Genomic DNA, 130,910 nt, shown 5'->3' on the forward strand with positions numbered 1-130,910 from the left:
TAAACTTATTTCTATAAAAAGTTTAAAACATTAATGCAAGTTGTAATTGTATTTGACCGCTTTATATTTTGACCATATATGGTCAGCAAGGGACGTATTGAAATTTCCAGTGTCCAGCTTTGGGTAAGTGAAGTATCGTCACATTGTTTCACCTTCAACTTTGAAGTATCGATATCGAATTCTAAATATAATCGAGTCTGGAAATTAGAGATGTGTCCACTGTGACGATTAAAAGCGAGACGTTGAGTGGGTTTGTCTTCAAAGGCCAAACACTCAAACACCGGAAAATACTCACCCTTTGTGTTGTTTTTTTTACAAACGTAACAATAATTTTATCGCTTGCCCTTTAAAACAAAAAGATTTCTTCAAAAGTTTAATATTATTACATAGATTTTTCAAGCAGGCAGACACATCTTGGTGTATTTGTTTCCTGGCTTATGATTATTCACAGCGCGTTTTTCATTTAATAGCAGTTGGCGTCGCTAGGTCTAATTGAAAGCTTATACTATTTTCCGCAGTTTCTTTGGCAATGGGTAAAAAAATGCACTGATGATGTCATCAAAATAAGCGTAAAAAAACAATAAATGCCATGACAGTACGCATTAATTTCATGTTGTTATCAAACTTCCGTCAGATATGTATTGTTTTGAAAAAGGTGTACTAAGTATAGACAATCTGTGTATAATTACGTTTTGGTCCGTTGAAAACAACTGAATAAGTATTTCATTCGTGTAACAATCTAATGGCATCGGATGTATTTCGCCATCGAATAAAAATTTAAATATTTTTATATTTGAGTTTAGATTACACATTTAGTCTTAATAGTGTTTATCTAGATCTAGATCTAGATCTGTTCTTAATTCTAGATCTCAATCTCGAGCTTCTTACTACTATTGCTAGAGTCTAGATTCTATGTGTAAATGTGTAAAACACTTTAAGGTTTCTACTAGAATCGAATTAAACGTGTGCAGTAGTAGAATCTATACAGCTTACATATTTTATGGCACTGATTGGTGAAACCATAAGTTTACATTTTAATTCAATGATTTACGAAAGTACATTATCTTGGGTTGTTGATTGTAGGGTTTAGTGTAGGGACCAGTGTTTGTTTATGCAGGTGTGATTTAAATTAATACAAGTCCTGTAGGACACAAGTGTTATCGTCGGAGACTAGCTCAATGTGATGTGGCTTCTAGATAGTAACAAGGGAATAAATGTAAATCCTCCCATCACAATCCGACCCCCCTTCTCTCTCAACACGGATACAATCCCCCATCTTATCGATGCAACAAACCCAGCCAACCATTCCCACTTTCCCTTTGTTGACCAACCACCACCCCTCACACCATAAATGTTACGAAACGTGTCATCAGTATGGTTGGTATAATTTGACGCCGTTGATGACTGCAGTGATGGTTGAGGTGTTAAGGCAACCGTTTAAGCCCTGATTGAGTAACACTAACACACTTTTAAGACTTTTAATACACTTGAGTAATGGAAGTAAACTCGTTCATTAATAGCGGCCGGCCCTAGGGGCCAGCCCTACCGCACTTTACAAAAACACAACACGACTACATGCTTCTAGTTCCCAGGCTAACACTCAACATACTTGATCTATCACATGCAACAAACTAATACACTATGAACAGTAACAACATAGGTAGGAAAGCTACATTCCAAACATCTGAGTACGATAATATAGCTTCCTCATGTAGGTGACACAGCTGTGTCTAAATAACAACGTAGACGTTACAACTTTGACATGTCTATTTCACAGGGTGTCTCCTCTAGAGAACCAGCTGAAGGAAAAACACCAGATTTTAACCAGTCGTAAAGAGCGTCAGTTTAAAAAAAAATGTCAGTAGGAAAACGAAAACGAGAATGTGAACAGCTGTTGCAAAAAGGCGATGTCAATGCTTTTTTAGAAGGAGACGTTCCCCTTTTATCAAAGGCTGTAGAACTTGACGATGTGGAGCTTGTCAAAAACATCCTACAGCGTGGAGCTGACGTAAACAAAACTGACAAGAATGGGAAGACGTGTCTTCATATCGCCGTCTCCAAGATGAAAGAGTTTAATAGATTTAATGTTCCAGATAAAATTTTACAGCCTCGGCTAACACATTATACAATTAACAAATCGCTAGAAATATTAGAGATACTACTGGCTCACGAACTTGATGTGAACATACGTGACAACTACAGGAAAACAGCTTTACATTACAGTGTGGAATATGAACAGTTAGAATTTACTAACATGCTGCTTGAGGTAGGGGCTGATGTAAATTTACTTGATGACAACCAAGAAACGCCTTTAATAATCGCATCTCGTTTATATCTCAACATCCATAATATGAAGTCTGGTGTCAGTAGAGAAGACATATCTGTCTATAGAGGTACAGTCACATCAAAAGTTAAGTTAGGGTCTAGGCTCAAATATTTGGCCAAAATAGTAGCATCTCTCATCACCCCAGCTGCCCGTGTAAACATTGCTGACAAAGATGGCTACACGGCCTTACATTTTGTTGACCAGACAGACAACGTTGATCTAGTTGAACGTTTGCTTGCTGCAGGTGGCGATGTCAGAGATACAGCGAACAATAAAGTAACAATCCTGCATCTTGCAGCGAAAAACGGCTCCTGTGATATTATGGATATTCTTTTAAATGATCCACACATTACAGATGTCATTAACGCAAGAATGACAACGTTACATGAAAAATCAACCAAACGTCTGAAGAGGCACCATGTCCAAGAACGTTTGGGTCACAGTCCGGAAGAGAAAATTTATTTTTTAGATCGCAATGACAGACGTTCACAAGTTTGTCTAAATACTTTGTCAGGTAAAACTGCCCTAATGGTTGCGTTAGAGAACAGCAACGAGCAGACAGCTTTAAAATTGTTGTCTCGTCACCCTGACCTTAATATCCACACCGATGAAGGCTACACAGCGTTGCACTTTGCTGCACATGGATCATGCACACACGTAGTGCGGCATTTGCTACACGCAGGCTATAATATAAACAAACAGACGGAAGAAGGATACACGTATTTAATGTTGGCTGGAAATAAAGAGATTGCTCTCATGTTGTGTGACGCAGGTGCTGACGTGAATTTGGTGGATAAAAACGGCGACAAAGCTCTACACATGGCGATATACAGAAGCGAAGCAGACGTTGCTCAAGTTTTGATAAATAAAGGCGCTGTTATTGATGGAAACTTTCCTGAACCTCTGCCACCTCTGGTATTGGCTGCAGCTCTGAATGAGATCGCCATTGTCAAAATGTTACTTAAAGCTGGAGCTAACGTTAACGTCTTGTCTTCTTATGGGATATCTCCATTGATGGCAGCAGCAGCTTGTATTTCCGGTGGGTACAATAACTCCGAAATATTTCAAATCCTCCATGAACACGGAGCTGACTTTAACATGACAGGCAAGAAAGGCAGAACAGCTCTCATGTATCTAGTCAAACACGGCGATATGCTGGCTTATTTAGAAACACTTGTATCGTTTGGAGCCGACCTTGACGTCAAAGACAGAGACAACAAAACAGCGCTAGTCTACTGTTTATCGCACACACAGCAGTTTAAGTATTCAGAAACGTTGCTAATTGCTGGAGCTAATCCTATCGTTGGACCAGAGTATCGCTACCTGGTGGGTAAGCTTGTATTGAGAGACCGACGTCCGGTCTGGAATAGATATAATATTCACCCTTATTACCTTCAAATGCTGGTATGTAACGGTGTTGTATTAAAAGGTTTAAATTGCGCAGAAAACAATGGAGAAACAGAGAAGATGACAGCTATGCTGTTATCTTTAAAGTATCCAAACATTGACGCGATAAAATATCTTCTAGCAACTTGCTACTTAACGGTACACGATCTCAGAGAACTACGCCAGTTTGACCAATCAGAAGGGTACCAATACGCTACAGATAAGATAAAAAATGTCATATTCGAGGCGATTACCGAACCCTGGCCCCTGGTCAAACTTGCTTTTATAACGGTGTCGACAATGTTGGGAGAAAGCCCAGAGAGAGAGGAGCGTCTCTCACAGATCAACTTACCACCTAAACTAAAACAACTTTTGATGTTCCAATCTCCAGTTTCATTTCTTCCTGTCAACGATTGGAGAAAGATTCCCTTGTGTTATGATCCTGTTGATTATGAAACCTTGCAACGACCTCGACCTTTGATGTATCACTGGCCTATGGGCATTAATCTTGTTAGCTAAAATGGTTCTATTTTCATCGCTTTATACCATATTATATTACATCATCTGCCATCTTCAACCAAGCTATGCATGTATACACCATCTCACATAATCATGCAGCAAAATTAAGACACGTGGATCTAGTCATTGAGATTTTGTTGGTTTTGTTTTTGTCTAGGGAGGATGTAGATAATATATAAATACATCGGGGGAGGGGGGGAGTAGGGCTGGGTCACCATTATAGTTACAAAAATAAATTACAAAAGTTAAGAACAAAACAACTTATATAAAATGCAAAAATTCTACAAATAAGCAAAATATATAACTTTTTATAAGGCATTCATGTTTTTTTTTATTCATTTGTAAATTTGTCTATTCTAATCACTAGATCCACTTATGCAATACAACACTGCAACACAAAAACACTGACTTCAAATACACAACATCTTTGTACTTTTAACCATACATTTTATTTACAATCACCAGACATAATTATGTTTGACATCTAACTTGTTGAAGGCAGAAAGTTGAGCTAGAATCTATAATATAAGCGGGCTGTGTCTGTCCTTCCTTCCTTCCTTCCTTCCTTCCGTCATCGCAATAGATTTTGGGACTATAAAAGTAAACTTCGCACCATGCTGTGCTTTTCAGTGCACCGCAGTGTCTTATTATAAGTAATTGAGTAGGGTTTGTTTATATAACGGCATACAGCTATTTTATAATTTCCACTGTTTGTACAATTTTGCATAACGTAAAGAGAATATTAAATACACGCACATTGCTAAAACATATTAAAAGGATCAATGTCAAATATCGTTTTCGTTATATTCCCAGAAAAAGTGGATACATATTAATAACATAATAACAGTACGGTAGAAAAATCAAATTAATTTAACTTTTCTAATTTTGACAAAGGAGGTAATTTAAAAATACATTAAACTCACGCTAATAAAAAAATGTGAATGCAAATATACGTTCGTCATAGAAGGAATTAGTGTTGCAATAATATAATTAGCAAAATGTGAATGCAGATTATTCGGATGTGTAAGAGGAAATTATTGTTAGAAAATTATAATTAGCATGGATTGATAAAAGGCAATCTTTTATTTATTTTATTCACTGAATGTACTGTTTACTAATTATAATTTTTAATCAACTATTCTCCATTACTATATTAAGTCATCACGTTCATTAGGTGCGCAATGGTTTTAGTCATGAAACTTTATTGTAAATTTTTAAAAGTACTGAAAAAAATGCATGAATTTATAAAGTGCAATATGGTCGGTAAAACACGGATATTCTAAATACTGCCTTTAATTTATTTGCGGAAAAGCTAGGGGTTTTATAACAGAGGCGTAGCAAGAGGGGGGGGGGGGAGGGTGGAAATCGAAAGTTTGAGGGAGGTGGGAGGGTGTAAATCGAAATTTTCCGCCGGCGATTGGAAAGGGCGCGATTTGGCGCTACAGGATAGACTGTGAGCAATATGCCTTTATGATTACATTTAAATTGAGTTTATGTTGAGTGTTGTGTTTGTTTTTTCGTTTTTGTTTTTTCTTTGCGTTCGTTTGTGCTGTATTTAGTTTTGTTCTGTTCCCAACTTGGTACATTTAAAAAAGATTTACCGTGTGTTGTGGTTGTGGTTGTGTTGTGGTTGTGGTTGTGGTTGTGGTTGTGGTTGTGTTGTGGTTGTGGTTGTGTTGTGGTTGTGTTGTGGTTGTGTTGTGGTTGTGGTTGTGTTGTGGTTGTGTTGTGGTTGTGTTGTGGTTGTAATGTGGTTGTGTTGTGGTTGTGTTTTGTTTGTGTTTGTGTTGTGTTTTTGTTTGTTTTGTTCTGTTCCAAAGTTGGTATATTTTAAAAAGATTTACCGTGGCGGAGCACGGGATGCAGCTAGTGTTTATATAAGCTTCTCTTATTTAAAAATGATAAGAATTCTAAAACGGTTTTCATTGGTATACTATAACATTGTTACATATAAAATGATTACGACTCTAGTTGCAATTGTGTTCAATGTTTAGCCTGTTGCTGTGTTACTGTTGTCTTGTTGGTCACTTATTGTAATGTTTGTCTGATGTGTAGATGTTAGGATTCTATTGGGATTTTGCAATCTGATAATATACAAAGGTTAACACTTAATTTCAATCATCAGTTTTTAACAGACAACTGACAATTTCAGTCAACACACAACTGCACATTTCAGCCACCCCCCCCCCCCCAAAAAAAAAACCTCACACATAACTGCACATTTCTATCTCCACACACATAACTGCTCATTTTAGTCTACAAACCCACAAATAACTGCACATTTCAGCCCCCCCCCCCCCCCAAAAAAAAAAACCTCACACATAACTGTACATTTCTATCTCCACACACATAACTGCTCATTTTAGTTTACAAACCTACACATAACTACACATTTCAGTCGCCACACACACACAACTTTACATTCCAGCCCCGCCCCCCCCCCACACTACTGCACATTTCAGTCCCCCCACAAGCCATTGTAGTTCAATCCATCAAACCTTCCTCCACTGTGTGGATGAAGAGACCACCTACACCCCAGTCTGTATACCTGAGCCCCGCTGCTAGCTGGACAGGTACATGTTGTGTACGAGTACCTGTACATGTTGTCCACCTCTTCCCTGTGTACCCAGTGACCTACAGAGACCTGTTTACAACAGCCATGAGGATGTGACACTATAATGGTCAGCTTGTCCACATCTCTACGACGTTGGTACCTGTCACTTACATTTTCACGTAGTTCATTATAGGTCAATACTATTTCCTCGAGTTTAACTCAAACTTGTAAATCATGAGTTGCACAACACAACCAATACCAGTCCCCTTTAATAGCCGTCACAGCAACTATTAACCCGTCAATGTTAACGACTGGACTTTTATCATCATCATACAATAATCTATATCTGGACTGTCTCGTCTCACTGTCATCAAACACCATTTTATATTCACTTTTCGCTGATCTCTCACATATTAATCGGTATATACGAACATTTGAATTCCTTAAATAAAGTTGCAAAAGTAATTATTTGCAACAAAATGTTTTTTGTTCATACTGTTGAAAGATTGGCCAAATCAGTTGTCAATCAAAATAAACAATACACGTTTAAAAAAAAATTACAATTAATAAACCGGGAGTGATCTCCTCTAAACTTTTCTCGAATATTCTTATATAAAATAACAGGGGATGGAAACTCGGGCTATAGACATGATTTTTAATCAATTTTAAATACTTAAAGTTTAAATAAACCGGGAGTGATCTCCCCTAAACTTTCTCGAATATTCTTGTATGTAACAAAAGGGGATGACAACTCGGGCTATCGACATGATTTTTAATCCATTTTAAATACTTAAAGTTTTTAAAATAGAATAAAATCTCGTAGAAAAAAAGAAATTCACACCAAGTGAACGTCAAATAAATGTGCATTATAGTGCGGAATATTATTAGAACTTTATAAATTCACATGGGTTTTTCGAGAAATCGAAAATATCGAAATTTACTACTTTCGGTAAACAGAAATTACTCAAAATTTAAAAGATAGCAGAGAATTAGATCTTTTACTTACTTGTGAAATTTCATTTAACTATCTGAAATAGTACTCAAGTTATAGGCTTTTGAAAAATTCAAAGTAGAAAAAGTACCACTTCCGGTTATTGGAAATCGCTCAAAAGTTGATACGGATCTACGATTTTGATAAAATACTTATATATGAAATTTCATTAACCTAGCTGTAACGGTACTCAAGCAATCGTGTTTACAAACGGACAGACACACACACACACACAGACAGACAGACATCAGCGGCAGTTTGGCAAAGTACGTAACTATGTTAAAGATCACGTAAACTTTAGTATAGGGAATTCGGACCGGTCAGTTCTAAAGCCGTTCCGGAATTTTCCCGAAGATACCCCCGCGGGTATATCTCCGACCTCAGGAGTTATGATTGGGATTGTACGTCCAGATTTTTTAACTTATTTTTCTTTACAAACACAGTACTATGTTTATATAAGGAAATATGGCCTCTGGTCAGTTCAAACATTGTTCCGGAATTTTCTCGAGGGTAGCACAATTTTATTCCTGACCCCCTTGGGGCCGATGTACATCTGCAAGAGTTTTCAAAGGGTTTCTACGTTGGAATTTTTTTTCGATATACAGCTCATATAAGGAGACTTTCGCTCGTGGTCACTTTTTAGCCGTCGCCGTGCGAGCAGCGGCTGACCGATAGTTTATCCATAAGGCCGATTCATTTACCCAAGTATATGCAAAACATGAGCCAGATATACAGAGCCAAAGTTCCAAAACACTGTTTTGAAAAGATTCATCGTTTTTTAGAAAATTAACAATGTTTATATAGGGAAAATTCGGACCGGTCAGTTCTAAAGGCCTTCCGGGATTTTCCGGAACATCTCATAGTTGTTGTTTTTTTGCCACCCCCTAGGGTCGGTCTAAGACCTCAGGAATTATGAAGAGGTTCCTACGTGGGAATTTTTTTTTTCGATATATAGCTCATATAGGGCGCCGGTCAGTTGCGCTGAGTTTTGACCCCCTCTTCGTGGACTTGTTGGCCAACCGGCACCGCCCCCCATGTTCTGTTGCCCCAAGGCAGGTTCCTGCCAAATTTGAAGCGCCTGCGGCGCCGGGAAGTGCCTCCGAGCACTTTGCTTTATATATAAATTATACACTACTATTTAAATAAGTGAACTCTACTTCACTTGCCCTATAGACGGTCAGGTTTGAAAGGTAACTTTTTTTTTACTACTTAAATAACCTTTAAAAAAAGCGTGGGTCTCTTCCTAAATATTAGTAAAGGTATCCAATAGATACTAAAGTGACTTACGCTTTTCGTTACAGTTATTTAAATAGTAGTGTATACAATATTTTGCATTATTTCGTATCTTTTAGTGAGAGCACAATTTAAGTTAAAAATAGCTCATTACTCATCGGAAGCCATCCAACGCTAGACTAATGTTTTGCAACACAAATGGGGAATTCCCTGTAGTCAGCACCCAAATAAAATTTTACAGAACAGTATGGAATCTTGTATTTGTATTTTAAATGTGAGTCTCGATTTGTAGATTGTAAACAAATAAACCGGTAGTGATCTCCCCTAAACTTTCTCAAATATTCTTATATAAAACAACAGGGGATGGTAACTGGGGATATAGTTATGATTTTTAATCCATTTTAAATACTTAAACTTTTAAAAATAGAATAGAATCTCATAAAAAAAACATTGCGCACCAAGCAAACGCCGAATAAAAACGCGTATAATAGTGCGCAATATTATTAGTACTTTAAAAATTTACATTAGTTTTTTGAGAAATCGGAAGTAGCGTAAATTACTACTTCCAGTCAACGGAAATGACTCAAAATTTAACAGAAGGTAGAGAATTAGATCTTTTACTTACATGTGAAATTTCATTTATCTATCTGAAATAGTACTCAAGTTATAGGCTTTTGAAAAATTCAAAGTAGGAAAAGTACCACTTCCGGTTATCGGAAATCGCTCAAAAGTTGATACGGATCTACGATTTTGATAAAATACTTATATATGAAATTTCATCAACCTAGCTGTAACGGTACTCAAGTTATCGTGTTTACACACGGACAGACAGACAGACAGACACACACACACACAGACATACGGACAAGATTGCAAAATTATGTTTTTCCGTATCAGTGAGGTGTAAAACGTCGAGATTTGTAAAAATCTCGATTTTTTTTTTTTGCACGATTACAATACTTTCTCTATACTACGTATATACGAGAAAGTAAAAAATAGAATAAAATCTCGTAGACAAATTAATTGCACACCAAGTGAACGCCAAATAAAAAAGCGCATAATAGTGCGCAATATTATTAGTACTTTTAAAATTTACATTAGTTTTTTGAGAAATCGGAAGTAGCGTAAATTACTACTTCCAGTCAACGGAAATTACTCAAAATTTAACAGAAGGTAGAGAATTAGATCTTTTACTTACATTTGAAATTTCATTTATCTATCTGAAATAGTACTCAAGTTATAGGCTTTTGAAAAATTCAAAGTAGGAAAAGTACCACTTCCGGTTATCGAAAATCGCTCAAAAGTTGATACGGATCTACGATTTTGATAAAATACTTATATATGAAATTTCATCAACCTAGTAGTAACGGTACTAAAGTTATCGATTTTACACACGGACACACACACAGACAGACACACAGACACACAGACATACGGACAAGATTGAAAATTATGTTTTTCCGTATCAGTGAGGTATAAAACGTCGAGATTTGTAAAAATCTAGATTTTTTTTTTTGCACGATTACAAGACTTTCTCTATACTTCGTATAATCGAGAAAGTAAAAATAAATTAATGGTTGAACACAATGCAAAATATATTTGGCAACATTATGTAAATAAACACATGTTAGAAAATCGTGCTCCTCTCTCACATCATGTTCAGCACACGCAGGCTTAATGTAATGCGTTAGAGCAACAAAAATAAATAAATAATTAAAGTAACAGCGGCAAAAAAAAAAAACATTAACCAGACAATGTCCAACAAGAACTAACAATAATCATTAATAACTAACTATAGCCAACAGGATCGAATAACAATAGAAGAAAGATTGTGGAGGAGTTTGTTTACCATGGCAACAAGATCAGCCAATCTGGTGTCACAGATGAGAGGAAGGACGTGCATGAATTAAGATACCAGTTACTTCTTCACTGTTCTGTGGCTTGTATGGAAAACTACTGCCAACTCTACAACATTAAAGATTAGGCTACTGTAATTACACGTGAAGGTGGTCTTATGTTTGGAGCATAAAACTGTAGTCTCCAAGATGAGCACAAATAGGACACGGATCTTTACAAACAGCAGTCTTTGAAGATCCTGGGATTAAGAAGGCAGGACACAGAGTTCTTTACACAAACATGAGGAGAAGTAAAAAATGTGTCTTTGGCAGCGAAGTCGAGACAATAAAAGTGGCGCTGGATTGGGCGAAGACACCAACATAACATTTATAAAGTCTGGGGCTTGAGTGGAGCCCCCACGGGTGGCGTAGGGAAAGGCGCTCAAGACAGGCCTGGAGAAAGAATTTTCTGGAATAATTTAAAACCGTAGGGTTGTCTAGCGAGACGACACCACAGCCAAGGATCGGGTAACTGGGAAGAGAATGGATCAAGACCTACACCACACAAGGAGCAAAGAGAAAAATGTCAAGACATACTAGCTCTATACACCAATGCGTTCATTTATATAATAGTTTTAGTCTAAATATAAATAACAGCGTGATTGTGCATTAAACTTATTTCTATAAAAAGTATATAAACATTAATGCAAGTTGTAATTGTACTTGACCGCTTTATATTTTGACCACATATGGTCAGCAAGGTTCGTGTTGACATTTAGGTAAGTGAAGTATCGTCACCTTCATTTTTGAAGTATCGATATCAAATTCTAAATATAATCGAGTCTGGAAATTAGAGATGTGTCGATTGTGACGATTAAAAGCGAAACGTTGAGTGGGTTTTTCTTTAAAGGCCAAACACTCAAACGTAACAATAATTTTATCGCGTGCCATTTTTAATTTTTTTTTTTTCAAAAGTTTAATATGATTACATAGATTTCGCAAGCAGGCAGAGTTATGCAGTAACGAGATGTAACTCCCATATTTCACCAACTTCTTCAATAGATCAATACGATTTTCTATGAAAGCTATAGAAACACCATTTTTAAATTCCATGGCTTCAGCTTTGTTTTTTCCGATAAGAAATTCTTCACCCTCCACAACAGCATCCAAGAAACCAAAATGTTGTGCCATTTCTAAAGCCTGAATCCCGTTTTGACAAGACAGGAAAGCGCCACGTTGAAGCAGTTCTAGTACAGCAGTTGTGTGCCCCTTGTCGACAGCAAGCGACAAAGCTGTATATCGGCCATCAAATGATCTGCTGACATTCAGATCAGCGCCAGCTTTAATCAGAGCTCTAAAAACTTGGAGACTTGCTCGTTCTATAGCCAACATTAGGGCTGTGTCTCAACTGCTGGTCATTCTATTAATGAGGTATTTATTCATCTCTGCACCAGTCTGAGCAGCTTTGTAAATCTCATTGACCGCCCTTTGACCTCCCTCGTTAAAACACATTTTGGTGCAGTAAGATCAAAATAAAACTCTAAATTTATTCCACGATTTTCATATAGATCTCGCTCTTAAAGTTCCTCAAAACAAACTTTAAAACTACCGCGTTCTCGATAATAAAAATCCAATGCAACATCTTGTTAAACAAAAGTATAATGCATGTCTTATATTTATTTGTATTTCAACGATAAGTTCATACTTTTTCCTCTCATTACATTTATAATTTATAAAGCTATAATTTTTAAAAAAATGCTAGGGTAAGTTGATATTAAGACAAATCTTTCCTCCATGAAAACATCAGGTTTATTAAAGGAGTCGCTTATAACAAGAAGTTTTTGCGGTATAAGTTGACAAAGCATTTGATGGCTCGATTATAGATCTTTAGATCCAAATTGTTTGACTAAGTCTCATTGACAATTTTTGTTCTTGTGTATAGGCCTACTGGATTAAAAAAAAGGGAAATTTATTGTATTCCCACCTACATTGCAAAATAAAAAAAATAAAAAAATCCTTGACAATGGAAAATCAAAATGACAAATTTTCGAATCAACTGAACATATTTCTTTAAAAAATTTGCAGGGGGGCGGGGGGGGGGCGGAAAAGGAAGTTAATTTTTTTTATTGAAAAATAATAGGAAACTTAAACTACATTTAAATAAAACAAATATTACAAACCTTTATAATAATAAGCTTTTAACTAATGCTCTGAAAAAAAATGTCTTTTTAGTAAATGCTTTTAATTAAAGAAAAATAAAGTTTTATTTTCTTATTTTCAATGCATTTGAAAGCTTGTTATTATAAAATAATACATTTTAATATCAACGTGACCTCAAGAACACATTCTTGAATATCTTTTCAGATTAACGCAAACAATCGAGATTTTTAAAAATCATTTCTATCATCCCGGGTTTGAGTTTGTTCTGGCGATTTGTAAAGCAAAAGAAATAAAAGCTGTTAATAAAAACGTATTAAATACATTAATAATTAATAAAACAAAAAAAAAACATTACTGTACAGACAAAACACGTTAGTCGAAGTGTTTTATTTTCATTGTTAATAAGATAATTAACTTTCCACGGTAAGCAATACTTACGCCAGTTTGCATATATTCAAAGTAATAACCCCTCCCCCCTAGAATTGTTGGTTTTTCAAATCACTATTACACGCATGAGGTTACGTATCTGTCTGGATTTTGTTCAGCCTTCAGTCAATAGGTGTGGTTGGGGGTTTGCCTACTATTGCCATACGTGGTATGGTGTTTGCCTACTATTGCTTTCCGTGGTATGGTGTTTGCCTACTATTGCCGTCCGTGGTATGGTGTTTGCCTACTATTGCCGTCCGTGGTATGGTGGTTACCTACTATTGCCATTCGTGGTATGGTGTTTGCCTACTATTGCCGTCCATGGTATGGTGTTTGCCTACTATTGCCGTCCGTGGTATGGTGGTTACCTACTAGTGCAAAAATCAAATAGTCACATTTTTTATAACCATATTTATTTTAATAACATCGTACATGATTTTAAAAATATTTATTGGGTCCATGAGAAGCTTAAACTATTTTCCGCAAAAACTGAATTATGATGCCATCAAATTAAGCGTAAACATAAGTGAATAGCGAAAAAAGCGCCGGATAAATGGACTGATGAACAAGAAAAGAATTGAGATAACTAAATACGCAGATAAAGCTAGGTGTATTTGTGTCCTGGCTAATGATTATTCAGAGCGCATTTTTCATTTGATAGCAGTGCGCAAACTATTAGTAAAGAAAAATTAACTAATGATGTCATCAAAATAAGGGTAAAAAAACAAGAATAGCCATGACAGTACGCATTAATTTCATGTTGTAAACAAACTTCCGTCAGATAGTTATTGTTTTGAATAAAGGTGTACTCTGGTTGGCCAATCTGTGTATAATGTTGTGGTCCGTTGAATACAACTGAGTAAGTATTTCATTCAGGTAACAATCTGATGGCATCGGACGTATTTCAATTTGAATTTTAAGTTTTTTTTTTTACATTTGAGTTGAGATTACACACACACACACATAGAGTCTAGAATAGTGTTTAAGATCTATTCTAGATCTCAATCTCGAGCTTCTACTATTGCTAGAGTCTAGCTTATAGATGTAAATGTGTGAAACACTCTAGGGTTTCTGCTAGAATAAAATTAAATGTGTGCAATACTATACAGCCTACATATTTTATGGCGCTGATTGGCAAAACTATAAGTTTACATTTTAGTACATAATTTGCGAAACTACATTTTCTTCGGGTTGTTGAATGTAGTGTATACTTGTAAGTGTGTAGAGACCAGTACATTTATACGGAGGTGTGATTTAAATGGACACCAGCGAGAAAAGTCTCAAAGGTATTTGAGAGGTGTATAAATTCATTTAAAAATCATGCACAGCGTAGTTACAATTAATAAGGTTATAAAATCCTGTCTGTCTGGTTTTTTTCGGACTTTACTAAAGATTGGATGTATTTGATGTTTATAATATTTTCGGTAACTAAATAAAATTAAAAAAAAAAAAGCTAAAACAATTTGGTTTTCACGTGTAATGGCGACATAAACCATGGCATCCTGCTATTGGATTTTATTGTACACATTGTAAGCTAAAAATAGAAAACTAGGTCATGGGGTTTTAAATTTGCATTGTTATTTAAAATCTTGATCTGCAAAGTTTTGTAAACAAATAGTTATCGATCACTAAGTTACTGTACAGCCAATCAATATTTGTCTTACGAAAGTGAAACATCCGGTTATAACTTAGGCTTGATGAAAATAAATAGAAATGTAGCCTTAAACTCAACAAATTATTTTCAAGTTCTCTGGATTTGCAACTTTTATAGCATTTATTCTAAAAATATAAAATTTCTAAATTAATTGTAGGCTTAAGTTTTTATTTTTTATTTTTTTTTACGGTCTAAATCTAAAAAGCACGTTTTTATTCCATGTCAACAACATTATGGAAGGAATCCGGTCAACTCGCTCGCCTCCATTAACACAAGTCCTGTAGGACAAAATTATCGTCGTAGACTACCAGAATCGAGAAGATATTACTTTGAATAACAAGGCAGACTTTACAACTTTGACACATCTATTTCACAGGGTGCTTCCTCTAGAGAACCAGCGGAAGGAAAATCAAAACCAGATTTCAGTCGTAAAGATCGTCAGTCAACTTTTAAAAAAATGTCAGTAGGAAAACGAAAACGAGAATGTGAACGATTGTTGCAAAAAGGCGATGTTAATGCGTGTTCAGAAGGAGACTTTCCACGTTTGTCAAAGGCTGTAGAACTTGACGATGTGGAACTTGTCAAAAACATCCTACATCGTGGAGCTGACGTTAACAAAACTGACAAGAATGGGAGGACGTGTCTTCATGTTGCCGTCTCCAAGATGAAAGAGTTTAATAGTTTTAATGTTCCAGATAAAATTTTACAGCCTCGGCTAACACAGAATAGAATTAACAAATCGTTAGAAATATTAAAGATACTACTGGCTCACGAACTTGATGTGAACATACGTGACAACTACAGGAAAACAGCTTTACATTACAGTGTGGAATATGAACAGTTAGAATTTACTAACATGCTGCTTGAGACAGGGGCTGACGTAAATTTACTTGATGACAACCATGAAACGCCTTTAATAATCGCGTCTCGTTTATATCTCAACATACATAATATGAAGTCTGGTGTCGGTAGAGAAGACATTTCTGTCTATAGAGGTAGAGTCCAATCAACAGTTAGTTTAGGGTCTAGGCTCGAATATTCAGCCAAAATAGTAGCCTCTCTCATCACTCCAGATGCCCGTGTGGACATTGCTGATAAAGATGGCTACACGGCCTTACATTTTGTTGACCAGACGGACAACGTTGATCTAGTTGAACGTTTGCTTGCTGCAGGTGGCGATGTCAGAGATGCAGCGAACAACAAAGTAGCAGTTCTGCATCTTGCAGCGAAAAACGGCTCCTGTGATATTATGGATATTCTTTTAAATGATCCGCACATTTCAGATGTGATTAACGCAAGAATGACAACGTTACATGAAAAATCCAGCAAACGTCTGAAGAGGCACCATGTCCAAGAACGTTTGGGTCACAGTCCGGAAGAGAAAATTTATTTTTTAGATCGCAATGACAGACGTTCACAAGTTTGTCTAAATACTTTGTCTGGTAAAACTGCCCTGATGGTTGCGTTAGAGAACAGCAACGAGCAGACAGCTTTGAAATTGTTGTCTCTTGACCCTGACCTTAATATCCACACCGATGAAGGCTACACAGCGTTGCACTTCGCTGCACTTGGATCATGCACAGACGTAGTGCGGCATTTGCTACACGCAGGCTGTAATGTAAACAAGCAGACAGAAGAAGGACACACGCCTTTAATGTTAGCTGGAAATAAAGAGATTGCTCTCCTGTTGTGTGACGCAGGTGCTGACGTGAATTCGGTGGATAAAAACGGCGACAAAGCTTTACACCTGGCGATATACAGAAGCGAAACAGACGTTGCTCAAGTTTTGATAGATAAAGGCACTGTCATTGATGGAACCTTACCTGAACCTCTGCCGCCTCTGGTATTGGCTGCAGCTCTGAATGCGATCACCATTGTCAAGATGTTACTTAAAGCTGGAGCTAACGTTGACGTCTTGTCTTCTCATGGGATATCCCCATTGATGGCAGCCGCTGCTACTACTAGTGATCTCGGAGGAGACAGTATCTCTCCTATATTTCAAATCCTCCATGAACACGGAGCTGACTTTAACATGACAGGCAAGAAAGGCAGGACAGCTCTCATGTATTTAGTCAAACACGGCGATATGCAGGCTTATTTAGAAACACTTGTATCGCTTGGAGCCGACCTTGACGTCAAAGACAGAGACAACAAAACAGCGCTAGTCTACTGTTTATCGCACACTCAGCAGTTTCAGTATTCAGAAAAGTTGCTAAATGCTGGAGCTAATCCTGTGGTTGGATCAGAGTATCGCTATCTGATGGGTAAGCTTGTATTGAGATACCGACGTCCGGCCTGGTATAGAGATAATATTAAACCTAAGCAAATACTTGAGTTCATTGTCCTCCGCCGCTTTTGTAATTACCTTCGAATGCTGGTGTGTAACGGTATTGTATTAAAAGGTTTAAATCGTGTAAAAAGCAATGGAGAAACAGAGAAGATGACAGCTATGATGTTAGCTCTAAATTATCAAAACCGTGACGTGATAAAATATCTTCTAGCAACTTGCTACTTGACTGTACACGATCTCAGAGGACTACGCCAGTTTTACCAATCAGAATTGTTTCCATACACTAGAGATGAGCTAAAAAATGTCATATACGAAGCGATTACCGAACCCTGGCCCCTGGTCAAACTTGCTTTTATAACGGTGTCGACAATGTTGGGAGAAAGCCCAGAGAGAGAGGAGCGTCTCTCACAGACCAGTTTAGCACCTAAACTCAAACAACTTTTGATGTTCCAATCTCCAGTTTCATTTCTTCCTGTCAGTGATTGGAGCAAGATTTCCTTGTGTTATGATCCTGTTGATTATGAAACCTTGCAACGACCTCGACCTTTGATGCATCACTGGCCTATGGGCATTAATCTTGTTAGCTAAAATGGTTCTATTTTCAACGCTTTAATAATTATACCATATTATATTACATCATCTGCCATCTTCAACCAAGCTATGCATCTATACAGCATCTCACATAATACTGCAGCAAAAATAAGACAAGTGGATCTAGTCATTGAGATTTAGTTGGTTTTGTTTTTGTCTAGGGAGGATGTAAATAATATATAAATACATCGAGGGAGGGAGGGGGGAAAGACTAGGGCTGGGTCACCATAATAGTTATAGAAATATAAATTACAAAAGTTAAGAACAAAACAACTTATATAAAATGCAAACATTCTACAAATAAGCAAAATATATAACTTTTTATAAGCCTTCATGTTTTTTTTATTATTCATTTGTAAATTTATCTATGCTAGTCACTAGATCCACTTATGCAATACAAAACTGCAACACAAAAACACTGACTTCAAATACACAACATCTTTGTACTTTTAACCATACATTTTATTTACAATCACCAGACATAATTATGTTTGACATCTAACTTGTTGAAGGCAGAAAGTTGAGCTAGAATTTTTATATAAGCTTCTATTAATTAAAAATGATAATTCTAAAACGGTTTTCATTGGTATACTATAACATGGTTACATATAAAATGATTACGACTCTAGATGTAATTGTGTTCAGTGTTTAGCCTTTTGCTGTGTTACTGTTGTCTTGTTGGTCACTTATTGTAATGTTTGTCTGATGTGTAGATGTTAGGATTCTATTGGGATTTTGCAATCTGATTATGTACAAAGGTTAACACTTAATTTTAATCACCAGTTTTTAACAGACAACTGACAATTTCAGTCAACACACAAACCCACACATAACTACACATTTCAGCCCCCCCCCCCCCCAAACAAAAAAAACCTCACACATAACTACACATTTCTATCTCCACACACATAACTGCTCATTTTAGTCTACAAACCCACAAATAACTACACATTTCAGCCCCCCCCCCCCAAAAAAAAACCTCACACATAACTGTACATTTCTATCTCCACACACATAACTGCTCATTTTAGTCTACAAACCCACAAATAACTACACATTTCAGTCGCCACACACACACAACTTCACATTCCAGCCCCCCCCCACACTACTGCACATTTCAGTCCCCCCACAAGCCACTGTAGTTCAATCCATTAAACCTTCCTCCACTGTGTGGATGAAGAGACCACCTACACCCCAGTCTGTATACCTGAGCCCCGCTGCTACCTGGACAGGTACACGTTGTGAACGACTACCTGTACATATTGTCCACCTCCTCCCTGTGTACCCAGTGACCTACAGAGACCTGCTTAGAACAGCCATGAGGATGTGACACTATAATGGTCAGCTTGTCCACATCTCGACGACTTTGGTACCTGTCACTTACACTTTCATGTAGTTCATAATAGGTCAATACCATTTCCTCGAGTTTAACTGCCACTTCTAAATCATGAGTTGCACAACACAACCAAGACCAGTCCCCTTTAATAGCCGTCACAGCAACTATCCACCCATCAATGTTAACGACTGGACTTTGATCATCATCATGCCATAGTCTACATCTGGAATGTCTCGTCTCACTGTCATCAAACACCATTTATATCCACTATTCGCTTATCTTTACGCTAATCTCTCACATATTAATCGGTATATAAGAACATTTGAATTCCTTAAATAAAGATGCAAAAGTAATTATTTGCAACAAAATGTTATTTGTTCATACTGTTGAAAGATTGGCCAAATCAGTTGTCAATCAAAATAAACAATACACGTTTTTAAAAAAAATTAAAATTAAAAATAAATTAATGGTTGAATACAATGTAAAACATATTTGGCAACATTATGTAAATAAACACATGTTAGAAAATCGTTCTCCCCTCTCACATCAGGTACAGCACACGCAGGCTTAAGGTAATGCGTTAGAGCAAAGAAAATAAATAAATAATTAAAGTAACAGCGGCAACAAAAAAAAAAAACAACATTAACCAGACAATGTCCTACAATAACTAACAATAATCAATAATAACCATCCATAGCCAACAGGAGCAATAACAATAGAAGGAAGATTGTGGAGGAGTTTGTTTACCGTGGCAACAAGATCAGCCAATCGGGTGTCACAGATGAGAGGTAGGACGTGCATGAATTAATATACCCGTTACTTCTTCACTGTTCTGTGGCTTGTATGGAAAACTACTGCCAACTCTACAACATTAAAGATTAGGCTACTGTAATTACACGTGAAGCCGATCTTAATGTTTGGAGCATAAAACTGTAGTCTCCAAGATGAGCACAAATAGGACACGGATCTTTACAAACAGCAGTCTTTGAAGATTCTGGGATTAAGAAGGCAGGACACAGAGTTCTTTACACAAACACGAGGAGAATTAAAAAAATGTGTCTTGGGCAGCGAAGTCGAGACAATAAAAGTGGCGCTGGATTGGGCGAAGACACCAACATAACATTTATAAAGTCTGGGGCTTGAGTGGAGCCCCCGCGGGTGGCGTAGGGAAAGGCGCTCAAGACTAGCCTGGAGAAAGAATTTTCTGGAATTATTTAAAACCGTAGGGTTGTCTATCGAGACGACACCACAGCCGAGGATCGGGTAACTGGGAAGAGAATGGATCAGGACCTACACCACACAAAGAGTAAAGAGAAAAATGTCAAGACATGCTAGCTCTATCCTAAAACCAATGCGTACAATTATATGATAGTTTTAGTCTAAATATAAATAACAGCGTGATTGTGCATTAAACTTATTTCTATAATAAGTATATAAACATTAATGCAAGTTGTAATTGTACTTGACCGCTTTATATTTTGACCACATATGGCCAGCAAGGTTCGTGTTGACATTTGGGTAAGTGAAGTATCGTCACATTGTTTCACCTTCAATTTTGAAGTATCGATATCAAATTCTAAATATAATCGAGTCTGGAAATTAGAGATGTGTCCATTGTGACGATTAAAAGCGAGACGTTGAGTGGATTTTTCTTCAAAGGCCAAACACTCAAACACTGAAACACGGAAAAAACAACTCGCCCTTTGTGTTATTTTTACAAACGTAACAATAATTTTATCGCTTGCCATTTTTAAAAAAAGATTTCTTCAAAATTTTAATATGATCACATAGATTTTTCAAGCAGGCAGACAAAGCTTGGTGTATTTGTTTCCTGGCTTATGATTATTCACAGCGAGTTTTTCATTTAATAGCAGTTGGCGTCGCTAGGTCTAATTGAAAGCTTATACTATTTTCCAAAGTTTCTTTGGCATGGGTAAAAAAATGCACTGATGATGTCATCAAAATAAGCGTAAAAACAATAAATGCCATGACAGTACGCATTAATTTCATGTTGTTAACAAACTTCCGTCAGATTTTATTGTTTTGAATAAGGGTGTACTCAGTATGGCCAATCTGTGTATAGTTATGTTGTGGTCAGTTGAATACAACTGAGTGAGTATTTCATTCGTGTAACAATCTGATGGCATCAGACGTATTTCGCTGTCGAATAAAATTTTAATTTTTTTTTTATATTTGAGATGAGATTACACATTTAGTCTTAATAGTGTTTATCTAGATCTAGATCTATTCTTAATTCTAGATCTCAATCTCGAGGTTCTTACTATTGCTAGAGTCTAGATTCTAGGTGTAAATGTGTAAAACACTCTAAGCTTTCTACTAGAATCGAATTAAACTTGTGCAGTACTAGAATCTATACAGCTTACATATTTTGTGGCACTGATTGGTGAAACTATAAGTTTACATTTTAGTCCATGATTTACGAAACTACATTTTCTTGGGTTGTTGATTGTAGGGTTTAGTGTAGGGCGTAGGGGCCAGTACATGTATACGGAGGTGTGATTTAAATAAACACAAGTCCTGTAGGAGACCAGCTCAATGTGATGTGGTTTCTGGTCAGTAACACATGGGAATAAATGTAACAACTCCCACCACAAACCAATTCCCCTTCTCTCTAAACACGGATACAACCCCCTCCCCCCCAAATCTTATCTATTCAACAACCCCAGCCACCCACTCCCAATTCCCCCTGCTGACCAACTTCCACCCCTCACACCATGTACCATCCTCCTATTTCAACCATCTACCAAAATCGCGAAGATAGTACTCTAAATAACTACGTAGACGTTACAACTTTGACACGTCTATTTCACAGGGTGTCTCCCCTAATCTAACCAGTGGAAAGAAAAACATAACAGATTTTAACCAGTTGTACAGATCGTCACTCAACTTTTAAAAAAATGTCACTAGGAAAACGAAAACGAGAATGTGAACGATTGTTGCAAAAAGGCGATGTTAATGCGTGTTCAGAAGGAGACGTTCCACTTTTGTCAAAGGCTGTAGAACTTGACGATGTGGAGCTTGTCAAAAACATCCTACAGTGTGGAGCTGACGTAAACAAAACTGACAAGAATGGGAGGACGTGTCTTCATGTTGCCGTCTCCAAGTTGAAAGAGTTTAATAGTTTCGAATATCCAGATAAAACTTTACAGCCTCGGCTAACACATAAAAGAAATAACAAATCGCTAGAAATATTAAATATACTACTGGCGTACGAGCTTGATGTTAACGTCAGTGACAACTACAGGAAATCAGCTTTACATTACAGTGTGGAATATGAACAGTTAGAATTTACTAACATGCTGCTTGAAGCAGGGGCTGATGTAAATTTACTTGATGACAACCACGAAACGCCTTTAATAATCGCGTCTCGTTTATATCTCAACATACATAATATGAAGTCTGGTGTCAGTAGAGAAGACATATCTGTCTATAGAGGTACAGTCACATCAAAAGTTAAGTTAGGTTCTAGGCTCGAATATTTGGCCAAAATAGTAGCCTCTCTAATCACACCAGCTACCCGTGTGAGCATTGCTGACAAAGATGGCTACACGGCCTTACATTTTGTTGACCAGACAGACAATGTTGATCTAGTTGAACGTTTGCTTGCTGCAGGTGGCGATGTCAGAGATGCAGCGAACAACAAAGTAGCAGTTCTGCATCTTGCAGCGAAAAACGGCTCCTGTGATATTATGGAAATTCTTTTAAATGATCCGCACATTTCAGATGTATTAACGCAAGAATGACAACGTTACATAAAAAATCCAGCAAACGTCTGAAGAGGCACCATGTCCAAGAACGTTTGGGTCACAGTCCGGAAGAGAAAATTTATTTTTTAGATCGCAATGACAGACGTTCACAAGTTTGTCTAAATACTTTGTCAGGTAAAACTGCCCTAATGGTTGCCTTAGAGAACAGCAACGAGCAGGCAGCTTTGAAATTGTTGTCTCGTGACCCTGACCTTAATGTCCTCACAGATGAAGGCTACACAGCGTTGCACTTCGCTGCACTTGGATCATGCACAGACGTAGTGCGGCATTTGCTACACGCAGGATGTAATGTAAACGTACAGACGAAAGAAGGACACACGCCTTTTATGTTAGCTGGAAATAAAGAGATTGCTCTCCTGTTGTGTGACGCTGGTGCTGACCTGAATTTGGTGGATAAAAACGGCGACAAAGCTTTACACCTGGCGATATACAGAAGCGAATCGGACGTTGCTCAAGCTTTGATAAACAAAGGCGCTGTTATTGATGGAAACGTACCTGAACCTCTGCCGCCTCTGGTATTGGCTGCAGCTCTGAATGAGATCGCCATTGTCAATATGTTACTTCAAGCTGGAGCTAACGTTAACGTCTTGTCTTCTTCTGGGATATCTCCATTGATGGCAGCAGCAGCTTGTAATACCGATGGTTACAATAACTCCGAAATATTTCAAATCCTCCATGAACACGGTGCTGACTTTAACATGACAGGCAAGAAAGGCAGAACAGCTCTCATGTATTTAGTAAAGCGCGGCAATATGCTGGCTCATTTAGAAACACTTGTATCGTTTGGAGCCGACCTTGACGTCAAAGACAGAGACAACGAATCAGCCCTAATCCACTGTTTATCGCACACACATCAGCGGTTGTGGTGTTCAGAAATGTTGCTAAATGCAGGAGCTAATCCTGTGGTTGGATCAGAGTATCGCCACCTGTTGGGTAAGGTTGTATTGAGAGACGAACGCCCGGCCTGGAATAGAGATAATATTAAACCTATGCAAATACTTGAGCTCATTGTCTTCAACCGTTTACATAATTACCTTCGAATGCTGGTGTGTAACGGTGTTGTATTAAAATGTTTAGATCGTGTAAAAAACAATGGAGAAACAGAGAAGATGACAGCTATGATGTTAGCTCTAGAGAATCACAATCTTGACGTGACAAAATATCTTCTAGCAACTTGCTACTTGACGGTACACGATCTCAGAGGACTACGCCAGTTTGACCAATCAGAATTGTATCCATACGCTAGATATGAGCTAAAAAATGTCATATTCGAGGCGATTACCGAACCCTGGCCCCTGGTCAAACTTGCTTTTATAACGGTGTCGACGATGTTGGGAGAAAGCCCAGAGAGAGAGGAGCGTCTCTCACAGATCAACTTACCACCTAAACTCAAACAGCTTTTGATGTTCCAATCTCCAGTTTCATTTCTTCCTGTCAGTGATTGGAGCAAGATTTCCTTGTGTTATGATCCGGTTGATTATGAAACATTGCAACGACCTCGACCTTTGATGCATCACTGGCCTATGGGCATTAATCTTGTTAGCTAAAATGGTTCTATTTTCATCGCTTTATACCATATTATATTACATCATCTGCCATCTTCAACCAAGCTATGCATGTATACAGCATCTCACATAATCCTGCAGCAAAATTAAGACATGTGGATCTAGTCATTGAGATTTAGTTGGTTTTTTTTTAGTCTAGGGAGGATGTAGACAATATATAAATACATCGGGGGAGGGGGGGGGGAGTAGGGCTGGGTCACCATAATAAACATACACAAATAAATTACAAAAGTTAAGAACAAAACAACTTATATAAAATGCAAAAATTCTACAAATAAGCAAAATTTATAACTTTTTATAAGCCTTCACGTTTTTTATTATTCATTTGTAAATTTGTCTATGCTAATCACTAGATCCACTTATGCAATACAACACTGCAACACAAAAACACTGACTTCAAATACACAACATCTTTGTACTTTTAACCATACATTTTATTTACAATCACCAGACATAATTATGTTTGACATCTAAGTTGTTGAAGGCAGAAAGTTGAGCTAGAATGTTTATATAAGCTTCTATTAATTAAAAATGATAAGAATTCTAAAACGGTTTTCATTGGTATACTATAACATGGTTACATATAAAATGATTACGACTCTAGTTGCAATTGTGTTCAATGTTTAGCCTGTTGCTGTGTTACTGTTGTCTTGTTGGTCACTTATTGTAATGTTTGTCTGATGTGTAGATGTTAGGATTCTATTGGGATTTTGCAATATGATAATATACAAAGGTTAACACTTAATTTTAATCACCAGTTTTTAACAGACAACTGACAATTTCAGTCAACACACAAACCCACACACAACTACACATTTCAGCCCCCCCCCCACACAACTGCACATTTCAGCCCCCCCCCCCCCCCCAAAAAAAAAAAACACCTCACACATAACTGCACATTTCTATCTCCACACACATAACTGCTCATTTTAGTTTACAAACCCACACATAACTACACATTTCAGTCACCACACACACACAACTTTACATTCCAGCCCCCCCCCCCCCCACACTACTGCACATTTCAGTCCCCCCACAAGCCACTGTTCAATCCATTAAACCTTCCTCCACTGTGTGGATGAAGAGACCACCTACACCCCAGTCTGTATACCTGAGCCCCGCTGCTACCTGGACAGGTACACGTTGTGTACGAGTACCTGTACATATTGCCCATCTCCTCCCTGTGTACCCAGTGACCTACAGAGACCTGTTTACAACAGCCATGAGGATGTGACACTATAATGGTCAGCTTGTCCACATCTCGACGACTTTGGTATATGTCACTTACACGTAGTTCATTATAGGTCAATACCATTTCCTCGAGTTTAACCGCCACTTGTAAATCATGAGTTGCACAACACAACCAACACCAGTAGCCGTCACAGCAACTATCCACCCATCAATGTTAACGACTGGACTTTGATCATCATCATACTATAATCTACATCTAGACTGTCTCGCCTCACTGTCAAACACCATTTTATATCCACTTTTCGCTAATCTTTTCGCTAATCTCTCACATATTAATCGGTATATAAGAACATTTGAATTCCTTAAATAAAGATGCAAAAGTAATTATTTGCAACAAAATGTTATTTGTTCATACTTTTAAAAAATTGGCCAAATCAGTTGTCAATCAAAATAAACAATACACGTTTTAAAAAATATTACAATTAAAAATAAATTAATGGTTGAACACAATGTAAAACATACTTGGCAACTTTATGTAAATAAACACATGTTAGAAAATCGTTCTCCCCTCTCACATCATGTTCAGCACACGCAGGCTGAAGGTAATGCGTTAGAGCAACAAATAAAAAAATAATTAAAGTAATAGCGGCCAAAATAAAAAATAAAAAAAAAACACTCCAAAAAATAAACAACATTAACCAGGAATGTCCAATAATAACTAACAATAATCAATAATAACCATCTATAGCCAACGGGATTCAATAACAATAGAAGGAAGATTGTGGAGGAGTTTGTTTACCATGGCAACAAGAGCAGACAATCTGGTGTCACAGATGAGAGGTAAGAAGTGCATGAATTAAGATACCAGTTACTTCTTCACTGTTCTGTGGCTTGTATGGAAAACTACTGCCAACTCTACAACATTAAAGATTAGGCTACTGTAATTACACGTGAAGACGATCTTAATGTTTGGAGCATAAAACTGTAGTCTCCAAGATGAGCACAAATAGGACACGGATCTTTACAAACAGCAGTCTTTGAAGATCCTGGGATTAAGAAGGCAGGACACAGAGTTCTTTACACAAACATGAGGAGAAGTAAAAAAATGTGTCTTGGGCAGCGAAGACGAGACAATGAAAGTGGCGCTGGATTGGGCGAAGACAACAACATAACATTTATAAAGTCTGGGGCTTTGAGTGGAACACCCAGGGGTGTGTAGGGAAAGGCGCTCAAGACAGGCCTGGAGAAAGAATTTTCTGGAATAATTTAAAACCGTAGGGTTGTCTAGCGAGACGACACCACAGCCAAGGATCGGGTAACTGGGAAGAGAATGGATCAAGACCTACACCACACAAGGAGCAAAGAGAAAAATGTCAAGACTTGCTAGCTCTATCTATTCACCAAAGCGTTCAATTATATGATAGTTTTAGTCTAAATAACAGCGTAATTGTGCATTAAACTTATTTCTATAAAAAGTATATAAACATTAATGCAAGTTGTAATTGTACTTGACCGCTTTATATTTTGACCACATATGGTCAGCAAGGTTCGTGTTGACATTTAGGTAAGTGAAGTATCGTCACCTTCATTTTTGAAGTATCGATATCAAATTCTAAATATAATCGAGTCTGGAAATTAGAGATGTGTCGATTGTGACGATTAAAAGCGAAACGTTGAGTGGGTTTTTCTTTAAAGGCCAAACACTCAAACGTAACAATAATTTTATCGCGTGCCATTTTTAATTTTTTTTTTTTCAAAAGTTTAATATGATTACATAGATTTCGCAAGCAGGCAGAGTTATGCAGTAACGAGATGTAACTCCCATATTTCACCAACTTCTTCAATAGATCAATACGATTTTCTATGAAAGCTATAGAAACACCATTTTTAAATTCCATGGCTTCAGCTTTGTTTTTTCCGATAAGAAATTCTTCACCCTCCACAACAGCATCCAAGAAACCAAAATGTTGTGCCATTTCTAAAGCCTGAATCCCGTTTTGACAAGACAGGAAAGCGCCACGTTGAAGCAGTTCTAGTACAGCAGTTGTGTGCCCCTTGTCGACAGCAAGCGACAAAGCTGTATATCGGCCATCAAATGATCTGCTGACATTCAGATCAGCGCCAGCTTTAATCAGAGCTCTAAAAACTTGGAGATTTTTTCGTTCTATAGCCAACATTAGGGCTGTGTCTCAACTGCTGGTCATTCTATTAATGAGGTATTTATTCTATAGCCAACATTAGGGCTGCGTCTGCACTGCTGGTCATTCTATTAATGAGGTATTTATTCAACTCTGCACCAGTCTGAGCAGCTTTGTAAATCTCATTGACCGCCCTTTGACCTCCCTCGTTAAAATACATTTTGGTGCATTAAGATCAAAATAAAACTCAACATTTATTCCACGATTTTCATATAGTACTCGCTCTTAAAGTTCCTCAAAACAAACTTAAAAACTACCGAGTTCTCGATAATAAAAATCCAATGCAACATCTTGTTAAACAAAAGTATAATGCATGTCTTATATTTATTTGTATTTCAACGATAAGTTCCTAATTTTTCCTCTCATTACATTTATAATTTATAAAGCTATAATTTTTTTTAAAATGCTAGGGTAAGTTGATATTAAGACAAATTTTTCCTCCATAAAAACATCAGGTTTATTAAAGGAGTCGCTTATAACAAGAAGTTTTTGCGGTATAAGTTGACAAAGCATTTGATGGCTCGATTATAGATCTTTAGATCCAAATTGTTTGACTAAGTCTCATTGACAATTTTTGTTCTTGTGTATAGGCCTACTTGATTTTAAAAAATAACACGAGTCTCTAAAAAGGGAAATTTATTGTATTCCCACCTACTTGGAAAAAGATATAAAATAAAAAAAATCCTTGACAATGGAAAATCAAAATGACAAATTTTCGAATCAACTGAACATATTTCTTTAAAAAATTTGCAGGGGGCGGAAAAGGAAGTTAGTTATTTTTTTGAAAAATAAAATAGGAAACTTAAACTACATTTAAATAAAACAAATATTACAAACCTTTATAATAATAAGCTTTTAACTAATGCACTGAAAAAAAATGTCTTTTTAGTAAATGCTTTTAATTAAAGAAAAATAAAGTTATATTTTCTTATTTTCAATGCATTTGAAAGCTTGTTATTATAAAATAATACATTTTAATATCAACGTGACCTCACGAACATATTCTTGAATATCTTTTCAGATTAACGCAAACAATCGAGATTTTTAAAAATCATTTCTGTCATCCCGGGTTTGAGTTTGTTCTGGCGATTTGTAAAGCAAAAGAAATAAAAGCTGTTAATAAAAACGTATTAAATACATTAAAAATTAATAAAACAGAAAAAAAAACATTACTGTACAGACAAAACACGTTAGTCGAAGTGTTTTATTTTCATTGTTATAAGATAATTAACTTTCCACGTTAAGCAATACTTACGCCAGTTTGCATACATTCAAAGTAATAACCCCTCCCCCCCCCCTAGAATTGTTGGTTTTTCAAATCACTATTACACGCATGAGGTTACGTATCTGTCTGGATTTTGTTCAGCCTTCAGTCAATAGCTGTGGTAGGGGGTTTGCCTACTATTGCCATTCGTGGTATGGTGTTTGCCTACTATTGCAATTCGTGGTATGGTGTTTGCCTACTATTGCCATTCGTAGTATGGTGTTTGCCTACTATTGCCATTCGTGGTATGGTGTTTGCCTACTATTGCCATTCGTGGTATGGTGTTTGCCTACTATTTCCATTCGTGGTATGGTGTTTGCCTACTATTGCCAATCGTGGTATGGTGTTTGCCTACTAATGCCATTCGTGGTATGGTGTTTGCCTACTATTGCCATTCGTGGTATGGTGTTTGCCTACTATTGCCATTCGTGGTATGGTGTTTGCCTACTATTGCCATTCGTGGTATGGTGTTTGCCTACTATTTCCGTCGGTGGTATGGTGGTTACCTACTAGTACATGATTTTAAAAATATTTATTGGGTCCATGAGAAGCTTAAACTATTTTCCGCAAAAACTGAATTATGATGTCATCAAATTAAGCGTAAACATAAGTAAATAGCGAAAAAAGCGCCGGATAAATGGACTGATGAACAAGAAAAGTATTGAGATAACTAAATACGCAGATAAAGCTAGGTGTATTTGTGTCCTGGCTAATGATTATTCAGAGCGCATTTGTCATTTAATAGCAGTGCGCAAACTATTAGTAAAGAAAAATTAACTAATGATGTCATCAAAATAAGGGTAAAAAAACAAGAATAGCCATGACAGTACGCATTAATTTCATGTTGTAAACAAACTTCCGTCAAATTTTATTGTTTTGAATAAGGGTGTACTCTGGTTGGCCAATCTGTGTATAATGTTTTGGTCAGTTGAATACAACTGAGTGAGTATTTCATTCACGTAACAATCTGATGGCATCAGAAGTATTTCATTGTCAATTTGAATTTTAAATATTTTTTTTTACATTTGATTTGAGATTACACACACATAGAGTCTAGAATAGTGTTTAAAATCTATTCTAGATCTCATTCTCGAGGTTCTACTATTGCTAGAGTCTAGCTTATAGATGTAAATGTGTGAAACACTCTAGGGTTTCTGCTAGAATAAAATTAAATGTGTGCAGTACTATACAGCCTACATATTTTATGGCGCTGATTGGCAAAACTATAAGTTTACATTTTAGTACTTAATTTGCGAAACTACATTTTCTTCGGGTTGTTGAATGTAGTGTATACTTGTAAGTGTGTAGAGACCAGTACATTTATACGGAGGTGTGATTTAAATTAACACAAGTCCTGTAGGACAAAATTATCGTCGTAGACTACCAGAATCGAGAAGATATTACTTTGAATAACAAGGCAGACTTTACAACTTTGACACATCTATTTCACAGGGTGCCTCCTCTAGAGAACCAGTGGAAGGAAAGTCAAAACCAGATTTCAGTCGTAAAGATCGTCAGTCAACTTTAAGAAAAATGTCAGTAGGAAAACGAAAACGAGAATGTGAACGATTGTTTCAAAAAGGCGATGTTAATGCGTGTTCAGAAGGAGACTTTCCACGTTTGTCAAAGGCTGTAGAACTTGACGATGTGGAACTTGTCAAAAACATCCTACATCGTGGAGCTGACGTTAACAAAACGGACAAGAATGGGAGGACGTGTCTTCATGTTGCCGTCTCCAAGATGAAAGAGTTTAATAGCTTTAATGTTCCAGATAAAATTTTACAACCTCGACTAACACAGAATAGAATTAACAAATCGTTAGAAATATTAAAGATACTACTGGCTCACGAGCTTGATGTTAACGTCAGTGACAACTACAGGAAAACAGCTTTACATTACAGTGTGGAATATGAACAGTTAGAATTTACTAACATGCTGCTTGAGACAGGGGCTGACGTAAATTTACTTGATGACAACCATGAAACGCCTTTAATAATCGCGTCTCGTTTATATCTCAACATACATAATATGAAGTCTGGTGTCGGTAGAGAAGACATATCTGTCTATAGAGGTAGAGTCCAATCAACAGTTAGTTTAGGGTCTAGGCTCGAATATTCGGCCAAAATAGTAGCCTCTCTCATCACTCCAGCTACCCGTGTGGACATTGCTGACAAAGATGGCTACACGGCCTTACATTTTGTTGACCAGACGGACAACGTTGATCTAGTTGAACGTTTGCTTGTTGCGGGGGGCGATGTCAGAGATGCAGCGAACAACAAAGTAGCAGTTCTGCATCTTGCAGCGAAAAACGGCTCCTGTGATATTATGGATATTCTTTTAAATGATCCTCACATTTCAGATGTCATTAACGCAAGAATGACAACGCTACATAAAAAATCCAGCAAACGTCTGAAGAGGCACCATGTCCAAGAACGTTTGGGTCACAGTCCGGAAGAGAAAATTTATTTTTTAGATCGCAATGACAGACGTTCACAAGTTTGTCTAAATACTTTGTCTGGTAAAACCGCTTTAATGGTTGCGTTAGAGAACAGCAACGAGCAGACAGCTTTGAAATTGTTGTCTCGTGACCCTGACCTTAATGTCCTCACAGATGAAGGTTACACAGCGTTGCACTTCGCTGCACTTGGATCATGCACAGACGTAGTGCGGCATTTGCTACAAGCAGGATGTAATGTAAACGTACAGACAGAAGAAGGACACACGCCTTTAATGTTTGCTGGAAATAAAGAGATTGCTCTTATGCTGTGTGATGCAGGTGCTGACGTGAATTTGGTGGATAAAAACGGCGACAAAGCTTTACACCTGGCGATATACAGAAGCGAATCGGACGTTGCTCAAGTTTTGATAAACAAAGGCGCTGTTATTGATGGAAACGTACCTGAACCTCTGCCGCCTCTGGTATTGGCTGCAGCTCTGAATGAGATCGCCATTGTCAATATGTTACTTCAAGCTGGAGCTAACGTTAACGTCTTGTCTTCTTATGGAATATCTCCATTGATGGCAGCAGCAGCTTGTAATACCGATGGTTACAATAACTCCGAAATATTTCAAATCCTCCATGAACACGGAGCTGACTTTAACATGACAGGCAAGAAAGGCAGAACAGCTCTCATGTATTTAGTAAAGCGCGGCAATATGCTGGCTCATTTAGAAACACTTGTATCGTTTGGAGCCGACCTTGACGTCAAAGACAGATACAACGAATCAGCCCTAATCCACTGTTTATCGCACACACATCAGCGGTTGTGGTGTTCAGAAATGTTGCTAAATGCAGGAGCTAATCCTGTGGTTGGATCAGAGTATCGCCACCTGTTGGGTAAGCTTGTATTGAGAGACGAACGCCCGGCCTGGAATAGAGATAATATTAAACCTATGCAAATACTTGAGCTCATTGTCTTCAACCGTTTATATAATTACCTTCGAATGCTGGTGTGTAACGGTGTTGTATTAAAATGTTTAGATCGTGTAAAAAACAATGGAGAAACAGAGAAGAGGACAGCTATGATGTTAGCTCTAGAGAATCACAATCTTGACGTGACAAAATATCTTCTAGCAACTTGCTACTTGACGGTACACGATCTCAGAGGACTACGCCAGTTTGACCAATCAGAATTGTATCCATACGCTAGATATGAGCTAAAAAATGTCATATTCGAGGCGATTACCGAACCCTGGCCCCTGGTCAAACTTGCTTTTATAACGGTGTCGACGATGTTGGGAGAAAGCCCAGAGAGAGAGGAGCGTCTCTCACAGATCAACTTACCACCTAAACTCAAACAGCTTTTGATGTTCCAATCTCCAGTTTCATTTCTTCCTGTCAGTGATTGGAGCAAGATTTCCTTGTGTTATGATCCGGTTGATTATGAAACATTGCAACGACCTCGACCTTTGATGCATCACTGGCCTATGGGCATTAATCTTGTTAGCTAAAATGGTTCTATTTTCATCGCTTTATACCATATTATATTACATCATCTGCCATCTTCAACCAAGCTATGCATGTATACAGCATCTCACATAATCCTGCAGCAAAATTAAGACGTGTGGATCTAGTCATTGAGATTTAGTTGGTTTTTTTTTTAGTCTAGGGAGGATGTAGACAATATATAAATACATCGGGGGAGGGGGGGAGTAGGGTTGGGTCACCATAATAAACATACACAAATAAATTACAAAAGTTAAGAACAAAACAACTTATATAAAATGCAAAAATTCTACAAATAAGCAAAATTTATAACTTTTTATAAGTCTTCATGTTTTTTATTATTCATTTGTAAATTTGTCTATGCTAATCACTAGATCCACTTATGCAATACAACACTGCAACACAAAAACACTGACTTCAAATACACAACATCTTTGTACTTTTAACCATACATTTTATTTACAATCACCAGACATAATTATGTTTGACATCTAAGTTGTTGAAGGCAGAAAGTTGAGCTAGAATGTTTATATAAGCTTCTTTTAATTAAAAATAATAACAATTCTAAAACGGTTTTCATTGGTATACTATAACATTGTTACATATAAAATGATTACGACTCTAGTTGCAATTGTGTTCAATGTTTAGTCTGTTGCTGTGTTAATGTTGTCTTGTTGGTCACTTATTGTAATGTTTGTCTGATGTGTAGATGTTAGGATTCTATTGGGATTTTGCAATATGATAATATACAAACGTTAACACTTAATTTTAAATCACCAGTTTTTAACAGACAACTGACAATTTCAGTCAACACACAAACCCACACATAACTACACATTTCAGTCGCCATACACACAAAACTTTCTATTCCAGTCCCCCCACACTACTGCACATTTTAGTCCCCCCACAAGCCACTGTAGTTCAATCCATTAAACCTTCCTCCACTGTGTGGATGAAGAGACCACCTTCCCCCCAGTCTGTATACCTGAGCCCCGCTGCTACCTGGACAGGTACATGTTGTGTACGAGTACCTGTACATATTGTCCACCTCCTCCCTGTGTACCCAGTGACCTACAGAGACCTGTTTACAACAGCCATGAGGATGTGACACTATAATGGTCAGCTTGTCCACATCTCTACGGCTTTGGTACCTCTCACTTACATTTTCACATAGTTCATTATAGGTCAATACCATTTCCTCGAGTTTAACTGCCACTTGTAAATCATGAGTTGCACAACACAACCAACACCAGTCCCCTTTAATAGCCGTCACAGCAACTATCCACCCATCAATGTTAACGACTGGACTTTGATCATCATCATACCATAATCTACATCTGGACTGTCTCGCCTCACTGTCATCAAACACCACATGTCTGGCTGTCATGACCTCTACCAACCACCACAGTTTGCTGGGTGTGTCCGAGTGGTCACATTCAGGACATGGACACGTTCTGTATGTGCCAAGACCATAAGGCATTTTTGGTGTGTACTTGATAACATTACACACCCTGCCCGTCCCTGTCCGAAGGGTGTTCTTTCCCCTGGTGCTGTAGAAAGGATATGGATCTTTCGTACCTGTTATAAACTCTGGTCTGTCAGGACTGGGGAAGTTAACGTCTATCCTCACTGTTAAGTCAGACAGAGCTTTTGTCAGTTCATCAATGTCGTTCTCCATAAAACTAGAAGGAAAATGATCTAATCGTAACTCAGTCACAGGTATGAAACCTTTATGGCCAGGATTTTCTTACATTTTACCAGGTGTGTGTGTAGATCAGTTTCACCTTGACCTTCGAGGCACTCTTGTACTTCTCAGAAATTCTCCGAGAGAGTACTTGAAACTTACAAGTGAAGGGGCGAACTGTTAAAGTATGTTTTCTTAAAAGTGATGCATGAAAGACTCTCTGTGTCAAAGACAATACCCCCCCCCTCCACTACCTGCTTCCATCAGCTACCCCACTCCTAAATACTTCAGCATTATTGGAACCATTTAAAAAAAGAGACACCTGATATTTTAATTCATCCAGCAGCCTGATTTTCTAACTTACTGAAGCAATCACAATTGAATTCAATTGTTAAATTAAAACAACAAATAAAACCAAATGTATTTTACTTTATTTGCTATTGATCTTACAGTTTTCTTTTCACCTTATTAATTAAATATTCTATCACCCTATTAAAACTCTTACAGGAACAGACATGTCTTTAACATGATATTAACTTGGATTAAAAGCTGCGCAAGGGTTTTTCCAAGTTACTTCTTGTTGATGCTTACACTATAAGAGTACAAGCACAAAACCATGTCCTTTCACAAACTGTGTCCTTAGGTAAAAACAATGTCCTCACACAAAATCATGTCCTTTTAACAAAGTGTGTTGTTACATACAACCATGTCCTAACAGCAAATAATGTCCTCATGCCAAGTCATGTCCTAAAGCGGCCCCTAAGTACATAGATATAAACCTACTACTGCCAGGAATTGTTCATGTTGTTTACATGTACATCAAACCTATTTATAATGAAGTAAATTAAAAAAATGAAATGAATAATATCCCGAAAACACTTCCTGATCCAGTATATAGACAATAAACCTACTACTGCCAGGAATTGTTCATGTTGTGTACATGTACACCAAATCCTATCCTAATTAAACTAAAATAAATTAATGAATTATATCCTCAAAACACTTCCTAATCCAGTATATAGACCAGGGGTCTCCAAACTTTTCAGTCCGAGGGCCGCATTAACTATCAAATTTCAGTTAGGGGGCCAGTTTCTTCCAGGCATGTCTTTTATTTTTCTGGGCAAAGTTCCTCAGCCATCACCAACAAACGTTTTTTTCCGTGGACAAAAAGATCTTCGCGGGCCGGATGAGAGGACCTCGAGGGCCGCATCCGGCCCGCGGGCCGTAGTTTGGAGACCCCTGATATAGACAATAAACCTACTACTGCCAAGAATTGTTGTTCATGTGTACATGTACACCAAATCCTATCCTAATTAAACTAAAATAAATTAATGAATTATATCCTCAATACACTTCCTGATCCTGTATATAGACAATAAACCTACTACTGCCTGGAATTGTTCATGTTGTTTACATGTACATCTAACCTATTTAGAATGAAGTAAATTAAAAAAATGAAATGAATAATATCCCGAAAACACTTCCTGATCCAGTATATAGACAATAAACCAACTACTGCCTGGAATTGTTCATGTTGTGTACCATGTAGGCTGACACCAAACAATGTCCTTATATAAAAACTGTGTCCTTCACCAAACTGTGTCCTTACATAAGAACTGTGCCCTTACACCAAACTGTTTTCTTACAACAAACTGTGTCCTTACACCAAACTGTTTTCTTACACCAAACTGTGTCCTTACACCAAACTGTGTCCTTACACCAAGCTGTGTCCTTACACCAAACTGTTTTCGTACACCAAACTGTGTCCTTACACCAAACTGTTTTCTTCCACCAAACTGTGTCCTTACACCAAACTGTTCTTACACCAAGCTGTGTCCTTACACCAAACTGTCCTTACACCAAGCTGTGTCCTTACACCAAACTGTCCTTACACCAAACTGTCCTTACACCAAGCTGTGTCCTTACACCAAACTGTCCTTACACCAAGCTGTGTCCTTACACTAAACTGTGTCCTTACACCAAACTGTCCTTACACCCAATTATTCTTACATCAAACTGTTTTCTTACACCAAACTGTTTTCTTACAACAAACTGTGTCCTTACACCAAACTGTGTCCTTACACCAAGCTGTGTCCTTACACCAAACTGTGTTCTTACAACAAACTGTGTCCTTACACAAATTCAAATCACACCCTGATACAGTGTATAGACAAGAATCTACTACTACCAGGACATATATAAGTATTGTACTTATTTATGTATGTGTACATGTACAAGTATTGTACTTATTCATGTATGTGTACATGTACAAGTATTGTACTTATTTATGTATGTGTACATATATAAGTATTGCACAGAAACCCAGAATCAAACTCCTTAACATCCTGCTTGAGTACCCAGTGACCTACAGATACCAGCACAGAACAGCCATGATGATATGAATCTAAGATGTTCAGCTTTCCCCGCTCACCATGACTCAAGTATTTGCTGTCTGCTTTCAGTTTATCACCAGCATGTGAGTCAAGTGTCACACGACACAGAGGGCAGAAGTTTCTTTGTGTAGGTGATGGCCATCCATATAGTCTGACCACTTTACTTTTATCAACATCAAACCATAATCTACAGCGAGAACAAACTTTGGGTGTGTCTGAGTGTTCACATTCAGGACATGGACAAGTTCTGTAGTTGATCATTCTGTCTGTGTACCTAGCTACACCTCAACCTGTAGTGAGTTCTGTCCCCTGGTATTGTAGCAAGGATATAGATCTTTAAAACCTAGTACAAACTCTTGATAGTCTAAACGGGTGGACTTAATGGCTATCTTGAACCATTAAGTCAGCCACAGCTTTTATAAGGTCATCATCGTCATGGAAACCAGAAGGAAAATGTCCTAAATTTTATGGTACAAATTCTGCATGCCCAGGATTTTGTTTACAACATCCCAGGTATTTGTGTAGAACTATCTCACCTTGCTTTTAAAAACAGTCTACTTTATGCACACCTGTAAATGAAAAAAAAAAGTTTAATTTTTAGGAATTAATTTTTAAAATATTACAGCAGAGGCGTAGCGACCCTTCCCGGCGCCCGGGGACAAACTTTCGATTTGCACCCCCCTCGAACTTTTCATTTGCAACCCCCTCAAACTTTCAATTTGGCGCCCCCCTAAGGTCAGCACCCAGGGACATATGTCCCCCCCCCCCCACCCCCCCCTCGCTACCCCTCTGTATTACAGAATACTCATTTATTCATGCAGTTAAAAAAGAGGTCATTAATTCTATTGTGTGATGAGACAAGAAGTAGTCTGATCTTGCTTAGCTCTAATAGGTAAAGAGAATTCAATTAAAGGGAAATTAGGGTAACAATCAAATATAATATTAATAATTAACTGTTCAAAGGAAAGTAAAGAATTCAATACATTGAGAAGATGAGACCTAACATTAAACCTAGGGTAAGGTTTCAAGTGCAGCTACATTTGATTGCAATGAAAACCTTTAGATCTAGAATCTATATTCTAGATCTACACTCTATATCTATTAAAAATTGATAGGCTAATATTCAACTAATAATATAGTTAGATTAAGATATTACTAATGTTAGGGCCTATATTAGGCCTATATTTAAAATCTAATAAATGCGATCTAATAAATACGATAATTTTGTTAAATAGCCTACAAATATTTAATAATAAAGATCTACTCTAGATCTAGCTCTACTCCTCTAGACGTAGTCTACAATCTTAGCCCTTAGGCAAGTAATTTTTCTTGTTCAGGCATGTTTGGGTGTCACCATTGGAATTGCCGACTAGATCTAGATCTAGGCCCTGCTAACACTTTTCATAAAAATAACTAAAATATCTAATTCTAGATATACTCTAGATCTAGATCTACCTAGATCTTTAGATCTAGCAATTACTTTAAATCGTATTTATTGTTCGATATGTTGAAATAGGATAGGCCTACATATTTAAATAATAGATTACCTGTAATAGTCAAATCACCTTCAATGACAGACGACAGCTCCGCACCGTGTGTAGCCTGGTTAGCAATCGCGTCGTGCTGTGTTACAAAGGTCAAGTCGACTACTAGGCCCTAACAATAAGGCCCTAAGACTTAAATAGTATTCTCGGTTACTTCCCTTGCCCTAAACATATGGCCGTAATACTTAAATATTAATCTCGGTTACTTCCCTTTACCTTTTATTATCTGTTTTAGGAGGGTTGACTTTCTTCTTTATTGAACATGTTTGTTTTAAATATAGGCCCTTTTGTATTAGCCTAACTATTCAATAGTTTTAGGTTAATTTAGACCTAGCCCAAGGAGATATGTTGGTAAAAAAAAAAAGAAAAAAATGTGAATAAATCAAAACATTTTTAAAATTGTTTTCCTAAAATCCTAACCAGTGGCGTTGCCAGGTCGGGCACCACTTCGTGGTGTCACCCCCCCCCCCCCAAGAAACAAAGTATATATATATAGGCTCTGTCGGCCTATAATTTAAAGATATGACACAAACGCGTGCATGTATGTATATAAACTTTAATCACTGCAGACTTAGTAGTATCGATGTTTATCAATAGTCTGATAATAATATAGTTGGATGTTGCATTTTCTGTATAGTTAGCACGTTTACGTCATGGTGTCACCCCCACCCTCTTGTGATAATTGTCAATTTGTACTTTAAAGACTAACTTTAATTAATCATTAATTCAACTGGCAAAAGGCACTTTTTTACCAGAACATTTTGCCCTGGTGTCATCCGGTGCGGTCCCCAACACCCCCCCCCCCCTCTGTTCCTAACGAACTCAACTAAAAACAAACGTACAGCGCCAATGTTACTAAGCCCTGCCTACATTGTCTCTTCCGTACATCACTGAGTTCACCCAGCTGTAATGGGTATCTGACATGAGTTGTTGAAAAGTAAAGGCAACTGGACATACTGATGGTTAAGTTTTGTTGCTTCAACTTCAATCAGAAAATTCCCATTTGATAAAATAAAATAGCAACAAAAAAAAAACAACAAAACACACCCCTGTTGATTGCCACTGAAAATTATCTTTATTAAAATAAAAGATCAGTCAATGACTCACTCACCCCCGTACACACTCTATCTAGTTACTGACATTATGACACGTTTAGAAGGGAAGGATAAAATACCCACACACACACATATATTGTGTGGACACCCACACAAAACCGCATGGTGACAGGTCCCTCACAAGAATGTGTGGTATGGGCACTAACAGCTGTGTGGTCACTCACACAATTGTGGTGAGTGAATCAACATACACACCTTACCATCAAGAACAAACTATACACATTCTTTACACATGGGTAGAGTAAGAAAATGTACACAAACTGTACAAGTTACAACAGTTGATGACTGAACAAAATGTACACACACAAATTTAAAGCTCAACAACAAAAGTTGCTAGTGGAATAACAAAACTGATTTGGGTGCTCCCAACCACATTTGACATGGAGGGCAGAAACAATTACACCAATAATTACTGGGATTAAGTCATTACACAATGTAGTGTATGTACAGAAATTATGGCCATTCATTTTTCTATCCATATTCAAAATCAACCTGATATATGTACAAACAAAACAGATGGTTGACCAATGTGGCAAGGTGAGGACATGACACATAGTTAGCCAGTCACATGATAGACTCTGGGGCACCATGTGATGGTCACATGATAGACTCTGGCCACCATGTGATGTTCACATGATACACGCTGGCCACCATAAGATAGTCACATGACACACTCTGGCCCACCATGTGATGGTCACATGATACACACTGGGCCACCATAAGATAGTCACATGATACACTGGGCCAACATATGATGGTCACATGATACACGATACACTATTGGCCATCTCATGACAGTACTTAAATACAAAAACATCCCCCACAGTAAAAATAGTTGATCAACTGAATGTAAGACAGAAAGACTTGGAGCTTGACAACAACACAACCTGTTGCACTTAACTTACTGGGGCAGAAAATGGCACAAAAATTTTTTTTTTTTAAATTTGATCTATGTAGGAATACATCTATGATGAAAAATTTGTAAGTCAGGACATTTGCTAAAATCTCATATTAGAACACAAAAACAATTGTATCTAAACACCCCACTCTATAAAATAACGTTTGAAGAATGAATAAACAGTGAACAATAGTAAATTGTTAGCGGGGACTTGGTTTGCCACAGATAAAATGCATTCTGTAATTATCTCAACATAGCAATCATGGCTTTAGCAAGTATTCCTAATGACAATCAAGTGAAAGAACTGACCAGCAAGCAGAAAATAAAAGATGGAAAATATCAGCATGACACATCATAAAGCCAACAGATTTCATGGAGTTCGACATATCAAACAATGATCAAATAGTACACAAATCATCAATGTGTTGAAACAGCTGAGCAAATCTTACAAAAAACTACTGTAATTCCCAATAGTTATCACTGTTTTTACATAAAATCACAATCTTACTGTAGACACTTAAAAAATTAATTTTAAAAATAATTAATTAAAAAAAAAATTTACAAAAAGATATTTAATGCATATAGACCCAGAATGCAGAGAAATCTTTTTGTTAGAAGATAAAAACACCAATAAATAAACAAAAAAACATCTAGTTTAAAAAAAAATAAGACAAACATTTGGTCCAGTTTCAACAGCTGCAGTCAACAACTAAGTCATTCAGACAAAGGTGGGAGAATTTATGGCCAGGTAATATATGACTCAAACAGTTAGAGGGAAAAAAAACATTTCTAGACAATAAATAGAAATGTACAGCTAGAAGAAATAGGGAATGATAAAACTGTGGCTAAAAGTCAGAAAAGAAGAAACCACATAAAGTATGATATATTCTATCTGAATAGTAAGTGTATCAATGGCAAAAGCTCATTTGATTGGTGGTATAATATATGAAATGTCAAAGTTCATGACTAACAAAGAAAACATGAGAAAGAACAGACAATACAGTGCTGTGCATGTAAACATTACAGTTGTAACCATGTTGAAGATTTGACTTTGATTGATTACAGTAAAAACATTTTCAAATTAGAAGAGAAAAAACAAAACATGTCCTTTACTGACCAAGTAACTGGCCATGACTTTGGTGCAAAGCAATGGATTTTAAACAGCTTAAAGAATTAAGCATTGATCCAGCGTGACTGAGACAAATTCAAATTACAACTTTTTATATATATTTTTTTTACAGTCAGGAATAAATTTATGAAAATTATAATGTGGAAATTGTTTAAATTAAGAGAAAAAAATTGTTAAGAAATTTTTCTTTTGAAAATTACTAGGCTTGACATAACTATTAAATTAATAATAACAATGATTAAAAATTTTCATCACAAAGAGCAGAAGGCTAAAAAAAAAAACAATAGGGTAGTGAAATAGCAAACAATGCAAACACATATAAATTATATCACAACAAACCTGGCAATGCAGAGTTGTCTGCATTCAAACACATCTGATGAAAATTGGCCATATGAAAAATATTGCTCAAGTTTTACATTTTTTCTGTTTGGCAAACCATTCAATATTTTTAGGGAATGATAATCATGCCAAATGAATTTTAAGTCTACATTTAACTAAATGCACATGCTAATGATTGTCTTCTGTGCTAACAATACAATCAAACTTGATTCACTGACAATGTATCTGTACACCCATGCTGAAATTGTCCTAAGTCACAAGAGAGTTATTGCCCATCTTTAGCTGATATAAGTAACTAAATCTATTCAAACACACACATCAAAACTTGGCCATGGTTGAGTATTCACAAACAACAGTAAAAACCTTGAGACATGAAGAATTTGGTTCAAATCCATGATATTGTGACAAAACAAAAACAACCAACTGCTGGAACAGCCTGTGACATTGTCAAAAGCTTGGTGTGGCATCATGGGAAATGTTCAAATGAAATCTTGGTAATCCTCACCTTATAGGCAAGCAGGGACTAGCAATGTACACTGAATTAAATTCTACTACACTGTTGCACCAACTCTAACATCTTCTAGTAAGAGGTAATCAAAGCTTGGTTTATCTACTCGAGAGGTCGCGGGTGAACATGTGATCATAATATCCATTTGACCTCTCTCCGATATTTGTACAATATTTGTCCGTCACATGACTATCACGAGGTATCCACCAGTGTTATTATACTAGGAGTCACATGCTTTTGTAAAATCATCTGTGATTGGTCAGAACTGAATGTGACAAACACAGACAAATTGTTCAAGTTGTAAGTGCCGGGGTGGGCCATTCCTGCTTTCAGGGACAAATGTGAACTCTGACCTTTGCCTAAGCTCAAGGTGGCCTGAGTGAGACCTATCCACCGCACTGACTGGGTGGCCAAAGAGGGTGACTGCAGGCCGTCCGATGTGGCCAAACTGTCTGGGGTTTTGCTAGTGTCGATCATGACTCTAACCTCTTTTTCTGTGTGGTTTTGGACGGTCAGCCCCACCACAACCACACAAATGCCTTTAGAGAAAGCGTGCTCCTTCTGGTGTGGGTGGGTGTATGAATACGACACCAGCCTCGTGGTCACCTCTGGGTTGGGAGCTAGTTTTTCATCCTGCTCTGAGTCCTTGGTGAACTTCAGCAGGGGCTTGCTGACCGGAACAAGAGGTATGGGGTAGGAGATGGACACAGTGTTCAGCCGGTCAACATGCACATGGTGTTGACCAACAACGATTTTCATCTGCCCGCTCTCCTGGACTACGTAGGCCTTCCACAGGAACACAAGAGTTAGCTTGACCATGATGGCAGATTCCAAAGACTCATTGGACTCTGGCACTTTAAGTCTGGACTTGGGGTTGTTCTGGTGGCTGTCTCTGCTGTCCGTGGCGCTGCCGTTGAGGGTCTGGTGGCGCAACCAGCTGCGGACAAAGAAGTCTGAGCAGGGGCTGCAGGATGTGTTCACCTGGTCTCTGTCAAACGCTACCTCACTGAAGATGAGGTTTTTGGAACCTGGAAATGGTCAGGAAAACAAGAGGTAATAAAATAACAAAGAACATTTCTGGTTACAACAAAGGTGGGACGTTTTTATATATAACAATACTAAACTGATGTAGCCCATATTTATAGAAAGGATAGTTAGAGCATAGTAAAATACAGAGGGGGTTAAAATATTGCTAGTAAAAAATGAGATGTTTAAGACGTTACCTCCTTCTTGCTCTTGTTTCAACCCTTTCATGACAAGCTGTAAAGTTTCACGACTGCCAAGACGCACACCTAGAATTATTTTATATAGAACAATAAATTTCCTTGCATTATCTCACAAATACTAGAATAATATTACATATCCCTGTACCCTAAGTTTCATTTAACATTTTTTAATTCAACAACATATATATCAACCAAATGAAGGTCATACCTGAATGGTGTTTTGCACCTAGACTGACCAGGGTCCAGTTAGGACTGACACACGAGACCTGGGTCACCTGTAGCTCCTGTACATGAGGTCGTTGCACCTGGACCTGAGGGTACATTATATTATAGTTGCAGGTACCTCAACATGCCCTTAGCAAAATTAGGTGAAATGAAACTGTTGAGGTAATTAGCAGGTAGAGGAAAAGTGAGACAGTAGACCTGAGGTCAGAGAGAGCAGGTGACAAAGGTGAGACAGTAGACCTGAGGTCAGAGAGAAAAGGTGACAAAGGTGAGACAGTAGACGTGAGGTCAGAGAGAGCAGGTGACAAAGGTGAGACAGTAGACCTGAGGTCAGAGAGAAAAGGTGACAAAGGTGAGACAGTAGACCTGAGGTCAGAGAGAAAAGGTGACAAAGTAGAGACAGTAGACCTGAGGTCAGAGAGAGCAGGTGACAAAGGTGAGACAGTAGACCTGAGGTCAGAGAGAGCAGGGCAGGTGACAAAGGTGAGGCAGTAGACCTGAGGTCAGAGAGAGCAGGGCAGGTGACAAAGGTGAGACAGTAGACCTGAGGTCAGAGAGAGCAGGGCAGGTGACAAAGTAGAGACAGTAGACCTGAGGTAAGAGAGAGCAGGGCAGGTGACAAAGGTGAGACAGGAGACCTGAGGTCAGAGAGAGCAGGTGACAAAGGTGAGACAGTAGACCTGAGGTAAGAGAGAGCAGGTGACAAAGGTGAGACAGTAGACCTGAGGTAAGAGAGAGCAGGTGACAAAGGTGAGACAGTAGACCTGAGGTCAGAGAGAGCAGGTGACAAAGGTGAGACAGTAGACCTGAGGTCAGAGAGAGCAGGGCAGGTGACAAAGGTGAGACAGTAGACCTGAGGTCAGAGAGAGCAGGGCAGGTGACAAAGGTGAGACAGTAGACCTGAGGTCAGAGAGAGCAGGGCAGGTGACAAAGGTGAGACAGTAGACCTGAGGTCAGAGAGAGCAGGGCAGGTGACAAAGGTGAGACAGTAGACCTGAGGTCAGAGAGAGCAGGGCAGGTGACAAAGGTGAGACAGTAGACCTGAGGTCAGAGAGAGCAGGGCAGGTGACAAAGGTGAGACAGTAGACCTGAGGTCCAGGGCAGGTGACAAAGGTGGGACAGTAGACCTGAGGTCCAGGGCAGGTGACAAAGGTGGGACAGTAGACCTGAGGTCAGAGAGAGCAGGGCAGGTGAGAAAGGTGAGACAGTAGACCTGAGGTCAGAGAGAGCAGGTGACAAAGGTGAGACAGCCTTGAGATATGAGAGAGCAGAGCAGCAACCAAACAGTCCCCCACCTGACTGAGGTTCTCCAGCTCACAAGCAAAGATACAAGAGTTGAGCTCCTGTCCCCTGACTGAGCCCACCCTGGCTCCAGGGCGTGTCACTGTGGCCCTGACACTCAGAGACTCGACTGTGTTCAGAACCGCCCGGTGACGTACAACTCTGTGTCTGAAATAAGACAGAACTAATGCTAGGATATTTTACATTTCAAAGAAAAAAATTGAAGAAAAAACAAATTCCCTAAGTTTGTAGAAATTTAAAAATATTTATGACAAGAAATTATATAGATTTTTCTATTGGCAGGACATATACTAGGCCTTTGTTTTTGAAAGTATTGCCGTCAGCTTAATTATAGTAAATACAGGTATTAAAGAATCTTGATATGCCGCAGTATAGTACTATCAGATATTTTATAAGAATAATTTAAAAAAATGTTTTGACAGAGACTAAAAAACAGAAAAGTTCTAGAAGAGGGACAACACCAGAGGTAGAGCCACTTACCCAACATTTGAAGGGTGCTTGACAGGCTCATAATAAAACAAGAAGTCCACCTCATGGATCCCACCAATGTCGTTGCCCCTGACCCACATGGGCAGGGAGACAGTTTCCCCAGGCTTCAGGACATCATTGGGCAGGGGAATGTCCAGCACATCAGGCAGCACCAGGAACTCATCCTTCCCTGGGACTGTGCTGGTCAGCGTGGCGCTGATGGAGCTGCACTGTGACCCCCTCATCTGGTAGATGTACGGGTACTTGGGTAGGTCAGAGTTGCGGCCAAAGGTGAAGAACCTCGGGTGACTGGAGGTGACTCGCAAGGACCGCAGTGGGCTCCGTCCTGCATTGGTCAATTCTATTTCTATACATTGCACTTCCCCACAGAGAAGGTTTTCTGGGAAATCACAGAATGCTACCTGCAAGTGAATACAAAGTTTATAAGGAGATGATACAAAAACTTGGATCACTTTTTGTTCTAAATTTTGCCATGGTAAGAGTTCCAGGTTATACTGATAGCTTAACCCTTTGAGCCCTGGCCTCCCTGACCTAATTTCTCCCATTTCCTGAGCTCCCAGGCCCAAACCGATTGTCACTTATCTTCTTCTAACTTTGCCTATAACTTTTGAACCGTTTGAGATAATCAAGCCAAATTTGGTATGCAGACTCAGGATCAAACAACAATGCAGCAAGATTCTGAAATTCTTAATTTTTTTACACTGTTTGAACAGAACAATGTATATAAAACGAACACATCATTATTGTTTTGATAGAACATTGAAGAAACCAATTTACATTTAGTAATTGTTTTGTTATTATTGATACCTGGCCATACTTGTTCAACGCCAGAAGTCCACTTTTGTTTGATAACTTTCAAAACCGTTATCACTGCCGGACCCGATGCAAAGAAAAAATTCGCATGCTTTGCACCAGTAAACATTTTTTTTTCGTTTCGGCAAGTCTTTGTCCTTGACACCACATGCATCAGAACGTACTTGAACAGTTACATTATCACTGTCAATTTCAATGTCACTGTGTTCAGTCTCAAATTCAACGTCACTATCATCACAATATAGATCAGGAATATTATCTTCTTCATCAGAATCAATAAGTGGTTGTATTGCCTGAGATGCAGTCATTCTACTTCTTTTGTTGATATTTCGGTATTTTGCTTCATCTTTTGCATCAACTTTATGTGATGAAGTCGACGGCTGTTGCTCAGCTTTTCGTTTCGGCGGCATTGCTGCGAAATGTAAACACTTTCACTTTTCCTAAAATCTATTTTAAAATCATAATCCCGCACTCAAAAGACATATGCGCAGTTTTAGTCAGTCTTCCGCTAATTATATTTAATTAGACTGTATACCGACCGCTAGGAATATGACGCTAGATCATCGGGCTCAAGTTTACCGGCCTGGCGGGCTCAAAGGGTTAAAACTTTTGTACAGGATGTTTTGGTGTGGGACTGCTAACCTTGATGTCTTAAGTCAAATGTCTGAGACCACAAACTCTACTTAATCTGTCCTATTGACCATTACATCTTAGAGGGTACTTTAATTTTCACTTTGAATACTTCTGAACAAAGTGCCAGAGTTGTAAAAAGTTTGCAAGCCAATGTGTCACTGTATCAAAACATCACACATAGAGTTACTGGAGCCAAGCAAAAAATAGTTCAGAGAAATTTTTTTTTGTGTGGAAAAAATTGGAAGTAGTTTTTTTAGCCCTGTCATTAAAAACTGAGCCTAGCACTGTATTCAAACTTCTGCTAAAACCATTGATATTTTCCCATCTGATAAGTATGAACACTTAACATCTTCAGTTTTGGGTATGAGTCCACTCAACCATATAACTAACCATTTGTTAAATAAAAACAATCTTTAAGGCTAACATTACCTCAAGAATGGGCATCTCCTCTTGTACAATCAAGTCCAGCCTCCTGTCAGGGCCGTACAGTTTCTGTGTGCGCTCCTCCTTGGTGCCGTTGAGCCGAGGGCCCTGTGGCTCCAGTTTCTGTTTCCCCCTGACCATCACACTGTTGACATAGCTGGGCTTGTTCTGTCCAACCTCTTGTGGCAGGGAGGAGTTCTGGGCCAGTGAGGTGGTGCCCAGGTTGTACGCCAGACCCAGAATCCTCAGCTGACCAGGCTGGCGGGGTGTGAGGGTCAGCTGGATCTACACAATCAGTGGTTGTAAACAGGTTTTAAGTTTCGAGAAAATGTTTAAGTTTTTAACAATAAAAAGAAGATGAATTTTAACAGAATAAAAGCTTCATTGAAAAAATTCTTTTAATAAAAGGTTATTTTGCATTAACTAGTCAATGCTGAAGTTATAAATACTAATCAAACACTGCTGTCCTGTTACAAAATAATTAACTTTTTTATTGAAGAGCTACTGTGTGCTCGTCTTGTCACAATGTTGAAATAAGATCAACAAAAGACATGATGATATTCAGAAAATATAATGCGAACAGAAAGAAGAATCAGATTATTAGAAAAACATAGAAAGATACTCACATATTCACTTTGTATGCCTTGCACTATAACTTCTTTAATAACTGACGTGTGAATAATTTCATCAGCCAAGTTGTTCTGTTAAAAAAACAAAATATAATTGTGTTAATCCAAGTTTTTAACATCTGTAGCCAAAGACAGTGTTACTCTATCACTGAAATTTAAAAATAGAAATAACCTTGAACTTACTTTAACACTGGTAGTTACTTCATTAGAGATGACCTGAGGTGGGTCAGGGCCTTGTATAGAGGGTAGGAATGTCCAGAGTAGGGAGACTTCAGACAGGACTAGCATCACATGCAGGGGGTTCTCTACTTGCAGCTCTATTGTGATGGGCTCTGGGATATTTAAACAGCTTGAGTTATAGGGGAAGATATTTAATCAAAGTGCAGTTAATATAGGAAACAAAAGAAGACGATGTCATATAGATACAATTAAATTGAAAATATCCTGACTCAAGGCAAGTAAAGTAGCTTTTTGAACATGAATATCCTATTTGATTCCAGTACAGCGAATAAATTATTGTATAGCCACCAAATCTCAATCTGCCTACACTTTTCCTTAAGTATTTAAGTCACTTGAAATGGACAAAGACAGCGCAAAAGACCGGCAGAAATAAACTTATAATGCTAGTGCTCAGCCTACCCCCAACAAAAGACCTGTATAAATAAACTTATAACGCTAGTGCTCAGCCTACCCCCAACAAAAGAACGTCAGAAATAAAACTTATAGTGCTAGAGCTCAGCCTACCCCCAACAAAAGCCACTGGACTGGCACGGTTGTCTGTGCTGTTGGTGAACAGCTGGGTGCTGGGCTTGATTGTCCGCCCTGAAACCTGGATCAGTTTCTGCTCCAGTGACTCCCACTTGGCCATGTTCTCAGCGTCACTGTCAAACCACATCCCTGTGGCCAGCGTCTTGCGGCTGTTGGCCTCTGCAAATGATGCACTATGTTATTACAGTAAAAAGTTTTAAGAATAAAAAGATGACTTTTAATAGACTGAAACTATATTAAAATAATTCTTTTAATAACAGATTATACTGCTACACTTGTAAATGCTGAAGTACTTTTTAAAATTATAATCAAACAATGCTGTACTGTTACAACATGATTAAAACCAATGTTCTGATGACAATATACAATGTATCATTATCTCATCAATACAAGTCTAATAATATATATTTACAGAAAAGGGGTATTCATATTTAACAACTAAATAATAATAGGTTATAGCAGCATAAAAACAAATTACTTAATTCTCTTATAGATATTTTCTAGAGTGATTAAAAAATAAAAACAAATGTACAAAACAAAAAACAGCAAAAAATAATTTTTGTGTACCATTCTCTTTGCTGTTAGCTGCTAACAAAACTTTGGTGGCATTGCTGTCTACTATGGGCAGAGGTAGTTCAGGCAGGTGGCCATAGGTGCTGTTGTTTCTCTCCTCTTGTGTCAGTAGTTGCTGAGAGAATATGTCATAACAGTATTTAAAGAAAAATGTGTAAGCTCAATATTTAATTTTTAAAAACAGACCCAACTAAAACAGAATTTATAATTTTCACACGAATAAAAACAAGGTACCTCTTAGTTAAAAATAGAAATGTATACATTTTCTAAAAAAGATAAAACAAAATTAGAATACAGGGAATCTTTAATCAGTGAGGTACAAAAAGCTAAATAAGACAGTATCAAAAAGGTGTACTAAAAATGTACTATGACCAACCTTATAGACAAAGAGATATTCCCTGAGAAAAGCTGCTTGTTGTGTGGTTGGCTGCTTGCTCTCCTCAGTCAGGAGATGTTTTAAAGCTGCTGTGGCATTCTCATACTGTTTCAGGTTAAACGACTGTCGCCCAATTGTAAAATGGATGTGATCCTAAACAAAGATTATTTAAAAATTGTCCATCACATTAAATTTTATTCAGCATGGTTTAAGCTAAAATAAACAACGTAAATAATTTAGCTAAAGACTCTTGGGAAATGATGTAAGATCATTAAGAAAATAAAATAATGATAACAACATATTGAATTTATGTAACAAAAACTTACCTCAGCTATCGACCAATGCTTTGCTTTGTATACTTGTAAAGCTTGAGTATAGCATCGCAGCGAATGTTTTTTCTACAAACAACCCATACAATTTTTTAACTCAATAATTTTTTTCTTCTATAAGCAATGTTTTGTTCAATGATACCAACAATGTAATAAGCAGTCGAGTAAGAACCAATAAAATGAACAAACCTGTCCAGCTTTATTAAAGCGATGTCCAGCCAGTATCATGTGAAATGCATATTTCCTCACCATAGGAACCTTCAGCGCCAGAAAACAGTGGGCGGCTTGTTCCAGGAACAGGGCACTGGTCAGGTCATTGTCCTGCAGGTCACACAAGAAAGCACTGGCTTTACTATTTCAATAACTAAAACTGGTAAGAGCAGTTATGTTGTAAAATTGTAATTGTAAAAAGTAAAATAAAAACTCCCAAAAAAACAACTGACCACCACTCACCTCACTGGTCATCTTAAGGAACTGCATTGCTGCCTCATTGAACATTGCTTTCTTCTTCAAAGCCTCAGAGCTGGTTAGTGTGGCGCGGGTGGCGTAATGAGGATTTCTAAATTGTGGACAGATGTTAGAAGTTAAAAATATATGTACTAAATTAAAGGAGAAAATTTATACTGGTCATGAACTTGCTTTAAACTTTCATCAACTGTCATTATGTTTATAGTTTTAGAGGAGCAGAAGAGCAGACCTGCATGAGGTTAGATATGTTGATATGGCTGTTTCCATGTAGTGGTGGGGGTACTGTTTCTGGCTCTGGGTGCCCAGCAGGAATATTGCCAAACTTGCCATTTCCTAAAATTAATTTGTTAAAAAGTTTTTTAAAAAATTCATCAAAACATAAATCTTTTAGAAACAATAAATGAAACAAAAAACAAACAAAAGGAAACATACCAGAGCTCCAGCAAAATGCAACCAGGCCTGATCATTGTTGAAGTCTTTCTTGGCGGTGTGATAAGTGTTGTAAGCAAAGTCATACATTTGAAAAAGGAATGCAAGGTCTGCAAGACGACGAAGCTGCAGTTCTGGTGCATCTTTGGTATATCTACACATAACAACAGAAGCAAACTACATTTTCTCATTTAATCACTTAACTTTAAAACTTGTAACCACTAACTTGTTTTAAATGAGTGTCAGAAACAAGCAAGTCTTAGAGTACTCACACAACAGTTGTGTTCTGTGATGCTGGTATAGACCCAGTTGGCTGTTTATTACCAAACCATTTCTTGGTTGCACTGAAGAAAGATCTATGAATGCCTTTTCTTGATGCAAGCTATGAAGTAGACCAAGATTTATTATTCATTATTGCTACAAAGAAATCACAACAATTTTAGCTACAGTACTTATCTCAGCTATTTACAAACAAGCAGGGACTAAAGTTTAGAATGTCTTACCTGATCACTGAGTATCTTCATTTGTCGTTCAGCCCAGGGGATCAACGCCCTTACAACAAACTCATGCATGAATATACGCAGCCTGTCATGATCACTGGGTGACAGACACATACCATATGACTTGGTCTGTGAGCGATCTGCATTTTTATAGTGGCCACTGTAGTTTGAGTGTCGTCCATCTATGGTGATAGTACACAATTATAAACACAGTTTGTACAATGTAAACACAGGGCATAGAGCAAACTATATATGATTTCAGGAATCACATGGACAATTTAAAAGAATTTGATTAGGTAATAAACAGTAGACATCTAAATTACACTTAAAAAATAAACAGATGCAAAAATAACATTAATAACATAAATATAAGAATAAATAATTCACAGAAACCAAAACAAATAAACAAATACAACTGATATTGCTAAAAACCACTAGACAAACAGTGGATGACAGCTCTGGACAAGCACAAGATATACAGATAGACAGACAGCAGATGACAAATATAAATGGAAAGTAACAGTAGAAGACAAATACAAACAGAAAGAAACAGACAAAAAAATGACAAATGTAAACAGAAAGAAACAGAATGGATGACAACAATAAACAGAAAAAGACAGACAATGAATGACAAATGTAAACAGAAGGAAACAGCCGATGACAAATATAAACAGAAAGAAACAGATAGTGGATGACAAAAATAAACAGAAAGAAACAGACAGCGGATGACAGCACCTTGGTAACCACTAGCTGCGGCTGTGGGGTCACTATCTGGTGAGGGTGTGTCTCTACTGGGTGGTGTGGTGGGGGAGGCGAGGGGGTGGCTAAACTGCTCACAGGAGGATGAGGAGGTGATTCCGGATGAGCCTAGAGAGTAGTAAACCATAACAAAATCTAAGAGAGAGCAGGTAGGCTTTAATCAACAGGTAAATCTAACAACACTGAGATCATGTCAACACTCATCTATATTGTTTCATTAGAACAATAGTGTGCAACACAGGGTGCAGAGAGAGATGTGAGTTGAGTGAATCTCAGAGTTATTCAGCTATAAAAAAAAAAAAAAATAATGTTAATTCAGGTGTAGTTGAAAATACTACAGCTAGATTTAACTACTGCTCAACATGAGATGAATGGTAAACAAAAGTACCAGACTCTTCCATATGGTTGTCATAGATGGAGTCAGTCATTGAGTTGCTGGGGAACTGGTCGTTGTTGCCCTCTGTCAGGTGGGATGGGAAACTGGGGGGAGACCCATCAATGTGGTCACTGTCCATGCTCTCCTGAAACAAGTGTGGATATTTGTTCATCCTTAAATATATCAAATGTAATCTTTTTTTTTAAAGATGAAAATAATAAATACACCAATATTTAAGCCTAGAGAAATTTTGATGACAATAAAATCACAGTGTCAGAATAAATGAAAAATATTTTTTTCTTCTTTAGCAGTTATCATGAAAACAATATCACTTGTAGGGTGAAAATTAACAAAGTGGTTATGTTTGCAATAGCTAAGATACTTATTTAACAGCTGAAGTACAAGAACAATTACCAAAGAGTTGGATGGCCTGGTCAAGAACTGGCTCCAGGGGTTTGGCTGTAGAGGGCCACTTGTTCTGATGGTGTCCAGTGTATTTTTAGACCTTGAGTTGATCTGCAGCAGGTGACAGATCTGAACACCAAAGGTGGCCTTCATGCTCTGGTACACCGCTTCAGCCCTGGTCAAGTGAAGAGTTCAAGTTAGATATTGACAGTATCAAGGGGGCTCTGCATGGCTAGGTAAATTGAAGGAATCATGTTTAAGCACAGGCTATTCACCATCTACAGCATTAAAAAAAAAACCAAACAAATCATTTGACTGTTCATCATCCTCAATTTCAAGCATGAATGTTCACCACCTTTAACATCATGTATGCTACAATTTGAAATGAGATTATCAGAACATTGCAATTTTTTTTATACCTTTGTTTACATTCCAAATGATTGACCAAATCAAAGATTGTGCATGATCCACAATTTTATATAACAAATGCAAATACCTAGATTGTACATGATGGACAATTTTATGTAATAAATGTATAAATACTATAAATAGGTAGACTGTTCACGATCCACAATTTTATATAACAAATGCAAATTCCTATATTGTATACAATCCACAATTTTATTTCACCAACATAAATACCTAGATTGTTCACCATCCACAACATCATGCAACAGAACATAGTAGTGCAGGACACCCTGGCAGAACCACCGAGGTAACTTGTTGGGAAACTGCTGCTGCTGTGTCACTTGCTGATTGGCTAGACTTGTGAATGTGCTCAGTGGGTCACCATTGCTTGAAGCAACCACAAATATACCTAAGCTATGGTTAAAGATTATTTTTTTTTAAATTTGTAATTCAAATACCTTTAAATTTGTCGGTAAAAACAAACACAGAAAGAAATTTTATCCCTACTAACATTCAATGAAGAATGGGAAGCCATTTTCATAATGGGAGGTTGTTGGTTAAGTTAAACTACATGAGGTAGTAAAAAAATAGTAATGCAAAAATATATCAATGATCTATGTGCAGAGAGTGAAGTATATTAATCTTGTTATAAAATTTGGGAGGCAGTTTTTAATCATGTTTCTAAAAACATGTATTACTGTTTGGGTCAGGAATATTGGAAGATAATATATGCTATATACAAAGATATAAATCAATAGCCCCAGCCCATGACATTTGAGCCCCTGCTACAACATGAAGGATACATGACAGACAGTGATTCAGGTACTCATGATCTGAGGCTGGCAACACCTGGAGGAAGTGTTCTCTCCAGCTTTCAAACCAGGGAGTGGAAGCTGAAAGACAAGAATACACAGACATTAATGCATGGATTTGGGTAAAGTATGTGAAGTACCTATGGAGATTATTTTAATTACATGAGTTTCACAGTTATACTTTTAAAACTTAATGTAAGTTAAAGGAAAAATATTGGCACTTGATTCCCCAAAAGAAAATGACAACAGTGCTCAAATATATCTGAATAATTTAATCCTTCATATTGGTAGTAAAATTGCTTCTGAAGTCATTGATCATTATGTAACTAAATCAACAAAATGATGCTAGCCAGAATCCTATGATCACGATGTATCAAAAACTGCTTTTGATGCTTTTTTGCAACTTTTTAAGGGAAAGAACAAAAAATGCCCTTACATAAAATTGTGACAGCAAAATGCACATCTAAAATTAAAGTATTATGCATAATAATGCCCAACTAAGGAGACTACAGTAAAGATTTGGGCCATGTCTAAGATACTCACATTTTAAAATGACCATTACAAAAACCTGAACAGCTTGATTTATATATTTTTAATTTAATTAGTGCTGCACTAAGTTATTATGGATATTACTGTAAACACTAGTACTTACAGCTGAGCTGGAGGTCATAGTTTCCTATAGACAGCATATTGTTTGCCCCAGGTTCCTGTGTCTGTCCGTGTGTTGATGCCACAGCATCACTCAGTTGTTTTTTTATGACATTTTGCTGTAGAGGTGCTGCTGCCATGTCACAAGCACTAATGCGCAAGTTGTGAATGGAATGTGTGACATTGTTAGCATCCCGAATGTGAACTGAAAGACAAGATTACTTAACATTTATTTTAACTTAACAATAACATTATACATAGGCCTAGGCCTACTCTTTTATTAAAAATACTACATACATTGGCTAGAGAAAAATTGGTATTTAGCAATTGGAAATTACAATAGGCCTAATCATAATATAAAATCGAGGCAGAGGCAATGATCCTAAGCAAAGTGGTATTAAATTAATTTTATTTTAAAAAAATCTTTCCTAAAATTCTAAAAAAATTAATTTGTTTTCATTCATTGGCAATGTTTATTTCTTGTAAACTGAACTTAAGGATTATTCTACATTATAAATTTAACTGTTAGTAGGGGCCCGAATTGAATAACCATGAAACATTTAGCATTCTCAGTGGCATATAATTATAAACCAACCTTCAGAGGATAATCGACAAAAGGGCTGGATCAGCTGCACGAAACTTAGGTTGTTTTTCTGACACAACAACTGCGCATCATCACTACACAAAACAGCAATATGGGGACTAAATGTGCTTTGTATGAACTCATTTGCATTTTGTTTACACTGTGTCATGGTTGTGTATTGCTTTATAAACTTGTCACTGCAACATATAATGCAAAATAGAGTTTTGGTTTATGTTATCATCCCTTATTCACTTTGCTGTCATGCGCCATTTTGAGTGACTCCGCCACTTCCGGAAACATTGGTCACACTAGCGACTGAAAAGGCGACTATCATAATAGATTTATCAATAGCAACGCATAAACTACATACCATTATTATTACCATGCATGATATATAATATAATATATATATATATATATATATATATATATATATATATATATATATATATATATATATACGTTTTTGCAGAGTATAACAGTGTAGTTAAACACAACTTCCGCGACTGTCATTTTTCTGTTAAGTTTTCTGTAGGCCTTTTTTAACGAATATGGCTAATCACCAATGTAAGCTACTTTCTGTTAATATGTTGGGTTTTTATGGGACTGCGTGGCCTAGCGGTAGGACGCTAGACTGTTAATTAAAAAGTCACGGGTTCAAGTCAGTAGAACGTCCTTGAGTCCACCCAGCTCTGATAGGTACCCAACTCACGATAGTGAAAACTAAGAGGGCTGGGCATAGTGCTGACCAAGCTATCCCTCGTCTGCCCCATGTGTCTTGGGCACGAACGGGAAAAGATGATAGATGTTATGGGGTTAATAGATGAAACTAAATTACAATAATAAAGCGTTAAACTAACAATAAATTAATGACATTAGAATAAGTAGTGAATGACTAGATCTAATTAGATATCACACTTTTGTTGAATATTTATCTTTTTATTTGTTGTTATATAAGTAAAAGACGCTAATTTATGCTAATCATTTTAAGTGACACTTTAAAACTGAAATCTAATGGATTAGTCTTTAATTCTTTAATAGTGTTGTTTTATTTTGATACAAAACATTTGTCAATTGTCCTTTATTAATTATTTATGCTGGCACAACTTTAAACTTATAGGGAGCCAAAATATAGTAGTAGGCCCTATCTATATTAAGCAAAAGCCTAATTAAATGTAAATAAGGTAGTTTGTTTAACTGGAGTTCAAAATATTAATTACGATAATGTTAATGCTATATTCCGTTATTTAGTAAAATCCTCCAAACCTGAGGTGAACTCATCAAGATAAATAAAAAGGTCATAGGCCACATAAGGTCACTACCTCTAACCCGCTAACCTCAAAAAGCCTTACCTCACAGTCAGCATCTGCACACAGACAGTGATGGCCGACTGACTTTTACGCTGTTTACAAGCTTAAGCGTCCTTCACAAACTAGATCCAGATTAAAATAGAACTATCTGAAAAGAGTCTTCGCATAAGTTTCCAAGATAAAAATGCTTCGCTCATTAGATAAAACAGTGGGTTTATCCACTCGCCATTTATGTCAAACTCGAAAGACCGTGGAAAAGCTTTTTAGCAGAACGAAAGTTCTGACAATCGACAACATGAATCCCCATGTAAAGAACATTGAATATGCAGTCAGGGGCCCCATTGTCATAAGAGCTGGAGAGATAGAGAATGAACTAAAAAAGGTTTGCTATTTTAACTATAGATCTAGTTGTAATAGACTGTAGAGATCTAGATCTTCTATTTCTAGTATATTTCTACTAAGATTTTTTTAGAAGTAGATTCTAGTATGTATTGTTGTATGTAATAAGTAATAATTTTATGGTCGAGAATCGAGTCTACTATATTATATGTATTTTGTATCCCTCAGTACAATATAATAGTATTAGTATATAGGCCTATGTAGTGATTTTTTACTTACATTTTTTACCTCAAATATTATATTTGTCTCTGTTATACTTTATTGCATAAACAGTTGATTCTGTTTTGTTTTGTATTTTGGGATGTCTGTGGAATGAATCAATTGGAGGATGATTATAGATACCTGTGTCCGATAATGGAATCTTCTTTAAAAAGGGGTGTTGGGTTGTTAGTAGTATTGTAATGTCGACTAATTTTATCGTTAGAAATTAGGGTTAGGCGTATGGTAGGACCAGGGTTGGGGTTAGGGTTAGGGACAGGGTTAGCATTGACATTAGCTAGCCATGTGTGCATTTAGTTAACTACCAGTAACCTAACACCCCTTTTTTAAAGAAGATTCCATTATCAGACACTGGTATAAACATTCTCCCGTTAAGGGTCATGTAGCAAACCTGAAAAAAAAAACAGCCCATTCAGCCATCCAATATTTTAAATTTTAAAATTGTCTCTCATAGGGAACAAAGAAAAATTTTACAGATGTTATTCGAGCCAACATTGGAGACTGTCATGCAACTGGACAAGAGCCTCTGACATTTTTAAGACAGGTAGGTCTTAAATTGTGTAGTACAATGTTTTGTTCTTGGTGTTCTTTTATGTTGAAAGAAAGTAAATAAAGAGCCATGTAGTCAGTAAATCTTTTCTTTTACCACATGTAATCTGTTATTGACAAAACAATTCAGCTTGAAAGTCAAGATATGCTTGATTTGTAGGTTGTTGCTCTGTGTGTGTACCCTGATCTGATGAAAGACCCAACTTTTCCTGATGATGCTAAACAAAGAGCTGATCGCATCCTTGGATCTTGTGGAGGACGAAGCTTAGGTAACCATTACATAGTAGTAGTTATAAGTTTTTTTTCCAATTATTTGTGTAATTGTAACATGTATTTCTTATTCTAGTTATTTGTTTTTCTGATTTCATCTCTCATTAAGCAATGTGACAGTTTTGTTTACCACTTACTATTTATCAGCAGTCACCATAACTGTAAGTGATATGATGAACTAGTTTTCCGATTTTTAATCGTCAGCATTTAAAAAATTACTATTGTGCCATTTTGTTAAGTCTCTAAGTGTTGATTCCCTAACATTGAGTTATATTTATTTTTCCTTAAATTTGTGAAATCATTTAATTGTATATGTGAATCTGTAAATAAATTAAGTTTACTCATGTTGACAATACCACAATTTTTAAATACATTTTTAAAAAGAAACTGACAAAAACTGATTCTTAGACTGGTTATGTAGTGTTGAAGCAATGCTATCTTTTAAAAATTCTTCAAGGCGCCTACAGTGACAGCGCAGGTGTGCCTGTTATCAGGGAAGATGTGGCTAAATATATAGAAGAGAGGGATGGTATCCCATCAGACCCTGCCAACATTTTTCTCTCTGGGGGTGCCAGTGAGTCCATTAGGGTAAGCGGTACTGTCAGTTATATTTTGATCCACTTTGACCTTATGAACATATTAATATGGAGTGTTGTAATTTATAATAAATGTATCAACTAACCCTTTACATTTAAACTTTCCCTCATTTTAACTAAAGGAAAAAAAAAACTTGAATTATGGCAGCGCACCATGTTTCTGCCATTTTAAAAAAATTCAAATTTTTTTAGGTGGCTGTACTTATTGATTGTTATAGTGCATATTTAAAAGAAAAATGTGTTACAGAAATATACTAACTAATTTATTTTGAGACTTTTATATTTTGTTATTAACTACTTTGTACTCTATTCTGTTGTATACATCATTATGTAAGTTATATTAATAAACATTTTTACAGTGTCAGATATTCATAAAAAGGTTTTAATGTTATATTAACATGAGCATTTTAAAACCAATTATTGTATTATTTAACTATTCCAGAACGTGATGAAACTCCTCATGACTGCCCTGCCAGGGAAAGAACGTGCTGGTGTTATGATACCCATCCCCCAGTACCCCCTCTACTCCGCAACTATTGCTGAATACAATGCTCACCCTGTATGTCTGTATACATTTTTTTCTCATTTGATTTGTTTAGCTTTTACTTTAAAAGAAATATAACTGTGGTGGCTGTCAGCTAATGAAGTGTTGTGTTTTTAGATTGGCTACTTTCTGAATGAGGCTGATAAATGGTCCCTTAGTGTGGAGGAATTAAAACGTTCATTAGCAGAAGGGAAGAAACACTGCAAGCCCAGAGCCATTTGTGTGATCAACCCAGGCAACCCCACAGGTTTGTGATACACATCACACACATTCCCACAATATCACACATGCCACACCCACTCATACACACATACACAGTTCCATCTTGCACATCATTCACACTCACCCATACACTGTCTCATCACCCATACATTCACTGGCATCTTTGATCTTAGCAAGTTTTAATTTCACATAAATATAGCTCCATATTTTGTCTCACAAATACTTGAAACTTGATAAAACGATGTAAAAGAAAAATGGATTTAAATTTTTCAGGCCAAGTGCTAACAAGAAAAAATATTGAAGACATCATTAAATTTGCTAAGGAGGAGAACTTGTTCATCATGGCTGATGAGGTTTTTGGCTAGAGTAGCATTAATTTTATCTGGCTATGGGAGCTCTACTTTTTGGGCTAATTTGGTTAATAATTGTGTAATTATTATTATAGTTGAACTGGATAATTAAAAATACTGTTATTTTTTGTATTATATAAGGAATGTTTGTTTTCTTTAGGTATACCAACACAATGTGTATGCGGCAGATTCAAAGTTTCATTCCTTTAAGAAAGTGTTAACTGAACTGGGCCCACCATACAGTGAGATGGAGCTGGCTTCATTCATGTCAACATCAAAGGGCTACATGGGAGAGTAAGTGACCTTTAACCTATGCAACTAAACTGGGTACCTAACATAGTTTATTCATCAAATTGAAAATTAATACAAGTGAAGGTAATTTTATTTGCTCTTAGTATGAAAAATATATAAACAACATTAAAGATAAAATATACATTATTTTTTTAGGTGTGGTTTCCGTGGTGGATATGTGGAGATTATAAATATGGACCCAGCTGTTAAAGCCATGCTCACCAAGGCAATCTCAGCAAAACTTTGTTCTGCTGTGACTGGCCAGGTTCATATTTTTAATGTTTTTTTTTACAAAATTAGCAGTTCTTTACCTTAGAAAATACAATTTACATCATTTTCAAAAATGTTTTTTGGTGTAGAAAAGCAGTTTCTTAAAATATTTGAATATGAATGCAGTCAGATAATATAAAGCTAATAATTGAAGTCTTGAGTTTTTAATATCTTAAAAAGTAATTTAATAAAATATCAAAATCTTTGAAATACTTTATTAAATTAAGATAAAAAATTTAATCATATAAAATAATTAGTTGCATACTTTATGTGTGTACTATATTATTTCTGACATATTTAAAATTGATTTATGGCCGTGCGTTTTCATGACACCGGACATTTTTTAATTTTCTTAGCATGAGAGGTGAGGTTTTCTGAGTGCCTAGCACTGCTTGCATTAAAAAGATAAAAACTAATTTACATTTACTAATGTTTTTCTATGAAACAATTCTTTCAGTGTGAAGTTAATTTCAGTAAACATGTTTTAATGTTTTGATAGACTAGTTGTAATTATCACAGCACATTTTTTGTCCATGTAGGATAGAAACATTCTATACCTATTTTTTACCACATGATTGAATTTTTTTTTTGAACTCTCTGTATTTTGAAATACAATCTTGAGCTTCTAATAACTAATTATTGCTTCTATAATACTATATATTATATTTAACATCATAAATTTAATTGAAGGAAGGTAGTAGGCCACTTTATGATGGACAATAATTTTTCCTAATCTGTGTGTCTTAAGAAAGCAAATATTAAAAATATCAGTTTAAAAAAAAATTAATGACAGATCTACTAAAATGTGACAAAAATGTTAATATAACATTCAAAGCTATTATTATGACAAATCTTAATTTAGTAAATTTTAAATCCAATTCTGACAATTCAAAGATTTGATTTGAAATAAAAAAGATGTTTGTAACATTCAAAATCTATTTGGAAAAAAATTGTATTAACAAGTTTCAAATAAATTTTAATTATCAAAACATTTTATCTAAAGAAATCTTATTTCTATAAATTTTAAACTAAATTATAACATAAAAACCTTTTAAAAATAAAATATAAAAAATGTGCAATTTAAAGCTGCACTTCATACTGAATTTGAATGTAACATGCTACCAGTATTACGGTTGGAGAACTTCCCTCGTTGATTTAAATTGGTAGCTCATAATAGTTCCCTGCCCCATATTTTGTTATATAAGCTATGATGGGAGACAAACGATAACTTATTCTCATTACTTCCTAGGCTGTTCTTGATGTAGTGGTGAACCCTCCCAAACCTGGGGAACCTTCCTATGCTTTATTCAAGCAGGTAAAAATCCATGTCACTTAGTGTTTATTTTACTTTTTTAAGTTGGCTTGCAGTACTGCCAAAATTGTATAAACATTGTTTATCAACAGTAATCCACTCATCTACTTAGAGGAATAATTTACTCTTTTCTAAATTAGTTCTTCAAACCAAGTAATATTTACACAAAGAATGTATTATTAATGAGAGCTCTTCTTTATTGTGTAGCAAAAAGATGCAGTCCTAGGCCAGCTAGCAGAGAAAGGGAGGATGGCAACTGAGATCTTCAACTCCATCAAAGGCATCTCCTGTAACCCAGTGCAGGGGGCCATGTACGCCTTCCCCAGGCTGGACCTGCCTAGGAAAGCTGTGGAGGCTGCTAAGGTAAGGATTAGTGGAGGCTAAGGATTAGTGGAGGCAGCTAAGGTAAGGATTAGTGGAGGCTAAGGTGAGGATTAGTGGAGGCGTCTAAGGTGAGGATTAGTGGAGGCTGCTAAGGTAAGGATTAGTGGAGGCTAAGGTAAGGATTAGTGGAGGCTGCTAAGGTAAGGATTAGTGGAGGCTGCTAAGGTAAGGATTAGTGGAGGCTAAGGTAAGGATTAGTGGAGGCTAAGGTAAGGATTAGTGGAGGGTGCTAAGGTAAGGATTATTGGAGGCTGCTAAGTAGTTTTCTGTTAGGGTTAAGTAGTGTTCTGTTAAGGCTAGATAGTGTTTTGTTAGGTTTAGATAGACTTAGCTGTGTCTGGAGACTTGTTAACTGAAACTACCCTAACTAATGATTTAACCTTGAACTCTGACAGGCCAAAGGTCAACCTGCTGATGCTTTCTACTGCTTCAGTTTACTGGAGGAGACTGGCATGTGTGTTGTGCCAGGCAGTGGGTTTGGGCAGAAGGAGGGCACATGGCATTTCAGGTGAGGCTACTATATTGTAATGGTTTAATTTAAGCCTTTATTGACTTCACTGCCACTTTAGATGTTAGCTAAAATTTGAGAGAGTTTAGAAACTTTAAGTTAGTTTTTGTTTAAATGATCTGTGTATATATAACTATAACTTCTTTCTTAATGGAAAAATAAAAATAAAATACATAATAGTGGCTTTCTAAGGGTTTTGTGGTAAAATAAATGCCAGCATTGTTGTTTTGCAGCTGTTTTTACACAAATTTTTACCCTAATTCTTACCCAGATTTTCATATTAAATATTAGCATTAAAAGAAATGTCAGTATGTGTATTTGCCAATCAGCAATTTAATAAAAAACTGAATACTTTAAAGAATTTTTTTTATTGTATAACTGTATGAAATTAATATATTTTCAGGACAACTATATTGCCCCCTGTAGAGAAACTTGGAGAAATGCTGAATCGTTTTGGTGACTTCCACATCAAATTCCTGAATAAATATTCTTAAACTTGATGCATTTTCTTCTGAAAGATAAACAAAGGGAGGAAACTGGAAAGTTTTCAACCAGAGAACTCTTTTGTGTTAGAAACTGTTGACATGTGGCTTCCATACATTATTACGTGCATATAATTATACTTTAATTTTTGGTGGAATGGTTTTGCTTCTTGTAGAAAGATGAATGTAGTGGTTTTGGTAATGAACTAAAATTTGTATGATGATACGTTCACTGAGATGATAATTCTGTTATAGTGGAATGTATTGATGAATTGTTTACTTGTGAATAGATTACTAGTTGCTGTAAAATTAGTTGTTTGTATGACAGATGATATTAACTGTGAATTTTACTATAGTACAGTTTATCTGGTAACTTGTAATTATGTAACATAAATGGCAGCTCAATTAGAACAGTATTGTAGTTATCAGATGGTAATTGTTTGTCATTTCTTCTGAAGTTTAAAACTTTCATTTAACATTATTTACATAAACCTGCTGATACATCAGCCCTCCACAAACTGAAAAAAAAGTCATTTCAAAATATATTTCTGGATTATTTATCCTCCTGATCTGAACACAAGTTTTGATATTATCTTTTTAGAAATTTTGAAGATCTGTTTAACATTACATTATTCTATATGGAAGGAAGCCTTGCTGTACTGCTGATATTACTTACATAATAATATCATTGTGTAAAGTTGCAAGTTATTTTACAATGATCTGTGAATGTGTATACTGTGTTAAGTTACTGTAAGAATGTTTATTTAAACTTCTTAATGTATAAGAACCTGTGAACTTGATAGCTTGTGTACTCTATATACAAAAGGTGTGGACTATATGCTGTAGCTCTACTGAGATTGTTAGCATCTATTTCCTCATCCATGAATATTGTAATGAGTCCCCAAATTATGGGGTTGCCCAGCCATTGTATGAGAGTGACTTGTCTACATATGCTCCTGTGTTAATGTATAACCATATATTTGAACATTAAACTGGTACACAAATGCTTTGTGTGTGCCTTTTGTTTTAATAATATGGAAGGCTCGCTGCACCAATTTCAATACTAGATGTATGTCAATGTGCAACATGCTTGTCAAATACTTTTAAAAAAATCAAGTTATGTAATTTATTAAAGTATCCGATCTGTTCTATTAGAATAAAAAAATTAGTTTGGAGTAGACACCCTTGTTAAATGTTAATTTTCTGACAACTGGTTGGAGAAATATAATAGATCTATAATCTAAAATAAATATTTTACTTTCATTATGAGTACAATGTTTGCTTTATTTTGTAAATGTTTGCTGAAACAAAGATCCGTAGTCACATTGCATCTTGAAGTTTTCCATTGATGAAATATTCCATAATCTCACTTTACTAAAAGCTGGTTAGGCTCTTATTTCTATGAATTGTGCTCCGATGGCCACACCTTAGGGAAAACAGCCACACTGATAATTTATAACAGCAAATAATAACAAACTTTCCAATTACAAAAAGTACAATATTTATTGTGACCAGCAAATATCACTTAGCACACCACAGTATGGTGCTAATAAAAACTGCTCCTGTAAAAGTCCTTCACCAACAAAGAAAGCGATAACAAACTTGTAACATTTGATATAAAACATTGTAATGAAAAAACATAGCAAAATCATGAAATGCAATTACGCTGTAAGAATTAATATGCATTTAAGGGGTGCAGTAGATAAAGTACTAGTTACATTTTGACAAGATGTAACTTGTTTTTAAAAATTGGAAATGCTTTTAATTTGTTTCATAAAATCAACTCAATTATCAACATGTGAATGTTTCCATTAACCAAATTTACAAGAAAGATACAATAAAAACAACCAAATAATATGCAAAAACTGCTGATTTAATAACAAAATGCAACTTAAGTACTCTCTCTACCACTTCCTTCTAATTACTAGTAAATAAAGACACATCTGCATGAAATTGGCATTGCTTACAGCTGTAAACTGATATGTAAAGTTTTCATCAGAAGTTTGCTAAAGTAATATAAGTCAATATTTGCTGCGATACCATTATGAGCTAGAATAATGTAGAAAAACTCATTGCTTTATAATTAAAAAAAAAAGTTTGTATGAAAACATAATACTTGGTTACATGCTTTTTGTATCAACAACTATTATACCCTCAAACAATAATTTGTAACTATCTTTCACAATTACAGCAGTAAGATTAAAATCTCAACACATTTTCTGCCTATATTTGTAAGAAATAGATGGCCAAAGTAAGTTGACAACAATGACTACGACGGCGAGGATGTATATATTTATCACTGTGTTCTCCCTGGGAAGAAAACACTGAGCGAGGCTGAAGTTCTGGTGGTTGATGCGAGCCTGAAACAAGGGTCAAATAGGGTCAATTACATGTATGAAACATGGGTCAAATAGGGTCAATTACATGTATGAGACAAGGGTCAAATAGGGTCAATTACATGTATAAAACAAAGGTCAAATATTCAATTACATGTATGAAACTAAGGTCAAATAGGGTCAGTTATATGTATGTAACAAGGGTCAAATAGGGACAATTATTTATATGTAACAAGGATAAAATATGGACAATTATTTGTATAAAACAAGGACAAAATGTGGACATACATGTCTAAAATTACTATTAAGAGTTGGGTTGTCTAAAATTACCAGTAAGAGAGTTGGGTTGTCTAAAATTACCAGTGAGGGAGTTGGGTTGTCTAAAATTACCAGTAAGAGAGTTGGGTTGTCTAAAATTACCTGTAAGAGAGTTGGGTTGTCTAAAATTACAATTAAGAGAGTTAGGTTGTCTAAAATTACCAGTAAGAGAGTTAGGTTGTCTAAAATTACCAGTAAGAGAGTTGGGTTGTCCCTGTTCCTCCAGCTAAAGGAGGAGACGCTCCACTCTGGAACCTTATTGTCATGGACACGATAACAGCCGTGGTGTGTATGTGCACTGATGACTAGCCTCGGCTGAATCAATGAAAACAACTGCAAGAGAGAAAAAAAAGCAATAATCAAATCTTTCCATGTCGAGGAAACCAAATTTTTTTAACAAAAAACTCTGCACCCCAAATGCACATCTACTCACAAGGTGGGTAGACCTGAGATCAAGACAGTCCAGTCGCGGACGAAATGGAATGGTTTTCTCCTGAGGTGGAGCTGAGTCTTCTGTATTGCACTCAGAATCTGAAGCTCTGTACATGGGGAAGTGCTGGGGAAAATGTCATGGGGTAGCTTTTTAATTAGCCAGTAACTCACTAACTGTCATGGGTCAACTTTTATTTTAGCCAGTAATTGAGTAAATACAAATAATTCCTTAGTTTTAGACACTTTGCAAAAGTAAATCTAAATTTAAATATTCACCTGCAATAAAATTGGCTGCGTTTTACATCTGTTATCTGTTGTCTTTAAAATAGAAAAAAAAATGTTTCAAATTTAAGAATTCATCCAGATGAAATCTAAATAGTGTTAAAAGGCCTAAAGAGAGAAAAAAGTTGCCAATTAATATGAGCATGAAGTTAACTTTCATTCTCTAAACTTTTCAGCCAAAGGGCCGCATTAGCTATCAAATATAAGTTCATGGGCCAGAGTTTCTTCTAGGCATCTTTTCGGTAGTTTAGAGACCCCTGCTCTAGATAATGCTCCTTATTTGTTTCTATAATCTTCCTATTTCCACATTAGCCCTTATTTTTCAATCAAAAGAAACTATATTAATTGGACATGAATCTAAAACACTTGATACATGCAGATATTGTAGCTAGACATAAGACATAATTTTAAAAAAACTGGCCAATAAAAAAAGCCAACTTATCATGTCAAATGTTATGATAGTTATGGCAACTCATCATTTCAATGTTATGATTGATCTGGCAACTCATCCTGTCAACAATTTAAACCTGTACTAAAAATATCTTTACCGTAAGACAGTCGGGCAGGACAGACAAATTCTTGGCTATCTCCTGCAGCTGTTTCTCCGCCTGCAGACAGATGCTGCACTCATCGCCCTCCATGGCCATGGAGTTGACCAAAACAAATAAATTATTTTTGATGTTGAGTATTCGGACAGAAGGGGAGTTAAATTCTTCAACAAATCTTTCGTGCTTGTGTTCGGTCATCCTGTGGGGCAAACCATAAGACAAGTTTTAAGACACAGTGGTTGATGAGACAGGTCTCAAGACACAATGGTTGATGAGACAGGTGTGAAGACATTTTGTTTGATAGGGAATGTGTTGAGACACAGTGGTTGATAAGATAGGTGATATGATACTGTGGTTGATCAGACAGGTGTTAATACAGTGGTTAATAAGACAAGTGTTAAGACAGTAGTTGTTGAGACAGGTGTTAAGACATTTTGTTTTATAGGAAATGTGTTAAGACACAGTGGTTGATGGGGCAAATGTTAAGACACAGTAATAGATTAAAAACTATTAGCAGTAATAATAGATCTTCTAGAAACAGATGACATAAGCCAATAGATAAGGAATTTTCCTACAGAAATCATTTACATGTAGTGAAAGCCTTCGTCATGGTTTCCTGAGAGGACATGGAGTTGTGTGCCTTTAGGAACAGCAAACATTGATTTAAACCTGGCCACATGATACAGGAACTCTTCATCATCGCACCATTTACCTTCATCCAACAGATCACCTGAAACAGGTTCATAGGTATTCAATGTCAATAGTTTAATGATGTATACAAAATGGCTGGGAACTTTGAACTCTTCAGCTCAAGAAAATAGTAAATGTACAGTTCTTTAGTGACTTTGTAAAAAGGAAATAATTGTGTACACACCTAAAACAAAGACCACATCTGGTTTGTGTATTAACATTGTTGTCTGGAAGGCTTGCTTCATCTGCCACTCTCTGGAAACAACAATAATTGCAACTAATTCATTCAACAATTACAAAGGTTGCACTGGGCTTTCTAACACTTTGTTTAAGTCCACTATATCTCATGAACTAAACAGTAGTATAAATAGTATCAACCAGCAGCATGAGAATTTTACATCTGAAGCTAGCAATAGAAAATATAACAAAGCCTCGGTATACCAATAGGTACAGGACCAAAATCTAAATTAAATTATAAAAACAGCATTCAAGAATATCCCAACACCAGATCTTGATACAACAGGTGAAACTCTCAGTCACTGTCCACACAACACGACCTTGTCAAATAGGACAAACATCAGACAGTACAAATTACCTTCGGAGTTTATCAAACCAATGGCCTTGCCGAAATCCTAAAAGATGAGTATCTGCTATAAACATGACCTTGATGTTCGTGCCATATCCTGCGTCTGATGACTGGATGTAAGGGACAGAAGGCCACGTACATTGGATCATCACAACAGCATAGTGAAAGACCTGGATGGGACAGTTTTTATACTGGATGGGACAGTTTTTATACTGGATGGGACAGTTTTTATACTGGATGGGACAGTTTTTATACTGGATGGGACAGTTTTTATACTGGATGGGACAGTTTTTATACTGGATGGGACAGTTTTTATACTGGATGGGACAGTTTTTATACTGGATGGGACAGTTTGTATACTGGATGGGACAGTTTTTATACTGGATGGGACAGTTTTTATACTGGATGGGACAGTTTGTTTACTGGATGGGACAGTTTTTATACTGGATGGGACAGTTTTTATACTGGATGGGACAGTTTGTATACTGGATGGAACAGTTTTTATACTGGATGGGACAGTTTTTATACTGGATGGGACAGTTTTTATACTGGATGGGACAGTTTTTATACTGGATTGGATTTGACAGTTTTTATACTGGATGGGACTTGACAGTTTTTATACTGGATGGGACTTGACAGTTTTTATACTGGATTGGATTTGACATTTTTTATACTGGATGGGACTTGACAGTTTTTATACTGGATGGGACTTGACAGTTTTTATACTGGATTGGATTTGACAGTTTTTATACTGGATGGGACTTGACAGTTTTTATACTGGATGGGATTTGACAGTTTTTAAAATCTAGTAGTTCCCTTTCAAACCTGACGGTCTATGGGGCAAGTGAAGTAGAGTTCACCTGTTTCTGTAAACTTTACTTTCCCCGTGAGTTAGGTACCTATCAGAGCTGGGTGGACTCAGGGATGTTCTTCTGACATGCAACTGGATTCAAACTGGACACTTTCAGGTTAAGAGTCTAGCGCTCTACCGCTAGGCCACTCTGTCCCACTTTTAAAACCAGTGTGAACTCAATTACTTTATTTACATTAAAGATAAAAAAACATTACTATATTTAAAACTTTTTTCAGAAGAAAGACTTAGTTAACTCTAAACACATGAAAACAAATTCAATAAAATACACATGAACAATAATACCAAGTTGGTGCATACCTCACAGTAGAGAAAAAAACACAAGAAAATGAGGAACGATCGAAAGATTTTGTTGTTTACAATGAGATGGGAGCATTTCTTCACAGGCCCTAAAACATGCTCCAGATAAATCATTGTATTAATAGTTTCAGCTGTAGCTTTAGCCACATCATTGAAGACATCTGTTGCTGATCTGAAAAAATATATGGAATTGTTAATCGAAACAAGTTGCGGAACAACAAAATAAAAGAAGCTCACTTTGTAGTTAACCTTATCAACATATTTTTTATATTAGCATTAACAATACTTAATTTACAAAATTAATACTAATGACTGAATCATTTGATACAGATATCAGTCCACGGACAAATTCAAAGTTAGATGTGAATGAGCATTGCCACATAAATTTGTGCTAGAAAATCTTGAACACTTGCAATAGCCAAACATAAAATAAAGTTCAAGCCATGGTAATGAGCTTAGAAGAAATCACATATAAAGTTGGCATCTCCATTGATTTAGTGCATAACAGGATCAGAAGTTGGATAAGCTTCATGATAATCTCTTAATAATTGTATCTACCAAATTTGTTGAGAGGGACCTCATCACTTCAGTTGACATCGTCACGTGCTTTTTGTTTATTATGTCTCTTACACTTATAAAATAAAAATGAATACTTTTAAAAACTTTTGAAGCCTAAAAATAAAAACTAATTTGCCAATGCAGAGAATTTTAAAATTTTAAAAATAATTTTACTTTTAGGCTACATTTCTATGAACTATAAGCCTAAGCATAGATCCGATAAATTAAGGATTAGACCTTTCATTTGTATTTAAATATTGTATTATGTCTAACTGGCTCAGGACTAATCATATTCATAATAGATCAAAATGTTTTGTCCATTTCATTTTCATCTTAGAACATTAAATTGCACTTTAAAATCTAAAAATGAAAGTTGGCATTTTATTTAGAAACATAGGGCAAATAATATAGGCCTAGGCCTAGTTGTAATTAATTAATAACAGGCCTCTAGGCCCCAATATTTTAACCCTCTTGAGACGCCCGGGCCGATCTATCGGCCGCTGGTTTTATAGCCAAAAAGACGACCGGCCGATCTATCGGCCGGGTCTCAGCCGCGATAGTAGACGCCACACGATTGGCTTTCTAGTATCATATCAGCCAATCAGATTGCTTCTAACTGTTATAGTACATATCTAGCACTTCAATGGCGACTTCCATTGAAAGTTTGCCTCATTTTTTTGTTTTTTATCGATTTTTTTAGTGCCGTGAGTCCTATCATAAATTTTCTTATGTCCAACAGTCCAGTCATCAAAATATACTAAAAATATACTTAGAAATTCTAATGTAGAAATAATAATCAGTAAATTAGTTCAGATTATTGAATAGATGTTTGTGTATTATTTAGATTAGCATTACAGAGAGAAAAAACGTATTGTTATACAAATTTACTGTAATTTAGTGCCGTCAATTTTTTTTTCGTGCATAAATTATGCAAATCAGAAAGCTCAAATATATATATGTTGAGATTTTTATTAGATTTATAAAAATCATATTAGCTCATTCAATTTCCTAATAAATAATATATATTTTTATGCATGTAAAATAATTATTTTATTTTTTTCAAAATTTTTTTGTGATACAAGTGCAAAACTTGAAAGTAGGCTCCGTCTTCTTAGCACCGGCTCTCTAAAAAAGCTACGTCTTAAGAGGGTTAAAGAATTCTCTTATAAATATGATTTATCTGTCAGTGTTACAAGATACAGGGACAGTAATAGAGTATGACAATTATCAATTAACATCACTAACCATTAACTTGTCAGCACAATTACAAATTAAGAATAAGAACTTAGATTTTATCTTAGATTCTCTTAGAATATCTACTTAATATTTTATATAGTATGGGGGCCTAATCTAAATATTTAATAATATCAAGATAGGCATACATATAGTGTAACAGGTAACAATTAAATTAGATAGGACCTATTCTAAATCTTAATTCTAATCTAAATGACATAGGCCTATAGTATAGGGCTAGGGCTATAGGCCTACTACTAATTAATTAATTGGGCCTAGATTCTAGATCTAGAAATTTAAAATTTTAGTTGTAACTGGTCCTAGTTATTAGCTTATAGTTAAGGAAGTTAAGGTCATAATCCATTATCATTAGATTATGATAAGATGGTGATGATAAATAAGGTGTGTGTGTATCTCCAAAGCAAACTGATGCAGGATCAATTCAATGGCTTGCAGAGAGGGAAGCATAGTTTCCTCCAGGCATCTCTTGGGAGGGGGGGGGGAGCTAACATTATTTTAGTAAGATCTAGATCTAGTAGCCTACATAAAAATACGGCACGGGGACTGTGTGTGTGTATGATACAGAATAGATCTAGAACTGAGTATAGAGTATAGACTATAGCACAGTTGAGAATAATACTAATATTAATAACTAATAGTTAGGGATGTAACGTTGTATGAGATGAGTGTAAAATTACTAATTAATTATATTAATTAATAATTAGGCCTAGATCTAGATCTAGATCTACCGAGTATCGGCGACTAATATTAGTATTAGGCATAGTTTTTAAAAATAAGTTTTTAATAATTAGTCTATAGTTACTAGATCTACTTCAGCATACATTTGTTATAGATACAGGACAAGCCATACGTCAAGACAACAATCATTCAGACAAAAGATTTTCAGTAGATGTAAAAGCTTGACTAGTAAAAATGCGAAATTGCTGTCTAGTTTCAACAGTAAAAAACTTTTCTTTAAGCTTATGATAAACAGTAGGCCCAAGAGAGACAACCGTAAGACTAAGTTAAGACCCACTACCTTGGCTACAGTCGTTGGTTTATCTTTAATATCTTAGGTTACTTTTTGAGCCAAACGGCATTTATTCGATCAGTGTAGATCTAGTTTAACAAAATTTAATGTAAAAAATATCTAATCGTATTGCAATGCATTTTTTGCGTGGCCAAAATCTTAATATGCAAAATTGAATATTGAATGCTTGAAATTGAAATTTTCTTATAGGCCCTTAATAATATTAATCTTAATTTTAATATTTATTAGTAACGCCTGGTTAGAAATATTTTTTAATTGCCCGATGCAGTGTTTCTTCCAGACTTTTTTCTCCGTGAGGGCACTTGATATTTTCGGGGAGGGGGGGAGGGGTGCGGTCAACATATTCCGTGGGGGGAGTGGGGAGGGGGGCGGACACTAGTAAAACTATATGTTTACTATTTAAATTCCATCTCGTTCGGGGAGGGGGGGGGGGGGCGGTAGACTTTCTTCGGGGGGGGGGGGGGAGGGGGGCAAATAGATGCCTGGAAGAAACTCTGGCCTGATGTAGTGTTGCTTAATATCAAAATACACTGCAGCCTTTTGGTAATATGTAATTGCTCTATAAAGGCTTACAACAGTGATATTAGGCCAATTTTTGTCTTTTTATTAAAATAGTTTTTGGTAATTTACCACATTAGAGTACTAGCTAGTGTTAAAGTTTATTATGAAACATTCATTATAAATTCCTAATATCATTTTCATCGTCATATTCTTTCACATCATGTTTGCCAGATATTTACCATGATCTGAATATCTGAATCGTTTCTAAATGGATACGTCAACCATGGATGTAAATGAATTATTAGCTGAACATGGCCCGTGATTTCGTTTGTATGGTATCGTAAGAATGCTGATGGTGCGTATAGAAGTTTCTTTGTTTTACACTACCTTATTTTATTATCCCCCTTTTTAAATATTTTTTTTTCACTGACAGGGTTATTGGTATTTCTCGTCAGTTTCCCTAGATCAATTGAAAAAAAGTCAAAGTTATATATTAAGCTTTTGGTTCACAATCCCATTTTCACGATTCCAGTGCCACAATGATGGGGAATGTTATCTTTGTCTAGGTTTATTTTATCTTCACTTTCATGTTTTGAACCAGTGTTTCTTCCAGGTGTCTACCGCCTCCCCTCTCACAGAACGAAATGAAATTTATGTATAAAATATAGACTTTTAACAGTGTCCGCCCCGCCCCCCCCCCACCCTGGAGAAAAAAGCCTGGAAGAAACACTGTTTTGAACGCTTGAATAAGATAGATATTTAGCGTCAAATTAGGGGGATTAAAGTGGGAGGGGGGTGTAATATTTTAAACATAATTCGTTGTTTTCATTACCAAATTGCATGTTACTATTGTAGCACTTCTCACCGCTTATATTCAGCCTGTTCTAAATGAGTTTTTTCCCCTGGTGTTGTAGCATGGAAACTCATATCTGATTTATTTTATTTACTGTCTGGTACACGGGTACAAACTCTGGTCCGCCTAAACGGAGTACAACGGCTGGACTGTTAGATCAACTCAGAACTTTAGAACTCAAACACATGATTAGAGCTTTACTTTAATTAATCAAGAATACAAAATACACAAATGTTATTAAGATAAAAATAGAAATTACAACAATGTCATAGATTTTATGATCGTTATTATCGTTTGTTAACAATTTTTAAACTAATAATACAAAAGTTCAAAAGTTAGGCATCACCATTTTATTGGAGAGTGTTAAACCACATGACTCAATCTTGATCAGACAAACTATGGTAATAAAATAAAGTATAGATCTAAGTGTTATTAAATCAATACCGAGTGAGGACATTAGGCAAATCACATTCATCGATTCCTAGGGGAATCGGAGAGAGGGGGGGGGGGGGGGGTGTAATTTTGTGACCATGTGTGCTGATGGGGATGGTTCAGATAGTGTGGTGTCACACTTTTGCATTTAAAACAGTAATGTTAGAAACTGAATTTTAGCCGTCATGTTACGTTTTAGAAATCCATTTTAGTAAATTGTAATAGACATTGATTCATGTACTAATGTTGACTAAGCGCAGTCAATAATTTAAAAAGATATCGATGTTTACAAAAAATTAAACTGCAATGTTTAGGGGTTATATAAGCAGAGGTGTGACGTCATTTAGGGGGTGGGAGAATCTGGCTTTTTGCAACAATGTGTGACGGATGGTAGGACGGTGGTAGAAAGATGGACTTCGAGTATGGATTACCATTAAAACAAAACCACAAGGGGTCGACCAACAAAGTTGAACAACCTTTACTGACAATCACTGCAGTTTGTGTTCTTTTGTTGTGCATACATTTACCAGTCAGCATCATACTTTAACCCACTAACATTTAATCCACCAGCGTTAGCCCCACTGTGAGGGTGGTCAGCCCACCAGCCCAGTCTGTACACCATAGCCCCACTGCTACCTGGGCAGGTGCACGCGGTGTACGTGTATCGGGTGTGATCACCCACCTCCTGCGTGAGTACCCAGTGACCCACAGACACCTGCTTAGAACAGCCGTGAGGGTGGGATACTAAAATGACCAGCTTTAAATCATGCTTCTCACTCTCGTATTTTTCTTCTATGTACACACGCTGGCCAAGAAATCGTCCAACCATCTGCTGAAGCTGTGTCCCTATCTCCATGTCATGTGTAACATAAAACAAACGACAAAAATCTTTCTCAGCCTCCGATGTATCGTCCACCTTCCACCCAGTAAGGTTGATGGTTGGACTAGAATCGCCATCAAACCACAACCTACAGCTGGACTGTCTCGCTTCACTCGTATCAAAAACCACATGCTTCGCTGTCCCCACAATGACCCTCCACCACACTTTACTAGGTGTTCCCGATACTTCACATTCAGGACATGGACATGTTCTGTATGGCGGTTCTGTTTTGTTCATATCTTCTGAGTACTTGGTCGCTAGCCACACCCTTCCCGAGCCCATCCTCAGAAGCCTCTTACCCCTAGAGCTGTAGAAAGGATATGGGTCTTTTGTGTCAGGTACAAATTCGGGTCTGTCGGGGCTGGTGAACTTAACAGTTATTCTAACCGTCAGGTCGATTAAACATTTGGCGACGTCAAAGATGGCCTCATCCCGGCAGCCTGATGGGAGGTCTTCAATGGAAAACTTTTTAGCTGGGATAAACCCGGTGTGGCTGGGATTTTTAGGACAACTCGTCCAGTGTGTGTGTAAATCTGCCTCACCTTGACCTTCAAAACATTATTGTACTTCGTGTGTACCTTTGCAAGTGAACAAATAAATAAATACATAAATAAAATTTGATATGATATGATATATAAGTTGATGTGTTGTTTATTGTCCAGCTTTAGTATACCTAATAGATAACGCATGTACATTAAGTTACATTGTAATCATGTTAATTTTTTAAAATGTGTATCCAAATAATTTCTAGTTAATTAATGAGACCCAGTATATGAAAACAAAACAAAAAGAAAATGTTTACAAAAGAAAGCAAACTTTTCTTTTTACTATCAAACAAATATGCAAGTGTTTTAAAAGAAAGTATTTGTGTCATATTTACCTGTGAAGCAAAACGACAAATCACTGGTCGATAGCTCGGGACTAGCCATGATCCTCTCCTGTCAACCACAGTAAAATCAGTTTAACTTGATAAAAACATGAATCATATTCCTGTTAATCTAACTATAATCAATTCGAAGTTTATTTAAAGCTAAAAGATTTTGAATATTAAACTTGAATAAATAAAAATAAAATACACAAATAATCTCCAGGTACGGTGCTAAATTGCTGTACATAGACATACATATGCTGTCGTGCTGATCTTACAGAAACGATACGCATCAACAAAACCTGTCATGCAATAGTGTGCTGTGTCTACAAGCTTATCGCACCAGTAACTTCAAGATTTGGCACACTATATATCAATTTATGTAGATTGCAGTACCGTATATCAGTTTATAAACGTGCTGTATGGAATCAACGTGTCAAACCACCAGTTTAAAAATGGGTTGTGTGGAGGTATTTAATTTCCTTGTTCGACTTGAACTCTGTTACTTATGGTAATTAGCACTGAACTATCTGCTGTCAATGACGTACCAAGTTGGACAAGATGAAACAAAATTATCCACCGATTAGGTTTGGGTAAGATTGGGCGTTTGGGTGTAGCTTAAATACTTTCACAGGAATTTTAGTCTAAGCATAGGCCTACTTGTCACACTTGTGTGCGTGTGTTTGTGTGTAATATGGGGGGGGGGGGGGAGGTCTAATTCCCTCCAAAACTATGGATCTGGAATAGCATAATCTGTTCTAAATGGGTACAAGCCTAAATAGGGATCAGGTGGTCAGTACAACATACATAAAAGTATACATTATTTCAATTATTGCATAGCAACGATATGAAATTCATTGTTTGTAAAAAAAAAAATCATTTCTCATGATTTAATATGAGCGATGCCTTTTTTAAACGGTATGATACTATCGATTACGCTCGAATATCAATCAATGGAAATAATTAAATTTGAGAAAAATGGAGCGATTGTCTCAGATTTCACAGACTTGAATCAACAGCTGGAGTATTTTAAAGACTTATTGTCGTGGGCACGTTACACATAAAAATAAAAGCAAAGTATAATCTCTCACAGGATTCAGGCGTTTGACTGATTGTTGTAAGCGCTTGTGGCTTGACTCACACATTACACATAAAAGTAAAGTATAATCTTTAGGCTGATCCAAGTCCGCAGTGGTATAAACAGATTTAGATCAAACAGAGGTGTTATCAATCTGTCATGTTAGTGTTAGGTTAACACACAGAAAAGTGTGATAGTTAACACAAAGTGTAGGTGTTTTGTACCCTTGGTAAAAAAAACAACTAGTTAGCTCTTTCGATAACCTTATTGAGGGATAAATGGATATAGAGTTGTCTCAGTTGTAGCTGATAGTATTGTGTTTATAGAGAACTGGCACCCACATTCAAACTACCAAATGCTACAAATATTGGGAATTATATATAAATTCAGATCACCAGCTAGTTGAAGTGAAATCAATATTTTACTAGACACGACATGTCAAAGCTGGGCAGAGGCGTAGCGACCTTTCCCGGCGCCCGGGGACAAACTTTCGATTTGCATCCCCCCGTCGAACTTTTCATTTGCACCCCTCCCCCCCTCAAACTTTCAATTTGGCGCCCCCCCCCCCCTAAGGTCGGCGCCCGGGGACATATGTCCCCGCCCCCCCCCCCTCGCTACGCCTCTGAAGCTGGGAGTATATGACTTACTGCCAAAAGCAGATAGGTTTTGTCACAAGTCGGGAATAGTAGTGGTGGTGTGTGTGTGTGTGGGGGGGGGTGCTTTACCCATCTGTTGACTCCCGACCTTGCGACGCCGCTGTGTACAATGTATTCTGTTTAGTATTCAGCATACATTCTCCAAGTAATAATTGAGCCCACTTTCAAAATATCACAGGAGGGGGGGGGTTACTATTTTAAGCGAGTTATTTAGTTGTTAGGTGCTGTAAAGTAATCGAAAAATTTAAACATATTTTAGGCAACTCCGATTAAAGATAAAAATCATCCTCGTAAATGAACATTGCAATAACTGTCAATAGGTCAAGCTCCTCCAATTCCAACTATACCATGATGAGCTGTTTCTTCCTTTGTCTTATATATCCCAATGTGTAGGCCTTTGCTGCTGAGCTTTCTTTACAGCACTATATCATGCACGAGCTCGAAAATTCGCAACTGTTACTGAAAGCAAATAACCAACAGATTGTTATCTACTCTCTGATGTTCTGCGCCTGCGCCATGATTGATACAACAAGCAGTTTGATCTTCCGCCAATCTCAAAGCTCCGTTTGACAAATGTCGCAAACCGCCGCCCTTCGTTGTTCTCAGAAAGCAGAATAAAAAAATTGATTTGAAGCGAAATTAATATTTAAGACATGACATTGATTTATAATATCTACTTAAGTTTCAAGATTGGGCTAATCACTTGGTAAATGTCGCCGTAGTGTGAGCAGTTCGCTGGAGAATATTGTTTAGAGAGTACTTGAGCACAATTTGTTTTTAAAATAATTTTGATGGAGAGTATTTTATTCTAGTAATTAGTTTTTTTCAAAAAAATAATTTTATTCTAGGAATATTTGGAGATTAATTTATTCAAGTGCTTTTTGGAGAAAAGTTGTTAGATATAATTTTTATTTTTTGTTAGAAAGAATTAGTTTTGAATAATTTACGACAAGGTTTCACTGGGGACAAACGATGTATTGTAGTGCACGTAGCAGACGGCGGCTTGTGATTTTATGTCTCACTGTCGTGTCTGTCAATTTCCTGCTCCTGGCAGTACTCAGTAATGTTCTGACTTCAACTCTGGAGGTAAATGATTCGTTCGTTTGTTGTTGTATCAAAGGGTAGATGTTTTAATCTTAACGCGATTGTAATATATTAATAGATATATCATTTTAAAAAAAAGATAATTCTGATACTATAATAATAATAATGATAATAATGATAATAATGATGATAATAATAATAATAATAATAATAATAATAATAATAATAATAATAATAATAATAATAATAATAATAATAATAATAATAATAACAATAATAATAATAATAATAATAATAATAATAATAATAATAACAATAATAATAACAACAACTACAACAAAAACAACACTACTGCTACTATACTACTACTACTAATACTACTACTACTACTACTACTACTACTACTACTACTACTACTACTACTAGCATTAAACACAATAATCACAATGATTATAATATATTTATATCTATAGTTTAAAGTAATCGGTTATTACATGTAATTAAACAAATCTCTCAATTTAAAATATATTATTTCATGCGTTACTGCAAATAAAGTATAGCTGTACACATGGAAATCAGAATTAAACAGAGATTTTGACACATAAAATTATAGATTTAAGTAAATGTTCACAAAGCAATGAGATCGCCATCAAATGATGTCAGTTCCCTGGGGTAGGGAGGTTTTCTCTATTTTTTACGGTGAGTGGTAGTTTCACTGGTTAGGCGTTTTGGGATGATGTCTGAAAATACCCGTAACTCAAGGAGTACGCCGAACTCAAAGTTGACGGACCAGAAAAATTTACTTTGCTTTAGACATATCAGACATCTGGACCAATGCATAACTAGTCCTCACGCTAATGTTGATTGTAATAAAGCGAGATAGTGTCCGTAAATTAATTGAAGGATTTTAAAATAATGTTTTTAAGTAAAAAAACAACCAACAAAACAAGGCCATTGGTTTTGATTAATACATGATTAGTAGTTAATATTTATCTTCGATCAGCACTGATTAAGAAAAAAAAAGAACCGTCCAAAGATTTTCACCTAAGCCTCAATCATCATGATCATTTTTCCTATTCGTTCCTTGCAGAACATAGGGCCTCTGTCACAGCTTTCCACTCCCCCACGGTCTCCTGCGGCTCTTTCCAGCTGTTCCTTCCGTCCTCTCGGCCTCCTTCAGCACGCCACGTCGCCATGTCTTCCTGAGTCGACCCCTGCGTCGCTTACCCTGGGGGTTCCACCCTAGGACATGCCCGACTCTATTGCCAGCGTCCTCCCCAAACGTTAGCCCTATCCATGGCCATTTCCTCTCAGTGATTTGCCTTTATATTATTTCCTGTCCATACATCTACCATTGTTTTGAGTATTTTAGCTTGTATTTCCATTTTATTATTTCTATTTAAAAAAAAAACAATAAAAAAAAAACAAAAACAACTTGAAATGTAACGAATGCGGCTGTAGTATATTAACCTACCGTTTGTCTATTCGTCAGGATAGCATCAGATCCAATGAAACGCGTCATGAAAAAGTGAATGGCATGTCACAAAATGATGTACTGGAACTTCACAACAAACTTGTGGACTTTGGCCTTTTTCAACATAATACAAACACATATGACGTAAATAGTAAAGTAAAGGGAGACGACCAAGATGAATATCTGACAGAGTTCGAGTGGGTTGACTGGAATGACTACAGATTAATGCAAGAAGACGCCAACAGGACTGGATTAGGCGAACATGGAGATGCTGTAGATTTGGGGAAGATTAAAAAGTTGGAAGAGAATGAAACGAAACTAAACGCTAAATATAAATACAATGTTGTATTGAGTGATATGATCTCACTGGAGAGGTCTATAGGAGACCTCAGGACAGCAGCTTGCAAGAAACAAAAGTTTATCAAAAACATTCCACGCAACTCTGTCAGCATTATCTCTGTGTTCTATAACGAAAGATTATCGACCCTACTTAGAACACTACACAGTATCTTTAAAAGGTCCCCTGCTTCATTACTGAGAGAGGTCGTTCTTGTGGATGACGCTAGCAGTGACGAAGAACTCAAGAAACCACTTGACGATTACGTCAGCACACATTTTGCAAAGGTGAAGGTCGTTAGAAATCAACAGAGATCTGGTTTGATACAAAGTCGGATGATCGGAGCAGACACCACAACGGGCAGGTATCTCGTGTTCTTGGACTCTCACATGGAGGTCAACTACAACTACCTGCCTCCTCTGGTAGAGCCGATGGTTTTCAACTATAGAGCCGTCGTCTGCCCCATGGTGGACTTTATCAACTCCGACACAATGAAAGTGGACGGATTGACCAACAGAGTCCGGAGTGGTTTCGACTGGAGTATGACATATAAAAGAATGCCAATGAAAAATATCGATGACATCACGCCTCATCCTAGTCCTACAATGGTGGGATGCGCATTCGCCATCTCGCGCAAGTGGTGGGAGGAGCTAGGGAAATACGACCCCGGGCTGCAGATTTGGGGCGCGGAGCAGTACGAGATCTCGTTTAAGTCCTGGATGTGTGGCGGAAGTGTGGTGGATGCGCCGTGCTCGCGAATCGCGCATCTCTTCCGGCCACTTCCCTACGTACGCGATGTTGATGACTCTGGCGTCATTGAAAGGAACTTGCTACGTCTGGCGTCTGTATGGATGGATGGGTACAAAGATGTCGTCTTGGCTCTAAGGTCGCGGATGAAGAACATTGACTCAGGAAACCTAACAAGTCAATTCGAAATTCGCGAAAAGTTAAAGTGTAAATCTTTTCAGTGGTTTCTAGAAGAAGTGGCACCAGACATCCTTCAATACTACCCTGTTGTCACTCCACCTTCTGTAGCGTACGGGAAAATCCGAAACACCAAAAACAACACATTGTGTATTCAGAAGATTCAAGACGAATTACTATTGGTTAATTGCACTACCCAGTCAATACCTTTGTTCAACTTCGATTGGAGGAATCACATTCAAAATGAAAAATGCTTTTGTAACCCCGGAGGGGACTTTGTGTACATGTTTGAGTGTCTGGACTTCGAAGACCGGCCAACTCAGCATTTTGCTTTAGATCCCTCCACTGGACACATCGCGAATTTTTACACTCGGCTATGTCTCGACTTCGACCAAAATAGCCTGAAACTGAAAATGAAAAAATGTGACTCGTCTTCGCCCACTCAAAGGTGGACTCTGGAAAATGTCAATTTGACCCTAGCTGGTACACTCTGGTCCAAGTATGAAGCTGTCACTTATCACTATAGTGTTAGGTGACTATAAAAAACTATTTTAAAAAATATTATTGACTATGCTTTTACTGACTCTTTTGAATATTTAAAAATATTCTTTACGTAGAAGCTTTTACACGCCATGTTCTAATGTTTGACCATAAACATAAATGTAAGGGAAACCCAAGAACTGCAAAGGACATTATAAATAACGAACAATTCGACTTCACGAAAGTCTGGGTTTTCAATAATTTAAATAAAGCTTTTTTTAAAATTTTTATAATTAAGATCTATATGCATCATAGCATTTTTAAATTTGTAATAATACTTGAAAGTTAAATCAATGAAAATAAATTAAGCTATGATAACTCTGTCTAAAAACGTTAACGCGAGTGTTTGCTTGACTTGGCGACATTTGCAAGCTGAGATTAAACTTTTACCAAATCGACTTTGACTTATCAGATCAGCTTTTCTTCTTTATGTTCTTCCTGTTCTCATCGATCGAGAAGATTTGTATACACACTTTAAGAACATGTTTACTTTTTAAGCATATTACTGATTATATAAAAGGAAGTTAATAAGAACGTAGAAATGATATTGATAATTGCTATAAATCTGATCTGTATGTTCATAATCTAATACTTAAGTCTGGTAGGGGTTACCATAGTACAACTGGTAGAATTGGGGAGGGGTCAAAATTCTACAACGATTGTCCAACATTCGAAACAGTGTGCACGTGTGTCTGTATGTGTGTGTGTGTGTGTGTGTGTGTTTGTTGTCACTCCAAAAGTAAGACGTAGTAAATACATTGCACTTTTTCTCATAGAAATAGGTCAGTATGCCTGGTGTTGGTTGGGGGGGGGGGTTGAGGGTGAGGGGTGGTGTACGATACGATGTGATCTCTTCTTAGAAATTGGTGGCTGGTAATTTTGTACACATGTACAAGACAAAATATAAATAAATATGGCTGGTATGCTAGATAGTTTCCCTTCTAAATCTGGTATATTTTCTAGCTGGTCTTATACATACGGTATACCTGAAAAGTTGTCCTTGTAACAAATGAAATTATACAAAACTTTAACTAAATACAAACTATACTGACCAAGAGGACAATATTTAAGCTTAGTGTTTAGCATAGTTATGTAAGATTATGTTTTATATTTTAACAATTATCAAGCAAAATGTAAGGATAGTGTAATTGCTATTCTTAGCAATGATTTTTTAAAAGTAAATCTGAAGATTGGGCAAACATTCTACTGTAATCTCAATCCCCTAATATTATTGGGTTTATATAGTTCTGACACATGTGGTCTCAAAGCAAGACACGTGACTAGAGTCGTCAATAGAACCAACATCCTGTTCTCAAGTCACCACCAACTGCGCATGCTCCAAATAAACAATTGATTGCACTTTTCTTGTTGATCAAACCTTCCAATCCAGATAGCAACCACTCCCGACACTTTCCGTAAGTCGATAAACTGCTATTTAAACGAATAATTTTAATACATTTTTCGATTACTTTACAAATCATTAAAGGTTGGCGGTGTGGCCGGATTTCAATATGTTAGGTCTGCTTTGTTGTGAACAGTTTAAGTGACAGTATTTTTGTTACACCGTGTTTTGTTAGAGAGTATTTTAGAGTTTTCTATCAGGCAGAATTTGATCGAGATTATTTTCCTGGATTGTGACGATGTATTGTATTACACCTCGCGGTCGCCGGTCGATGTTTTTATGTTTTGCTCTCATGGCTATCAATTTTATGTTGTCTACAATCGTCATCAATGTGTTCACTTCAGGTATGAAGGTAAATAATCTGCATATCATATGTTATTTAAATGACATAGACGTTATCTGGATTTACTTTACATGTTATGGCTCACTATAAAAAGTGAACCTCATCATGTCAAGTGCGCTCTAAACCATGCCTAATATAACAAATTTTAAAAGAAATAAACGAAAAACTATTTCTTTGCTCTAGTAAAACTGTTTAAAAAAAAACAGAAAAATAAAATAAAAATCCTATGCTATATCTAAATGATAATGTTTTATCAGACTTTTGTATTTTTGTATACGAGTAATAACATTTATACATATTTACAAACTATTTTTAGAATTGCACTAAACTCCTTGTATGCCGAAGTTATTGAAACAGATGAGCTTTACTTTATCTGCCTCATGTGTCTTATGCACAAATGTGAAAAGAGGAAAGTCAGATTTAGCTTTACGAAATTTTCTTGTTCAATCCTTGACAAGCCCCCAATTTATTAAAAATTACAGCAATTAAATTAACTTTCCAAAACAGTGCGCAGACAAAAAAATGCATTGAAAATATTCTAGTTAGACTTTGATTGCTTTGATGGGAAATTTTGTGGGTAGGGTTAGCAACTATATGGAACAGGTTGTAATTAATTTAATTAAAGTACTGATTTTAAAATATTAAATAGTGCTTTTTTTCTGATATATATATATATATATATATATATATATATATATATATATATATATATATATATATATATATATATATATATATATGATAACATATAAATTATGGATTATCTATTTAAAATAGGAAAAACTAGCGATTGAGCTGATATACTCAAGTAAATCACACATCAAGAACTTGGACCTGAAGTCAAAAAGAGAATTTGGCAATATTGGGAAGGAACTAAAACAGCAGAGTGTAACACATCAGTGCACTAATTTAGATAACCAAACTGGTATATTGAAGAGAGGAGACCAAGGCCAATTTCTAACAGAGTTCGAGTGGGTTGACTGGAATGACTACAAACAGATGGAGGAAGACGCCAACAGGACTGGCTTAGGCGAACATGGAGAAGCTGTACGTTTGAAAAAGATAAAAAAATTGGACGCTAATGACAGAATTTTAACCGCTAAATATAAATACAATGTTGTATTGAGTGATATGATCTCACTGGAGAGGTCTATAGGAGACCTCAGGACAGCAGCTTGCAAGAAACAAAAGTTTATCAAAAACATTCCACGCAACTCTGTCAGCATTATCTCTGTGTTCTATAACGAAAGGTTATCGACCCTACTTCGAACACTACACAGTATCTTTAAAAGGTCTCCTGCTTCATTACTGAGAGAGGTCGTTCTTGTGGATGACGCTAGCAGTGACGAAGAACTCAAGAAACCACTTGATGACTACGTCAGCACACATTTCCCAAAGGTGAAGGTCGTTAGAAATCAACAGAGATCTGGTTTGATACAAAGCCGGATGATCGGAGCAGACGCCTCAACGGGCAGGTATCTCGTGTTCTTGGACTCTCACATGGAGGTCAACTACAACTACCTGCCTCCTCTGATAGAGCCAATGGTTTTCAACTTTAGAGCCATCGTCTGTCCCATGGTGGACTTTATCAACCCCGACACAATGAAAGTGGACGGATTGACCAACAGAGTCCGCAGTGGTTTCGACTGGAGTATGACATATAAAAGAATTCCAATGAAAAATATCGATGACATCACGCCTCATCCTAGTCCTACAATGGTGGGATGCGCATTCGCCATCTCGCGCAAGTGGTGGGAGGAGCTAGGGAAATACGACCCCGGGCTGCAGATTTGGGGCGCGGAGCAGTACGAGATCTCGTTTAAGTCCTGGATGTGTGGCGGAAGTGTGGTGGATGCGCCGTGCTCGCGAATCGCGCATCTCTTCCGGCCACTTCCTTACGTTCGCGATGTTGTTGCTGAAGACATCATTGAAAGAAACTTGCTACGTCTGGCGTCTGTCTGGATGGACGACTACAAAAATGTAGTCATGACTCTTAGACCAAAGATGAAGAACATTGACCCAGGAAACCTAACGAGTCAATTTGAAATTCGCGAAAAGTTAAAGTGTAAATCTTTTCAGTGGTTTCTAGAAGAAGTGGCACCAGACATCCTTCAATACTACCCTGTTGTCACTCCAGCTTCTGTAGCTTACGGGAAAATCCGAAACACCAAAAACAACACATTATGTATAACAACTAAATATCGTTTAAAGTTAGCCGACTGTTCTGACCAATCGGCGACTACGTTTACTTTTGACTGGAGGTTCCACATTGAGAGCGGTAAATGTTTATATAACGCCATGGGCGAGTTTGTTTCCATGTTTGAGTGTTTGGACTTTGAAGACAAACCTACTCAACGTTTCGCTTTTAATCGTCACAATGGACGCATTGCCAATTTCCAGACTCGATTATGTTTAGACTTTGATATCGATACTCTTAAGTTGAAGATGAAAAAATGTGACGATACTTCACTAACCCAAAACTGGACTTTAGAAAATGTCAACACTACCCTTGCTGACCAACTATGGTCGAATTACGAAGCTGTCAGTTATCATTATATCTTGGAGTAGAAAACCAATTTCTAAATTCTCAAAGTATCGACTAATTAAAATGAAACTACATAGCCGATTTACGACCTGCATACTATTTAAGATCCAATTGAAAACCGTATTAGCAACTATTTTTTCTCGTAAACTTTTTTTCACTCTGAATTCTAAATAACGTATATAGCTTTTTAAAAATGACATTTTACAAATAATTTATTGATATATTATTATTTAAAAATAAATTAATTACAGTGAATTTTAGATTGTAAATAAAATGATAGTTTTGTTTTAAAAGAATAAAATTTAAAGCTGTTAAAGTTTTTAAAAATAAAATAATTGCTATAATCTATTGAAATTATAAACGTCTGCACAAGTTTCTAAATTGCAGCCGTCTTTATGTACGGTTGTCAACGAAAATAATGTAGAATAGGCTCATCGTCGTATTTCTTTGAAGATGAGTCCAGCTGTCGATCCTGCTTTCAATTCGGCCAAAACGACGTCGCCAGGAACATGGATTAACTCTTTTTAATCTCGCCCACGCTTTAAAAAAATCTATACTTCAGAGGATCAATTAGATTATGAGATTAGACTTAGCTGTATATCTTCATGTTTATTTTCTTGTTCAATGGGCAAGAGGAAGTAACTGTGTTTGTTTACCCAAGCTGAGTCACTGGACTTGCCGTTTGGCATGTAAGGAAATACACCAATGTTTACAAAATTAGAGTTGAGATTTAAACTTGCCGTTTGCCAAGTAAGGAAATACACCAATGTTTACAAAATTAGCGTTAAGATTTAATAGTTTACCTTTAACTGTTTGATATTGCTATTAAAATAATTTTAGTTGTAGGAGTATAGGGCTCCTGCTAATGGTTATGTAACGCTGATTTGAATTATTATAAAAAATACATGTTAAATAAATAAAAATTCCGGGAAACACACGTTATGCGTGATTTTAGTCTTCATCTTCCTAAGTTTTATTTTTAACAAAAAAATAATTTTTTATCTTAATGTAAAAAAAAATACCCCGTACAATCTTGACGGGCAGTTGCTAGTATAAGATGTGTTGTGCTTGACAGTGCTTGATCATACAGTGACATACAGGCATGCGTTCCTCTACCACTTGTTGCTGGTCACGTCTCACGTCAATCCAGCATTACATCAATTACATAATCGTTAATAAGACACTAATGCAAACGTTAATCCCAGATTTCAGTTTGAAATATTATTCTACGGTAATTTATCAAAATTATGTCGCGCATGTAAGAGTAAAATGCTGCTGGGGTACGACTTATCAGGGAAGGTAGACTAAATTTTGAACTAATTACAATTAGATCTATTATTCAGTAAAAAGCAAGCATCTATGATCGTTACGAAACCATAAAACACGAAAGCCTTGTATAGTTGTTTAAAGTTCCAGTATCCAGTTATGATCAAAATAAATTATATGCTCTCATACTAACTCAGGCGAAAAAAAACGACAGCAATTAATAGAGATTAACGGTTAAGGAATTTCAAAAGCACATGCGGAGATTACAGTTTTTATTTTAGTTTTATTGATTAGTTAACAGCTGGTGTATTCACAGTGCAATTACGTATTAAATAGTAGGCCGACTGGGTCTTTCATACATTCTTATACACATCAACATTTTTATTTAACTAGAAATTTAAATGCTTTAATGTCTAATAATTAGAGCGGGTATTGATTTATAAAAAACAAAAACACAAATGGGCTGATTGCGTAGTTATAAATAAGCACAACCATTAACCCTAATCCGACTAACATGTTTCAGTCTATGTTGTATTCTGCTCTAACATAACGTCCACATTAGTAACTGCCTAGGTGAGGTCTAACGATTAGTCCCTTATAGTTACATGCTTGAATAGGTGGTCACAAACATTCACATATAATTAATAGATTAGGACATTCATTATAAAGTCATTCCCACCAGCAAGCTGTGTGAAAACACACAAATAATATACAAATGTGAGAAGTCCGGTCAAAAAATATCAGCTTAGGATATCAGTTTGCGCCATTAGCTATCCCTAGATACCATATTTGTAATTTTTACTTGATTAGAACGCTTGTCAACTTGTTATTCAAAAATAAACAATGAAGACGCTACTTTTCTTGGATCTTCGTTGTTGGGGGTAGGCCTATGTAATATATTGCTAGATTAAATTCAACTGTTTGTAGCTTTATATACTGTTACTTTACCATTTAGTAGCTAGTGTTTACAGAAAATAGCAGATAATCTTTTGTCTGCCATTGGTGTACTTTTGTTTTGCTGTCTCTTTTTGTCTGTTTGTCTATCCACGTTCCCACTTACCTGTCTGTCACTTGAGTGAGAAGTTAGGAATAGGTTAATTAGGTGGCTTGGTCTAGATGACTTGTTCACTGCGCGATTTCAACGCAGACAGAACTGCTACAATTGTTTTGATTATAGTTTATTTGCAAATATTGTATAGACAAAGACTTACAATACAAATAAATACAAATAAATTTAAAAGACAACAAAGTCTTTTGTAACTGTATGAAGTCATTCTTGTGGAGTTGCGTAGCTGAAGCGTTGAGAGGTACAGATGGAAGATGACTTCACATGTTTTCATTAAAGGTGACTTAATTTTATTTACTTTAGCCATTTTTTCGTTATTTTTAAAGCGAAGCCAACTCTATTATTATCGACATATTTAGTTAAGCTTAGTTATTTCCCCTCACAAAGTGTAAACGCTCAGCCAGGTTTAAAAAATATTGGCATAAAAAAAGCTAAAATGTTAAGCCATCTAGTTTTTCTAACAAACACAAATAAATAAATAAATAAAATATAAATATTGTTTGTATGACGATAGCATTTATTTGTGTGGTGTTGTCTGAACTAATGAAAAAAAATAACCAGTTTGAAATATGTTAGCCTTATTTTATTGAACGATTTCAATTTTGAAAAAAAAAACAACAACCAACGGACTGGTTGTGTTTGTTTTTGAAAGAGGAAAGTATTAGTCGTTTATTGACTGATGTAACAGTCGTACAAGATAAATTAGGTACAACAGATTTGGTCCCCAATTTGTTGCCAGGGTGATTTCTGTATGTGGATTATATATTGTTACCGCACTTCGTCGATAGGCAGTAGAAGCAGTAGCACCGCCATCGAGAGGACCCATCAACAAGAGGACCCATGGAAAAGAGGACCCAGCAACAAGAGGACCCATGGAAGAGAGAGCCCATCAACAAGAGGACCCATGGAAGAGAGGTCCCATCAACAAGAGAACCCATGGAAGAGAGAGCCCATGGACAAGAGGATCCATCAACAAGAGGACCCATCAACAAGAGGACCCATCAACAAGAGGACCCATCAACAAGAGGACCCATGGAAAAGAGGACCCATCAACAAGAGGACCCATGGAAAAGAGGACTCATCAACAAGAGGACCCATCAGCAAGAGGACCCCAGGGAAAAGAGGATCCATCAACAAGAGGACCCATCAACAAGAGGACCCATCAACAAGAGGACCCATCAACAAGAGGACCCATGGAAAAGAGGACCCATCAACAAGAGGACCCATCAGCAAGAGGACCCATCAACGGGACCAAAATACAAGGGGACCAATCAAGAAGGAGATCAGACACAGTGATTTTAATTTTTTAAAGTTTGTGTTTGTTTGTTTGTGTGTGTGTGTGTGTGTGCATGCATGTGCACGCGCGTGCATACTAAACAAAAATAAAACGGGAGTAATCTCCCCTAAACTTTTTCGAATATTCTTATATAACACTATGGGGATTGGCAACGCGGGATATAGACATTATTTTTAATCAATTTTCAATTACTTAAACTTTTTTTAAAAAAATAGAATCTCTTAGAAAAAGAGAATTGCGCACCAAGTGAACGCTAAACAATCTGTGTATAATAGTGCGGAATATTATTAGTACTCTATAAATTTATTTTAGTTTTTTGAGAAATCGGAAATTACTACTTCCGGTCAACGAAAATTACTCAAAATTTGATAGACGACAAAAAATTAGATCTTTTACTTAGATTTGAAATTTCGTTTAAAAAAAACAACTAAAAAGTAGAATAAGTCCCACTTCCGGTTATCGGAAATCGCTGAAAAGTTGATACAGAAGTACAAATTTGATATAAAACTTATACATGAAATTTCATCAACCTAGCTGTAACGGTACTCAAGTTATCGTGTTTACACACACACACACACATACAAACACACGAACAGAATTGCAAAAACCAGTTTTTCTGATTCGAATACGAATAAAACGCCGAAATGTTGATAAAATTAAATTTAGAATTTGTGCCCGATTAAAATAAGTCCCCTATACTCCGTGTGTGATGAAGTACTGAGGTGTAAAACGGTGAAAACTGTCAAAATTTCATGTGATTAATACTTCCTTTATACTCCGTATACGAGAAAGTAAATAAACCATTGCAAACACCGACAATCATCTATCCAAAAACAAGCTAACCCAGCCACCAAACAACACAACTAAGAATGTATGTTTGTATTACGTGCTGCACAAGGGGCTAACCCGAAAGTCTTGAGTTCAAATCCCGGGCTCTAGTCTGTTGGATCTCCCTGAGTCCACCCAGCTCTAATGGGTACCTGACTCACTGAGTCCACCCAGCCCTAAGGGTACCTGACTCACTGAGTCCACCCAGCCCTAAGGGTACCTGACTCACTGAGTCCACCCAGCCCTAAGGGTACCTGACTCACTGAGTCCACCCAGCCCTAAGGGTACCTGACTCCCTGAGTCCACCCAGCCCTAAGGGTACCTGACTCACTGAGTCCACCCAACCCTAAGGGTACCTGACTCACTGAGTCCACCCAGCCCTAAGGGTACCTGACTCACTGAGTCCACCCAGCCCTAAGGGTACCTGACTCACTGAGTCCACCCAGCCCTAAGGGTACCTGACTCACTGAGTCCACCCAGCCCTAAGGGTACCTGACTCACTGAGTCCACCCAGCCCTAAGGGTACCTGACTCACTGAGTCCACCCAGCCCTAAGGGTACCTGACTCCCTGAGTCCACCCAGCACTAAGGGTACCTGACCCACGTTAGGGGAAATAAAGGCTACTAGGCATAGTGCTGACCGCTCTATCCTTTTGTAAGCCGATGTAATTGAAACGAACTATACTTCATCTGTTCCATGTGTCTTGGACACGAACGGTAATAGACGAATACGGAGCGCATCTCCTGTGTGTTTCCAACATATTTCTATAACGTGATTAGGGTAGTCAAGTCTAGAGTCTGCCGCTGTAAATATTTAACTGCTATGATCTTAAACTGTGCCTATCACGTGACAACCGTCGCTTGAAACAAACCAACATCTTGTTATCAATCCTCCAGCCCTTCTGCGCATGCTCCCCGTGAGCAGGAATTGATTGCGCCGTCGTTGTTTATCAAATTTATCAATGCATTTACAGCCCCCCCCCCCTGTTTTTAAACGAAAGTAAACCATAAAAACCAGTTACTGGTGTACACGACTCTATTAACTCACGATAAGACCAAAGCTGACATTTTGTGTTGTGAGTGTTGTGTTGGCGGTTAGTTTAACCGGACCCGAAGATGTATTGTAGTATACGTACCAGACGCCGGATGGTGATTTTGTGTTTTGTGGTCGTGTCTATCAATTCTTTGTTACTGGCATTCGTCAACAATGTGTTTACTTCTGGTGTTAAGGTAATGAATGTGTGTGTACATTAATGTTTAAAGGCATATTCACTGCGGAAATGTGTCAACTACTATTTATGGGTGTTAAGATCTTAGGGAGGTCATGGGAGACGGGAAAATACACAGCCTCGTAAAAGATATCCTGAAGATAATATTTGACGCCCGATGCTCTATTAGGAGTAAAGGAGTAAAGATGACGAAGTAAAGTTATCTGAGATTCAGCTCTCAGATATATTTTAAAAACTTAATGGTAATATTGGAATAAATATTGATTTTGGGTGTATCAGAGTTAGGTGTGTGAACAAGTTAGTGTTTTAGTAACACACTGCGCAATTTTGTTATCAAAAGCATTACCTTCTAATGAGGGTACACCTTGTCATTATCATCAATATTTGCACTAGCCTGATGACTTAACGGTGTATAAATTCAACAAGAAAATACATTTATAATTTTTTTCAAATTTTTGTCTTTTTGTTGATCGTTCTTAATTGTAATGTTGGACGGGATTTCCTTCAACACAAATAATTATTACGTGTCAACATAAGGACCATTGATTTCAGCCTGCTTTTTCTTTCTGGATTTGCCTCCATAGCCTTTGTTCATCCAAGAATAAGCTACAAGGCGAAAGTCGTTAGATTTTGGAATTTCCTTTCCTAGATAGGTATTTGTCTCCAATTATCGAGTCTCATCTGCCAGGAATGTTCCGTATTTTCTGGGGATTTCGAGTTGTAGCCAAAACCACCGATGTTATCCAGTTATCCAGTGTGGCACGTTGTTCAGGTGCCATTGTGGAAATGTGTTTTTTTTATTCCATCAAGCTACACTATGTCTGTGCTTTCAGCATCTAGTGTTGTGTACCTGTGTCTCACCTAGTGTTGTGTACCTGTGTCTCACCTAGTTTTGTGTACCTATGTCTCACCTAGTGTTGTGTACCTGTGTCTCACCCAGTGTTGTGTACCTGTGTCTCACCTAGTGTTGTGTAACTGTGTCTCACCTAGTGTTGTGTACCTGTGTCTCACCTAGTGTTGTGTACCTGTGTCTCACATACTGTTGTGTACCTGTGTCTCACCTAGTGTTGTGTACCTGTGTCTCACCTATTGTTGTGTACCTGTGTCTCACCTAGTGTTGTGTACCTGTGTCTCACCTAGTGTTGTGTACCTGTGTCTCACCTAGTGTTGTGTACCTGTGTCTCACCTATTGTTGTGTACCTGTGTCTCACCTATTGTTGTGTACCTGTGTCTCACCTATTGTTGTGTACCTGTGTCTCACCTAGTGTTGTGTACCTGTGTCTCACCTAATGTTCTGTACCTGTGTCTCACCTAGTGTTTTGTACCTGTGTCTCACCTAATGTTCTGTACCTGTGTCTCACCTAGTGTTGTGTACCTGTGTCTCACCTAGTGTTGTAAACAAATATTAAACTTAACACTACTATTTCAGTCCTAACGTCTTCCTCCAACCCTGTTATGTCCAATGTACACGGAGCAATTAAACATACCCACCCACTCCTTTCCACCATTTATTGCCACCTACGTCTACGTTATATTACTTAACTTACTTACTTACTTAGCCCTTTAATATACTTATCAACTTTTGTTTTTTTTAACAGGACAAGCTATCGCTGGGGCTGATATTCTCCAATGAAACACATATAAAGGACATAGATGTATTGTCGGAAAGAGACCTTGTCAAACTTTACAAACAATTAATCGACTCAGGACTTATGCGTAAATACACACGTTTTGATGACGTAGATGGTGAAGTAAACGGAGACGACCAAGATGAATATCTGACAGAGTTCGAGTGGGTTGACTGGAATGATTACAGATTAATGCAAGAAGACGCCAACAGGACTGGATTAGGCGAACATGGAGATGCTGTAGATTTGGGGAAGATTAAAAAGTTGGACGAGAATGAAACGAAACTAAACGCTAAATATAAATACAATGTTGTATTGGGTGATATGATCTCACTGGAGAGGTCTATAGGAGACCTCAGGACAGCAGCTTGCAAGAAACAAAAGTTTATCAAAAACATTCCACGCAACTCTGTCAGCATTATCTCTGTGTTTTATAACGAAAGATTATCGACCCTACTTAGAACACTACACAGTATCTCTAAAAGGTCTCCTGCTTCATTACTGAGAGAGGTCGTTCTTGTGGATGATACTAGCAGTGACGAAGAACTCAAGAAACCGCTTGACGATTACGTCAGAACACATTTCCCAAAGGTGAAGGTCGTTAGAAATCAACACAGGGCTGGTTTGATACAAAGTCGGATGATCGGAGCAGACGCCTCAACGGGCAGGTATCTCGTTTTTTTGGACTCTCATATGGAGGTCAACTACAACTACCTGCCCCCTCTGATAGAGCCAATGGTTTTCAACTTTAGAGCCATCGTATGTCCCATGGTGGACTTTATCAACGCGGACACGCTGCGAGTGGACGGATTGACCACCAGAGTCCGCAGTGGTTTCGACTGGAGTCTGTCGTACAAGAGAATACCGCTGATAAAAATGGACGACACAACCCCTCATCCAACCCCAACAATGGTGGGATGCGCATTCGCCATCTCGCGCAAGTGGTGGGATGAAATAGGGAAATACGACCCCGGGTTGCAGATTTGGGGCGCGGAGCAGTACGAGATCTCGTTTAAGTCCTGGATGTGTGGCGGAAGTGTGGTGGATGCGCCGTGCTCGAGAATCGCGCATCTCTTCCGGCCACTTCCTTACGTACATGACGTTGTTGCAGACGATATTATTGAAAAGAACTTGCTACGTCTGGCGTCTGTCTGGATGGACGGGTACAAAGAAGTCGTCATGGCTCTACGGCCGAGGATGAAGAACATTGACCCAGGAAACCTAACGAGTCAATTTGAAATTCGCGAAAAGTTAAAGTGTAAATCTTTTCAGTGGTTTCTAGAAGAAGTGGCACCAGACATCCCTCAATACTACCCTGTTGTCACTCCACCTTCTGTAGCGTACGGGAAAATCCGAAGTAACAAAAATAGCTCATTGTGTATTCAAACAAAAGACGACTATTTATATTTGGTCAGCTGTGAAGACCAATCAGTCACCACTTATAATTTTGACTGGAGGTACCACATTGTAAGCGGCAAATGTTTTTCTAACCCCGGTTCAGAGTTCATTTACATGTTTGAGTGTTTGGACTTTGAAGACAGATACACTGAGCTTTTTGCATTTAATCGTCACAATGGGCGCATCGCCAATTTGCAGACTCGATTATGTTTGGATTTTGATATCGATACTCTCAAAATGAAGATGAAACCATGTGACGATACTTCACTTACCCAAAGCTGGACACTGGAAAATGTCAATACGACCCTTGCTGACCAATTCTGGGCTAGATACCAGGCGGTCAGCTATCTTTACAAGTAAAATATGTTTTTTTTTTCAAGTACACAGAAATGAATATAGATAAAACTGCTCCAAGAAACATAACATTTTTAAATAAGATGAACATCTTGTGTTTTTTTAATAATGTATCGATGTTTTTTTTAGTCTAAATTTACATCATGTTGTATGTAAGTTTTGCACTGCGTTCTACATTATGTTTACAGTTAACTTATTTTACATTTGTTTACTTGTTTTACACTGTTGTACATTAATTTTTACATTTACATTATGGCTTTGGAATCTTTGGTGGAAATAAACTAGTAATTTCCTTTTGTATATTGTTTGTAGGCTACACCATATCTACAGTATCAAAACCTAATTGGTTGCAATTAAAACATTCTGTTGCAGTAATACCTCGCAGTTTCCAATGTAAACTTCTCCTTATTTCCAAACCTGGTGACATTTGCTGAGAAGCAGACGGAGCTAATCTTTTTGTTTATCAGCAAACGATCACGATTGTAGACCCAGGCTTTGTGCTACGTCCAAAGAGCCTCGTTAGGGTTAGGGATTAATACTAATAAATCTTGAATAAATCTCGAATAAATCTCGAATCCCCCTTTACATACAGACACTTCAGAGGATGAAATCGATGCGCAGTTTAGATATCGTTGTACATTTTTAACTTTCTCCTATATGAAGTATAGAGGAACCATTGTTAGCTTGAAAAAAATCGAAATCGAGATTTTTACAAACCTCGACGTTTTACACTTAGTTTTTCTATTTTGTCCGATATATATATATATATATATATATATATATATATATATATATATATATATATATATATATATGTGTGTGTGTGTGTGTGTGTGTGTGTGTGCTTGTGTGTCTGTGAACACGAAAACCTGAGTACCGTTTTAGCTGGGCCAATGAAACTTCATATATAAGTATTACATCAAATTGGTAGCTAATGGTGTTTGTTTAATCTAACTCTTGTCAGCTGACAGTGTTAGAGTTATGCTTTTGAAATATGAAAACAAGTTGAGGATTTTATATAGAGATTTGAAACTACTTGGGGAGGGTGGAAATGGTATCTATATATATAAAGCAAAGTGGTCAAGTGCCCGATAGGGCACTTCCCGGCGCTGCAGGCGCGTCAAATTTGGCACGATGATGCCTTGGGGAGATAGAACACGAGAGCCGGTGACGGTTGGCCGAAAAGTCGACGGAGAGGGGGTCAAATCTGACCTCGACTGACCGGCGCCTTATATGGGCTATATTACGAGAAAATATTTCCTCCGACGACCCCCCTTGAAATTTTGTGAGGTGGTAGGAGAACGCCTTGGGGTGTCACAAAAAACTCGGCATATCTGGGAAAACTTCGTAAAGGGGTCAAAACTGACCAGTTGTATTTCCCTATATAATCTTTGTATTTTATGGGAAAAACAGAGGGTCATTTCAACGCAGACTTTAGGGTACTTAAACTCGGTATATCTGGCTAATTTTTTTGCATACGTTTAGGACAATGGCTTGACCTTTAGGGAAAACTGTCGATTTGACTCAAAGCCCTCGACGAGGGCTAAAAAGTGACCGCGAGTGAAATTCTCATTATATGAGCTATATTACGAAAAAAAATTTCCTCCGACGACCCCCCTTGAAATTTTGTGAGGTGGTAGCTGAATGCCTGGGGGTGTCAAAAAAAACTTGCCATGTCTGGGAAAAATCGGGAAATGGGTCAAAACTGACCAGTCGTATTTCCCTATATAATCTTTGTATTTTATGGGGAAAACAGATGGTCATTTCAACGCAGACTTTAGGGTACTTAAACTCAGTACATCTGGCTAATTTTTTGCATACGTTTAGGACAATGGCTTGGCCTTTAAAGAGCACTGTCAGTTTGACTCAAACCCTCGACGAGGGCTAAAAAGTTACCGCGAGTGAAATTCTCATTATATGAGCTATATTACGAAAAAAAATTTCCTCCGACGACCCCCCTTGAAATTTTGTGAGGTGGTAGGAAAATGCCTGGGGGTGTCACAAAAAACTCGGCATATCTGGGAAAACTTCGTAAAGGGGTCAAAACTGACCAGTTGTATTTCCCTATATAATCTTTGTATTTTATGGGGAAAACATAGGGTCATTTCAACGCAGACTTTAGGGTACTTAAACTCGGTATATCTGGCTAATGTTTTGCATACGTTTAGGACAATGGCTTGACCTTTAGGGAAAACTGTCGGTTTGACTCAAAGCCCTTGACGAGGGCTAAAAAGTGACCGCGAGTGAAATTCTCATTATATGAGCTATATTACGAAAACAAATTTCCTCCGACGACCCCCCTTGAAATTTTGTGAGGTGGTAGCAGAACGCCTGGGGGTGTCAAAAAAACTTGCCATGTCTGGGAAAAATCGGGAAATGGGTCAAAACTGACCAGTCGTATTTCCCTATATAATCTTTGTATTTTATGGGAAAAACAGAGGGTCATTTCAACGCGGACTTTAGGGTACTTAAACTCAGTATATCTGGCTAATTTTTTGCATACGTTTAGGACTATGGCTTGACCTTTAGGGAAAACTGTCAGTTTGACTCAAAGCCCTCGACGAGGGCTAAAAAGTGACCGCGAGTGAAATTCTCATTATATGAGCTATATTACGAAAAAAAATTTCCTCCGACGACCCCCCTTGAAATTTTGTGAGGTGGTAGGAGAATGCCTGGGGGTGTCACAAAAAACTCGGCATATCTGGGAAAACTTCGTAAAGGGGTCAAAACTGACCAGTTGTATTTCCCTATATAATCTTTGTATTTTATGGGAAAAACATAGGGTCATTTCAACGCAGACTTTAGGGTACTTAAACTCGGTATATCTGGCCAATTTTTGGCATACGTTTAGGACTATGGCTTGACCTTTAGGGAAAACTGTCGATTTAACTCAAAGCCCTCGACGTGGGCTAAAAAGTGACCGCGAGTGAAAGCTCATTATATGAGCTATATTACGAAAAAAAATTTCCTCCGACGACCCCCCTTGAAATTTTGTGAGGTGGTAGCAGAATGCCTGGGGGTGTCACAAAAAACTCGCCATGTCCGGGAAAATTCGTTAAATATGTCAAAACTGACCAGTCGTATTTCCCTATATAATCTTTGTATTTTATGGGAAAAACAGGGAATTTCCAACACAAGTTTTAGGTTACTTAACCTCTGTACATCAAGCTAATGTTTTGCATACACTTCTATAGCTGACTAGGCCGTATGGAAAAACTGTTGGTCAGACTCAAAGCCCTCGAGCAGGGCTAAAAGATGACCGCGAGTGAAATTCTCCTCATATGAGATATATATATAAATAAATTGACGAACGATCCCCTTAATATTATTTGAGGTCGTAGACCGACCCTGGAGGGTAACAACAAAAAAAAACGTGATTCACGTCGGAAAAATCCATTGTAGTCGTTAAATATGTTCATATATCAATTTTTTAATATAAGCATAGTAACTGTTTTTAAAAAAAGTAAACAAAAAAATACGTCATTCGGTCCATTTTCAAGGGAGGTAACCTTTTTAATAATTATTTTTCAAATAATTGTATACTATTTTAAACAGAAACAGAAAACGACAACGTATAACATTTGTTTTAAACCTAATAAGTTATTAATTAAGCTACGTATCATAATTAAATAAAAAATTAATTTTTAAAGTCAATGTAATATAAATTATAAGATATACTGTTAATTGAACCTCTGTATTTCTTATTCCATTTTATTTATAAATAGCGTACTTTCTAATTTTTGCTCTAAAAGCGATTGTTAAACAACATACAACATCTTCTCTGAAATTAGCCTTACTGTTTAAATTTAAGCACTCCACACCTCATCCATCACCAAATAATTAGTATTCAAATTATCACATGTTTTTGAAAACCTAAGCGAAGCTAGGCAGTATGCCTAGTATATATATATATATATATATATATATATATATATATATATATATATATATATATATATATATATATATATATATATATATATATATATATATATATAATTTAAATATTTTAAAATTTTCTGTTTCGTCTAGTATTCTTAGGGGTCACTGCCCCCCCTCCCCCGCGAAAAGATGACTAGAATAAAGGAAATTAAAAAAAAAACCAGAGTATTCACACGTCTGAATTCATGAATCCTTTAAGCACAACCCGTTTTTTTTTTCAATCTACACACAATCTACAAATAGATCGAATCTAAAACCAAACTCTAATGAATGACCCGTACAAACACGACGGGCTGCTGCTAGTATGACTTATGTTGTCCTCTCGTGACCGCAGTTTAAAATAAGTTGGCATGTGTCAAGTGGTTTCGATCTTACACATGCTCTTATCCCTTCCGCATGCTGGCTGTCACGTCTTGGGTTAGCCGTACATCGATAGTCTAAACGTTAGTGTGTAAGAAACATAAGCAAGATTTAGGGTTAAAATATCAAACTGTAATAATCAACGATCCTATTGTTGCATATGTGTGGGGTGGATAGATTTATAATTGTGGTTAAGTGAAAGTAGATAGTATCGGTAAATTACATCGATAATGCTCTTCATGAACACAACTTGACCATTGTTTACATGAACACAACTTGACCATTGCTTACATGAACACAACTTGACCATTGCTTACATGAACACAACTTGACCATTGCTTACATGAACACAACTTGACCATTGCTTACATGAACACAACTTGACCATTGCTTACATGAACACAACTTGACCATTGCTTACATGAACACAACTTGACCATTGCTTACATGAACACAACTTGACCATTGCTTACATGAACACAACTTGACCATTGCTTACATGAACACAACTTGACCATTGCTTACATGAACACAACTTGACCATTGCTTACATGAACACAACTTGACCATTGCTTACATGAACACAACTTGACCATTGCTTACATGAACACAACTTGACCATTGCTTACATGAACACAACTTGACCATTGCTTACATGAACACAACTTGACCATTTTCCAATATTAAAGAAGCTTGACCATTGTCCAACATTAAAGAAACTTGACCATTGCCTAACATTAAAGAAGATTGAACTATGCCCAAAATTATCACAACTTGACCATTTCGATTTTGTGCACGCTTACAATACCTCCTCTATACTTCGTATAGGAGAAAGTCAAAATGTACAACACAATCTAATCCATATAATTAATTGAAATTTTTTATAAAATTTAAAATTTCTAGCCTTCAAAAATATCGATATCTAATACGGATTCAATTTGGCATTAAATCGATTACCTTGTGAGTTTAATGAAATGTTTCAAATTACAGCTGCCTTCAAGAGCCCATCTGTTTAAGCTGTTGTTTTGCGCTGTCGTGTCATTTTACCCTTATTTAAAAAGCAGAGAAAGTAATAGATATTGTTAATCCGCTTAAATCCATTGATAATCCCGTCGTTCAGGTTTAGAGCCAACCTTTCTGCGTTGGTTCACAATGAAAAAAACACGGGCACGAGCATACAATACCGAATTGTTTGTGTTTTTCTAATGGTAAAACTGTTGGGGCTAGGTGTGCGGTCAGAACAAAACTTGGGTGAAGGTTTGGGTAGGGATCATTGATCTCACATGTTAAATTACAACAAGGCATGGACCCCAAAATGATGGCGTACTCGTGGCACTTTCGATGCATTAAATAAATTTTTATAGAATTTATATAGAAAATATATCATTTTACCAGTGTCAGTCCCCCGTCCCCCCCACACCCCCGCACCACAGAAAATGTTGTCCGCCCCCTCCTTGAAAATTTCAGCCCCCCCCCCCTCCCTCTGGAGGAACAAGTCTGAAAGAAACACTGAACAGTCAGTACAGTATCCCAACAGCTGTTGTTAAACACGAATACACGAGGAAAATTAGGGGAGCTCACTCCTGTTTTATTTAATAATTGAGATTAAAAAAATAATTAATATGTCGATATTTATATTTTTGGAAACAATTAGAACAATTTTTATTCTTTCGATTCAATTCGCTTATAATTAGCACTAACATAATTGGATTAGAACTGTATCTGTGACTAGCTATCTGAACTCTGGTGAAAACCTGAGTGTATAAAAGCTAACCACACTCACCGCTGTTACCTAATTCTGCTATCTCTCTTCTGGTTTGTAATATATTAATCTTTATATTATTTTTAAATTACTAATTTTATACACGATCACACCGAAAAGTAGATATTCTTGCGTTGTCACCGGAAAATAATCTAAAGTTCCCTTTTGAACTTGATGACAGGCCATGAGTCAAGGGAAGTAGAGTTCAACTGTTTCTGTGACCACGGCGTATGAAAGGATAGTGTGGTCAGTACCATGCCCATTCGCCTTTACTTTCCTTAACGTGATTCAGGTATCCTACCCTTCAGAGTTGCGTAGGTTCAGAACTTCAGGTACGTTCTACGGATTTGAACCCGGATTTGAGCGTGGGTTCAGAACTTCAGGTACGTTCTACGGATTTGAACCCGGATTCGAACTCGAGAGGCTTTAGTGAAAGTGGATCATGAGTTACAAGATTTGACCACAAACCTACCCACTCACTGACCCAGGTAAAAGCTAGTAAACTACTCCTCATTTAAGGACGGTGCTTGATGGGCCTACTAAAGGACTGTAGTTAGCTAGTCGCAAATAAAGCTAAAGACGGACCCAATCAGTCGCAGTAGAGCAGCAGCATCTATTAGTCCATCCTGGCTATCTGCCCTGTACATTACTTTTCTAATCACAAATGGGATTATGGTCAGAGGCGTAGCGAAGGGGGGGGGGGGGGGGCAATGGGGTACATATGTCCCCGGGCGCCGACCTTAGGGGTTGGAAAAGCAAATTAAAATCTCATTTTAGCTGCATTTTTTGCTTTATAAATATAAAAACATATATGGGGGGGGGGAGAGGGGGTGCGAATCGGAAATTGAAAGGTTGATCCCGTGGGGCGCGCCAAATTGAAAGTTTGTCCCCGGGCGCCGGGAAGGGTCGCTACGCCACTGGTTATGGTAATTTAAAAGTACTCATGATGGGTACATCTGTAAACAAGTTCGCGGATTAAAAGCCCAACAGGATAAAGACAGTTGATTAAGGACGTCTAAGGGGTTAGCTAATAATTACAGATTACAGTAAGAAAGGATTTGAGTGTATGTGGGAATTGATATTGTTCGTTGTGATTGATTACTTTTAGTAAGAAAAAGTCGTGGTGAAAAGACGATGATGTAATAGACAAGAGCATCATTAAGTTATTGATAGAAGCACGGATAGCGGAACGTTGCTTTTGACTGTAAAAATAAGTAGCAGTGCGTTGTTTATTTCATCAAGACATATGTTATGGGTAAACAACTGCTTTTAAGCTGATTTATTGAATGCATAATAGTTCAACAACAGACGGTTATTATAAATACATAAACACACATATGGAAAACACACAAAACGTCACAGTTCGACATATTTTTGTAAGCCTCCGTCTCCAAGACCATTTAGATGAGACGTAAAGTTTATGCTGTAGACATGCATCAACAGTCTAGGCTTCAAAGGCGTAACGACCCATTCCGGCGCTGGGGCCCAACCATTAACTTTTGCGCCCCAGCCCCCATTTATAAAAAGTTAAACACGTTGACTAAAAAGCGCCCCCGCCCTCCCTCTCGACCGTTTTTTATTTTAGTATCACACAATAGTTGTAGAAAACAGTTAAATAAGTCAGTAAAACCATGTGCAGTCTATTGTTTAAAACTGACTGTAAGAGCTTTTTTTCTACTCCGTTTGGCGCCTGGGGCGCCCCCCCCCCCCATTGAGGAACAAGGATGAAAAAAAAACTGACAGTCAGTACAGTATACTAACAGCTGTTGTTACACACGAATACACGAGGAAAATGAGTAGTTCAGATAAAAAAAATAATTAATATGTCGATATTTATATTTTTGGAAACAATTAGAACCATGTTATCTTTCCATTCAATTCGCTCTTAATTAGCACTAACATAACTAGCTACGCCTCAGCTATGCTCTGATTTCCAGCTAATGAAAAGTTATAATACAATAAGGGAATTTAAATTTTATTCGCAATTTAGTAAGCCAAGAGAGGTAACCATATTAAAACTTTGAGCTGCTCATGTTTGCAAGAGTTCATTTTCCTGACTTTATTTTTTTCCTATTTAATTTTTATTTACTAATCCACTGAAAAATTCGTGGTTTTCTATAAATGACGCCATAATTCAGGTGGGGTAGGTGAAAAAGTTATATCACGATGTAGCCTTTAAGATAAGGGTTGATAACAAAATGTTTCTTTGTTATTTTGCTGTAAACGATACCGCGATAGGGTGACATACAATCGGTAATTTATTCATACCCTCGCCGATAATGAGTATCTAAGTTTTACACACACAAGGATGTAATTCTATACACTTTCATAAAAACGACGTTAGTTTTGTAAGAGTATGTATCGAGTTTCATTTTGTACCAGTGTCTCTTATTCAGTCCAGATGTGTTTATAGACCCATCTAGGTTCAGTATTGATTAGAGTTATTTAGGGTCAACTTAGGATTTCATTGGTATAGTAAGGGGGTTGATAGACATATCTAAGTTCATTATTGGTTAGAGTTAGGGTCAACCCAGGATTTAACTGGTATAGTGAGGGGTTTATAGACACATCTAGGTTCAGTATTGGTTAGAGTTAGGGTCAACCCAGGATTTAACTGGTATAGTAAGGGGTTTATAGACACATCTAGGTTTAGTATTGATTAGAGTTATTTAGGGTCAACTTAGGGTTTAACTGGTATAGTAAGGGGTTTATTGCCAGGGTAAGTGCTACACCAAATAGGAAATTACTTTTTAAAAAAAATCGTTTACCTATCGCGCAGTGCTGTGATCTCATACGAAATGAACGTCATTTACTAGCCTTGTTCAGTAGGCTTGTTCAGTAGGCTTGTTCAGTAGGCTTGTTCAGTAGGCTTGTTCAGTAGGCTTGTTCAGCTACAATCCGTCGAAGGTTGTCAAGCAATGATCCACAGCCGGCGCTCCACTATCAGCCCTGGGTATCAGTTTGTTTTATCAGCTTCTCCTAGATACCAGATGTAGAGTTTTCTATCGATTAGAACACACGTCCAACAAATTACTTTTGCCAGAGTTGCTCAAGTATAAAGCCGGCTGAACATTTCTTTGATCTAAGTTGTTGGACTGAGCATGGCATCCCTACGTTAATTCCCCCCACCGGACATCCAGCCCCTTAGACACGTTGTTAGAGTGCGGGTTTGTCCTGGGTGTGATGTGTAAACTTTGAGTGTACGCTGATGACCCACCGCAATAAAAGGTAGGAGATCTCTCGGCTTTACTCATCAATCGTAGTAGCCCACTGTATCCCTAGTGTAGGGCGCTGCTTGATACAAATGTCGGCGTCATTGTGCAGAAGGGGGCGCTCCACATTACAAGGACCGCTAATGAGCGAACCCTAGGTACTGAGGTAGCCGCAGGAATACTCGGAGGCGGATCCTCCATTATTTTTTTTTATTGACAGAAACCTACGCGGGAGTGAACTATCATAGATGGATTGTGCAGTAATGCATAAAAGGCAAATACACATTTATATATATATATATATATATATATATATATATATATATATATATATATATATATATACTATATTTACAACAACAAAGATCTATGTATATGCACACATATATAACAATTTTATTTATGTATACACACACACACACACACACACACACACACACACACATATATATATATATATATATATATATATATATATATATATATATATATATATATATATATATATATATATATACAACGAAGATGTGTATTTTGATCACGCACGCTAGTCACCACAACAACACTACATCTGAAAGCCTACACACCCTACATTGTTTACTAGTTTGAAATAGCGTCTAAACTTTGAGCAAATAAAATAATTGTATTCATCCTCGCCAGCTGTTGTGGTCAACTATTCTTCATTAATCTCTTAAGTCTACATCTGAAAGGCTCGCCGACCGCCCTACCAGTTACTGCCCATTATAGATCGCTGAATACATTAGCTCTAATCGTTTGGGGAGGTCTCCTTGCCTTCAGCTGCTAACATGGAGATTTTCTTTCAAATGATTCAGCTACATAAATCTATGAACATTGTTGGTGTTGGTTTATTGTCGAGGATGTGAGGTTATCACAAGAGAGAATAGTGGGGGGGGGGGGGGGGGCACATACATATGGAGGGTGAGGAAGTTGAGAGGCTGTCACATACGAGGATGGTGAGGTGGGGTGGGCTTTCTCATATGTAGGGTGGTTAGGTGGGGGGGATGTCAAATATGTTGGTTGGTGGTGAGGTGAGAGGGGGGGGCTGTCACATATGTTGGGTGGTGAGATGATGTAGGGTGGTGGGTTGGGGGGGGGGTTGTTACATATGTAGGTTCGTGAGTGGGGGGCTGTCACATATGTAGGGTGGTGAAGAGGGGTGCTGTCACATATGGAGGACGAGAAAGGAAATAGATCCACATACATAAAAGAGCTAGTGCGTGCGTCAGATCGTCACGTGATTTCTAGTAGGTTCGCTCAGCTTTGACCAGGGGAGCATTGACCTGACCTGTGAAGACGGCTGTCTACACGTCACACGTGTCTGCAGAAAATCTCGTTCAAACCTGCCAGTGGACATAAGCTAAACCAAATTCTTAACTAAATCAAATAAATTGTATACCTTGCATAACAACATTAGAACCTTGGTTACTTCAATTACTTTCTCTCTCTTCCTACCCCGCTCTCTCTATCTCTTTTTATATATATAAATAAATAAATAAATAAATAAATAAATATATATATATATATATATATATATATATATATATATATATATATATATATATATATATATATATATATTAGGAGTATGTGTGTATGTATGATGTATGTGTAGATAAATAGAGCGGCAGTAGTGTGCAGAAAAAGTCAGCTGAGCAGTCTCTGACACAATTTCATATGCCACATCAGTCACATGACCTAACTTAGATGTGGCCCAGATGTCACACCGAATGACAAGCCTCCATTCATAAGATCCCACTCATGTTGTTTTTTTTTCCCCGAGAGCGTGTCGGATGACGTGCAGCGATTCAATGCAAGCTACTCCACTTTCTGTCAGGTCCCGTCCAACGACCGACAAGCCATCACACAGATGCCCTCACAGTTGTGGTATGTCAAAAGCTCACACATCAGACAGATGTGGCACGAAATGTTGCATCAATCTGACAACCCATTGTGCCCACAGAAAGAGATTCCCCGTGTTTAGCCTTACACGGTGTATTGTTGGTAAACTATTTCATTGGAAATCGTTGCCGCGCATAATGTTAGCTCACATTATTCAATATGTTGGCGAAACAGAAAGCACGCGCAAATAAAGGACATTTTGTTCACAACATTCGTACAGTGTGGAGTAAATTTATTTTTTAAGAGTGCGATTTTATAGTTGTTAAGATTTTTTTTCATGCAACTTTAATAATATAGCAGCGAGTTATCGTTCCTGAAGACTTAGTTAACTAGGGGCGATAATGCCATTTAGAATGAAAAAATACATGCTGCTTATGCTGACGCTGTTTCTGAACTTTTTAATTCTGTATTTGGTCGTGTTTGTGGAAGACAGCGAGCAGGTAATCCTGATATTAATTAATTAATTGTATTGATTAATTCAGGGACGGAGTGACCATCGCTAGGCGTATTTGTGTTTGTGCTGTGTAAATTATGACTGTAGTTGGGAGGTCATTTTATTGTGCATAAATTGTTTTGTGATTTTGACATATTGGTCATTTTGATACTTAACTATACACAAATACAAACACGCAAACACACACACACACACACACACACACACACACACACACACACATACATATATATATATATATATATATATATATATATATATATATATATATATATATATATATATATATATATATATATATATATATATATAATGGGTCTTTGATTATACGTTACTTCTTCCTATTGAACATATATATAAAATGCAAATTTCTAATGTAGAAAGTGAAGTGCCACAAGAGACTAAAACAATCGCTTTAGTTATTGGAAACTATTTTTGAATGTGTTAAACAGTGAAGATTATCCCTCGGCGTGGTAAAGCTCATGGTTGCTAAACCGAAAAGTCTCGAGTTCGAAACCTCGGGCAGATGAGGCACGTTAGCTGGGGACAGCCACTCATCTAGGAGAAACAACTCCAAAATCAAACAACTGCTGTCTTGTAGTTTGTTCTTGGTTGGACAAAGGCTGTGGAAGCAGCCAAAAAGAAAAACAGGCTGAAATCGGAGTCAATGGCCTCAATGGGGCATAACCAGTTGACACATATACTTAATTAATACTAGAATTTAAGAACGAAGAAGAAGAAATAGAACGTTTACAATTTTTTTTGTATACTTAACTAATTTTATTTTAACTGCTTAAGACCATCACATTACATCACAGCTAATTATTATATTGTAAATTCGCTGAAATTGCTATGAAACTAATTTATTATTGTTTTACAGATGCCATCAGCAGTATTGAACTCGGATCAAAATAACCAGCCTCCAGAGAGTCGAGTCTACCCACATCAAGATGTCATCATCACACCAACAGTGCCTTATATTAGACAAGCAAAGCAACGCAAGACTTTACGTATTCAAGGGACAGAATCACAGATACACCCAATCAAGGGAGGTAACATTTCATCAGGTGTGAAGAGTAGATACAGAGACTGGAATGATTACATGCTCATGCTGAAGGAAAGGGGAAGGAAAGGTTTTGGCGAGGGCGGGAGGGGAGTTAACGCGAGTGTGTTGGACGACCACAACCAACAGTCGGAGCTGACAAAACTGTACATGTATAATGCCAGACTCAGTGACGTCATATCTGTAAAGCGATCTCTGGAAGATGCACGATCCGACGTCTGCAAGAAACAAAAGTTTCTCGCGGACATTCCCCGCAACTCTGTCAGCATCATCTCCGTGTTTTACAACGAGAGGTTGTCGACCGTGCTGAGAACGGTTCATAGCGTCATGTCAAGGTCGCCCGCCATCTTAATCCGGGAACTCGTGCTCGTGGATGACGCAAGCAGTGACGTAGAGCTCAAGAAACCGCTCGATGACTACGTCAGCCAACATTTTCCCAAAGTGAAGATTCTACGTCTTCGTCAGCGTTCGGGGTTAATCAGGGCCCGGATGTATGGTGCTGACGTCACAACGGGCAGTTTTCTTGTTTTCCTAGACTCACACGTTGAAGTTAATTACAATTACCTGCCTCCGTTATTAGAGCCCATGCTAGTTAATTATAAGACGATTGTGTGTCCAATAGTGGACTCCATAGACCCAGAGACCTTTCAGGTCAAAGCTCAGAAAGTCCGAACACGTGGCGGGTTTAATTGGAGGATGCAGTACAAAAGTATCCCATCTTCAGAGGCTGTTGGGACGTCGCCATTGGCAACCCCCGTCATGGTCGGATGCGCTTTTGCCATCACTAGAAAATGGTGGGAGGAGCTGGGTCAGTATGACCCGGGGCTGCAGATCTGGGGCGGGGAGAATTTCGAGATGTCTTTCAAGACGTGGATGTGCGGGGGGCGGCTGGTTGACGCCCCCTGTTCCCGGGTGGCGCATTTATTCCGGCCCCTGCCGTACTTTCAAGACTTGTACGCCGATGACATCATCGAGAAAAATTTTCTGCGCGTGGCATCGGTCTGGATGGATGAGTACAAGCAGGCAGTCATGCGCGCCAGAAACATAAAGAGCAGTTTAGATCCAGGCGACCTAACGCAACAACACGACGTACGTCACCGACTTCGATGTAAGAGTTTTAATTGGTACATGCACAAAGTCGCACCGGATGTTCTACGTCACTACCCCGCCAACCCGCCGCCATCTTTAGCAGTTGGAGACATCAGACTGGCGTGGAATTCCCAGTGCATCAACAGCACTGGCACCTACTTGACTCTATCAAACTGTTCCAGCCTCACCGTCCATGAATTTGATTGGCGGGCGCGCATACAGGGCGTGACGTTACAGTGCTTTACCAACTCTAAAAATGACGTCATTGACATGCGCCCATGCGTAGACATCGAGGAAAAACCGACGCAGCGTTTTGCGTGGAACCCCACCACTGGGCAGATTGCTAGCTTCAATACTCGATTATGCTTGCAGTACGATACCGGTACGAATACCGTCCACATGAACAGATGTGACGCTACGCTCATCACACAGTTGTGGGTGCTGGACAGCGTCAACATCACAGCCGCTGAGTCGGTTTGGTCCAGGTACGAGAAGGATGAGAATCCTTATGACATTTTTTAATGATATGTCGTTATGGGCTTAACTTCTGTGGCGGAACTTTTGATAACGGACAAGTTGGACCTTCGGTGTTTGTCAAGTTAGCCCACTCAAAAGTCCGGCACAGTTGGGATAGCTGGCATTGGTTGAATAAACATGGGAACACTCAATACAACCGTAATACACGGGAACACATTCAATACAATCGTTATACACGGGAACACACTCAATACAACCGTACATACCTCTAGACCAGCCTCCGGCTAAAATAATGTTCGCCTTGACGTGTATAAAAGAATGGAATGTGCCAATTTAACATGACGTCAACAAAGGAACGTGCCAATTTAACATGACGTCAACAAAGAAATATGTCAATATAACATGACGTCAACAAAGGAACGTGCCAATTTAACATGACGTCAACAAAGGAATATGTCAATATAACATGATGTCAACAAAGGAACATGTCAATATAACATGACGTCTATCTTTTGACATCAAATATTAAAACCGGTGATCTCGTACATAGCATGTAGCATTAGAACTACGTGTGTCTTTGTTTTGTAATTAACACATTTTTAATTCATTAAGCTTGTCAAGTTTTAGTTTTCAATGTTTCGTTCATTATTAATAACAGCCATTAACCGGATTATATATATATATATATATATATATATATATATATATATATATATATATATATATATATATATATATATATATATATATATATATATATATACTGTAGTCGGATGTTTATGTCGGTCCAGTGAAAAAAAGTACAAAAGTAATTGTACAAAAATCTTTAATCCCCATTAACATACCATTGTTAACTTTAGAAGTACTTTCTTCTGTTACTAAAGTGCTTTGAAAGCTGGCAGTAACGGCTTGTGACAGATCGGGAACACAAACGTTAGCTCGAGCTAATTGCCGAACACTTAAGCTCACTCTATCAATCAATGAACGCATTCACTCATATATTGCAATGTTCATTTAATTACCAAAAAAAAAATTAAACAATTCAGAATCCCAGATGGTTCATCAGTTTTCACGGCCGAATAAGTTAACAACTTATTCTTATGGTCATTGAACACACAAGCCACCAAAATCAATGAGATTAATCCGAATTCAGATACTAGTGGCGTCACTAAGTCGGGTGACTAGCGATGCGGAAAGAATTCAGGGCCTCACCCCACTGTACCACCGACTAAAAAAATAATAAATAAGATATTTGGTGTCACCCATATCTGGATGGTATCACCTTGTGTCTAATATTTAATGATGTATGTAACTGTGATAAGTTATTAAAATAACTGGAATACATCAGACTTTTTCATTACAATTGTGTATATTTCGTTTGATTGTCACCCCCCCCCCCCTTTCCCCTGTATTGTGTCACCCTTTGTTGTCCACACCCCCTCCCCTCTCTCATCTAGTGACGCGATTGCCAGATATGAAGTCGGAACTAAGGCCAATTAGAATGCTAGACTGTTATAGAATTAACAGAAGAAGGAAGATTTCACATTTGCACACTATCCTGAGAGGGTGCAGTGCAAAATGGCTAACACCACACCTTCACGTTTTGCTTTCGGGTAGCCAGTAGTCCGATACATCAGCAAAGAAAGGACTACCAGGCTATCTTCTTATTCAAACCGAATAGCAACTAACGGAATAGGATCAAGTTAAATCTAATCAAGTTTATTAAAATCAAGATGTTATGATCACGCCTATTATCAAACACAGTGCGCGTGATAGCAAGCAGAATTAACATTTTCATTTATTTTAAGTATCGTAAATAAAATACCTATTCGGGCATTTTTCTTTCACTGACGGAGATTACCTATTTTATCTGGGACAAGCTACTGTTAAAACTGAAACGACAATATCAGTAGAACCGGCAACACATGAGTTCCATTAATTTTTTAAAACCCTATATCAGTGGCGTAGCTAGGGGAGGGCGGGTGGAGCTGCCGCCCGCGGCGCTGACCCTAATGGGGCGCCAAAAAAGGGTAGAAAAATATTGAAAGCTGAGGTATTGAGTTGTACATAGTCAAAGTGTGGCACCAAAGCAAAAAAGTAGTGGCTGGTAAAAAACGTCACCAACCTTTTCAACTGGGGGGGGGGGGGTCGACTTTTTCACTAACATGAATAAATATAATTATAATTAAAATGAGAGGGGGCAAAAAATTGATAGTTCGCCCCGGGCGCAGGAATGGCTCACTACTATATACGTCTTTACATTCTAGATCAGTTTATACAGTAACAACATAACTTTGGAACCTTAAATTACCAATTTAGTTTAAAGATTTTTTTTTCTCCCGATCATTTACACAAGATGATAGTTTATGACGATGGTAAGATGTAAAATTATATTTTTTTATATCACGCAGTAAAGTTTGGTGGGATTATGTTTAGAAATTATCGCAAGTAATTACTTTATCAAGCAAAGTAACACCATCCAAGAAGTAATGATAACGAATGGAAAATAAAAAGGAAACATGTGCAGCCCTGATGCGCTGAATCGAGGAATCTCTTTTGTTAACGGGCATACTAGGTCTCAATAGAGCATGGACATTTTGTCTAAGAACAATCTACTGGTTTAGTAACACAACTTACAAACAAAAGATCTCAAGTATTATGCTGGGAATCAATTTTCATTGAATAGGAAAATAAACCAGATGATTCTAACAATTAGATTCATCTTGATCAGTGTAATGGATTTTGCAAACTAACGTTTGTGTGTGTTTGGGGGGGGGGGGGCTGTCATAAATGGCGTCACACAATTTTAGCTTTAACGTCATCATGAAAAGCAAGACACATCCATTAAAATCACGTCGCACACAATAAGCACACATTTAACAGGATTTTTCATTTAAAAATGGTCTTCAGAACAAAAAAAATGTTTCATTGTACTTTAGACATCCCCCCTCCCCCGCCCGTCAGAAAATCTTACCCCATCCTCCATCATAGCCATGCAACATTATAATTCATAGACGACCCCGCCCACTGTGTAATTTTAATTGGTTGCCAGCTATTGATCTAGACTAGCCGATTTAACAACAAATTATTGATGTAGCATTTTTATATTGTTTACATGTTTGGCGACCAAATCCGCCTCTAGCTGGTTCAGAATGTTAAGAATAGAAAAAAAAAAACAATTATAGTCCATCAATAATCGACGTCACGCTATTTTATGATTTTGTAGTGCATATTCACACAAGTCAACTAATTAATTGGACATATAATACCTAAGTTTTTGTTTTTGTTTCCTTAAGCACTTTTTTTCTCCATATAAGAATTGATGGAGGTGTTTTAATTTAATAAAAGGATATAGATCTAGACCTATTCCATAGATGAAGAAACAGTATGCCTGTATACGTGTAAGGATTTGTTAGTTAGCAGAGGTTGATTTTACTCAAAACATGTTGAATTTAGATCAGAGTTTCTTCCAGGCATATCTTCCCAGGCATTACCCCCCCCCCCCCACGAAGAAAGTCTACCGACCCCCCCCCCCCCCCCCCCCCCCCGGAACGCAATGTAATTCACGTAATAAAGAAATATATACTTTTACCTGTGTCCCCCCCCCCCCCACTCCGGTAAACTTAGTCCGCCGCCTCCCCCTCCACGAAAATATCAAGTGCTCCCCCCCCCCCCCCGGAGAAAAAAGTCTGAAAGAAACACTGATCTAGATCCATACATTCGTATCACCATTTGATAGTGAAGAGTTTAGAAATTCGAGTAAAAATTAGTTCTGGGTAGGCCTACATCGATCAAGCTTTTTAAAATGCGAAATTAAGGTAAAATAAAAATGGTTTAAAAATAACGTATAAAAAAAATGACATTAAATGACGTCACACTTTCCAAATCTCTTCCCCTGTGATTGGGGCGTCATTCCCAGACGAAGGGAGCAGTTTCCTATCAACAAAATTATCTGTGATGTTAAAATTAAAAATAGCTCGGGCTTCGGTTGAACAAGACCCTAAAAATAGAAATATTTCGTAATATATCTTATGAATCAGTCCCAAATACGACAACATATTTTTCAAGTTTATTTGTTTTATTGAGAGATTCCGTTACCGATAAAACACAGATCTTATTCGCTTATTATTATACAAAATTAGGTACAGTTCTTCAGTTATGGACATTAATTTCTACTTATTACTTTTAGGGCCTATTGTGTATTCAGTGTGTGTAGTGTAGTCAGTAGTGTCGTATAGGCACTGTAAATTAGTGTGTAGGCTTTGCTTTTTATTTAACGGGACTACACAATCTAGAACTTAGTTGGCTTATTACAGTAAAAATCTAATTTAATACTTTCGGGCGTAGAATTAGTATAATAAATTTAGATAAAAGTATTTTAAGTTAGGCCCTACAAACATTTGAAAGAAAAAAACTCACGAATACCCAACAAGGGAACTAACTGGAAATATTCGCCAAAATTTTGACCAATCAAATAAAAACATTCTCTTTGTCTCGGTACGAATATTTATCGTTTTTATTATTCACTTACACTTCCTGCTTATTGAGTCAGAGTCACCATAGAGTGATAAACATTCAGAAAACCTAAAAATCGAAATCTCTAGGCATTTAAACTTTTCCTTAGAAATTATTCTAGCAATATTTTTAAAATGAGTTTTATCAAGAATCTATTAGCTGGTGGTAAAAAGGATAAAACTCCAACTCCACAAGAAGGTATACAAAGACTTCGAGAAGTGGAAGAAATGTTAATGAAAAAATCTGATTTTTTGGAGAAAAAAATAGAAGCTGAGATTGCTATTGCTAGAAAAAATGGAACCAAAAATAAAAGAGGTACAGTATATTTGAGTAGGCCTATATTCTAAAATATTCTTTTTTTTTTACTTTACTGTGTTTGCTAGTTATCTTGTCTCCGACTAGATCTAGATCTAGATTCTAGATCTAGAATTCTAGATTCAACTTTCAACTGCTAGGCTAGAAGTAAAGTAGAGTAGAATCTAGAATCCTAGTCAGTAAGTTAGTGAGTAAGTCCTAGCCTAGACTTAGAATAGAAGATTGTCTCAGTTCAGTCAGTCAGTGACAGCCTAACAGTAGTCTAACTGAAGTTGACTAATCAATACGACAATAACTCTCTACTCTCTATTTTGTCATGTCGAATATCATCCACTCTATACCCCAGACTGTAGTCAATACAGTGAGTAAGTAGGCTAACTTTGGGTAAGTTGGCCTATAGGCTTACATAAAATATAGTGTTTAGGCCTAAGGCCTATTAATTAATTATTAATAGCCCTACTAATTATACTTATAGCCTTAGACCTGGGCTAGAAAGAACAAACAATCTACTAAACACCTTGTAAACTTGGTTCAGTCTACTCTTGTTTGTGCTAGTATAGGTGGTAATCCTTTTTGTTGTTCGTTCATTGCAAGGGCGGAAAGTGGAACTAACCTTTGTGCCCAAACTTATACCTGATTCTTTGTTATCGTTTTGTCCCAAAAGAAATACACTATTGGTCTTGCTGAATCTATTCAACATCTAAATATTAAACATAGACATGCCAAACAAGACATTTTGGTCGTTAGCCTTATGGCCAGTTAGCCATCTGTTCATTCATCATTCATGTAAAAATAAATCATCTTAAAATTGCCTTATGATAGATTAATTAAATTATTATTTAATTAGCTGAAAAGAATGACAAAGTTTATTTCTACAAATAAAAATTACTATGTAACCTAACATTGAGCATGTTCCTGACCCTAGACATTAACCAAATCCTAACCATGTTCATTACTATACCAGCAGTACCTACTAATAATAATTGAAGGAATATAAATTAAAATCTGTAATTTGTTTTGTTTAGTTGCACTTCAAGCTTTGAAACGCAAGAAGCGCTATGAGAAACAGCTGCAGCAGATAGATGGAACACTGTCAACTATAGAGTTCCAGCGTGAAGCTCTGGAGAATGCCAGCACAAACACAGAAGTCCTCAACGTCATGGGTGTGGCAGCTAAGGCACTCAAGGGTGCTCACAACAATCTGTAAGTTCATGGTGTGAATCTGTCTTAGGGTGCTCACAACAATCTGTAAGTTCATGGTGTGAATCTGTCTTAGGGCCCTCACAACAATCTGTAAGTTCATGGTGTGAATCTGTCTTAGGGTGCTCACAACAATCTGTAAGTTCATGGTGTGAATCTGTCTTAGGGTGCTCACAACAATCTGTAAGTTCATGATGTGAATCTGTCTTAGGGTGCTCACAATAATCTGTAAGTTTCCAGTGTGAATCTGTCTTAGGGTGCTCACAACAATCTGTAAGTTTCCAGTGCGAATCTGTCGTAGGGTGCTCACAACAATCTGTAAGTTCATGGTGTGAATCTGTCTTAGGGTGTTCACAACAATCTGTAAGTTTCCAGTGTGAATCTGTCTTAGGGTGCTCACAACAATCTGTAAGTTTCCAGTGTGAATCTGTCTTAGGATGCTCACAACAATCTGTAAGTTTCCAGTGTGAATCTGTCTTAGGGTGCTCACAACAATCTGTAAGTTTCCAGTGTGAATCTGTCTTAAGGTGTTCACAACAATCTGTAAGTTCATGGTGTGAATCTGTCTTAGGGTGCTCACAACAATCTGTAAGTTTCCAGTGTGAATCTGTCTTAGGGTGTTCACAACAATCTGTAAGTTTCCAGTGTGAATCTGTCTTAGGGTGCTCTCAACAATCTGTAAGTTTCCAGTGCGAATCTAGCAGATGAGTGAGTGTACCTGTTTTTGTAATGTGATCTATTTGTATTAGATGATGGGAGGTGTGATTGTTACTTACCTTTGTTTCCAGGGATGTCGACAAGGTGCATGATTTGATGGATGATGTTGCAGAACAACAAGACGTTGCTAATGAAATTTCTGAAGCTATCTCACATCCTGTAGGCTTTGGTCAAGATCTTGATGATGTAAGATTCTTCATTTTTAATTATTCAAAATTAATTGTTGGCTCATCTGAATTTAGTCTAGATAGTTTTAAAAAAAAATGGATGTTGATTTAGTTGTTTGTGAATACCTATTGTCCTGGTTGGTCAAGAAATGTTGTGTCTGCAGGATGACCTGTTGGCAGAGCTGGAAGAGCTGGAGCAGGAGGAGCTGGACAGACAGCTGCTGGAGGTTGGTGGGACAGAGGACCTGCCCAGTGTCCCCACTGCTGAACCTGTTGATCGGAGACCTGCGGCTGCATCATCAAAAGGTGGGTAGTGCAGGGGTGCCTACTTGTACAATTTTTACAGAATATTTTATGATTTCAGCATGTAGGCTGTGATATTAAGATTATGCCCAAACTGTTGCTCTTTAGCTCACTTTAAAAAATTAAATCTTCGTCATTGTCCATTAGTATTTTATCCCTTGTATTTAAAAGAAAACATTTTGTATCTAGCTTATGAGAGAAATCCAGGTTCAAATTACAATATGTGTTTCTTTTGTTTTTGTTGAAAAAAATGGATTTACTTATAATTGCTTTAGTTTATTAATATTTTTTGGGGCAGGCAGCCCTGCTAGTGGCTGAGGTATAATGGGGTAAGGCTATGGTAAAGTTGGGGATGGGGGTTGAGATATGTAATCTGGAGAAAGATAAATTTGTTGATAAAGGTTGAACTGAGTTGTTAGTAAAGAGATATGGTTTGATTTTGTGATAAGTGAGAAATGTGGTTATGGGTGTAATTGGTAGGGGAGGGAGATGTTAATCATTTTAACTCTGTATTTACTTGTTTATATTTTATTTTGGTGTCCAATTTTTCCCTATAAAGAATTTAAAAAAAAATTCATTTAAATACTTCTCCCTAATATTTTATTGAAATTTCCAATTTTCACCTGGAAATGATAAATTTGTTTAGGGGAAATATAGCCATACACCCTCCTTTGTGACACCAAAAATGTTACCAGGGTTCAGTTACATCTCTGATATCTTTAGTGTGAAAGGATGATAACAGTCGTTCATTGCCTGCATTACACTCATACTGTGTTTACTTTTTATTACTTTATTTTTGAATTATTGAATGTTTTTAAATTGCATTAAGAAATAGTCATGTTTAGTGGACCATATAAAGTAATTCATTTTATACAGTTAGTGGGCAAAACATTACTAATTAAGCACTGTGATGAATTTTAGTAAATCTTGAATTAATATTCTTCTTCTTATTTACTCAGAAACATATATTGCTGGTAAAAATATTTCTCTTGCAATTGATTCTTGCTTAATGTTGTAGCATACAATGTTAGAGTGTCCCTATGAAAGGCTACAAAAGCTCCTGGCTGGTATCCAGATCTGAAGCTTGAGTTCACTCAGCTTTTTGTTTGCTGAATGTAAATGACATTTTGCAAGCCACATCTGTCTTCATAGAATCAGTTACACTAATGTAACTGTTAGGTTCAATATATTAACAAATGTATTTTCCTTGATGTTCTTTCAGCCCACACCAAGGAAGCGGACGATGATTTGAAGGAATTAGAAATGTGGGCGTCATAGAAACCATCCCTGGACTATTTTATTTGAATGGATATATCAGCTGGGGGAGGAGACTTTGTGATACTATTTTTTCTTGTGGTTGCTCTGGTAACAATTGTGTAGGTTTGCTCTGTTACTGTAGCCAGCAGGGGAAGTAACCCACTGGTTTGTTTACCTATGCATAAGTGTTTGATGTGAGGTATTTTAATGGGGGTTCTGTCATCCAGTTTTATCTCATGTTTTTTTAGGGTTCCCTTAGTTTAAAAAACTTTGAGATATTTAACGTCAGTTATTGCTATACAGGGAAGTGTGTTGACCAACTTGAATAAGATACAGAGAGAACTAAGTTTAGAACATGCTGTCAAGTTGTTTGGTTGTATATAATCAAAAAGTCTTTTGTGTCATAAACTAGTGTTTTACTGGCATCTGTTTTGTGTCCCATTACTTCATCATGTGAGAGAGAAAACAAACAAGAATCTGAAGGCTATGTTAGCCGAATCATGACAAAACAGTTGAATCAAGTTTTGCATTTAGTTAAGGGTACAGGATTTTTGTTTACATAAATAATACAATTTTTTTGTAAATTTTCCCCCCTCAAGATTATTTTGTATAGTTTTTATTCCTACTGATATAAATAAAGACAATCTGTGTTTGAAATATACTTCTTACTTCACTAAAGGGAAAATTGTTTTTTCTAAAATATTATGTCATTACATTTAAAATAAAGTAAAAATACTTGACATGAGCTTACAGAAATTGGCCAGTGTAGAAGTAGATTTTGTTCTGTAAGACCAGACATGCTTAACTTAGCTTTCTGTTTTTTCTAGAGTTTGTTGTGTAAGTAAGGACCACACTTGCTTAACTTTCAGTCTCTTCTCTATACTAGCATACCAGTCTGTTTTGATGACTGGTAGAGTGACCCAGCTGAATGAATATTTTATTTCCCCTGATAACCATAGTGCATTATTTCTTTAAAAGAATATTTGTTTTGACTATTATTTTTTTTGTCCAACTTCTGTCTGGTTTATTTTTAGATATAGTTTTATCAATGTTTCTGGTCATTAAATTATAACTTATTTATAATTTATCTGCTAAAGAGAACAAAAGATAAAACTTAGAAAATTGAACTAAAGTGCCAGTCCCTTGTAATGTTGTGATGAGGGTTTCTTGATGTTATCCATGTAGTGTTGACTTGGCTAAGGGGCTGCAACCCTGCTCTATTTTTACTTGTGGTGTCTTGTGTGGATCTCAACTCAATGTTGATTCTTCTCTCTTTAGGGGCCGCAACTGTGTTAACCTACTATTTATGCTTGTATGAATTTCTCAACTGAGTTGCCATCTTACCTCCCTTGTATTCAGACTGAAAGAGTACTTGCCCCTCTAGATGTTAATCAGCACCTGGCAACCAGTTTTTATAAATTTCTTGATGTTCTAAATGTTGTGTGGTCGATCATTTATTGCTGATTTAAAACTGAGGCGATACTTGCAAATGATGATAAAAATAATTGAATGTTTTATGTATCTAAAAATAGAATAAAGAAATACTGAGTGCGAGTCAGTCATGCATGTTGTTTCATTTGTAGTTACAGACCAATTTATTTCACAATTACATAACTTTGGTATTGGTGGCTGTTTCTACTATATATTCATAATGTTTAAAATTTCTGTCTTTATAAAAATTGTCGGTTGAAGTGATGTTTTAATGTTATTACTCTTTAGTAATATTTTCATGCAGAATTACCTACCTTAAATGATTCACAGAGTTATGTCCCTTTAAAAAGGAAACAGTTACAGCTCTGGAGTGGGAGGGTCAATATTTCTACCTGTTGTCAGGTGTTTATTGAGGGTCAACAAAGCAACTATTGTAGCTGTACCAACAGACATTGTTTTCCCCTCCCTGTTTGGTGACTCTGGGGGGAGGTGTGGCTGAGTGTTTGTCTTTTCATGAATGACTGTTCTGTTGTTGCCATGATTTTTACTTTGATTCTACAAACATCTACAATATGAAATTAAAAGTGTACCATAATGTTGTTACATGTGTGGGCTTGTTATTTACACTTGATGTATTATCTATGTGCTAATTGTAATACCACCACTGCCCTGTGACTAACAAATGAGACAAATACCTTATTTCAGTTTTTTATGCTGACACCTTACTCATCCCACTTGTATGAGTTCATTTATTTTTTGTTGTTTTTAAAATTAATACAGTCCTTTGTGGTTCATTTATTGCTGCCTAAGTAGATCGCGGATTGCTCAAAAACAAAATTTCAGGAAAAATGTGTGTGGTCGTGTCTCAGAGACATTCGTGAGTTATCAACGGAGCTAATGGCTCTCAGTTGAATGCTGACCGTAGCAATATCAGGCAGATTCTGAGCCTGGTTCTGTGTCTGAGTGAAAGACGAAAAACATCGAAAATAAACTACTAAAATTTTGGACGATTTTAAATGTATAAATATGATCTGAAAAAAAAAACCATTATTACTTAGTGTTCTTGTTTTTAAAATCGGAAATATTACAGCCAAATATTTGATGCATAAAATTCCTCAACACCAGCAGGATTTTGTTTTTTCCTCTTTTTGCAAAACTACTCATTGTTTAAAAAAACACAGTTGTGAGACAGTGGGGTTGAAGAAAAATCGAAATTCCTTCTTATCTTCCATATTTATATTGATCATAACTCATGCGTTAAGGCTAACCACCTTAACACTAACTTGGCCGAGGGCGTTTCTGTTCAAAAACTGAAACAAATAATTCACATAGCTTCGTGGCTGATAATATTTAAAAGGAGAATTTGTAAACAATCTTGCAGCGCTAGTTGATAGATCCGTAGATTAATGGTGGTGATATTATTACAGAACAGAAGTTGTTTTATTAGAATAGCACACAGTTGTATTAATTATTGAAAATCTGATCAAGATGATAGGACATAATATCCGCAGTACAGGGCGCGAAACAATGGAGATGTTGAGAGCTAAAGTCAACAATTGTTCTGCCAAATATCGATTTTAGGCCATATCAAAAAGATGTTATTGTTTGTTATTTTATTGGAACAAAAACTTTTTTTTAGAAATTGAGCTTAATTAATAAAAATCGATTCAGCAATGTACTGAAAAAAGCAAAATTATGAGCTAAGAAAATTAGAATTTGTAGGTGGTCCGGGTTTACAAGGCAGGTTAGTGTATGGTTCCATCTTAAAATGTCAGGTAGGTTGGTACAGGGAAACGTGTGTACAATTTCTTCCATCTACTTTCTATCAAGTTGTATTGTATTCAAGTTTTTTTTTTAATTAACTGTGAGTTTTTAAATGTCGCATTTTTTCAGTTCATTTTTTCAGGCTAGTAAAAATATATAACACTAGCCGTCCCGGCCAGGCCCTGCTCTGGCTTCTGTGAAAAACCTTTCTGTTAAAGACCATTACCTGTGTGTTTAGTAATCATCATAAACCCGGCATTGCCCACCCAAACCACAACCAACCAAAACAACAAAACGCAAACATAACGCTAACACAATTACAAATACAAACGAAAACAAAAACCTAACAACAAACCCAACCACAAACACCAATACAAACACAAAGAAAAAAACAAACAAAAAAGCAAACGAAAACAAAAACCTAACAACAAACCCAACCACAAACACCAATACCAACAAAAAAAAAAAAAAAAAAAAACAACGAAAAAGCAAACGAAAACAAACCAAATCCAAACGCAAAACCAACCAAAAACACAAATACAAACCCAAACAAAAAAAACACAAACAAAAACGAAAAAAGAAAGAACAAAAACGAACCAAATCAAAACGCAACCACTAACGCAAACCCACCTAAACACAAAGAAAACACTAACGCGAACATAAACGCCCGGGGCGGAATCACCTGTTTTAGCTTAATGAACGACTATAGTACCCCAACTTATTCATAGTCTTTTGCACTCACTTAAACGAACGCGCCTGTTTCAATTTAATGAACAATTATAATACTCCAATCTTATCCATAAAATACCTACAACATTTGCACTTGATCAATCCCCGCTAATTATGTAATTATTTTTTTTCCTAACACCAAAACAAAGTAATTAAAAAGTAAATTCTTCTCCCCTAAATGCAATGGTTTTATAAAGGGAAGTAATTGTGTTTTCCTAATTTATCAAAGGGAAGTAAGTGCTATAGGACTAAATAAAGACATAATTAGAATTATTGTAAAAGATGATATTTTTTTAAAACTTGTGTTTAATGAACATGCCGACAATTATTACTATAATTTGAAAAATGAAAATTATTTCCCAACACTTTCAATAGTAATTTTTTAACTCATAAATTTAGACAAATGCGCACGATGATTGTCTAACACTTAAATCCATCCAAGACCAACGACAAACATATGCGTTACATACAGAACTGAGCTTTATATATTAGATTAAAAGGATATTAAAAAACGATATTAACATCAATTATGAAATTTTTAAAAAGTTAAGTGACGTTTCACATTACATTTTTCTAAACATTTTATCACTAAAATTGAAGTAGCTAATACAATCTTATTAAAATAAAACAACGTAAAGTAACCTTTCGAACCATACAGTGTATGGGGGCGGTGAAGTATTGTTCACCTTGGCATATAAAGGGATAGAGTGTTTAGCACTATGCACTGCCGCCTTTACTTTGTCAGGTACCCATTGAAGCTGGGTGTACACAGGGACGTCGTGCGGACTAAAAGCCCGAGATCCAAACTCAAAACTTTAGGATTAGCAATCAAATGCTCTACTATTGGCCCACCACGTCCCATAAATAACCGCATTAGAGTACCGACTGGATAAGCCACACCGCAGCACTGCCGGCTACATTCTGCAAGCTCTACAAATCAATGGCTGTTACTGAACCCACGCATATCAACAGTGTTGCTAAGTATATTATACAGCTATTGCCTGGGTTGCGATCCTTATGAGCATCAAACATTTGTAAGTTCACTGATTAGAGGTGTTTGTTTATGGCGTTATAAGTAAGATTGTATTTTTTTTTGTTAAAGTGCTACGAGTTAGGCCCATTCTTTTCTATCATTTGAATTATCTCCGTTAAACACGCTAAACGTCACACATATAAAAATGAAACATGTATTTAATTTTTTTTTTAAACGTGTTATTATGCCATTGTCAGATATTCGTTTAAATTGTGTCAATTTTAAATTTGTTCACATAACTATACTATAAAATGTTTTTTTTTAAATTTTAACGAATAAGGATAGACAATTTCATGGACATAAAAATATCAACATAATTTACTTTATATTTTTATTTGTTTTACACGAGAGAAACTAGCAGGTTGAATCTTAACACTGATGTAGACAGGATGGCTGTTGTGTTCATTTGTGCTGTTTATTTCATTCTTCAAGGTTTGTTCGATTGGATTTCATGAGTAACGAGTTTTTTTATTTAAGTGTATATATATATATATATATATATATATATATATATATATATATATATATATATATATATATATATATATATATATATACATAATATCCTGAACACTATAAATAATTTACTGTGGGATATTTTGTCTGAGATCATTTGTCCATGGTATCATTTGTCCTGATATCATTTATATATATATATATATATATATATATATATATATATATATATATATATATATATATATATATATATATATATATATATATATATATATATATATATACATACCGTAAGCTCTCTAAACACGCCGTGCAACGTTGTGATAATTATTATAATAGCAGCGACAACGACGTCAGGAAACTTGATGAACTTTCAATTTGTAAACAACACCAAGATGACCATGTATCCCATAGCAACCGTGAGTCCGGAGCGGAGCGTCGTGTCCTGTGCAGCGAGGTGTCAGGACTGGTCACCACGATGTTACTGCTTCATCTTCAACCAAACCAGTCACATCTGCACCTTAGGTTAGTTGCCCTAGCCGTTGTTTAGATGGTTTTATAATTTACGATTTTTCAAACCAGATATAAGTCTTTATATATATATATATATATATATATATATATATATATATATATATATATATATATATATATATATATATATATATATATATATAGGCCTATATATATATATATATATATATATATAAATATATATATATATATATATATATATATATATATATATATATATATATATATATATATATATATATATATATATATATAGATATATATATATATATATATATATATATATATATATATATATATATATATATATATATGTGTGTGTGTATCTATAGGGACCTGGTTGATATTACTGACAACGTCACTTGTAAGAAAAGAAGCTGTTCTATACACAAACACAGACTTAACATTTAAGATGATGTCCACTGGGACAACGGTCACATACGTCTGGCTATCAACCTACTCACTAAACTTCACGTCAGCAAGGGACGATTGTAAAGGTTGTTTTATTTTTATTTCTACTGTTTAGTCTATAGATTTAAGGTTATAAAATATAATTAGATTATTGTTGGTGTGTCTAGCTTTTATGTGGCTTAATAGGTGGTGACAGAAACCCGTCAAGGAGAGACAACCCCAAAATCAAACAACCGTTGCCTTGTAGTTTGTTCTTGGTTGGACAAGGGCTATGGAAGCACATCCAAAAATAAAAGCAGGCTGAAATCGGAGTCAACTGTATAAATTATATTGCGCATAACAAGTTGACACGCAATACTTAATTATGTTGGAGGAAATCCTTTTCAACATTAAAATTAAGAACGAAGAAGAAGAAATCAGCGTTTTTAAAGACTTTTGGCTGTCTGCATTTTGGCTGTCGGGCTTATGTCCTGTCGGCCTTATGCTATGCCGGTCTTTTTCTTGTGGGTCTTTTGGATGTCGGCCTTTTGTCCTACACCCATTTTGCAGGTTGGGGTGGGACATGATATTAGTGAAGTCGTTTTAGGGAGGCTTTTTACCTTCGAACTTTTCGCTGTCTGCCTTTTGACAACTTACATGCATAACGCCATGTATGAGCGATCACTTAACTTTTAATTAATTAAATTATTGACATACCAACTGATATGGATAATTTAGAATTTGATTCTTTTAAAGTTCACGAAAATGATTAGGACTGCAACTTGTGTTTTCTGTAGCCAAGGGAGCCCATCTATACACACCGAAGACCCTGGATAAACTGAACCTGTTCCTCACCATCTCACGGAAGACATCGGTTTGTGTCTGGGTCGGCCTCAACGACATGGCTAAAGCTTACGAGTTTATTTGGGATGACGACAACACCGTATACAACTGGAAACCAACAATATTCAGTCCAGGTAATGTAATGTGCAGATGTTAACATAAGATATAACGTATTTTAATTACAAATGATTAGCCGTGAAGATAATACACTTTCTTTTCCCATTACGGTGACAATTATTTTACCAGTTACATCAAAGTTTGATATTCTTAAAAAATATTTTTTTTTCGGAAATGTTCTAAGAAAAGCTTAAATGAAACACGAAATGCATGTTCGTATCAGTAGTTTACTTTTATAAAGAACAATTTTATAAAATGCAATCCAAGGAATGCGCAAGGTATACTTCTGTTTTACTTCACTTCTAAAAACATTGATCCACGGGGAACGCGGGTCTATTTTTACAAGCTTTTATTTAACTCACTTCCTCGTCATTCTGTCTGTCGTCAGTCGTCAGTCTAGACGGAAACGCAGGAGTGAAAATTCGGACAGTTCTACTTGACCGACACGATTCACAGTTGGCACGTGGGTCAAGACATGAAGACAATGCAATCTGAAACTAAATTTGACTTAATTGGATGCCTAATTGATTTTTTATGAATTAATTAAAATTTGGACCGAATTAGTAGGCATGTCTAGCCAACCACACCACACGCGTCATCAATAGCTGCGCCATCACGACCACGTAATGGCTGCGTTCAAAAACCATTGCGCGCCTACTGAACGTGATATTCAGTAGGCGCGCAATGGTTTTTAGTCATGTAACTCTATTGTAGATAAAACATGTAAAGTACTGAAAAAAAAATTCATAAAAAACGTTTTAATAACAAGCTTTTATGTAATGATGCACTAAAAAGTAGAAAATAAATTATAGACTACTATTTAAATAACTATAAAGAAAAGCGTGGGTGTCTTCCTTAACATTAGTAAAGGTATCCAATAGATACTAAAGTGACCCACGCTTTTCTTTATAGTTATTTAAATAGTAGTCTATAATTTATTTTCTACTTTTTAGTGCATCATTACATAAAAGCTTGTTATTAAAACGTTTTTTATGAATTTTTTTTTACAAGCTTTTATTTAACTCACTTCCTCGTCATTCTGTCTGTCGTCAGTCGTCAGTCTAGACGGAAACGCAGGAGTGAAAATTCGGACAGTTCTACTTGACCGACACGATTCACAGTTGGCACGTGGGTCAAGACATGAAGACAATGCAATCTGAAACTAAATTTGACTTAATTGGATGCCTAATTGATTTTTTATGAATTAATTAAAATTTGGACCGAATTAGTAGGCATGTCTAGCCAACCACACCACACGCGTCATCAATAGCTGCGCCATCACGACCACGTAATGGCTGCGTTCAAAAACCATTGCGCGCCTACTGAACGTGATATTCAGTAGGCGCGCAATGGTTTTTAGTCATGTAACTCTATTGTAGATAAAACATGTAAAGTACTGAAAAAAAATTCATAAAAAACGTTTTAATAACAAGCTTTTATGTAATGATGCACTAAAAAGTAGAAAATAAATTATAGACTACTATTTAAATAACTATAAAGAAAAGCGTGGGTGTCTTCCTTAACATTAGTAAAGGTATCCAATAGATACTAAAGTGACCCACGCTTTTCTTTATAGTTATTTAAATAGTAGTCTATAATTTATTTTCTACTTTTTAGTGCATCATTACATAAAAGCTTGTTATTAAAACGTTTTTTATGAATTTTTTTACAAGCTTTTATTTAACTCACTTCCTCGTCAGTCTGTCGTCAGTCGTCAGTCTAGACGGAAACGCAGGAGTGAAAATTCGGACAGTTCTACTTGACCGACACGATTCACAGTTGGCACGTGGGTCAAGACATGAAGACAATGCAATCTGAAACTAAATTTGACTTAATTGGATGCCTAATTGATTTTTTATGAATTAATTAAAATTTGGACCGAATTAGTAGGCATGTCTAGCCAACCACACCACACGCGTCATCACCTTCAATAGCTGCGCCATCACGACCACGTAATGGCTGCGTTCAAAAACCATTGCGCGCCTACTGAACGTGATATTCAGTAGGCGCGCAATGGTTTTTAGTCATGTAACTCTATTGTAGATAAAACATGTAAAGTACTGAAAAAAAAATTCATAAAAAACGTTTTAATAACAAGCTTTTATGTAATGATGCACTAAAAAGTAGAAAATAAATTATAGACTACTATTTAAATAACTATAAAGAAAAGCGTGGGTGTCTTCCTTAACATTAGTAAAGGTATCCAATAGATACTAAAGTGACCCACGCTTTTCTTTATAGTTATTTAAATAGTAGTCTATAATTTATTTTCTACTTTTTAGTGCATCATTACATAAAAGCTTGTTATTAAAACGTTTTTTATGAATTTTTTTTTATTTACTTCTATTTTATTATTTACAATTTTGTTGTAGTATAAACGAATAAGTTGACACTAATGTACTGTAGTAAAAAATTAAAAGGCTAATTTAAATGGTCAACTTTAAAAAAAATAATATTTTGACCAGTTTTGTGATGCTTTTCACCAACATGTTTTGTTGACTTGATTAAGTCCTCTTTGCTCCTTATGGAACAAAGGGCCTCCACCATTTCCTTTTATTTCATCCGACCCCCTGCTATTAATTTCGCAATTACCCAAGACATCCTTGTTGGCTTCAGTTCTTCGAGAAGACTCCAGGTCTGTCTTGGGCGGACTCTGTTCCGCTTTCCCTGGGGGTTCCACTCAAGCGCTAGGCGTGTCACATTTGTGTGAGCCTTTCGCAGCGCGTGTCCCACCCAGCGCCGCTTCCTCCTTCTTATTTGCACAGTCATAGGCTCCTGTGTTTTTTTTTTCTCCACAATTCTATGTTCGGCACTTTGTCCTGCCATCTCAATTTCAAAATCTAAGGCATTTGTTCATGAAGGTCTGTATCTTCACTGTGCTTGCCTTATAGTTTACTTAGAAAATGTAATTTTTTGTGTACATTTGTGTCTAGGCGATCCCAACAACGGCTACAACACAGAGAGGTGTGTCAGTTCCCACCCCTATTTCCCCCTCCTGATCGACGCAGGCTGCGACATGAGGACACTGTTCCTGTGTGAACTCAACGTCACGGTTCTTGTGTAGAGCACACGACGGGTCTACAGTTGGGGTCCAGCATATAATGAATCATAATGTCTGATATAACATTATAGTGTATTCATTACAAAATGTGTCCGAAATGTTAAAAAAAAAATACTTTTATTATAAGTTAAAGCAACTAATAAATATTTTTTAAAATAAGGTTAAATATTTTTTTATTTTTTTTTAAAAACAAAATATAAACTCAGTCAATATGTTAATAAGATAGCCGAAGAAAGAAGAAGATAGTAAGATATTCTAGAAATAGCAGAATACAGCAGAAGATGGTAGCAGTGGTCAAGACTACCACTTTCTACACACTGTCGAGTCAAGCTTAAATTATACCATTTTAACAATACCCCATGGAAACTTCATGTGAGATACCTGGTACTTTGAGGCCAACCCGTACTTCCATCCCTTTTGGTCACGTGTACCAGACACGCCTAGCCAGGTCTCGATCCCAGGTATGTCCTTGTGATCGGGTGACGTCGAGCTATTGGTTGTGATCGTAAACGTAAAGAATGAGACGGCCTTAAGACTGCTTATACGTCAGACGTGGTCGTCTAACAAACAAGTTTTGTTCGTCTGCTATTTTTCTTCAGTGCCGAGGGTAACACCCAGGTAGAAAATCAATCACTGAAGAACGAATTTAAAACCTACGAGACATTGTCGTGGCAAGATTCAATGACAGCTACTAAAACTTGTCATTGAAACTTGCCGTGTCTTTGGCCTAGATCGCCAGAAACTGCCCGAATGCTGAATTCGACGCGAAAGTTGACATGGACACACCTTGAGCCCACGAAAGTTGACATGGACACACCTTGAGACCACGAAAGTTGACATGGACACACCTTGAGCCCCCGAAGAAAGTCTACTGCCCCACGAACGAATAGAAAGTTTATATAGAAAATACATACTTTTAACAGTGTTCACCCCCCCCCCCCCCCCCGGAAATTTTACTCCGTCCCCCCCGGAAAATTTCAAGTTCCCCCCGGAGAAAAAAGTCTGGAAGAAACACTGTTCATAGTGTTGCTTGGAACCACAGCACATTTATAACAGGACACCAACATCATACTGACAATGGGAGATGGGCTGTACCCCACGTGCCAAGTTTGAAACGAATCGGCGGATTAGAAGTGGTCGAAATTCTGCTCGCCAGTTCAGATTGATGACAGACTAAGCACGACAGACGAAAGACAGAGGCAGCAAGTTAAATAAAAGCTTGTAAAAATAAAGTATAAACAATAACGCTAGATAACCCGACCAGCGATGATTTACAATGTATTGGTTACGGCAAGGTTTGTAAAGGTGTTTAGTTAGGGGTGAGTTTAAACTAGGGTTACGTTTTATAGCAGTACTTTAATTATCACTGTGACATCAACATGTACAGCAGATTATGTACTGAATGACAGCAATTGTCAACATGTACAGTAGATTATGTACTGAATGACAGCAATTGTCAACATGTACAGTAATTTATGTACTGAATGACAGCAATTGTCAACGAGTTTAATATATTGTTAACTGAATGTACGCACCACCCAAGCACCACGACTCTAGGCATTTTGCTGGTTGCTCGGGAAGCTAGCACCATTCCGCACTGGTGCGAAGTTATAATGAACGTCATTCTCATTGTCGAAGATCGACGTCACAACAAAGATAGGGCTCTGCATTTTTTTCTTGAAGGTTTGTTCGTAGAATCAAGAAACTTTGATGTTTTACATTTCAAAGTTGTATTCTTATTTTTTTTTACTAATTTTATACACAACGGAAATACATATATCTATTCGCTAACATAGACAATAGATTTTATTTTAATAAAACAAATAGATTCTAGATCTAGATCTAGATTCTAGTCTAGATTTAGATCTGGTACAGTAAAATATAAAAGTACCCATATAGATCTAGA

The 130,910-nt window shown here is 36.9% G+C and overlaps 14 protein-coding genes across 18 annotated transcripts in view; 12 read left to right on the forward strand and 2 right to left on the reverse strand.

Moving 5' to 3' along the window:
* Positions 1-4,231, forward strand: part of LOC131944229 (serine/threonine-protein phosphatase 6 regulatory ankyrin repeat subunit A-like) — a 15,736-nt gene extending 11,505 nt beyond the window's left edge. The window contains exons 5-7 of the mRNA XM_059304767.1: positions 1,778-1,830; positions 1,866-3,656; positions 4,104-4,231. Coding sequence (XP_059160750.1) covers positions 1,778-1,830; positions 1,866-3,656; positions 4,104-4,231 — 1,972 coding nt within the window. The remainder of the gene's footprint in view (positions 1-1,777; positions 1,831-1,865; positions 3,657-4,103) is intronic.
* A 9,962-nt stretch (positions 4,232-14,193) lies between these two features.
* On the forward strand, positions 14,194-18,557 carry LOC131944230 (putative ankyrin repeat protein RF_0381). The gene is made up of 2 exons (XM_059304769.1): positions 14,194-14,289; positions 15,461-18,557. Exon 2 carries the CDS (start codon positions 15,542-15,544, stop codon positions 17,960-17,962), a length of 2,421 nt encoding a protein of 806 aa, XP_059160752.1. The 5' UTR covers positions 14,194-14,289; positions 15,461-15,541; the 3' UTR covers positions 17,963-18,557.
* A 2,757-nt stretch (positions 18,558-21,314) lies between these two features.
* LOC131944265 (putative ankyrin repeat protein RF_0381) lies at positions 21,315-23,065 on the forward strand. Its single transcript, XM_059304815.1, has 2 exons — positions 21,315-21,413; positions 22,135-23,065. The coding sequence occupies exon 2, from the start codon at positions 22,220-22,222 to the stop codon at positions 23,063-23,065; it is 846 nt and encodes a 281-aa protein (XP_059160798.1). The 5' UTR covers positions 21,315-21,413; positions 22,135-22,219.
* On the forward strand, positions 23,062-24,831 carry LOC131944263 (serine/threonine-protein phosphatase 6 regulatory ankyrin repeat subunit B-like). Its single transcript, XM_059304813.1, has one exon. It carries the CDS (start codon positions 23,062-23,064, stop codon positions 24,634-24,636), a length of 1,575 nt encoding a protein of 524 aa, XP_059160796.1. The 3' UTR covers positions 24,637-24,831.
* Positions 24,832-31,569: 6,738 nt separating this feature from the next.
* On the forward strand, positions 31,570-33,475 carry LOC131944268 (serine/threonine-protein phosphatase 6 regulatory ankyrin repeat subunit B-like). The gene has a single exon (XM_059304822.1). The coding sequence runs from the start codon at positions 31,633-31,635 to the stop codon at positions 33,256-33,258; it is 1,626 nt and encodes a 541-aa protein (XP_059160805.1). The 5' UTR covers positions 31,570-31,632; the 3' UTR covers positions 33,259-33,475.
* Positions 33,476-39,926: 6,451 nt separating this feature from the next.
* On the reverse strand, positions 39,927-56,315 carry LOC131944221 (trafficking protein particle complex subunit 8). The gene is made up of 25 exons (XM_059304760.1): positions 56,050-56,315; positions 55,459-55,659; positions 54,798-54,887; positions 54,229-54,403; positions 53,596-53,761; positions 53,194-53,326; positions 52,782-52,913; positions 52,050-52,228; positions 51,819-51,928; positions 51,550-51,700; positions 51,347-51,450; positions 51,103-51,208; positions 50,839-50,970; positions 50,647-50,718; positions 50,321-50,473; positions 49,939-50,059; positions 49,348-49,530; positions 48,787-48,935; positions 48,601-48,675; positions 47,981-48,259; positions 46,097-46,506; positions 45,610-45,763; positions 44,298-44,400; positions 44,087-44,155; positions 39,927-43,891 (listed from the first exon to the last, which is right to left on the reverse strand). The coding sequence occupies exons 1-25, from the start codon at positions 56,204-56,206 to the stop codon at positions 43,056-43,058; spliced, it is 4,440 nt and encodes a 1,479-aa protein (XP_059160743.1). The 5' UTR covers positions 56,207-56,315; the 3' UTR covers positions 39,927-43,055.
* Positions 56,316-57,363: 1,048 nt separating this feature from the next.
* On the forward strand, positions 57,364-64,749 carry LOC131944250 (alanine aminotransferase 2). Its single transcript, XM_059304788.1, has 13 exons — positions 57,364-57,729; positions 58,420-58,509; positions 58,675-58,783; positions 59,242-59,372; positions 59,823-59,939; positions 60,042-60,171; positions 60,420-60,499; positions 60,657-60,790; positions 60,944-61,052; positions 62,307-62,372; positions 62,577-62,732; positions 63,149-63,261; positions 63,665-64,749. The coding sequence occupies exons 1-13, from the start codon at positions 57,532-57,534 to the stop codon at positions 63,753-63,755; spliced, it is 1,524 nt and encodes a 507-aa protein (XP_059160771.1). The 5' UTR covers positions 57,364-57,531; the 3' UTR covers positions 63,756-64,749.
* Positions 64,750-65,492: 743 nt separating this feature from the next.
* LOC131944266 (metallophosphoesterase 1) lies at positions 65,493-72,841 on the reverse strand. Of its 4 annotated transcripts, none has more exons than XM_059304817.1 (10): positions 72,740-72,841; positions 70,107-70,278; positions 68,945-69,105; positions 68,534-68,604; positions 68,248-68,389; positions 67,660-67,858; positions 67,106-67,147; positions 66,831-66,953; positions 66,590-66,730; positions 65,493-66,103 (listed from the first exon to the last, which is right to left on the reverse strand). In XM_059304817.1, exons 2-10 carry the CDS (start codon positions 70,218-70,220, stop codon positions 65,951-65,953), a joined length of 1,146 nt encoding a protein of 381 aa, XP_059160800.1. In that variant the 5' UTR covers positions 70,221-70,278; positions 72,740-72,841; the 3' UTR covers positions 65,493-65,950. The 4 variants fall into 4 exon arrangements, with proteins under 4 accessions (XP_059160800.1, XP_059160801.1, XP_059160799.1 ...); XM_059304818.1 differs by having other exon boundaries at positions 72,721-72,824; XM_059304816.1 differs by having other exon boundaries at positions 72,769-72,820.
* A 7,956-nt stretch (positions 72,842-80,797) lies between these two features.
* On the forward strand, positions 80,798-82,531 carry LOC131944231 (polypeptide N-acetylgalactosaminyltransferase-like 6). Its single transcript, XM_059304770.1, has one exon. It carries the CDS (start codon positions 80,798-80,800, stop codon positions 82,529-82,531), a length of 1,734 nt encoding a protein of 577 aa, XP_059160753.1.
* A 1,393-nt stretch (positions 82,532-83,924) lies between these two features.
* Positions 83,925-86,896, forward strand: LOC131944214 (polypeptide N-acetylgalactosaminyltransferase-like 6). 2 transcript variants are annotated; one of them, XM_059304749.1, is made up of 2 exons: positions 83,925-84,289; positions 85,058-86,896. In XM_059304749.1, exons 1-2 carry the CDS (start codon positions 84,176-84,178, stop codon positions 86,846-86,848), a joined length of 1,905 nt encoding a protein of 634 aa, XP_059160732.1. In that variant the 5' UTR covers positions 83,925-84,175; the 3' UTR covers positions 86,849-86,896. The 2 variants fall into 2 exon arrangements, with proteins under 2 accessions (XP_059160732.1, XP_059160733.1); XM_059304750.1 differs by having other exon boundaries at positions 83,925-84,281.
* Positions 86,897-94,222: 7,326 nt separating this feature from the next.
* On the forward strand, positions 94,223-95,896 carry LOC131944232 (polypeptide N-acetylgalactosaminyltransferase 10-like). Its single transcript, XM_059304771.1, has one exon. The coding sequence runs from the start codon at positions 94,223-94,225 to the stop codon at positions 95,894-95,896; it is 1,674 nt and encodes a 557-aa protein (XP_059160754.1).
* An 11,531-nt stretch (positions 95,897-107,427) lies between these two features.
* Positions 107,428-110,214, forward strand: LOC131944233 (N-acetylgalactosaminyltransferase 4-like). Its single transcript, XM_059304772.1, has 2 exons — positions 107,428-107,526; positions 108,421-110,214. The coding sequence occupies exons 1-2, from the start codon at positions 107,428-107,430 to the stop codon at positions 110,212-110,214; spliced, it is 1,893 nt and encodes a 630-aa protein (XP_059160755.1).
* A 4,083-nt stretch (positions 110,215-114,297) lies between these two features.
* Positions 114,298-120,673, forward strand: LOC131944224 (charged multivesicular body protein 4c). The gene is made up of 5 exons (XM_059304763.1): positions 114,298-114,999; positions 116,025-116,202; positions 116,988-117,102; positions 117,248-117,389; positions 118,609-120,673. Exons 1-5 carry the CDS (start codon positions 114,819-114,821, stop codon positions 118,662-118,664), a joined length of 672 nt encoding a protein of 223 aa, XP_059160746.1. The 5' UTR covers positions 114,298-114,818; the 3' UTR covers positions 118,665-120,673.
* A 9,938-nt stretch (positions 120,674-130,611) lies between these two features.
* Positions 130,612-130,910, forward strand: part of LOC131944203 (lamin-B2) — a 16,645-nt gene continuing 16,346 nt past the window's right edge. Inside the window, exon 1 of the mRNA XM_059304735.1 lies at positions 130,612-130,687. The gene's annotated coding sequence lies outside the window, so the exon portion shown is untranslated. The remainder of the gene's footprint in view (positions 130,688-130,910) is intronic.

This window comes from Physella acuta, unplaced genomic scaffold (assembly GCF_028476545.2).
Source record: "Physella acuta isolate Inbredline_101_S28 unplaced genomic scaffold, ASM2847654v3 ptg000486l, whole genome shotgun sequence".
Lineage (NCBI taxonomy): Eukaryota > Metazoa > Mollusca > Gastropoda > Physidae > Physella > Physella acuta.

Coding starts and splice junctions, on each gene's coding strand:
- LOC131944230 (XM_059304769.1), top strand. CDS start 15,542: ATGTCAGTAGGAAAACGAAAACGAGAATGTGAACGATTGTTGCAAAAA.
- LOC131944265 (XM_059304815.1), top strand. CDS start 22,220: ATGTCACTAGGAAAACGAAAACGAGAATGTGAACGATTGTTGCAAAAA.
- LOC131944263 (XM_059304813.1), top strand. CDS start 23,062: ATGACAACGTTACATAAAAAATCCAGCAAACGTCTGAAGAGGCACCAT.
- LOC131944268 (XM_059304822.1), top strand. CDS start 31,633: ATGGATATTCTTTTAAATGATCCTCACATTTCAGATGTCATTAACGCA.
- LOC131944221 (XM_059304760.1), bottom strand. CDS start 56,206: ATGACACAGTGTAAACAAAATGCAAATGAGTTCATACAAAGCACATTT. Junction 51,701..51,818: donor TCACAGAACACAACTGTTGT/GTGAGTACTCTA, acceptor TGTTATGTGTAG/ATATACCAAAGATGCACCAG. Junction 44,156..44,297: donor AGGTGCAAAACACCATTCAG/GTATGACCTTCA, acceptor AAATAATTCTAG/GTGTGCGTCTTGGCAGTCGT.
- LOC131944250 (XM_059304788.1), top strand. CDS start 57,532: ATGCTTCGCTCATTAGATAAAACAGTGGGTTTATCCACTCGCCATTTA. Junction 62,733..63,148: donor AAGCTGTGGAGGCTGCTAAG/GTAAGGATTAGT, acceptor GAACTCTGACAG/GCCAAAGGTCAACCTGCTGA. Junction 63,262..63,664: donor GAGGGCACATGGCATTTCAG/GTGAGGCTACTA, acceptor ATATATTTTCAG/GACAACTATATTGCCCCCTG.
- LOC131944266 (XM_059304816.1), bottom strand. Junction 69,106..70,106: donor GTTTTTTTCTCTACTGTGAG/GTATGCACCAAC, acceptor TGTCCCATCCAG/GTCTTTCACTATGCTGTTGT. Junction 66,731..66,830: donor ATCTCAGGTCTACCCACCTT/GTGAGTAGATGT, acceptor TCTCTCTTGCAG/TTGTTTTCATTGATTCAGCC.
- LOC131944231 (XM_059304770.1), top strand. CDS start 80,798: ATGTCACAAAATGATGTACTGGAACTTCACAACAAACTTGTGGACTTT.
- LOC131944214 (XM_059304749.1), top strand. CDS start 84,176: ATGTATTGTATTACACCTCGCGGTCGCCGGTCGATGTTTTTATGTTTT. Junction 84,290..85,057: donor TGTTCACTTCAGGTATGAAG/GTAAATAATCTG, acceptor TATTTAAAATAG/GAAAAACTAGCGATTGAGCT.
- LOC131944232 (XM_059304771.1), top strand. CDS start 94,223: ATGCGTAAATACACACGTTTTGATGACGTAGATGGTGAAGTAAACGGA.
- LOC131944233 (XM_059304772.1), top strand. CDS start 107,428: ATGCCATTTAGAATGAAAAAATACATGCTGCTTATGCTGACGCTGTTT. Junction 107,527..108,420: donor TTGTGGAAGACAGCGAGCAG/GTAATCCTGATA, acceptor ATTGTTTTACAG/ATGCCATCAGCAGTATTGAA.
- LOC131944224 (XM_059304763.1), top strand. CDS start 114,819: ATGAGTTTTATCAAGAATCTATTAGCTGGTGGTAAAAAGGATAAAACT. Junction 117,103..117,247: donor TTGGTCAAGATCTTGATGAT/GTAAGATTCTTC, acceptor TTGTGTCTGCAG/GATGACCTGTTGGCAGAGCT. Junction 117,390..118,608: donor TGCGGCTGCATCATCAAAAG/GTGGGTAGTGCA, acceptor ATGTTCTTTCAG/CCCACACCAAGGAAGCGGAC.